Below are 144179 nucleotides of genomic sequence, written 5' to 3'. Positions count from 1 at the left end.
ATATGCCCTAACTAAATGCAGGTTTAGCCCTAAGCTAATGCAGGTGGTTCCTACAACCTATGTGTAGCTGGGTTGTGCTTCCTAAGGAAAACCATGGGATCACTAACGCATCTTAGACCTAGTCATCAGTCGGCGATGTGGATCACCAACTGACCGGACGGAAGCGCTCCTATAACTCTAGGACAAACTCCTAACTCTAAAACAAACACACAACAAACAAACAACAAATCAAAGACAAAAATCATAACTCTAAAACTCTCTATCTAAGACAAAGTCCTAACTCTAGAGGAAGATTTTTTCGAAAAAACAATGTTTTGGAAGATTTTTGGTATTTTTTAAAAAGGGTTAAATGATTTATTTACAAAGTTTGGCTTGACCTGAGATAAGAATCTCAAGCTGCACTACGTACCTCGTGGAAGAGGATCAAGCCAACGTAGTTCGAAAATCAAACTTTCCTAACTAAAACCTAACACTCCAAATGATTTAAGGGTTTTAATATTTTTCAAATGTTTTTGATATTTTTCAAATGTTTTTGATATTTTTAAAGTTTTCAAATGTTTTTGATATTTTTAAATTTCTAATGTTTTCGGATTTTAAAGCTTTTCCAATGCTCTGAACCTTTAAATGTTTTCAAACTTAAAGGGGACACGCAAGTAACACCACAAACTAGGGCAAAGCCCTAAATCTAAAGGGGAAACCCCAAATAAGCAACTAGCGTCTTAAAGAGACAAACCACAACAAGAAAGATAGCGCCCCAAGAACAGAGAAAACAATCTAAGATCCTAAGCAGGGAAGGCTCTATATGACTGAGTTAGTCTCAAATCAAAGTGAAGTAATCAACAACTCTAAAGGAGAAACTCCTAACTAAAAACACTAAAGAGGGGTACAAATGAGTCAATGACTCTCTAATAATGCTACCAAGAATGGGGTAAAAATGAGTCAAAGACTCGCTAGAAGAAAGGGGTATTCTAACATGAGGCTGGGTAAACCTCGCAAAAGGAAGACTCCCTATATGAGACAAGGCTTGTCTCTGAGACACAAATGACGTAAACATCTGATGAGACTGGGCAAGTCTCCTATATACAAAGGAGAGGTATGCTACTTGGACTGAGCAAGTCCCCTAAGGATGGGCTTGGGCTAGCGCCTTCATCGCCCTTACAACCCTAAAACCAAGTATTCGCCTTTGTATTATTCAAATATCCCATGAATCAAAGGATTTCAATGGAAAAGAAATTATTCTCATCTAGAATTATCCTATACAAGCAAAACTGGTGCTAAATACCAAACGCTCCACTACCTTATTTAAGTATACATCTCAAGCAGTACCCCTAAAGCAATCAAGTATCCATGCCTATTCCATACGGGACCTACTATTCCTTCTGCAATAAAAATGGAAAGAAATAACCCTTCACAGAGTTCACCAATGACAAGCATCCTGGATGTATCCTAACCATTGATAATGGAAAATTCAACCTTTAAACCCTGCTTGAAGATTTTACCATATGATCTCTGTTAATAAATGGTGCTACTCACATCAGCTACTCAGAAAACATCATTACACAAAGCATAAGGCCCATTAAAACAGGTACATGATTTTATTTGGCCAACTAGAATCATCCAACAAAAAGCGAATATATATGGTTTTCTTTTTTTATCATACAGAGGATACCACTGACCTTGTTTCATGCTGGTTCCATTAAAACCACTTATATTCATTGCATTCTTTGCACATAAAATATTATCCGTGGGACGAAAAGCAACATTGCTAAGGATAAATTCCCGCTCTAAAACTATAGCCACACAGACGCTCAAAAATTCTAAGAACTGCTCGTGCTAATTGACACACGAACCATTCCCCTACTGCCACCGATTCTGATCATACCCACATTTCACACATATATACAATGATACAAGTTAATTGCACATGTACTAGTGGTAAAATAAACACTCTTAAAACAGTAGCTTCCCTGCTAGCATGCAATCGAGCAATGAAATTAGTATTAGTACTTTATGGAATTCCAAATCAATGGATAACTATTGTACATTTTATTTTTTCATTTTTATTTTTTTACAACAAAAGAAATTTAAAGTAACTTCCCCCCCTTTTACGCCCATTTTGTTGTCTAAAGAGTTGCCAAAATTCCAGCAGTACTCACAAAGGCAGTTATCAATACTCCTGGGTTTACTCAACAAACCAAAAGGACATCCAGTTACAAGAAAAAATTAGGAGAATTTTAGCTATTCAAAGAAAACCAAAGTATATATATATATATATATATATATATATATATATATATATTGTTAGAAATGCTATTCAAGGGGAACCAAACCATCTGAAAATTCATGACCTTAGAATGCATCTGATCAAAACATCAGCTATTTTATGAACTAAAAGGCAAAGAAACAAAAAATAAAGTAAAATAAAATAAAATAAAAAATAAAGACCTCAAACTTCATTATTCTATAACCCAGATAATGACCCAAATCAAAACCAAAATTAGAACCTAGGATTCAACTGTATCATCCACTGAATGCCAATTGCCAATAGCGGAATAATACTAGCCTTATCACCATTTTCTCTTTTGAAATGGAGACTTGCAATCACAGCACAGTAAACAAAAAGAAAATTTACTCACACTTGCTCAATTTCACCCAATGTAGGCTGGATATAGATTGGAGTTAAAACATGTAAACCGAACCCACTGATTGAAATCTTATGAAATCAGCTCAAGGTAAGTTGAAGTAGAGAAGATAAGCGAGGCATATAAAAGGAGGACATAATCATCTCTACGATTCCGAAATACAAACCCATAGTCTAAACATAACAGGCATAGCAAAGTATTCTCGAGCAACTATGGAAACCATGTAATGCTAATTACCAGTAGCTAAAAAAAAAGATTACCCGAGCTTTTCTCTGTAATTCGCTGGGCCTTAGACCTTGAATTCCCGCTCCAAATTTCTCCGATGGAAACTCCTGTTTCGTATAGGTGCTCGTAGCTGGTCGCACCGAAGCTTGCCGGTCCGAGACCGGCCGTGATGGGTAGAAATTATGTGAAAATGGATTGGGTTTTTGGGAATGGACCTATGGGAAAACGATATTGGTTTGGAAATAATGGGAGTAGAAGAGGGTTTGATGGAAATGGAAAAACGGGTCTCGGCTGTGGGTTACAGAGGTAGAAGATGGTGGTGGAGCTGTGGCAGAAATGAAGGTGGGTGTGAAATATGTAGGGACTAAAATGAAAGGGATGACCGGAATTAATGGTGCTTGTGGCCGGATTCCGGTGAGATTCTCGGAATCAGAAAAATTGATGTTGGGTTTGATGGAGATGGAGATGATGGTGGATGGGGGTTTGTAGATGATTGTGAGGGTTTAGAAAATGATGGCAATGGGATGAATTGCTGAGAGGTTACCCGGAATCTATGGTGGTCGAGAGGGTGGTGGTGGAGGTGGTGAAAGGGGTTGAGCAAAATGGGTTTTGGGAATGGAAAAAGCAAATGAAGAAGAAGAAGAATAAGATGGAGGGGGTCACAGAAATGAGGGTCGGATTCAATGGAGCTAGCCGGATTTGGGTCAGAGAGGGCCGGATTCCGGTGGAATGGTCGGAATTAATGGTGAGGTGCGGTAGATTGCAGAGAGTAGATTTAATGGTGGAAATGGGTTTGGTGATTAGGAGAAGATGGTCGGATTCCGGCAAGATTGCCGAAATCAATGGAGTTTCTTGGAGATTGGGTTTTGGGTAAAGGTTCGAAGTGGGTTTAGGTGTTAGAATAAGATTGTGAGATAGAAGGGAAAGGGAGAAGGCGGTAGATAGAGGCTAGGAGGTGGGTATGGGTCGGAGATGGTCGATCGGAGCTCCGGTAGTGATGGCGGAGAAGGAAGTTGAAACTCCTCTCTTCTCTCTCTGCTTCTCTGTAATTTTCTACGAAAATCCCCTCTTCCTCCCTGCTTCGATGGCTTTCCTCTTTATACAAAGGAAAAATACATATTTAAGCCCGCCCCTTTTCCACCTGGACAGCCACCTCTATTGCTCCTTTTTTGCAACTTTATTCTGCAAAGGGGGGGCCCAAGGAGAAAACGAGAAATGATATACTTGTACCCCCAAACCTTCCAAGACAGCCCCCTTGGCAAATTTAGGTCAACTATTATTCTATAAGAGGCGGCCCAAGTAGAAAACAAGGGGAAAAAATTTGCAAAAATATCCTCTCTCTTTTTTATCTCAACCCTCCAAATTACCTTTTTCGTTCAAGGGCTGAGATCAAAAGAAACATAACCAACAAAGATTCCCTCTAACTAATCCTAGTCCTAATCATCTCACTAACCTAGCTTAGGGCTTAATGGTGACTTGGAGGGGAAGAAAAGCATCTTCGCAAATTATGAAATTGCCTTGGTTCAGGATAATACACCCCCTAATTACGTTACACATTAATCCGTATACCCCTATATCTTCCTGGACAGCCCACCACAGCAAATTTGAACTGGCTTTTCAGGCTCCAACGCACCCCTATTTCTGGCTAAATCGCCACCCTTATTCATACACTACACTACTCTACAAACGTCGCTCGTTTGCTAGGCAAACCGCGACGGATTCCTATGAAATTTTACGGGAACTTTAGTGGGACCCTAACCTAGCTTGGGAACAAATTTGGGACATTAAAACACTAATTTGATAGGGTTTCTACCCTAACGACTCTATTAGGGTTCGGTCAAAATGGGGTGTCTACACTAGGTGATTTGATTAATAGTTTATCAAAGGGATTTCCCCATATATACTTATAAATGTTTGAAATGGAATTTACAAATGCATTTGTAGGTGTGGTATGATGAATGGAAGGTATACCATGTGGCGGGCCCAACCTAGTAAATAAGTATTGTAGGAAGGATGAACATACGGGGATATGACAAAGGGTATTTTGGTCATCTCAACCCATCTTCAGGGCAATTCTCTGGTGAGGGCCACTTAAGTTTGATCATAGTTGGGCTCAAAAGCTTGGTTGCAATGGATGGGACTCTCCGAGTCCTGCAAAATGAGTTGTGAAATCCCTGCGATACTCATAACTCGCTTGACTGAGGATATGCACATTAGCATTGGTGTATTACTCGAGTGAATATACTGTCATAATAGTGTATGTAAGAGTTTAATTAAGAGAATATGACCAAAAAAAAGGGCTTTGATATGACAATGACCTGTCAAGGGGGAGACTTGAAAATGACCAATGTAAAGTTGTTTGGACGAGAATGCCCCTCACTATACGTTTTTCTCTCTCCCTCTCCCCCCTCTCTCTCCCCCTATCAAATCAAATTACAGGTGATGATTACTTTTCACTTTTTTATTTTCAAAACCCCAAACCACTTCTCTCCCTCTCTCTCACCTGTTTTATTTTCAAAACCCCAAACCACTTCTCTCTCTCCGGCGTTCTCTCTCTGGCACTCTCTCCCCGGCCCTCTCTCTCCCCGTCACCGGCACAAAAGAGGGCGCTCCCCACACGACGGGTCGCTTCTCAGGTTGGTACCCCTCTCACTGTCACTTTCTCCTTCAATTTTTTTAGTTATTGTTCCCATAAATTCTGGAAAACCCCTAATTTTTTTCAGTTATTGTTCTCCTTAAGTTATTGGGAACACATTATTGGAAAATGTATGGTTTAAACTAATAATTTCTCAGACATTATTGGTTTAAACACCTAAATGTTGGAATATCAATGGTTTAAACCAATAATCTGTGAACAATCATTGGTTTAAACAACATATTTTTAGAAAATCAGTTGGAAAATATCTAATTTTTGAAACATTCATGGTTTAAACCTACAATTTGTCAGAAATTATTGATTTAAACCATTAAGTTTTAAACTATTAATGGTTTAAACCAATACTTTGGGAGAAATATCTGGTTTAAACCCCAAAATCAGTTGAGAAAACTCCTAATTTTTTTAAAATTAATCATTTAGACAAACAATTGATAATAAATTATTGGTTTAAACCCTAAGTATTTTGTAAATCAGTTGATAAAGACCTAAATTTTCACAAATCAATAATTTAAACTTATAAGTTCACATACATTATTGGTTGAAACACTTAAATTGTGAGAAATCATTGGTTTAAACCCCTAATATTTCTTAAACCACTTGAGGAAACCCCTAATTTTTAAAAAATCAATGGTTTAAAACCTATAGTTTCTAACCCATTATTTGGTTAAACCCCTAAAGTTTGAGAAATAAATGGTTTGAAGCACTTATTTTTTAGAATTCATTGGGTTAAACCTGTAATATATAACAAACCAGTTAAGAAAACTCCTAATCTTTTAAAGATCAATTATTTATACAAATTATTTCTCACACATTATTGGTTTAACCCTAGAGTTTGAAAAATCAATGGTTTAAACCAATAATTTGTGAGATATCATATGTTTAAACCACTAATATTTTCAAAATCAGTTGAGAAAACCCCTATTGTTTCAAAGATCAATGGTTTAAATCAATAATTTCTCAAACATTAATGGTTTAAACCCCTAACTTTTGAAAAACAATGGTTTAAACCAATATTTCTGAGTAATCATTGATTAAAACCCGTAATATATCAAAAATCAGTTGTGAGTTTTGAACGATCAATGGTTTAAACCATTAGTTTCTCAGAAATTATTGGTTTAAACCTGTAAAGTTTTGAAAATCAATGGTTTAAACCAATAACTGTTAAGAAATCATTGGTCAAACCCTTAGTATTTAGGAAATTAATTGAGAAAACCCTTAAACTTTGAAAGGTCAATAGTTTAAACCAATAATTGGTTAGAAATTATATGTTTAGATACATAATATTTCTTAAATCAGTTAAGATAACCTCTAATTTTTGAGAAATCAATGGTTTAAACCTATAAATTGTTACACATTATCGGTTTAAATCTCAAAAGTTTGAAAAAAATAATGGTTTAAACCAATAATTTGTGAGAAATCAGTTATTTTAAACACTGAAGTTTGAGAAATCAGTTGAGAAAGCCCGTAATTGTTAAAAAATCACTGGTTTAAACCACCATTCCATTGCTTCCTTTGTAGGGGCATAAACCACCATTCGATTGCTTCACTCCAAAGCACAATTCCATTGCATTGCACCAATACTAACCTTCCTTCCATGGAAAGGTATGTAGTTCCCTTTCCATTCTCCTCTCTTTCCATTTTTAGCACGTTTAAATTGCTTTAAACAACTTCTAATCATTTTTTAATTTTGTCTTTACAGGAAAGAGGAACGAAGGGCTTCTTTTGTCTTAAATGTCGACGGCATTCTAAAGGATGTGGTATCATTTGAATACGTCGGCGGGAAGAAGCTGCCTCTTATTATGGGTCGGGGAACAAAATTTAGAGATTTTGACAATCTAATTCATAGCAAAATTGGGACCAATCGAAGTGAGGTTTCTCTATCTATAAAGTGTCGATATATTTTTGACGCATCCCAGATCATCTTATATGATATTCGAGATGACGACGACCTTGATCTCATATCATCTTATATGCTGGCACCTGCAGTAGTCGAGGCCGAGACGTATGATAGCTGAGTATGGTTCTTGCATTTGTTCCGTTAGAATTTTATTTCGGCAGGACGAGATGTCATCACGATTGGGTCCGACCGGATGAAGGGGTTGCCTAGAGCCCTAGCGAAGGCTCTGCCAGGGTCGCACCAAAAAACCAAACTAACAAAAGAGTAATCATGTATATAATATATGTAGCACAATAGCGCATCCAGTGATATATCCCGTCTTCCCATTTTTGGAATATGAATCCAATGACTTTACCAGGAGGTCGTAGACGGGGTATGCCCAAGCAATTCTCCCCACGGTCTTTGCTCTTAAGTAGGGGAAGAGGCAGGATTTCGTCCTGTGATCCACAGGGTCAGGCCGGGCAAAAAGCACAGAGCAGCACAAGAGCAGCAACACATGTCTCACTGTTGCCTGGACCGATGCAATCTCATCCGATCTGGACTCTGCCCTGACAACATCTGCAATCTCACCAAATCTCGCCCAAGCACCGAAAAACCTCCAACCTTCGACCTCCTCTGTCCAATGCCAGTCTACCCGTATTCTTACCCTTATAAGGCTTAGGCTCAATGCCAATCCTAAATCCCTGACCTCAAAGGGGACTAATATGCCACCTATTTTAAATGCCCTCGACTTTAGTATCCAAGATCGCACGAGGACAGTCACTATTGCCTTGTGCAATTTCAGACCTTCTAGAATAAGCAAGGCCCCAAATGGGCTGCTCTCTAACATATCATTATGTGCTTTCCTCAACTCAAGGGACCTGAAGAAGTCGTGAAACTTAGAGGGGTAGCATCTGGACGTAGAATAAGACGTTTGCAAAACAAACCATTATCAGATATATACAATATTTTAAAAAATACAAGGCTTAAAAGAATAACGGAGGCATTACCATGGTTTGATAAGATGATCACTAGGTGGAAAAGATGGAATCGAATCCAATAAATCAGATTTGGACCTGTTAAGACAGAATGTTATGAAAAAATGTTAACAACTGATTTAAACCAACTGATTTCTCAAATATTAGGGGTTTAAACCAATTATTTCTCATAAATTATTGGTTTAAACCATTGATTTTTCAAGATCTAGGGGTTTAAACCAATGATTTATATCAAATATTGGTTTAAACCATTGTTTTTCAAAACTTAGGGGCTGATTTTCGAAATAGAAGGGGTTTAAACAAATGATTTGTCGTAAATTATTGATTTAAACCATTTATTATTCAAGATTTAGGGGTTTAAACCACTAAGGTGTGAGAAATTATTGGTTTAAACCATATATTTTCAAAAAAATACGGGTTTTCTCAACTGATTTTCAAAAAAATAGAGGTTTTAACCAATGATTTATAAGAAATATTGGTTTAAACCATCATTTTTCAAAACTTAAGGGTTGTTTTCCGAAATAGAAGGGATTCAAGCTGTTTTTCGAAATAGAAGGGATTCAAACCAATGATTTTTCAAACATTATTGGTTTAAACCATTTATTATTCAACATTTAAGAGTTTAAACCAATAATGTGTGAGAATTATTGGTTCAAACCATACAGTTCCCAAAAATTAGGGGTTCTCTAAATTGAATAGGGGTTTTAACAAAATATTTCTATCAAATATTGGTTGAAACCATTATTTTTCAAAACTTAGGGGCTGATTTTGTAAATATAGGGTTTTCTCAACTAATTTGGAAAAATATAGGGTTTCCTAAACTCATTTTCTCAATTTTAAACCAATGATTTCTAACAAATTATTGGTTTAAACCAAACTTTGGGGGTTTAAACACAAAATTTGTGCAAAAATTGGAAGCAATTAGGGGTTTAAACCAAACTTTAGGGCTCGAAACCATACATTTCTAAGAAATTAGGGGTTCAAACACAACTTTAGGGCTTTAAACCCTATATTTCTAAAAGACATAGGGTTTTAAACCAAACTTTAAGGCTTTAAACCATAGATTTCTAAAAAAAATAGGGTTTTAGTTGCTGATTTTTCAAACTGAAAGAGAGAGAGTACCAACCCTAACTTATTGGTTTGAGTCTAAACTTATTTGGGAAAATTATAGGTTCTAAACTGATTTTCCAAACTATACGGTTTTCTCAACTGATTTGGGAAAATATATGGTTTTCTAAACTGATTTTCCAAAATATAGGGTTTTCTCAACTGATTTGGGAAAATATAGGGTTTTCTAAACTGAATTTCTAAACCAAACTTGGGGGTTTAAATCAACAATCTATGAAAATTTTGGAAAAAATTAGGGGTTTAAACCAAACTTTAGGGCTTTAAACCATAGATTTCTAAAAAAAAAATAAGGGTTTAAACAACTGAGAGAGAGAGAGAGAGACTACCAACCTGTGAGAGGAGGTTCGCTCAGAATCAGAGGCTACCGGAGAGAGGTGCACGGACCTGCGGGGCATTGTGGCCCTCTAATGGACTGTTGGGATCATCCCATGAGAGAAAGAGGGCATTGTGGTCCTCTAATGGACGGTTGGGATCATCCCATGAGAGAGAGAGGGGCATTGTGGCCCTCTAATGGACGGTTGGGATCATCCCATGAGAGAGAGGGGGCATTGTGGCCCTTTAATGGACGGTTGGGATCATCCCATGAGAGAGAGAGAGGGGGGGGTCATTGGGGCCCTCTAGTGGACGGTTGGGATCATCCCACGAGAGAGAGAGAGAGGGGGGCATTGTGGCCCTCTAATGGACTGTTGGGATCATCCCATGAGAGAGAGAGAGAGAGAGGCATTCTGACCCTCTAATTGATGGTTGGGATCATCCCATGAGAGAGAGAGAGGGCATTTTAAAAATGAGGGTATTTTTGTCCTAAACGGACGCAAACCAGTCACCATCACTCTAGATTGGTTATTTCCAAGTCTCCCCCCTTGACAGGTCATTGTCATATCAAAGCCCTTTTTTTAAGTAATTTTCTCTTTAATTAATTGTATAATTAATTAATTTAGATAAAGGGAGAGAGTTGGAGTGGTTGTGTTGGAAACCACTCACCTCCCATGGACATAGAATTGGTTAAAAGTAAAGAAAGATAGATTTTAGGATAGGATAGAGAAATAGAGAGGGAAATGGAAAATAAAAGAGTAGAGCAAATTAAGGAAGAGAGAGAGAGAGAGAGAGAGAGAGAGAGAGAGAGAGAGTCTCTTTTTGGACTCATCTCACATAGTCATGAAAGGGATTTATCCCACTTGGATTTGCGTCAAAATGGGAATCCCCTCCATATTAACGCACGTGAGAGAGAAAAGGGGTCTTAACAAAATTGCAAAAGGAAGTCTCTCTCTCTCTCTCTCTCATCTTTCTCCTCTCTTCTCTCTCCTCCCTTTTACCTTATCAATTGGATTTGCATCCCTTTCCACTCTTTGTGCTTTGGCTTGGACCCTGGAAATGAAGCACACCAGATTCTTTATCGTTCATGTGTCAAAGAGAAGCCATCACTTCAACTTCTATGGTTTCTATCTTTGGAAGACTAAAAACCGAGTGAAGAGTAGTTCAAGCAGATATATCATTCCGTCAATAAGGTATATGGTTATATTTTCAAATCCAAAGATAATCTAATAACTAAGATCATCGGCGACCTAAAAGAAAAAAAACTTTTTCACAAATATTAGACTGTTTTTTCACTATGTTTATGATTTTCTTTTTCCAACAATTTTATATTTTGCTTTTTACATATTTAAAATATATTTTAAATCATCCCCACATCATTCTACTAGAGCTTTCAATGATTTCAAAATAACATTATGAAGAAAAAGTTTAGGGTTCACTTACTGGCAACTCAATTGTTCTGCCCACTCTTGACTCACACATTGCCTTTGAGTTTTTTCTCCTATAGATGTGCTGGACAAAATTTGCAAGAGATGACTTCCCTCCCTGTTGCAATTTGTGAGCCCTATGCTATCTATAGCTATGATTTTCTGAAGGCAATAGAGTGTTGATGTTTGATTGTAGGGACTCTAATTAGAACTTCTTCTAATCATATTGGTGATTAAGTCCAACAAAAATGCCCTAGAGTTTGAAAATTTTACTAGTGAACCGTTCCTTGCAAAACTACCAATATATTATTTTACGAGATATTATTTCAATTTAACTATTGGTACTAGAATTGCTAGACATTAATATGTCCTTTGAGTCAATTTTACTTGGATATGGTGAATGATAGCTATTTTAGGCATGCTAATAATTGTGATTATTTTTGCTTAATATGTGGAGGCTTTTTTTGCTTATTATTGTATTACTATTGAGATGCATGATAATTAAATAGATGAATTTAATTAATCGATGAAATTGATTAATGATCATCAATAGGTACGGTCTACTACTCACATGGCAGAGACTAGCCCCAACATCTGGTTATGTGCGAGATGAGGTCGATTATGATGAGGTGATTGGCCACCGTGATTCCACAAGAGATCAAGATGATTGACTAGTAGGATGAGATACCAAGATGAGTCAGATGGGCCTTACAGTCATTGTGGTTCGATCCTGCATGGTATAATCACATGACGATATATATAGCTCCGGATAGTGTAGACACCCCATTTTGACTGGACCCAAGTTCGCGTTTGTTTGTGCAAAACCCCATCCAATCAGCGAGTTAGAACCCTGGATTCTACCCTAAGCTAGGTTAGGGTCCCACCAGGGTCGTTGCAAAATTCCGTTTAAATCCGTGAAGGTCTGTTGAATAGGACGAGCCGAGTAAGAATTGTAGTGTAAGTGAAAAGGGGGATATATTATCCGTACCAGGGGTGACCTAGGGAGATCGAAAAACCAGATTTTGTGGTCAAAGAATGTCCAGGTGAGATTTGGGGGAAGGGGTAAACATATCATTTTATAAGGGAAGAAAAAGGGGGCGAATTATCTTGTCCAACCCCAAGCCAATTTCGCGCGCCCATCATTTTGGTGGTGTGGTTATCACAAATCAGTAGTGCCAATATTGATAGCCACATTGGGTATATATAAGAAATCAGCGAAAAGGAAAAGAAGGGGGGATTGGCATTTTTCGTCTCAACACACACACACACACACACACACACACACAGATGGTGAGAAGTATTTCTTCTCCGGTGGCTTAGCCGGAGCTCCGACCGGTCGATTTATTCCCTTTAATCATTTTTATTATCTTCTTCAAGTTCTTTCGTCATTACCTCCTCTTTCTATCTCATCTAAACCTTATTTCTATCCTCAAGACCTTAGATCCAAGTTGTAAAGTCCTAGATCCGGTCATTGCGATCCTAAATCTGGCAGACTCCATTTTTCCCGGTCAAGCTCTGACGATTTTTCGGCCAAATTCTCATATCTAAAACTCTAACTCTATCAACAGATCAGATTTTCTTCTTCTTCTTCATTTTCTTTAAATAAAAATCCTAGCAGAGCTAATTTTCGAACCGGAGTCTTTCCTTCTTCTCTGATCTATTCATATCAAGTTGAAATCTGAATATATGAGATTCAAGAGAAAATTCTAGATCTGAGCTCAGAAATCTCGAATCTGAGTTGTTCTATGGAATTCCTTCATGCTTTGTTGAAAGAAATTTGAGATTCAAGCCTCCGAGTTGTTGAATTTGTTCGTTGTGTCATCATCACTGATTGAGAAATTTGAATCGAAGCTTTCAGGTATGACAATTTATTCTTACTTGATATTGTTCAAAATCGTTAGTAATTAGTTACAATTCATAATTATTCTGATAAAGGATGTAATCAAAGTTTTTGCTCTGATTTTTTGTTCTAAGTCTAATCTAATGTGCACGTTGGAAATGAGCAATTTCTTGATATTGAATTAATTTTTTAGTGGTATATGTAGCTTCATTGGATATATCGCATTCAATTTTTTCTAGTAGGCTTATAATGGTGACATTCTGTTCAAAATACTTTAAGGTTATCACATGTTTTAATAATTGATTGAAGTAGAGAAGTCTGTTTGCGTGTTTAATGAATCAATATGTTTACAAGGTAGAGATACTTATGTTTCTTTATATTAAAATGGTATAATTCGGGTTGAAGACTGCAAAAGGGTATGGATCATAATGTACTATTGTCTTGGACTTTGGTACATATGATAAGGTTACTGGTTATATTGCTTGGGAGGTAGAATCTGTTGCTAGTACATGTAGTTTGTTTTTTTTTTTATGATTGAATAATGATCTTTATTATATGTTTGTCCCATTTTTCTGGACTATGTTACAAAATGTTGAGTGAATAGAATTATTAATTTTGCTATGAATCTTTCCTTTTTGATGAATCAAAAGGTTTTGTTATAGATTTTCTTAATATAATCTCGAATTTTCATTGGTTTGATTTGGTAATTTTCCAACACAATAAGAAATCTGTGAACCGCTTGGATATGAGATTTTGCTTTGATATCTAACTATTGTCATATTGTTTCTCTTTGAAAATCAGTAAAATCAGGTGCTAAAATGAGTGTAGTAGCATTTTCTTTGTTAAGACATGATAATGCCCATATTAGCCTTTCATTTTGTTGTTGATACCTGACAATGTTAACTGTAAATTGAACCATATTTCATCAAAGTGTTCATGATGTCATTTAATGGTTTTGTGATGTGCATTTAATAATTTTTGTTGCTGCTATCTGTCAAATGTTCTGCTGTATTGACTCATGGATTTCAAAACATGTTTTTGTTTTGGCAGTGATATTTTTACTGAAATTACCTTCATTTTTAATGATTTAGAGATTTGAAAAGGGGCAAGTTTAATGTGATTATTAAAGCATAGCGGTGTTGACATTATAAACTTAGAAGGGAGTCTTTTGATTATTTTTGTTGATGAGTAAAATTGACATTACAATGTTTTGTATTCATTGAGGAATTATAGCTGTAGCGTTTAATGACCACTACTTAGTTTTGATTGGCTAAAGAAAAGAACTACAAGTTGAGTTTGGACTATTGGAAAAGATTAGGATCACATTATTAGTCAATGTTTCATCACTGGGAATTTCATATTGTCTGCCATCTGCATCGTCTACTCATTTGATCCTCAATTTTACATCATGAAGTCTGCTATGTTTTGTTACATCTTTCTATTTGTGTGCCTCTTTTGTAAGAAACCTGCGATTTGAGCTAGGTATAACCAAGAGATAGAGGTAAAATCTGTGATAACCCTATTCCATTTATGAAGTAATATTGGGTCAGTTGTGTGTGTGTGAATGCTAATGTAGTTAGAAGGAATGGAATGCTTTGCAAAATGAAATGTATTTAGTTGGAATTGTGTTAGAAAATAACTCCTCACTTCACTTGGATATTTCTATCACTATGCTCACTTATTTAATAAAGACAGTCACATCCCTTTTGATAATGGCAGCCCTTACCTCATCGATTTTAAAAGCCTCTTCATTTTGATATTGTCAGCCCATACACCCTTATGGCAATGGCAGCCCTTACCATATTGATAATGACATCCCTTGGACTTTGATGAACATAAACATTTTTTTTTTAAAGTGTTCTGCACATTGATTGATTTTAGAAGCTTTTATTGTGACTGCATATTGAATGATTTTCAATATACCTGTTGATAGAATTAACAAGTGGTAGTTCATTTTCATCTTGTTGGGCTGAAAATCAGTGTAGTCTCTTTTTACTATGCTAAACTGAAAGTTAGGGTGATTCATTTTCATTTTGCCAAACTACAACTAGTGTAGTCTATTTGCTATTGTGCTGGTTTGCTGGTTGTAAAGTTCAGATTTATTATCTTTATGCTGAAATGGAACTCCAATAATTTTCTTATGAACTGAAGAGATTAGATGTGCTGTATAAATGCCTAGCTATAGATGCACTGATGTCATTTTTAGATTGTATTGAATATTTGTTCACTAGCAGAACTCATGCCCATGTTTTTCTTTTAAAATTTTCTAAACTGAGTGTAGCTATTTGATCTCTTAAATTTCCGAGTCACATATGTATGTTGTGGTGGTGTTGCGCTTTAATATATGTGCTGCCTGTTAAGTTTTGGGGTTAATGTCTTGATTAATTTTGTCCATATTATTTTCTTAACTCATTCATAAGGGCTATTAGAATATTCCATTACATTTGATGACAAGAACAGTGTCTTTGTATAGTATCGGAAGTAAGGGTGTCTTTCTTTTGATAGTTTATGTGAAATCGACACTATACTTTGCCTTTTTGTAAGAACATGATGCTAGGGTTGTTTTCTCTTTGATGAGTTGTATCTCTTTTTAGATTTTAGAGGTTTTCGAAGCATGTATTCGCATGATATATTTAGTTCTTGGTGTAGATGTTGCTTTGATTTTGCAATTTTTAATGCGTATGTTTAAGCAAGCTAATCACAAGGTTTGGTTCCATCTTATAGTTCTAGGAGGTTAAAGGCAATAAAGACGCTAGCCCAAGCCCATCCTTAGAGGACTTGCTTAGTCCAAGTAGAGGTCCCCTCCTTTGTATAGTAGACTTTACTAGTCTTTTAGACACCGGTAGAAATTAGACCTCTACTAGGAGACATGCTATGTCTCATTAGGCCATGCTCCTTTGGAGACAAGCCTCATTTAGAGCCTACCCTCAGGGAGGTTACCTTGATTTTGATAGATAGTGTACCCATAGGAGGCATGTCTTGCCTCATTTATAGAGTCCTTCTCCAAGTTGTATCCCAACTTATACCCTTGCTAGTTGGAGACCAACTTGGTCTGTTAGTTGCCTATGCCTTTAATCGTTGTAAGGGCGATGGCAGGGATACTTGGCGCCCGCCTTTTCATCTGGGAGATTTGCTTAGTCTCATTTGCCTCTCCTTTTAGTGGTATTAATAGAGAGTCTTTGACTCATTTGTCTTCTTAATGATGATATTAGAGAGTCTTGGACTCATTTATCTATCGGGTAGTATTATTAGAAAGTCTTTGGCTCATATGTTTTCTTAGTGGTTTTATTAGCGAGTCTTTGATTCACTCGTCCTTCAGGTGGCATTTTTAGAGAGTCTTTGACTCTTTTGTCCTTTCAAGGATATTATTAGGGAGTCTTTGACTCATTCCTCCTTCTCTATTGGTAGAGTTGTTAGAGAGTATTCGACTCATTTGCCCCCTTTTTCTTTGGTATTTTTAGTTAGGAGTTTCTCCTTAGTGTTGTCACCGCTTTTATTCTTTAAAGACTAGCACAGTCTCATTAGAGCTTTGCCTTTTGGGATCTTGGATCATTTCTTTATCCTTGATAATTAGTTTTACCTGGTTTAGGGGTTTCCCATGTTAGCCCTAGGGTTTGGCCCAGGGTATTGCTTTGTGTGTTCCCTTAGGTCTTTGACCAAAAGGATGAAATCAGAAATTTAAAAATCTAAAAAAAAAACACTTGAAACATTTAAAAATCCAAAAAAGCTTTGAAATATCTTAAAATTCAAAAAAAATTAGAAAATATGAAAAACCTTAAGTCATTTTGAAATGCTTTAAAGCTTTAGAAGTGTATTAGGAGAGTTCGTTTCGAACTACGTTGGCTTGATCCTCTTTCATGAGGTACGTAATGCAACTTGGGATTTTTATCCCAAGTCTAGCGAAACTTTGTAAATAAATAATTTCACCCTTTTTAAAAAGTCTTTCAAAAATCATTTAAACAGCTTTAAAACCTTGTTTTCAAAAAGATCTTCCTCTAGAGTTAGGAGTTATCATAGATAGAGAGTTTTTGAGTTAAGGTTTAGTCTTTGATTTGTTGTGTGCTTGTTTGTGCTTGTTTGTGAGTTAGGGGTTTGTCCTAGAGTTATAGGAACGCCTCCGTCCGGTCAGTTGGCGATCCACATCGCCGACTGATGACTAGAATATGATGCATTAGTCCGCCCTTTGTTTTTCTTAGGAAACACAGCCTAGTTACACATAGGTTATAGGAACCACCTGCATTAGCTTAGGGCTAACCTGCATTTGGTTAGGGCATATATGGTGTCCTAAAATTCACAATCTATTAGAATTTAAATAATCGCTCAAGAAGCTTTAATAACTAGTCCGGTCATTTAGATCGAGTCTAGGATAGAGGTCTAGGTGTCTTAGGCATCATAGCTTAGAATAGGTGCGAAGAACTACGTTGCTCTGATTCTCGTGGAGGCGGGGATACGTAGTCTTCTTTGGATGAACATCAGACCATCCAAAGACTCGAGCTAAATCGTTTAGAGTCTTAGGATTTATTGTTTTGTCATGTTGTATGTTTTGTTGTGTTTTCTTACTTTCTTGCGCAGACCTTATACCTATAGCTGTAGTATGCATGTGCTTGTCCACCAGAACTTAGACACCAGTTAGGAATGTCACTCATAACCTAGCTATGCTTAGGTGACACTTCTTTCATTATTGTGTGTGCGCTTATTATTCCATCCCCGAGCCATGCATGTTTAGGTAGACGTCCGCTCAAGGATTTTTTGTTCTCATTTTACATGATTTTTGCCCAAAACTCTTCAAGATTAATAATAAATGGCATAAGAGACCAAGTGCTTGCACTCGGACGAATTGGGGGTGCTCTTCGGACCTTCTCTGTTGGTAATTAGGCACGAGCCCATACATATTTCTGGTTATCCATTGCACAGAGCATATTTGTTTTTGAGGTTCCATGGCCTATCCATGGATGGCGACTCTGAGTTTATTTTAGATATGTCTTGGTTTCGAGCCTTGGCTCCGGATCAAGACGTATCTCTTTCTTTTTATATCGCCACTCGCGCTATGTTATGAGGGTGGCATCCTTTTCGAGAGTTCTTTGACAGAGCTCTCCTTCATGTGGAGATCGAGAGGATGTAGGGACTCGTTTCCTCATCATCTCTCAGATCGGGGTCCACAGATAGCTGTGAGCTTTCAAGATTTACAACATGACATGTGCACTGGGTACGACATGTGCTAGATACCACTACCTATAGGTGCAAGAATAATCCCTTTCACTTAGCACCAGGTGTGAGGAACTAGTTCTGTAGGTAACCCTTGTACCCTTAGGTACCCTTTGCTTTGCTAGGAAGTGGAAGTCTAATGAACGCTACTTTAGCACGTTAACCTGCATTTGTGACGAACCTACTGGCTCATTGATGAGAAAGCAATTGGATAGATATAAAATAACATATGTGGTCGGGGAAAATCCCATGCTAACACTATGGTTGAGCTATGATGTGCACTTGTTTCTCTTTGTTAGCCACGTCATTTTCTAAATCTATGTATAGAATTAGATATGCTTATTTTATAAAATGGTTTTTCAAAACATCGGTTTAATCGACAAATGAATAAGTGCATGTTAAGGTGGATGGAAGCTCTTTGGGATTCAAGCAAAGTTCATCTCGGTGTATATCGTTCGAGTGTTATTGTGCTAATTAGACAGAGATTTGGTAAGGTACTCTCATTGAGTAGATGATTGGTCCGTGAGGTCTCACCTGTTTGGTTTCAGTATTTGAGGTCAGGCATGGATGATTAGGATTGCTAGAGGGATGGTTTCGCGCCATTGGTTTGGTATTCTCTAGGGCTAGGTAGGTTGGTAATTATCATTAAGCCTGGAGAGTATTTTGGTAGTTTGATCACTGATGGCACAACTCTAATAAAGTCAAAGAGAGAGGCTAATTGTTTCCCCTTGAGATATTGTAGAGATTTTGGGAGTAATTTTGAAATTACCAATAATTCTAATTTGAGTTAAATTAGGATTATTGGTTTTATTTCGATATAAATGAGTTTAGGATTCATTAGGCACAATGGAGAGGTAAAAAACCTTAATCCTCTCTTCTCCCTCTTCTTCTACTCCCTCTAACATCTCTGAATCCAACCTTCGATCTCAGTCGTTATTCTTTATCGTACTGAGATCTAACAAGGGTATGGTTACAAGCACCCGAGTGGTGTACGTTCAAACCCCCTCAGGATTTTCGATCTTCTTCCATCTCATTGTTCGTGGTTTCCTTAGCAATGTTATGCATGATTACGTGTCTGGTTCAAATATCCTGATAGGAAATTTTTGAAACTTGCTTCCGCATCAACGATCAAGAATACACTCATTATCTTATTCCTTAGCTCCGTGAATTCTATACATGGTTCCATTAATAATAGGAATTTCAAAAATTCATTTTTAAAAGTAATATATTCAATATATAAATATTATTTAATAAAATAGTTGATAAAATACTTTAATCAAATCTCTGTGATATTACATTCCTTGAGTGAAATGCATGAAAGACCAGTGAAAAAGAGTGGTAAATTCCTTACTAAGCATTCTCAAATTATATGCATTGTATATAACCCAACATCCCAATGTACCCATATAGCCCCTTACTGGTCATCTTCACTAGGTAATTTCAAAGTTAGAAAATAATACATAAAATATTATTGACCTCTTAGGTTTGGAGGTTAACTATATCCTACAAATAGAATAACATTAATTAATTAGAAAATGATAGTCATTGAGCATTTTATAAGATTAAATTCGGTCTATCAACTTTTTTTATGGGCTATCTATCAACTTATTATTGGGGAAGTTGCCTTTTTCCCATGACTTGGGTGGGAAGGCAGAAGGCAAAAATAGAAATAATGGTTTTAAGTTTAGGTAAACCTAAAGATATAAAACCCCATCTCATAGGGCAGAGATTGGGTGACTGCACAAGGAGAAACGGTTTGTGGGTTTCCTGTATGGTGTGGGAGAGAAACAAAGAAGAGAGGAAAAAGAGAGGAGAAAAGGAGATAAGAAAATAGGTAGAGGGGAGAGGGTTTTTCATCATGGGTTTTCTCTTAGGCTTTTCTCTCAGGTTTATCGGTTTATCTTGTGTACGATCTTGTGTGAGAGAAGTAAGGAAAGGTTTGCGGGTATGTGGGATTTATTTAATACATTGTAACCCATATATATTGTTTTCTCATAGTGGAAGATCGTGTTCTTGCCCAATTGATTTTCACAACAAGTGGTATTAGAGCCGTGTTTGGAGCGATCGTTGAGGTCGGATAGAGTGATCGTGGGTGTTGTGGTTAGATCGCGGTTAGAGTGATCTTTTGTGGTAGAAATATTTTCTGAATGATTCTCGTTCGAGGTAGAGCTTCGCACCAAGGGTGACTTGAGATGGCGATAAAATCAAGTACTACCCAGTTCAACATCAACAAGTTTGAAGGAAAGGGCAATTTTACCCTATGACAGATGATGGTAGAGGACATCCTAGTTCAACAAGGATTGGCTAAGGTGTTGAACGGAAAGGATGAGAAGCCACAGAAGATGACGGATGCCGAGTGGAAAGACATTGAGTCGAAGGTGGTCAACACGATTCGGCTATGTCTGACATATAACATTATGTTTAATGTTATGGAAGAAGTTGTAAAAGCTTTACATGTCAAAAAACTTGGCCAACCAATTGTATCTGAAGCAGCAATTGTACGTATTGAAGATGCGGAAAGGCGGAGATCTTCTGGAACATATCACTATATTTAATGGGCTTGTGGATCAACTCCACAAGGTTGATTAAAAGTTGAAGGAAGAAGACAAGGCCTTTTGCTTCTTACTTCGCTTCCGGATTCGTATGACAACCTAGCGATGACTTTATTGTATGGTAAGGATATGGTAAAGTTAGAGGAAGTCACGGCTTATCGAATGATATGCGGAAGACACATGTTATTAAGGGGAGTCAAGTGCATGGATTGGTTGTTCATGGAGGGAAACAAAGAGGAAGGTCATCTGGTAAGGGATCAGGAAAAGGCAGGTCAAGATCCAGGGTCAGCAGAAAGGCCATGCAATGTTACCGTTGTAAGAAATATGGCCACATCATGTGGGATTGTCCGAAGCAAGCTAACTAGGTGGACAATGGTGCTACGAATACGGTGGTAACGGTAACTGATGAAAAGAGAGAAGATGTTGGAGATGTTCTCACAGTCTCTACAGGTAATAACACTTCTCCTCATGATGAGTGGATTCTTCATTCAGGGTGCTTTGTTGATATATGTTGTAGGAGGGAATATTTTGATATGTTCCAGGAGACAAAGGTGCGTATAGTGTCCTTGGGTGACAGGTCTACTTGTGACATACATGAGTTGGAATAGTGAAGATCAAGATATTCAACTGAGTGGTTCATACTTTGGGTGGTACGGCGTATGTCACAATGATACAGATACAGAAGAATCGCGTGTCACTTGGCTGGTTGGACTCAAGGGTTGCGGGTATTCAGCTACTGGTGGAGCCATAAAAATCACACACGGTTGTATGGTTCTAATGAAAGGAGAGATGTCTGATAGTTTATGTCGTCTGGCCGGTGAATGGTGACTAGTGTTCCTAAGATCTCGATAGTTAGTTGGAAACATAGTAGTAATGAGTGCACACGTAGGGTCTTTTTCGTAGTTGGTGCAGAGACGGGTTTCTAGGTTGCAGACGCTGGTGAGAAGGTGATAATGGTACATGCCATGGGGAGGACGGATCACTCTCCATAGTTGACTCGGTGAGTCAAAGTGTTGGCAGCTACACATGTTCATTGGGTGTGTTGATAGAATTGGGATGAGTTAGAACCAGAGTGATTCGAGAGTGTGTAGCTGGTACTTCAGAAGGCCAATGGTGGTTTGTGGCAACAGCGGACGGTGTTAACATCAATGGAAAATCTTCAGGTGGTTGGGAAATAATCCAAGGTGGAGATTGTTGGGGAAGTTACCTTAGTTCGCATGAATTGTGTGGGAATGCAAAAGGCAAAAATAGAAACAATGGCTTTAGGTTTTGGTAAACCAAAATATATAAAGCCCCATCTCATAGGACAGAGAGTGGGTGGCTGCACAAGGAGAAACGGTTTGTGGGTTTCTCGTGTGGTGTGGGAGAGAAAGAGAGGAGAGAAAAAAAGAGAGGAGAAAGGTAGAGGGAAGAGGGTTTTTCTTCTTGAGTTTCCTTCTTGGGTTTTCCTCTTGGGTTTTCTCTTGAGCTTTTCTCTCGAGTTTCTCTTATGTATGGTCTTGGGGGAGAGAAGCAAGGAAAGGGTTGTGGGTTTGTGGGATTAGTTTAATCCATTGTAATCCTAGTATATTGTTTTCGCATGGTGGAACACTGTGTTCTCGCCTGTGGATGTAGCAAGCCTTTGTGCTGAACCACGTAAAATATCATTGTTCATCTTATTGCTTGTGTTTCTTTCTACTTTTCCGTTTATTTGTGCATGGTTTGATTGGATTTGCCCGTCGGACTTTCTCAACACCAACTTTACACGTTTAGCCGTTTAGGTCTATCAAGGTGGGGACGACTGAGATGAGTCACTCTATCTGAAAGCATCATGAAATGTGTCAAGTGTACCATAATGAGATGCCTAATTTCCATTATCAACTGTGAAAGAATTATGTCTAGAAGGATTAGGAACTCCAGATCTTCTACCATCGATTCCTTATTCCTATGCAATTAGTTCCTATATAATGTTACCCAAGGAACCTTATGTCAATATCTAATGTGACACTCAAATCGACACATCCATATAATCACAATAATGAAAAGATTAAACGTTATCTATCAACATTGCTCATGCATACATCAATTTCTCCCATCTTTGTTTAGATATTTTCCAGATACCTTCTGGTTAAGGCCTTGTCCAACGCGTTCACAACATTGTCTGCAAGCTAAAACTTGGTGTTAGCAACAATTGTAAGGATGTCGATGGACCCATAAAGGCTGACGGATCCAAATCTACGTTAATGGACATGATTTAGGAACAATAGTTGGATCTGACAGTGTCCATTGGATCCATATCATAAGGTTAAAAATTATTTGTAACCTGATCCAAACATAGCCACAAAATCTGATAGAGCGTCTTAGTTAGATCTGAATGGAGAGTGTTAATGTGCAAAAATGCCCTTCATGTTTTATTTCATTTATTTTTATTCACGAGGGGATCCGACAAGGGACCCCAACATATTGTAACCAAGACATAGGTGGATCCTATCCAAAGTGGATCCATGGACTCTCCTAGCTCAATGTGCTTCGTCTTCTGATGATGCCTCAACTCCTTCACTTTGAAAACGCCTAGAAGCCTTATAGCACCCAAAACCTTAGGAACCCTATCAAGCCTAAAAAAGCCTAGATTCTCTTAGAAAACATGAAGGTAGGGGCCACCTTTTCTATTGTCGCATGACCTAATTGATCATCCAGTTTCCCGTCCATCAGACCAATTTAGAATTTGGATAAACACTACCAGTCACGCTTCTCCTAATTTAAGATAGTTTCTGAATATAGGAATGTGATAGGCATGTCCTAGAAGAGGTGTTTATGAGTGCAACACATTACTTGTAATCCTATACCTTCAGTTTAGGTCAAAAGGAATCGTTCTAACTAGATCAATCCATCAAGTAAGCATCACACTCAGACAATTTCTTTTTTCTTGATAGCAACTCTAGTCTATTACATGAGCATTGCCCATTGACAACAACCCAAAACTCACACTAATTGGGTGGACCAATCAATGGTGGGCCCATAGCTGAACAATATAACTTACCTACCAAAACAAACAGGGGCTAAATTACCTATGATCATGTGGGCCATGCCAGTAGTGGGCTCCACAATCCTAGTACCTCTGACCAATCTATGTATGCAAGGTGTAATTCGAATATTTTACCAACTTTCTAAGCTTTTTGGGTCTCCCAAACTCCTTTTTATTTTCTTGAGAACAAATTTCAAGATGGGGATGTATAAAAGCAAGATAAAAAGGGTCCGTCCTTGCAATATTCGAATTTGTGATAGGAAAGGGTGTAGTTTTGAGTAGGAAAAAGTGGTCCAAATGGATCAGACAAAGGAACCTTTCTTTGGTGGCAGAAAGGAATCTAAGCAGAAACAGAAAGGTATCTAAGCAGAAACAGAAAGGTAAGGAATCTAAGCAGAAGAGGCAGAGATATAGATAGATCAATAGATAAAATGGAGTCTCGTTCTTCGCATTTTCTCTCTCCACCACATTCGGCTTTTTGGAGACTCAAAAGACAAATCTTTTATACGGGAGTGACACCAAATCCTATTCAACCTTTTCATCTTTTTAAATCAGACACGAGAGAGAGAGAGAGAGAGAGTTATATACTAGTAAAAATGAACTAAACTACAAGAAAATTTGGTTTTAGTGGTCGTCAAAATCACTCGTAAAAGTCCTAAACTCCACGGTATAACCTCTATTGGCGGAATACAGATGGCATAAAATCCACAGCTTAGGACCACCAACCCGGCCAACACGAGCAATCAACCACAGTGCCATATGGCATTGCGCACATGGTCTTTGCGGCCGAGCATCCATTCCACCCAATGGCGCCGGAGGACCGACCCTTGTGGGTGTTGTTCAAGGATGAGTAGATTGGCCACCCATGAGTTAGAGCGTGGTAGGCTTAGAATTGAGGCCTTGGTAGCGCACACCGAGTGGTTGTTGAAATCACATGCTCTGGTTCGGATGCCGCCGATAAACCTTTTACCAGTATATAATTGACAGCCGATAAGAGGTTTCACTTATAACGGCTAAAAGTAGAATAAAAAAAAACCTATAGGGCGAATAATATCGCCACTAGATATAACTATAGCTGTAGTGTTGGAAATAATATAGAATAAGGGACTAGTATTTGGCTTACTCTAACCCAAATTGGTGCAACTCGAACCTAAATTTGGTGTTACTCGAACCCAAATTTTTTGTACTGTTTTTGAAATTCAAAATGAGAATAAAACAATAAAAGTCAAAATGCACTTCTCAATTTGACGAAAAACCCTTTGCAAAAAAATCAAATTGTTGGTGAAGAAGGAAGAACTATTGAGTCGTGCCACATGGTCACTCTACTTACGAATCGTATCCGCCCCCTGCGGGGCAAATGGAACTATGAATCGATTCTACAAGATAAAACAGCCCTAACAGACTCCAGTACACGTGCACTTGCTTACTAGTCTACTTTGAATCACCTTAGAATTGTTCTTAGATATGGAAATGAGGAGGAAGGAGCAAAAACGAAGGAGCAAAATTTGTAAGTTTTTATGTAAAATGGTATTTTTTTGTTACAATACAACTTTTTGTGTGTTTTGGGCAGAGATCAGTTCTATTTTTATAGACAGAACACCACCCCTTGGAACGCGAAAACGCCCATTACAGATAGAAAAATGTCTCTCTCCACGAGTCACTTCTTGTGGCTATTGGAGAAGGTGAAACGGTTCAAAAAGTTTACAAAAATTAAAGATGGTTACTTACAAAACCGTTTAGGAAATAAAATCCCAAGATTTTATCTTAAAGAAAAGCAAAAATTCTTTTAGACTGAATACATATTTTTTATTTACTCAAACCCGAACATGGACCTCGGGCCACAGCCCAGCCCAACGTGCGTGTGTGCTATATGTGTTAAGCCTAAAATTGGTAACAGATACGGCAGTGGCGAAAGAGCTGATTTGGCGGGCCCAAGGGACTGAGCTGAAGGAATGAAGCCCTGCACAAGAGCGCACGAGGTCAGAAGACCAACCCGGAGTCGTACTCCGGATGAGCCCTTCGACACTCAAGTCAGTATGAGCAGAAGTGCAGAGCCAAAACTTTAAGAGTGGTGGTTCAGAAGTTATTACCCCTTGCTTTGAGCCTTGAGAGGCCTTTTATAGAGGGAGACCTGGGGTGGTTGGATTACCTACCCCAGGACAGGTGTCGGCCCTTTCGTGGGTTTAGGTCTACCTGCTCTTGGCAGATTACCAGACTACCCCTGGGTGAGTGCCGAATTCGTGGTGGGCCCTTTAAGGGCCACGTGTCGATAGCTAATTGGTTGTTGCTTTTCATACCCCATCAGTTGCCCCCCAGTTCTCCAAGTCATTGTGGTGATTTGGGGAAGTATGAGGCTGTGCGATGGAGCGGCTGGAAAAATGAAGTGAAAGGATCTGTCCGGCCAAGCCATCTGGGTGGCCTGGGACGGGCAGAAACTTGGAGTGAAATCTGTCCGGCCAAGCCATCTGGGCGGCTTGGGACGGTTAGAAACTTGGAGTGAAATCTGTCGGGCCAAGCCAATCTGGGCGGTTGGGACGGGCAGAAACTTGGAGTGAAATCTGTCCGGCCAAGCCGTCTGGGCGGCTTGGGACGGGCAGAAACTTGGAGTGAAATCTGTCCGGCCAAACCATCTGGGCGGCTGGGACGGGCAGAAACTTGGAGTGAAATTTGTCCTGCCAAACCGTCTAGGCGGCCTGGAACGGGCATAAACTTGGAGTGAAATCTGTCCGGCCAATCCATCTGGGCGGCTGAGACGGGCAGAAACTTGGAGTGAAATCTGTCCGGCCAAACCGTCTGGGCGGCCTGGAACGGGCAGAAACTTGGAGTGAAATCTGTTCACCCAAGCCATCTGGGCGGCTGAGACGAGCAGAAACTTGGAGTGAAATCTGTCCGGCCAAGCCATCTGGGCGGCTGAGATGGGCAGAAACTTGGAGTGAAATCTGTCCGGCCAAACCGTCTCGGCGGCCTGGAACGGGCAGAAACTTGGAGTGAAATATGTCCGGCCAAGCCATCTGGGCGGCTGAGACGGGCAGAAACTGAAGTGTAAAATATGTCCGGGCATATTTTTGTCCTTTAGCGGATGTGTCATATTCGGCTTGGGCCGGGCAGATTTTTGTTCTTTAGCGGACGCGTCATATTCTGTCCGGCTTGGGCCAGGCAGACTTTTGTCTTTTAGCGGACGCGTCATATTCTGTCCGGCTTTGGCATGGCAGATTTTTGTCTTTTAGCGGACGCGTCATATTCTGTCCGGCTTGGGCCAGGCAGATTTTTGTCTTTTAGCGGACGCATCATATTCTGTCCGACTTTGGCCGGCAGATTTTTGTCTTCTAGCGGACGCGTCATATTCTGTCCGGCTTGGGCCGGGCAGATTTTTGTCTTTTAGCGGACGCGTCATATTCTGCCCAACTTGGGCCTGTGGACCCCGATCCAAGGACGGTGCCGAGGGACGCGAGATCCCACCTGCAATCCTCTAAGATCTCCACAACGTGAAGGAGAGCTCTACCAGGGAACTCTCGAAACGGATGCCACCCTCACAGCATAGCATGAGTGGCGATATAAAAAGAAAGAGATACATCCTGATCCGGAGCCAGGGCTCGAAACCAAGATATATCTAAAAATAACTCAGAGTCGCCATCCATGGACACGCCATGGAACTAAAACAAATGCTCTGTTTGCAATGGATAACCAAAGATACAGAAGGTCCGTGCCTGATGACGAATGGAGAAGGTCCGAAGAGCGCCCCCAATTCGCCCGAGTGCGAACACTTGGTCTCTTATGCCATTTTTCATTAACTTCGAAGAAGTTTTGGTAAAAATCATGTGAAATTGGAACAAATATCCCCGAGTGAACGTCTACCTAATCATGCATGACTCGGGGATGAAATAATAAACACACATAAAGTAAGATAAAAGATATGTCACCTAATGACAGCTAGGTTATGAGTGACAAGCCTAACAGGTGTCTAAGTTCTGGTGGACGAACACACGCAAGCTACAGCTAAAGGTATAGGATCAGTACAAGAGAATAAGAAAACACATCAAAACATACAATAACAACACAGCAAATCCTAAGACTCTAAATGATTAGCCCGAGTCCTCGGATGGTCTGATGTTCATCCAAAGAAGCCTACGTATCCCCGCCTCCACGAGAATTAAGGCAACGTAGTTCTTCGCACCTATCCTAGACTAGGATGCCTAAGACACCTATACCTCTATCTTAGACTCGATCTAAAAAGACCGGACTAGTTCTTAAAGCTTCTTGCGCGATTATTTAAATTCCAAATGGATTGTAGATTTTAGGACACCCTATATGTCCTAGCTAAATGCAAGTTAGCCCTAAGCTAATGCAGGTGGTTCCTACAACCTATGTGTAACTAGGCTGTGTGTCCTAAGGAAAATAATGGGATCATTAACGCATCCTAGACCTAGTCATCAGTCGGCGATGTGAATCGCCAACTGACCGGACGGAGGCGCTCCTATAACTCTAGGACAAACTCCTAACTCTAAAACAAACACAAACAAGCACACAACAAATCCAAGACAAACTCCTAACTCTAAAACTCTCTATCTAGGACAAACTCCTAACTCTAGAGGAAGATCTTGTTGAAAACAAGGTTTTGAAGAAAAAAAGGGTTAAAGCATTTATTTACAAAAGTTTGGCTGGACCTGGGATAAAGATCCCAAGCTGCACTACGTACCTCGTGGAAGAGAATCAAGCCAACGTAGTTTGAAAATCGAACTCGCCTAATACGCTTCTAAAAGAAACACTCAACACTTTAGATTTTTAAAGATTTTTTATGTTTTTCAAATGTTTTTGATATTTTTAAAGTTTTCAAATATTTTTGAGTTTTAAATTTCTAATGTTTTTGGATTTTAAAGCTTTTCCAACGCTCTAAATCTTTAAATGTTTTCAATCTTAAAGGGAACACGCAAGTAGTACCACAAACTAGGGCAAAGCCCTAAATCAAAAGGGGAAACTCCGAACAAGCAACTAGCGTCTCAAAGAGACGAACCACAACACGTAGAGAAGCGTCCCAAGAAGAGAGAAAACGATCCAAGATCCCAAGCAAGCAAAGCTCTAACAAGACTGAGTTAGTCTCTAATCAAAGTGAAGAAAAAGGTTATCAAGTAAACTCAGATTTCCATTCAATTATTATAAAAATAAATCAAGTGTTAAGCAAAGAAGAATTTTCAATTAAAAAATACACAACCTATAGCAATCATAAAATGATAAACAACATAAATTAGTCAAGACCAATCGCTGAATAGCCTAATAAAGTAAAAACAATATCAAACACTTCTATGCCCAACCACAAACACCACCCCAATATGGGATGAAATCAGATGATGCTAAAGTAATCATCTGATATCATAATACACAAGATAATATTTCTAATCCCGCCTTGAAATCAGACAGTACTCATGTCGATAATATCGAATAGAGTAGTCATCTGATCTCCTTCTTTCCTAAAATAATTTATTTAAATAAAATTAAACAAATATGATAAGCTTCAAGATAATCTCACATGAACAGTCCATTCATTATTGTCTTCACAACCTAACTCAATGCTTAAGATAAGAAGAGTATTAGAAATATCAAAAGATTATGATAATCCCAATTAGTAAAAATTTCAGTGCATACAGGGGACATCAACTTGTGCAGATCCAAGTGCGAAGCGGTGAGCCACAAAACATAAAGACGGGCTCCAAGTAACCTTATCATTGCCCTCCGAAATGAAGACCCAAAACACATTCAGCTACGAATACAGGTGAATGTCTCAAGGAAATGACATCCTCGCAATGATCAGGTATTAGAACCAATCCAAAAGGGATCAGATACCAAAGCCAGTCATGCCGGAAACATCATCTACTTAACACATGCTATTTTCAAATCGAAATATAGAAACCAAGGGTTAACTCAACTAAAGCCAGGTTCAGGAAATATATGAAAATGTCAAACTCCAGGAATCTACAAATGCTCCAGAAATAATTGAAAACAAATCCTTCCAGTAATACCCACAACATAGGGTAAAGAAATAAACATCAAGTGATACACACAAACAAACTCTCGACATGGGGTCTCCTGTGAAATCAGATAGTACTCATACCCATGACATGGAGTAGAGTAACAACCTGATTTCCTACATCAGTTAAACATACATCCCTCCACCATCCGCTCATCACAGAAAATAAGATTGCCATCTTGCACTCAAAAGTCAAATTAAATTTAAAGCCAGAAGCAATGCCACCACAGCAGAAAACAAGATAAGCAACCATGAATCAATGTATTATAATTTCAAAGAATAAAACTTCAGAACCACAACACAAATCAGCTGAACCCTCGACGTGGGTCTCCTGTGAAATCAGATGATACTCCTACTCATGACATGGAGTAGAGTAATAATCTGATTTCCTACATTAATTAAGCCCACATCCCTCCACCATTCACCACAGAAATTGAAATTCAAATCAAATCCAATAAGGAAATTGACATTAAACCCATGAAAGAATGATATACTACCAGTAAACGAAGTAAATAGTTACACATGATTCGGCAGTAGAGAAGAGAATTAGGAATATTACCTGACATTCCCAAATCAAAACCCATCCAATTCTCATTTTAAAATTCATAAGCCTAATACCCACAATCTTAAACAATTTAAATACTCTTTCAAAAGAAATCAAATCGAATCCTCCAGGCAATAGAAAAGCTAGAATTCAACTTTTATTGTTTAATAAAAGAAAATCTCAGCAAAGATCCTCATAAAAATCAGTCTATATGACTTATGCTTTCAACTCAAGATTTTTTTATCATAAGCATTTTCTAATGAGCAAAACGAATGAGGGAAAGAAGTGATAACCAAGAAGCACTTCATGAACAAACCAGTACGGAGTGACTCAAAAGCATTAAAACCCCATTCAAAACACATTAAAAAATCACACAGCACTCATCAAAATGAAACTTAAAGGTGGATCAAAGAGTAAACACACCTGAAATGAGGGAGAATAAGTTGAACACCTTCTTCTGTCAATTGTCTTATCCTTCCATTCTCAAGAATTTGCTGGAAATGTTAGCAGCTGATATGTGCTGGGTATGAAAAAGGGAGTCGGATCTATAGCGCATAGCCAGAAAATTTTGCTGGACTACAGAATTTACAGAAATTGATGGTTCTTGGAGCGAAATTGACGGCCAAGGAGCTGATTGTGGGAGTGATGGAGCGATGGAGGGCGATCAGAGATAATTGCCAGAGATGGGAAAAGCAGGGGGTGTATTGTTAGCTGATGGTTTTGGGTGGAAAATGGAATGGGTTTGATTTAATGAAGGGGTCTGGTGTGTCTATGGAGGTGAAGACGAAGGGTTGTAATGGAAGAAGGGTGATGATTGCGGTCTGCGGTGTTGGGTTATTGAAATGGGTTTGCAGAGATATGAAGAACTGGTTATGGAATAGGGTGCAGATGGGTTTTAATGGTGCTTTGAGATGGGTTTGGGTTTCAAAGATACAAAGGGATGTGGTCGTAGGTTGAAGGTGGTGGCCGGACGTTGGTCAGAGGTGGAGAAATGGCCATGGTGGTCATTGGATCTATGGTTCTTAGAGTTAGTAAAGGCAGCTAAGAGGGTTTCAAGAATCTGTGAGGTTAAATGGGTTGGTGGCAAGATGATGTGATGGTGAAGCTTGAGGTAAAGGATGACAATGGTGGCACGGTGGTCGGATTCCGAAGTGGGTTTGGAAGACGATGAAGAGGGGTTTCGAGGGTTTGATGGATGATGGCTGAGATGGGTTTGGATTAGGGGTTTCTGAAAAATGGAGGTGATGGTGGTGGTGTTGGTGGTAGATGGTGGTGGCCGGAGATGGGGATGGTGGTCGGAGGTGGGGAAGAAGAAGAAGAAGAAAAAAGAAGAAGAAGAAGAAGAAGAGGCCGGAGATGGGGATGGGTTAATGGCAGAGATGAGATAGGGGTATAAATAGAGGAGGTTGATGGTGAAGGCGACCAACAGTCGGATTCCGGTGAGATTCCCGCCGGAATCAATGGAGGTGGCGGCAGATGTTTAGAGTTCTAAAATAGAGGAAAACGGAGGAAGTGGTGGTGGTGGTGCCGATGATGGTGGTGGAAGAGTAATCGGCCAGCGGCTTCCTCTTCCCCTCTACTTCTCTCTCTCTGCCAAAAACGAGGCTCCCCTCTCCCTCTTTTTCAGAAAATGCGGCTGTAGAAAATCCTCCTCCTCAACCTTAACTCGGTTTTTCTCTTTTAAAGAGGAAACGAGTCATTCGACTCCCCCCCCCCCCATTTCTTACTCGGACAGCCCTCTAGTGTATTCGACCATTCTTTTAACCTCAGAGGGGGGGTGCCTGGGTAGAACAGACCCCTGAGAGAGATGATATATTTGACCCCATTTATTCCTTGGGCAACCTTCTCTAATGCATCTTTTCCTCTTTAATTCGCTTACAGGGCACTCCTATGCATCTGATTCACCCCACCCTGCATTTCTTTAATTAAGCTCGAATTAAACCCAAGACATGGGTTGGGGTACGACTTGAGTTAATTCACGGGGTTCGGATCCTTCGGTCTCCATGAAGGCTTTAACAATGATATGCAAATGGACACTTTCAGGTTATTTTTCATTTTGGTACGATTCTTCAGAAATCTGGGCTTCGATTCTCGGATTTTCACAGTCAGGGCTCAGTTTCAGGGTTCAAGAATTGATTTTGCGGAAAAGGGTCCGGTCAAAATGGGGTGTCTACAGGGCCAGGCAGATTTTTGTCTTCTAGTGGACGCGTCATATCTGTCTGGATTGATTTTTAGACGAGCACAGTCACTTAGAAGATATCCCGATCACTTGAAAGATTTTTTTGCATCCGCATTTACTCGCGCCCTTGCCTCGAAGTGTGTGCCCTTCATTAATGAGGGACACGTGGCGTCACCTTGTTCACTAATGCGAACCGCCTCAAGCCTAGAGGCTATAAGAAGAGGTTTTCACCCTTCATTTTTCACTTTTTAGTTTCGCCACTTTACTTTTTTTCTTTTTGCTCTGCCTGTTCGGGTCGGGTAACTTGTGGTTGTGGTCGTCTGCGAATTAGGAGCATTTCTCTTCAGACCGGTAATTTTGTTTTAGCGCGTCTTTATTTGATTCTTTTCCTGCGTCCCTTATGTACGGTAGTACCTCTAGTTCTGAGTCCGGTTCTGGGTCGTCTTCAGAGGAGTCCGCATCCTCTAGCAGTTCGGGGTCTAGTTCGTCGGAGAGGACCCAAACGAATCCACCCAGGGTTCTCGGCCATATACCCTCGGCCCGTATATGGCAAGTCCTAGTGTTAGTGTAGAAGTCGTAGATAGTGGGGATGAGGTGATTTTGGATTTAAATACCACCCCGGCCCCAACGGATAGCTACTTCCGAGCAGAGACGAGTGGCGGTAGTGATGTTGCGGAGGTGTCCACCACTTTCGTTCTGGGCCGAGCTGTTGAGGTTATAGTTGCGGGTCGGATGGACGCCAGTCCCCAGTATAACATTCAGGCTCTTTACGAGGAGAATATCCTTGATGAGTCCAGGCTAGGGGAAGTTAGGGATAGATATTGCATTCCGGAGCGATTCCGACTGAGGGTGGCAATAGAGGGGGACAGGGCCACCAATGAGAATGCCGACGTCTTCATTTACGATGAGTCCTTAAGAGCTAGGCTTAGGTTTCCTCTGCATCCCTTCTTTGCTGAGGTCCTCCGATATTATGGCCTGGCGCCGGCCCAAATTGCGTCGAACTCATGGAGGACGCTGATCGAGTTCATATATCTAGTCCAAGGTCGTCTCGAAAGGAACCTGTCTATAAATCTGTTCCGCATGTGTGCACATTTGAAGAGGCACAAGGACGGGGGTTGGTTCTATATCAGCCAGCGTCCCGAGGTAAAGATGATCACAGGCATCCCAACTTCTATTCACAAATGGAAAAATAGGTTCTTCTACGTTGAGGATAGCCAACTCTCCGAGCCATGGCCGGTTCCATTAAAATGGGATACGCCGAACACGCTTGCATTGAGTCGCAAGCCGAGCTTAGAGGGCGAGGATGGGCTCACGTTTGCTCGAGTCTGTGACGAGCTGCAATGAACGGGCATGATTCATTGTGATGAGTTCTCTAGGGAAGAGATTATGGTCGGGCTCGGCATTAGTACTGCGACCCCGACACGTATGTGGCTAGTCTTGCTTTTGAGCTCCTCTTTCCTTTCCTTCATTCCTGACCGGTTTTTGTTTGTCCTGTTGAATTTCAGAAATGAAGAAGCAGTCCCAGCTGGAGAAGGTGAGGCAAGGGGCCTTTGGCAGGGGCCAGGGCCAAAAAAGGAAAGCTCCCGAGGTCTCAAGTCCTGCACCAACTGAGGATGCACCACCCCCCAGGGGCAAGCCAACGGTAAAACTGGTCGGCGCGTACGGCCGGGGAGCGGAGTCCTCTAAGCAAAGGGACGGGGCTCCCGGAGTCCGATTCACCCCCGCGAGGCCGGGGACAGTGTTTTCCTGCCCAACTGGGCCGTTCAAAAGAGCGATACCGGCTTGGGTGAGAGCCGGGTGGCCATGGAGATCATCACCAAAGGCCTATTGAACCAGGACAAGCTCAGGTTCTAAACGAGCCTCCAGATGCGGCTGATGAGGCCATCTTCTCTTCACTTTACCAGATCGGGCTGTATTATCATGACTTCCGCGAGAAGAGCCGGTAGTTTTCTACCACGATCACTCGATCTGAGGAGGAGAACAACAAGCTAGTGCAGGAGGCGGCCGAGCTCAATAGGTCCATTAAGGACAGGGATCAGGAGATAAGCAGGCTTAAGACCAAGATGGCCGCCCAGAAGCAGAAGGCCTCTGAAGCTCTTACTGCGCAGAGGGAGAGAGCCCGGGAGAGGCAGACAACAGTGGTCGAAGAGGCCGTGCAGAAGAAGGAGGACGAACTCATTAGTTTCTCCACTGAATCTTACATGTTGGGATTCATGGATTGCCTCGAGCAGGTCTGACGGGCCTTGTCCTTCCTGATCTGCCGGTGGCCAGCGACGACGACGAGTAGGACACCACTGCAGCAGCTGAGGCCCCGGTGACAGATCCCCCACGGAACGGTTGTCATGGGGTGTCTTGAACTCCCCATTTTCCCCTTTTTGGGACCGTTTACTGATTCTCTTTGTAATGGACCTTGGAGGCCCTACTTTTTGAAATGGCCCTTGGAGGCCCTACTTTTTGTAATGGCCCTTAGAGGCCCTACTTTCATGAATAGAAGTTACATTTTGTTATCTACTGTCTCCGCTTGTGTGCCTCTGACTAGTATTGAGTAACTCAACATTGTGGGTCAATAACACTTGTACAACAGTTTGTTTCCTAATAGAACGGCGCCCTCGGTAGGTATTCAAGTTTTTATTGACCAGGATCTCGCAAAGGTTTATTTTTCTGCCCAGGCCCATTCCTGACCAAAAGTGCGCTTTCTGTCTTTGGGTAGACGGACCGGGGTGAACCAAGCAGCGAGTACCCAAGTTCTGGTGAACTGGGTTTCTGAACAAGTTTGTTTTTCTGCCCGTGCCCGTTCCTGACCAGAAGTGCGCTTCCAGTCTTTGTGGAGACGAGCCGGGGTGCACCAAGCAGTGAGTACCCAAGTTTTGGTGAACTGGGTTTCTGAGCGGATTTGGTTTTCTGCCCAGGCCCGTTCCTGACTAGAAGTGCGCTTTCGGTCTTTGTGGAGACGAGCCGGGGTGAACCAGGCAGCGAGTACCCAAGTTTTGGTGAACTGGGTTTCTGAGCGGGTTTGGTTTTCTGCCCGGGCCCGTTCCTAACCAGAAGTGCGCTTCCGGTCTTTGTGGAGACGAGCCGGGGTGCACCAAGCAGCGAGTGCCCAAGTTTTGGTGAACTGGGTTTCTGAGACGGAGTGCTCGGAGATTTGCAAAGAAATGGTATCCTTTTTATCATTCACATCCAAGCGTGCTTACAACGGCATTCGCCTTTGCGCAAAGTGGCTAGCTACTGATAATATTTTCGAAGGTTCTTCGAATTCCAGGCGTGGGGTAGTAGGTGCTCCCCAAGTGTTTCCAGCTTGTAACTCCCTGGACAAATTACCTCTTTCACTCGGTACGACCCCTCCCAGGTCGGGGAGAGTTTGCCTACCTTCTTCGGTTGGGAGATAGCTGCCTTCCTCAGGACTAGGTCCCCTGCTCGAAATTCTCTCGGACGTATCTTCAGGTCGTGATAGTTGGACACTTTCTGTTTGTAGGCCGCGACTCTGATTCGGGATTCTTCCCGAGCTTCTTCCTGCAGGTCAAGGTTTGCGCGGAGCCCATCTCCATTGAATTGCTCATTGAAGTTGGTGACTCTGGGAGGTGGGACACCAACATCGACGGGTATTACGGCTTCCGTTCCAAAGGATAAGTTGAATGGCGATTCCCCCGTCGCGGTGCGCGGGGTGGTACGATACGCCCATAGGACGTGATAAAGTTTGTCTGCCCATCGGCCTGCCTTTTCGTCCAGCCTCTTTTTGATCCCCTGGAGTAGGATTCTATTCGTTACTTCAGTCTGCCCATTCGTCTGAGGGTGCGCCATAGAAGTGAATCTTTGTTCGATCTTTAAGCCGGAGCAGAATTTTTGAAAGTTCCTGCAGTCAAACTGTCTGCCGTTGTCCATTATCAAGACGCGGGGTTTCCCGAATCTGCAAATGACTGACTTCCAGAAGAAGGTCTGAACGTTTTGCTCTGTGATCTGGGCTAGAGGTTCAGCCTCCACCCACTTGGTAAAATAGTCAATGGCCACCACGACGAACTCACGTCTTCCGGAGGCTGGTGGAAAAGGGCCCAAGATGTCCATCCCCCATACTGCGAAAGGGAGTGGGCTGATGATCGGGGCCATGGATACAGCCGGTTGATAGATGGTGAAAGAGAACTTTTGGCATCTCTCGCACCTTTCGACCAGGTCTAGAGCGTCTTACCTCAAGGTTGGTCAGTACAGGCCTCTCAGCAGTACTTTGATGGCCAGGACCTTGCCCCCCAGGTGTTCTCCTCAAATTCCTTCGTGCGTCTCTTGCAGAGTGTATGCGGTGTTGCTTAGCCGGAGGCATTTTAGGTACGGAAGGGTGTACGACCTTTTGTACAGACTCTCACCATCTAGGGAAAACCGGGCTGCTCTCTGTATCACTTTGCAGGCTTCCTTCTTTGCTTCGGGAAGCTTCCCGCTACGCAGGTACTCAATGATCTCATCCATCCAGCACGGCTCGTGTTCGACCTGCATTACTTCTACGGCCTCATTTTTAATACTGGATTTCTTTAGAAATTTTATACATATACTCCCAAGAGTGGTGTAACTGGATGCGGCCAGCTTAGATAGCACATCGGCTTTTGCATTTTCCGTTCTAGGGATTCTGATGACCTTGAAGTTTTTGAACTTGCTGGCTAACTGGCGGACCTTGGAAAGATACTTAATCATGCGCTCATCGTGGGCCTCATAGACTCCTTGGATCTGGTTTGCGACCAGTTGGGAGTCGCAATACGCCTTCAGCCTTCGGGCGCTGGTCTGGACTGCTAGGTTCATTCCAGCGATGAGAGCCTCATATTCTGCCTCATTGTTGGACGCATGGAATCTGAACCTTAGCGCGTAATCCAGAACAAAGTTATCTGGCCCGGTGAGAATCAAACCGGCTCCGCAACCAATCTTGTTTGAAGATCCGTCCACATATACTTCCCAGATCGATTCGTTGGACGATGGATTCTGTTCTGCCGGTATAGGGATGTTTTCTGTTTCCACTGGTTCTGTCTCAACTTCTATTCATTCCCCAGTTGTAGTTGCATTCTCTACAACCGAGGTTTGGACAACTTCGGATTCGATGCTTTGCTGGTGGATGGTGCACTCGGCCACGAAGTCTGCCAGCACTTGGGCTTTTATCGCCGGCCTACGCAGGTACTGGATATCAAATTCACTCAGCTCCACAGTCCATTTCACAAGTCGCCCTGAGGTGTCTGGTCTGTGGAGAACCTGTCTGAGCGGCTGATCGGTCAGGACCTTTATGGTGTGGGCTTGAAAATACGGCCTCAATTTTCTGGCCGTCATGATCAGAGCGTATGCCAATTTCTCAACCCACTGGTACCTGATCTCAGCATCGTGTAGGACCTTGCTGACATAGTAGATTGGTTTCTGTTGGTTGTGCTCTTCTCGGATTAGCACAGCTGCCAGTGCCATGGGGCTTACGGATATGTACAAAAGCAGCTCATCTCCCGGCTCTGGCTTTGTCAACAGCGGTGGAGAGGACAAGTACTGCTTCAACTCATCGAATGCGACTTGACACTCCTGTGTCCAGGGTGTTGTTTTGATTCCTTTGACAGCATTGAAGAAAGGCAAGCATCTCTCTGCAGATTTTGAGATGAAGTGCCCCAGTGCGGCCACCATCCCGGTTAGCCGATGTACTTCTCTAATGGTCTTTGGTGGAGTGAGCTCCACCACAGCCTTGATCTTTTCTGGATTGGCTTCTATCCCTCTCCGGCTTACCATAAATCCCAAGAATTTTTTCGAGCTGACACCGAATGTGCACTTGGTGGGGTTGAGCTTCATGTTATGCTCCCTTAGGACTTGGAATGTCTCTTTTAGGTCAGAGACATGATTTTGTACGCTTTGGCTTTTGACCAACATGTCATCTGCATAGACCTCCATGTTGCAGCCGATTTGCTTTTCGTAGAGTTTGTTTACGAGCTTCTGATATGTTGCCCCGGCATTCTTTAGGCCAAAAGGCATGATGCGGTAACAATACGTCCCCTGATCCGTTATGAAGAAAGTCTTTGGTATATCTGATTCATACATTCTGATCTGGTTGTACCCAGAGAAGGCGTCCATGAAGCTCAGCAATTCGTGACCTGCAGTGGCATCTATCAGCTGGTCGATTTTTGGGAGCGAGTAGCTATCCTTGGGACAAGCTTTGTTCAGATCGGTAAAATCAACGCAGGTCCTCCACTTCCCATTGGCTTTCTTTACCATGACCACATTCGTCAGCCAGTGATTTCTCGAATGAAGTCAGCCCACGAGAGCCTCTCCACTTCTTCCTTGATCGCCTGCCGCCTTTCCAGGGCAAAATGTCTCATTTTTTGTTTCACCGGCCTGTAGGTGGGATCAACACCGAGTCTGTGCGTGCTGACCTCCGGATCTATGCCGGGCATATCTGCGGGAGCCCATGTGAAGACGTCTGCGTTGTCTCGAACAAACTGCGTGAGGTTCTGCCGGGTGCTACTATCCAGAGAGGAGCCGATTTGGATGACCTTCTCGCCATCATCTTCGAAAAGAGGAATGGGGATGAGGTCTTCAGCGGATTCATTCACTTGGGCTTCATCTCTTAGATCAAGTAGCTCAATCGGCAGCGATTCCGATGCATTTTTGCCTCTGAGTGCCATGGCATAGCACTCCATGGATTGAGGCTGATCTCCTCTGACCTCTCCCACACCATTTGGAGTTATGAACTTCATTTTCTGATGATAAGCGGAGGCAACAGCACGGATGAGGGTCTGCCCGGGTCATCCTAAGATAGCATTGCAGACCGATGTGGTTCTCACTACCAGGAAGTTGACCATCGCGAAGGCTTGACAAGGCGGCTCCCCAACGAGGACTGGAAGTTCAATCTGTCCTTCCACTTTCACGATCTCTCCCGAGAAACCGAACAGATCGGAGTTTGCCGGCCTTAAGCGGTCGTCTCCTATCATCATTTGTTTGAATGCATGATAGTAGAGGATGTCGGCCGAACTCCCATTGTCAACGAGGATTTTCTTCAACTCCCAGTTCGCGACTAGCATGGTTATGACCAGGGCATCGTCGTGAGGTAGTATCAAGTTGTCAAGATCCGTATTTGAGAAGGAGATCTCATTCTCTGTCTTTATCTTTTTGTTGCATGTGTGCACGACATTGACTTGGCGTGCGTAGGCCTTTCGAGCAGCAGATGATGTACCCCCGGCGGCCGGTCCACCCATAATTGTGTTGATGACCCCATTAGGCTGGTATCGGCGCATCTCCGGCTGTGTGCTTGATGGTGGGGGAGATTGATTCTGCGCAGGGGGCGGCTGTGACCGTTGAAGGCTCCGGCCCTGAAGGCTTTTCTCCCTGCGCTCTCTCCTGTGGCCGTCATCTTTGACATATTTTTTCAAGTATCCCCGATTGATCAACAGCTCGATTTCTTCCTTGAGCTGCCAGTATTCGTCTGTGTCGTGCCCGTGGTCCCTGTGGAACCGACAATACTTCGATTTGTCTCTCTTGTTTTCTTTGGAGATCATCCTGGTCAGCCACCTAACGAATTCTTCTCCTTTGATCGCGGCCAGTATGTATCTTCGGGAGGTGTTGAGAGGGGTATAATTCTCTTCCCTCCTCTGGGGGGACCTTTCTCTTCTGGAGGCCTTATCATCCCTACGTTGCTTGGTAGGGTTCATTTTTTAGAAGTTCTCCTTCGGTTTGAATCCAAGGCTGCCAGAGTTTCCTCCACAGCTATGTACTCCTCGGCTCTAGCCATCAGATCCGCCAATGAGTGCGGGTTTTGGCGAGCTACTGATCGGCGAAAATCATTGGATTTGGCGCCCGCGAGGAGTGCATTCATGGCGGCTGAAGGATCCAAATTTGGCACTTTGAGGGCCTCCCTATTGAAACGGCTGACGAATGTTTTCAGAGGTTCATTATCCTCCTGCCGCAAGGCCATTAGGGATGCTGTTGTTTTCCTTGGCCTCCGACTGCTCATGAAATAGCGGACCAGATCATCCCCAAAGTCCTCAAAGTTGCTGATGGAGTTCGGCTTGATCCTTGAGTACCAGTCCCAGGCTGCACCGGTCAGTGTGGTCCGGAACGCTCAGCAGAGGAACCCGTAAGAGGCGTCGTGGAGGAGCATCATAGTCCTAAACGTCTCCAGGTGGTCTACAGGGTCGCTGGTTCCGTCATATTGCGGAACGGTCGGCATTTTGAACCCTCTGGGCGCTGGCGCGTTCATAACATTGTCGGTGAACGACGGTCTGCTTGAGAACGTCTTTGCAGTAGGTCGGCCTCGATCCTTTGCCAGCTTTTCTATACGGTGGTTTATCTCTTCTATCCTCTATAGCACTGGTTCAGCCCTTTGGTCTGCTCGGCCCGTTGATTTGTTTCTCTCCACAGAGGGACTCGCTGCGGAGCCGGAGTGACTCTCCGAGCTTTTTCTACGATATTTGGGCCTCTCTCGTGGTGCACGGTCCTCCTGGGCTCGGTGCCTTTGCACTGAGCGAGAACGTGACCTGCGACGAAAGTGAGGTTTCGTGTGGGCATGCCTGGTCTTGGAATGATGAACTCTCCTCGTAGAGTGGTGAGTCTGGTCTCTACTAGGATGTGCCGGCCCCCCCTGTGGGCACTCGACCTTTCTTGTACAGGTCGTGGAGCCTCTGGGGGATGCTGGAGAGGCGCTTGGATTAGATTTTGGTATTGACCAACAAGAGTAGTCATTTGTTGAAAGAGAGCTTGGACTTGTTTGAGAGTAGGAGCAGGGTTCAGGTGTTCCGAATGGGCCGGGCTTTGTTCCGCTATTGCTGAAGGAGCCACTATCTGTGTGGCCACTCGTTCGCTCCGAGTCCTACGAGACGCTTCAGCTCGGGCCGTCCGAGCTGTTGGTACCCGGGCACTCCTCCGTCCTGCCATTTTATGAAGGGGATTTGAATAGCTTTTAGTTCAGGGTCCCACGGTAGGCGCCAATCTGTTAAGCCTAAAATTGGTAACATATACAGCAGTGGCGAAAGAGCAGATCTGGCGGGCCCAAGGGACTAGGCTGAAGGAATGAAGCCCTGCACAAGAGCGCACGAGGTCAGTAGACCAACCCGGAGTCGTACTCCGGACAGGCCCTTCGACACCCAAGTCAGTATGAGCAGAAGTGCAGAGCCAAAACTTTAAGAGTGGTGGTTCAGAAGTTATTACCCCCTTGGTTTGAGCCTTGAGAGGCCTTTTATAGAGGGAGACCTGAGGTGGTTGGATTACCTACCCCAGGACAGGTGTCGGCCCTTTCGTGGGTTTAGGTCTACCTGCTCTTGGCAGATTACCAGACTACCCCTGGGCAAGTGCCGAATTCGTGGTGGGCCCTTTAAGGGTCACGTGTCGATAGCTAATTGGTCGTTGGTTTTCATACCCGATCAATATGAACTTTGGTTCAGATAAAACTTGGTCACCCAACAAATCTCAATGCCCCTTGAAAGGCCCACGCCGTTCCTCCACGCTACCTCTTATAAGGAGGTGAAAGTCTTTCCAGTGTGGGACTAAAAAATAGCACTATACTTCAAATCCACTCACACATTGCACTAGGTGTTGGGTTTTAGTCTCAAGGCACAAAAGAGAAGACAAGGGCTTTTGAAAATCAAAAGGAAGATGCTTTATTTTGAATTTTCCTTCCAAATGAGTTCAAAATTCCTAACAAGTGTTTTATCCACCACCAAAGATCCTTTTTTTTCACAAAAAAAATAAAAAGAAACCTCTAATAAACACATGTTAGGCATGAGAACATTTCCCGATCTCTTAGAATATTTTCCTTGTCGAACCCAAATGTTCTAACCACACTTAAGAGGACTCCGAATTAGGGGTGCAATTTGGGTCGTGTTTGGTTGAGTTTTTGCTACAAATTGAATTGGAATCAACCTTAACCTGACCTGATTTTATGGTAAAAGCTCAACCCGAATTCCCAAAATTGGTTCTACTGCATATATATAGATGGATTTTTCTTTTCTTTTCTTTTTCTTAAGAAATTATACAATTGCTCACTTTCAACAGGGGTTCGTCAATCAGACGGATGCAATATTCAACATGATTCGTGGGCTGTGGTCCATCAACCCTAGGTCTGACCCGAGCCCTAGCCCTATTACAAGTGAAAGCTCAACAAGATGGAAAAAAAAAAAACCTATTGGTCCCATCACTTACACCAATGGTTCGATGGAGTACTAATTGAAGAGCAAGCACACATTTCACTGGGTTTCTTTTATTTTAGTGGGGTAGCTGACAAACCCCAAGCCCTGACTTCTAGGGCTAATATCCTACCAAGTTCAATGGCATGGCATAATGCCACTGAATTTATTCCAAATATTTCATACAAGACATGTTCTAGTGGTCCATGAACCCTGTAAATTGTTCAAAATATTTCATACAAGACATGTTCTAGTGGTCCATTGAACCCTGTCAATAGTGCACCCTCACTCCATGTTAAAGTATAAAAGATTAAAGGGGTTTCTGCAAAAGAAGTTCTCTACTTTGCTTTATTTGCAAAAACAGTCTTGTAGTTTCACAATTTGCAAATAGAGTTACCACCTTTGAGTGACTTTTGCAAATCAGGTCATGCCATCAATTTGTGACCAAAATGCCCAAGATTTTTTTAACTGTAAAAGACCAAAATTTCCTTTTATATAAAAAGATGAAAATTACCTAGCAAAAGGACCAAAATACCCATGAAGATCAGTGTATGATTTGATAGGTGGGTCCCACTGCCCCAATTCAAATCCATGCATCAAGTGAGGCCCACCATTCTGCCTTATGCTTTGATGATTTGATTGGTGGGTCCCACTAACCCAGTTCAAATCCATACATCAAGTGAGGCCCACCATTCTGCCTTATGATTTGATGTGGTAGGTTCCACGGTAGAGCCATTTATATGGTGGACCCCACAACTTTACACATCATGTTTTGTTTTGATGGGGTGGGTCCACTTTTTGACACCCATGCATAAGACTGCTAGTATATGTAAAAATGATATTCCCACACCCTTGATCCAAAATTGATCTTTGATTGTCAAATGTATTTTCGTCTTTTTAATCTTAGTCTTTTAATGTATAAGGAGATTTTTGTCTTTTCAACGAGTCAACAAAAATCTAACATGGGTATTTTGGTCAAAAATTCATGGCATGACCTGATTTGCAAAATTTGCTCAAATATGATGACTCTATTTGCAAATTCTCAAAGTAGAAGACTCTTTTTTGCAAATAAAGCAAAGTGCAAGACTTAGTTTGCAAAAACCGCAAGATTAAATAATGCGTTCTCCAACAGCTTAAGCGTTTGGAGTAGCTGGTAGTTTCACATGGTATCAGAGCAAATGCCTCTAGGCCAACCCAAAGAAAGAGGGGCCCACACGTGAGGGGAGTGTTACAGTATAAAAGATTAAATAACGCCTTCTCCAACGGCTTAAGCTTTTGGAGTAACTGGTAGTTTCACACTCCATTGGGTGAAGAGGCACAGTTTCATTTCTTCGAAGGTTCCGAGGTGCAATACGTTGACAGAGCTTCCTGTGTCGACCAGGATCTTTCCTATGTCGGAGTTGGCGACGACTAGCCTGACGACCAGTGTGTCGTCGTGCGGGACTTGTAGCCCGTCGAAGTCTTCATTGGAAAAAGTGATGATCTGGTCTTGACGGGGCGGATCCGTTCGGGCCTTTTTGGAAGGTATGTCCATGGAGAACACCCATTCTGCATATGCCCGCCGACCAGCTTTTGTCGGACCTCCCGCTGCCGGCCCTCTTGTGATGATATTGATTTTTCCTATGATGGTAGGTGGCTGTTCGCAGGCCTGCGGCTGTTCGGGGGGTTCTTCTTTCCGGGGGCGCTGGTGGCGGCGTGCGTCGTGCCTGCTGCGGGATCGACGTCTGCTTCGGGAGCGATGCCTGCTCGGGGATCGGTGGCGGCTGCTGGACCGGCGGCGGCCGCTGGACCGGCGCTTATTCGGTGACTGACACCTGCCTTTGGGCTCGTCGGGTGGATGCTGGACCTCGAGCGAACTTTCGCCAGGGCTCCTGAGATATTGATTCAGGTGCCCCTCTTCGGCCAGCTTTTCCAACTGGAGGCGGAGGTGGAAGTAATGATCAGTTTCGTGGCCGTGGTCCCCGTGGAATTCGCAGAACTTTTTGGCGGACCGCTTCTTTGGGTCCGTGGCCATTCTCTTGGGGGGGTCAGGAGACCCTGATCTCTGATGGCTAGTAGGACATGGGAGAGGGGAACCTTTAGTGGGGCGCTCCCCAGTCTTTCGAAGACGGGGATGGGGTTCCGGCTCCCCTGTTTCTCCTCGGCCCTTGGCCTCATGATCCTTCGGCCGTCGTTGTTTTTTCTTTCATCGGGGCCGGGCCGGTTCTGCTCTCGGGAGCAGGCTTCTTCTGCTCGTACGAACTTGTCAGCCTTGGATTCAAGTTCCTGCAGGTCCCGTGGCGGCTTGAGGGTGAGATGCATCTTGAGATTCGGATCGATGGTGGCATGCTTTAGTGTTGCGACCACTATTTGGACGTCCATGTTAGAAAGATGGGTCAATTCGGCGTTGAATTTTAACATGAAGTCTCTTAGGGTCTCGCTTCTTCCCTGCCGGAGGGCTAAGAGGGCGTCCGTCGGATCATGGCGGAGGCGGTTGTTGGCGAATCTCGTGCTGAACTTCCTTCCGAATTCGTGGAAGGATGCGATGGAGTCAAGCTCCAATCTCATGTACCAGTCGTTAGCGGTCATTCTCAACAGGGAGGCAAAGGCTCTGCACATGAATCTGTCCGACGCGCCCCGGAGCGTCATTACCCTTTTGAAAGTTTGGAGGAACTCGAGGGGCTCTGTGCTCCCATCGAGGTGAATGAGGATGCCGTTTCCCTCTCCCATTCGTCGAGGATGCCATGGGCGTAGGGCTTTTTCATTTCCAGTTTTACCTCTCAGATCTGCCTTTGTAGGTCAGCTATCGGATCCATGCTGGCTGGTTGCGCTGAGGTTGCTACTTCTTCCGCCCGAGCCGGAGGTGGTTCCTGGAAACGACCAGCCCGGACAGGGGGAGCGCGGCTTAGCGTGGCCTGCCTCCCATTGTCTCGCTGGTGTCCCTTAGCGGTGGGGGGCAAAGGGCTATTCGCCGATGGGGACGACGTCCGGCGAGTCGGCGCTCGCTTTTGCTAGGGATGACGTTCCCCTGGCTGTTCCTCGTCGCCTTCGTCATAGGCTTCCGTCTGATCCTGCGTTGTTAGGGGCCTCCCTTGGGCCGGGGGGTCCGGCGGAGGCAATCGTTGGAGTAGCTCTCGGCGGAGTTCGTTGAACATTTCCATGGTGGGGACCGTTTGTGGTGTGTTGGAGGAGGGCAGGTGTCTGCCCGAGAGCGGTAGGTTGGGCTCCCGGGAGCTTGAGGTGTGGGTTTGTGCGCGTTGAGCCTGACTCCTGGTCATTACCCCAATTTCTTGCTGTTGGGTGTGGTTTCTCATCGCCATAAGGCGTTCAGTACTCGATGAGTCCCACGGATGGCGCCAATATGATGGCGTCTGAATCCGGGTCTGCGATCGCGCAGTCGGTAGAGGGCCTCCGCGGGGTCTGCAATCACAAACAAAGAGGGTCAGGGAGTCCGGGGTGGGTCCCGGACGACCACTTCGACACCCAAGTCAGATCCTTCGACCAATCAATATAAAGGACGGCGAGAAGAGGAGGGGGTTTGATCAGGGTTACCAGGACCAAAATGCGGGTTTTTTTCCGGGTGAGAATGAGTGGGTCTGAGGGGACTAGCAGGGAGAGTAGGATCGAGTTCCTAATCTCCTCTGTTGTTACCTCGCCTCTTTTTTCGGTTGTTTTTTGTGGAGCTGAGGATGGGGGAAACCTTTTCCAAAAATGTGCGGATACCTTCCTTCTTTCCTTCCCTCCCTTTTAAAGGGAGGCGGGCGGGCCTTTTCATCATTATGGAAAGAAAACCATCCTTTGCGAGATTGGGCCGTTCCCCTGCTTCGCCGGCGCGCGTGGCTTTGCCGGGTGTTTCCTTCCATAACTTGTGATGATGACGCCTGGACGGCGGGGAAACGACAAGTGTCGTGACCGTATGGTCTTGCCATTTTTCCACACCTTTCTTCATGATGATCTATGCTTTATTTGTGCATGGATGACACATGGCGATATCTGGGGGCGACGCCGTATTTGTGTCCCATCACACTCGACTGGATGAAATGATAGAAAACTTAGGGCATGTTCTTCAACGCTTCTCATTCATGGAAGGAGGCACAAAGGGCAGAATATATTTGTGCAGTGTAACTTTAGGTCCTTGAGAAAAATATGATATTTTAACCGCATTTAGTCGGTGATTTAGAGAAATACTTTTTCCATTCTACAAAACTCTTATATGTAACGGACTATAACTAATCACTAGGACTATATCCTTATCATTTATTTCATAGGGTTTCATATTTTAGTGGGTCCCATCACTTACACTAATGAGAACAAGTCGACCAAACTTGGCTCTCGGCTCTCGGCTCTCGTGCGATGAGTTGTTATACCCCCATTTTGTAAAATAGTTTCGGTCTTCGTGGGCCAATTTATAATTCGGCCTTGTATGACTAATTTATTTAATGATTTGGCCTTGTTCACAGGTTTTACGTCGGGCAATGATAAATTCGCACCTCCTGGAGTACGCATACGCACCCTTTATAATGTGATTTGAGGTCAAAAAGCGTTAAAGTTAACAATGTTCACATCAAATCATGGTATAAGGGGTGCATTTGCGTACAGCTGGGGGTGCGAATTTATCATTGCCCAGAATTTATTAAGCAGTTATTCACCAAATGGATAATGGTGGTTATTTTCAAATGTGGCGACGTTTGAAATTAAAAATAGAAGTTCTCCAAGTGGGCGATACTTTTTCGCACAAAGATTTCGGAAAAGATTAAGATGGTTACCGGGTTACCGCTTTCAACCTTTTTTAAGCCCTTTAATCTAGTCCGTCAAGTTGATCCAACGGCTCTTGGATGGGTGACGAACCCATTTCGCGTCCACACGCATACGAAACGATCTCTAGGGAGGAACTTACAAGTAGTGGTGGTAGGTTTTATTCAAAATTGGGAATGAAAGTTACTGCTGCAGATAATTGTTAGGCCGAACCATTTGAAATTCAAAGTGGCCATTATAATAAGCCGAATTGTTTGAAATTCATAGTGACAATTATGACAGGCTCCTCCCAAAAGTAAGGGGCAGTTATTGGCAATTTTTGTGAAGAAAACTACATAAGGATATGACTGCATCATGACAAGGAGTCCTAAATCATTCAACAACATGTCTTAATTTACACTATCTTATTTTTTATCGTAGTTTTTTGTTATATTAATCTGTAATTTTACCAAAGGAAACGAACTCAAGAAGAAATAAAATCATCCTTGCTGGTTAGCATTTGCTTTTAGTTTCCTATTCTCTATCAATGCATTGATGCTTGTTTGTGCTCTATGTTGTTTTTGAACTAATGCCTATTGCATTTTTGTTGCCCTTTGCATTCCTGTATTCCGCTGCATTTAGGCCTGGTTTTGGTAAGTGAAAGTCCTTTATTTCTCTAAAAGGCATTAAGAACCTAAGGAAGAAGTGAGTTCTCTTCTTCTCAATCGCCTGGAATCCAATCCCATGGGATGAATTGATTATCCCTTGCATTGAATTTTGGAAATCAAACAAGTAGTGATCCATTTCAAATTAAAATCAAGAAATCTACTAAAGAACTTCTTCGTACATTGCGACAATCTCTCTATGTTTGGCGGCGACATGGCATCATCTTTGCCCGCCGAAGCGCTCATCTTCTCTCCAAGGAAAAGAAAATGGAGTGGAAAAAGCCATGGATTCTATGCCTACTCTTGCAATTGGGTCTTCTTTGACTTGGGTTCATAGTATCTTCTCATATTCCGCACTTGTTTTTTTTTTTCACATTTCTTGCTTTTAATCATTTGTACTGAAATATTTGTACACGAGCAATCAAATATTACTTCCTTATTATTATTTTTTGTGAGAATGACCAAAGTGTTCTTATGTGCCACATAATTATTATAATTTTGTTGTTCTGGAAGCATTCTCCTTTTCTTAGAAACAAGTTTGTTTGATAGTATGAGAAACTAAGGCCATGTTTGGCAACTAGGGGTGCAAGTTTGGCCCTGTCAGCCCTGACCCGCCCTGAGCCCGAACAGGGTCTGGGCTGGATTTTCCAACCCTGAGGGCGGGTTAGGGTTCATTTTTTAGGCCCTGACTTAGGATTGGGTCGGGTTCAGGGCTAATACCTCGGGTTAGCCCGACCCTGCCTGACCCTAAGTTTTCTATTATAGAATTGAACCATCTGTGCATGTTTCTTTTGCTAATGTTTTCTATTATCTTGGATTGATGTTTCTTTATATTATTATTATTAATTGTCTCTGTTGCCCGTCATGTTGTTGAATTCACTTTCTCTTTTTATTGATCATTTTGTTCTATATGATATGTGGTTGCTTTATTTTTGGCACTCTTAACAAGTATTTGCACTAGGGTCAAGCAGGGCCAGCCCGGACATCAGGGCCAATAAGGGCGGGCCAGGGCCGCACTGAGCCCTGTAGGGCGGGCAATGGGTTGAGGTTTTTTGGCCCTGACTCAGGGTCATGGCGGGTCAGGGCCGAGATAATGGGATCCAAGGTTGGGCTAGGGTTTTGAAAAACCCGACCCTGTTGCAGCCCTATTGGAAACCATGAATGCTTTTTCATGGAATATTAGTTTATCAAGTGGTGAGAGAGGGCCAAGGATGGTCGGAGACGAATAGATCCAAGTGAAAACTATAAAGTTTAAAACAAGTTTAAAACTTTGAACTTGAATGTCGTAACGGGAGAGGGTTTAAAATTTTGAGTCCTAGTTAGATAAGGGAAAGGTCTTGGAGATTTGGATTGAAATTAAGTTCAATATGACCTTAGGAGTTGGAATGTTATTAAAGGCTTTTGGACCGTTTTGTGAGAAGTTCAGGATTTGAAGTACCAACCTATTATGGTGAACTTTACTTAATTGGCGAGTTGCAAGGTCGATGAACGACGGTGGAGCAATTTTTTTTTTTTTTTTGCAGTCTTAGCGGCGTAGAATTTGTTCGCGCTCACTTGAAGTATATTCCAAGGTGCCAATGACAATGAGCTTTGGTGAGGGTGATTATTCAGTAGTGAGGATGCTTGTTGGATTTTCTTAATAGACCTTAGCGTGGACAGCAAGAGTGTGAACACCAAGAGTTTGCAAACGTCCTGGAAGAAATATCTTAAAGCAAAAGTGAGAGCTATTCTGAAACAAATCAAGTGGCAATATGATCAAGAAGGCTAATTTATATAACGTATTCAAGTGTAAGACTTTGTGAGTAAAGTGGCCTATAATGTCTTCAAGTGATTAGTGTGAGAGAGGTGGTGAGATTTAAAACAAACCAGTGTGAATGGGTTATTAGAATAGCTCTAAGAGAGGTGGTGAGATTTAAAACAAGCAAATTAGAATCAGTAGAAATGAATATAAAATGAAAGCAGAGCTCAATTCTTCCCTGTTTGCAAAATGGCCGTCGAACTAAGCGTAGTCGCCCGGGCTGAGGAGCAAGGAGAATGTCGTGTGGGGATGTTAGACGAAGTCCAAGCCGCTGACCCCTCGTATATGACGAAGAAGAAGAAGAAAAATTGCAGAAAGTGTAAAATAAAGAAAAGATGTTGAAAAAATGAAAATGTAGGAAAATTGAAAGAAAGAGAGAAGAATGCTTGATAGCTTGAGAGCTTTGTATGAGGCTTTGTGTCTGTGATTTTCGTGCTTTTGAGGGCTGTAGAGTAGGGTATTTATAGGTAAAAATGAGGGAAAAAACACCATTTCTGAGGGATCAATTAGGGTCTTTTTGAAATCCGATTTGATTGAATTTTTGGGTGAAATTTTGGAATGAAATCAGCATAAGAAGGTTGCCTGAAAGGTATTTGGCAAGGTAATGGATCATTTGGGTGGGAGTTAGGGATTTGAAAGAGATTTAGGCATTTGGGGAAGGTTTTGGAATGGAAGAAGATCGGATTTTTTGTGAAAATGGAAGTTTAAAGGCAAGCTTTGAGATTTTGAGTAGATTTGGCTTTTTTTGGGAATGGTTTTGTGTTTGATTAGGAAGGAAATAGCTGACTTTTAGAGTTTGGGGAGAAAAATAAAACATTTTGAATGGAGATTTCGTTTTCTAGGGTTGATGGCATAGTTTTGTAAATTCAATGGGTTTTGTGACTATTTGGATATTTAAGTGATGGAGGGCATGGCTTGTAGATAACGGGAGAAGCAAGGGTGCTTTGGGATTTGCTTTTCTTTTTCAAAAGAAGTCACGTGCTTACACCGAAATAGTATGGTGTAGCCGGAAGCGTTCTTGAACGAGTCAATGTTTATCTCTGTAGAACACAGATCATAAACCGTTGAATACACAATGGGAAAATTACAAAGAAAGAAGAAAATTTCTTTCTTTTCTTTGATTCATGAGGTGGTGGTCTGACATGCAACAGACCAGCCGCAAAATACCTTTTTGTGATGGACCCTAGCAAATCCCATGTAGCGGACTATAACTAATCAACCCCTAAATACTAGATAGCAAACAGATCTTTAACTCTAACTAGAAAACGGAAATAAATTCCAAGTAAAGCTATTTTAGAGACGTTGAGTTTTTTTTTCTCAATCCCTTATCCTCACGTTTCCAAGAGACGTGGGCTACGTCATCCTCCCACTTGATGAGTACTCGGCCTCGAGTTCATTGGTGGCCTCGCTATTGCATCTCCAACTTCAAGGACTTTGATACACCGATGCTTGTCATTTTCGGCCTTGGACTTAGCATGAGGTTCAATCAGCTTCTTTTTTTTCTTTTTGACATCTTCGTGTATCACCTTCTTCTTCTTGGATTTGGAAAGGGATTCCTTTACGATAAAAAATGATCGTCCCTCCACTTGTGAAGCTTTGGGGTCCTTCCCATCTACATGAGGTTGAAGCTCATAATTTTTATTGTTTTGACAAAAAATAGAGACATTATCCCTTCTCTCGTGAATCAAAATCCTGTCAAATTTCCAAGGCCTCCCCAACAATAGATGCCATGTATCCAAATTTATATATAACATCACATAGAATTTTATCTTTGTAAGCACCAATTTCAAAAGGGATTCGACAACGTCCAGTTACCTTCCCGGCCAAGCCTGTAGGGAGTAGGGTGCTTCTCTATCCTTAACTCGAGCTTCTTTACCATGTCCCCTCGACGCGAAGTTCTCAATGCTACCTCCGTTAACGATGATGCTGCAAACTCTTTCTTTGACCAAGCACTTGCACCTTTCAGAAAATATTGTGTTGCATGAGTGCTTATACTTTTGAAGTGAACATCATACAATGCATCACCAGAATCGACCGAGAGCACAAGTAATTAGGATGGGATCTTTTGTACTTTGTTCCTCTTCATCATACTGTTCTTGATCATCTTCTTTATGTTCGTCACCTAGAGAATTCGTCGGCTTGGTATACAAGGGCAAACCATGTGAATAGGTTGGGCCCAAAAACTCATCTCCAAAGGATGATCCGTACATATTGGATTCATCTTCCGGCCATCTACATACCATCTTTCACGGCCCAGTCGCTCCTCGGAGGCACAATTGGACAGGTAGAGACTCTGACCGGCCTAGTCTGGTCCGGCCCGCCGGCCCGCGACCGTTTAAGTGTGGTGTATTTGTATGAAAATTTAACCCAATGTGAAGGGTATTTTTATCATTTTCCATTTCCATTTTTATTTTCAGATTGGGACAGCCTTTTAGAAGTCATTTTTTCGTTTTTTTCCAACTCATTTTAACTCATTCTCTTAAAAAAGAAAAAGAAAAAGAAAAGGAAAAATGAAAAGTACATTCACTTTCCTTCATTAGCCATTGCCATTTGCCAAAAGGCACAATTTTAAACATTGAGATTTTTGTATCTTCAAGCATTCTTATAGCTCTGTATTAAAGCCCACCAAACTTTTCCCTTCCACTTTTCTCTGATACCCACTTTGACATCAAAGAGCAATGAGTTATAACAAAGTTCTTCCAGAATCCTACCCACCACCAGGTAATTCCTCAAAACCTACCCAATTTCTCAATCCGTTCACCGCTTAGATTAATGGGTTTCTTTCTTAATTTTTTTGTCTTCTTGAGTTTTGTGCTTTGATTGTTTTGGCAACTTGGGTTTGATTTATTTATTGATTTATTGTTATTATTCTTATCATTATTTTTTTTTGTGGTCTTTGATGGTTTGGTTGATTGTTTTTTCAGGGTATGGAACTCCTTATCCTCCCCCACCAGGCAAATTCCTCAAAACCCACCGAATTTCTCATTTCATTCAATGTTTATATCAATTAATTTCTGTGTTATTTGTCTGTCTTCTTGGGTTTTGGTGGTTTGATTTTTTCTTTTGATGGTTTGGTTGATTGTTTTTTCAGGATATGTAACACCTTATCCTCCACAACCAGGCTATCCAGCTCCCCCACCTCCTCCAGGAGGGTATGAAGGGTACCCTCCACCACCACCTCCTCCAGGGTATACCTATCAGGGATACTTCTATGAAGGGTATCCTCCTCCACCACCACCACCTCCTCCACAGCAATACCCTCCACCTTATCACTGCCACCATTATCACGACGATTCAGGTTGCACCTCGTTTCTTCAAGGATGGTATGATCTCAATCTGTCTTTTTTGTTCATGTGCATGGCTAGCAGAGGATATCTTTTGAATCTGTTCTATCTAATTTGTAAGAGCCTATCTTTAGTAGTTGCTAATTGGGCTAAATTAGATCATCTTTGTCATTTGTTTTTGAAAAGTAACTTAAAATAAAAAAAAATCAGTTATCATCAATTAAGGGCTTGATTCATATCTACTGATTACAAAAATCCTTCGCATTTATGCTTTTATTTTTAAGTTTTGTTTTTGATAGGCTATACTAGTCTTTATTTTATTTTATTGGCAGATGTATATTAGTTGTTAGTGGAATTAACTAACTTTAGCTTCTAAGTGAAAGCAAGTAAGTTAAGACTTAAGAGTCAAGTTTGAGAGAAGAAGAAACCCAGATACCAAAATTCTTATTGTCAAACTTAACAAGAGGTAGCGGCATGGTTCAATTTGGAAGAATTGGGCAATTCTTTGAAGGTTTGATTGTGTAAATGTTCAGTCATGCAGATCTCAACATTGGAAGGCTGGAGAAAACTCAGTTATATCAACTATATGATCATTGCAAAGGTTTCATAATACTTATCAACAGTGTTAGTTTTAGAAAGTAGTGAGAATTAATAGACCCTACGTAGATGCTACCAAATTTGAGGAGTGGACCCTGAGATCTAGGAAATTACACTTTCTTCCTTATGGTGCCTATCTTTGATTTTTTGTTTCGGGCATTCTCTGTTGGAAATTTTTAAAGGGACAAGAAATTGGGATCCTTGATTGTGCAAATTGCATGATTCAAATGAGAAGGCAGATACTGTTTTGTTCTTCGCAATTGGAGAAATGCTTGGTGATACTAGTCATGTTGGTGCCAGTAGTGATGGTTTGAAGTCAATGATCCCTGCATAACCACAAGATCAACAATTAGAAGAGATCAAAGAGGATGAATTTTGGTTCCTTTTTATAGGAAGACATTAGGGAAGCCAACCCTTGTTTTATTTGTGGAAACAATGAGGCACTGCATTGGCTAACGTGTTTCATGATTGGAAATTAGCTTCGGATGGAGTTAATTTGAAACTTCATTGTTTGTAAATGTATTCAGCTGTTTACGTCCAAAATGGATTTCACACTTGACTGTTGATATCACTATTACACTTTGAAGTATGCCAGTTCATTTACCTGTTTAATCACTCTTGAAGTTATGATAATAGTGATATATAACAGGTGAAGGCCGTGCCTATATTTGGTGGACTCCAGCCTACATTGGTGATTGAATCACAATATAGACATTGTACTTAGAGGTAAAAGCAACCAATAACCATTGGAATGGCATGGTGGGGTTCTCACAAGCATTAGGGTAGCATAGTGTGTTATCCTGTGGGTATTATAGGGATCATGGCTATCGGAAAATTCCTTTTCAATTATTTTGGAAAGGACCAGGCAAATACATATTCTCATTGATCTGTGATCAGTGATGCTATTGACAGGACACAGTGAACGGATCACTGGTCACTACTTGCTTTATACAGTTGGTATGGCACTAGCTACGATTGTGAATTATAAGACTTGGATGAGCTTCTCGTGGAGTTAGCAAGGAGTGAGGGTTGAAACTAACCAATGCTAGTGCAGTTAGGTACTTAGATATCGCTCTACAACTTAACACCTAAGGTATTTGATGCAAAATAGAAAAATTGTTATTCATTTCTATAGTGAGTTATAGTAATTTGAATACAAAAGTTGTTTCAAGGGTTTCTATATGCTATGGAAGGCTAGTGGGGCCATATTATTGGATAATCTAAACCATTCATTGATTGGGCCTCGATGTCGATAGGCCATGCTTCGAAAGTCTTCTCCATAGGACGATCCTTACTCCTTAGTTCCTAACCCTCCAATCAATGGAGGTTTCTATATGATCCCACTATTCTTTTCGCTACACTTGCATGCACGGTCTTTCACCACATAAAAACTAGGTGCTTTAGTAGTTAAAGAATGGTGGTTTCTAGGTCATGTATGTGGGCTTGTGTAGAGAATTGTTGTAGAAATGTAAGAGAAGATGAGAAAATAGGAGCAAGCTTTGCATTTGGTGTTTACTACAGAGGTATCTCTTTTCTTCTTCTTTTATTGTGATATTATTTTCACTATCTATATGCTCTCCTGGGTTTTTGCAATTTTTCGTGTTTTCATTGTGTGCAAATTCAACCTAGGAGACTAGTCCCATGCATTGATTCATGAAGGAGTTTGAACATGTAGGTCAAGGCAATTATGGGACCTAGGAAGCTTGATAATGCCAAGAATGATCAGCAGAAGAGATTCATCAAGTGTCTACTAGTATGGCGCGTGAATGTTTCTAACCCTCCGAAAATGCCATCAAATTTAAAGAGTAGATAAGGAAAGCTGAAAGGTCATTGTTGGCTTTCATGACATTGAGTGGTCGTGGCTGTCATCCTTGAACATGTTCAAGAGTTAGAAACTCTAAAGGTGTGGGGATAGTCTTACAATGCTATTTGTTTGAGAGGATTTGGCAATTTCGCAGCCATTTTTACTTTTTCATGAGAGAACAGCCACACAGGCTCACTTTTCAGCAGATTTTGTCTTATTCATTTAATTCATCTGAGGTGTCTGTTCTCTCATGCAAAAGTCAGCCGCAAAATGGCTTTCCATGAAATGGCCTAGCAAATCCCTTGTTTGAGAAGCTGTGGATCTTGACTAAGTTCAATTACTTGTGGTGACAAGGAGCCCAATGCAAATTTGAAATGCTACTTGATTGGTATTGAGTGATATCCAATGGTGATGGTTTTAGTAGTAATGTCTATGTTTTGGAGATGCATGTGTGGCTTATATGCTGGTAGTTGGAGAAATACTGCTAGAGAAGTCTATGATCATGGTTTTAAATTTCCACCGAAACTGATACGAAATGACCAAAATATTTTTGTTTTCATCCCCACCGAATGGCATACGCAAATTAAAACAAAAAATGTAATTGTATTAGTGGTTTACTGTACTAATATGTGTTACATAACTATATTTATATGAATTGCATGTAAAATATTGTTTATGTATTGCATATGAATTATATGTGAAATGTGTTATGTATTGAATTATTAGACATGGGCGACAACGCATGTCATTTGATGTCCGTTATTGTTAGACCATTATGGGTGCCTTTTTCGCTTGTGTGATGGTTTTTGATTATGTGTATTTGTACTAATTCTAGCTCTTCATGGTTTTTGAGTGTGTATGTGATGAGAATCCTTTTTGAGGGATATGTTATTAAAATCGACAATTGTATAGTTTGTGGACCAAATAAAAGAGTGGCTCAATATTGAAAGTTGTTAGAATAAGCTTATGTAGCCTAAGGGCATTATAGTCTTTCATATTCTTTTCATAATAAATATATATGTGTGTGTTAGGGCAAGGAGGCTAATACACAATATTCATTCTCAAATCTCTCTGTTAACATGGTATCAGAGCCCTAGGGTTTCTCGATGCCCTAGGGACCTCCATTGAAGCTCATGCCCATGTCCTAACTTCTTCCATTGAAGCCCATGCCCATGCCCTTGCCCTAACTTCTTCTTCTTCTTTTTCTTTTCTCTTTCTTCCTCCATCTTCACTGGTTGCCCCCCCTGCGCGCCTTCTGGGAAACCCAACTTTCCCTGCTTGCCCCCCTGGAAAACCCAACTCTTCACTGGTTTCCCCCCTGGAAATCCAACTTTCCCTGTTTTGCCCCCTGCGCCCCCCTGGACAAACCCAACTTCCCCTCTTTTGCCCTGCGCGCCCCCCCTGGAAAACCCTACTCTTCCCTGTTTGCCTCCCCTGTGCGTTCTCCCTTATTCTTTTGTAACATCTTTCCCCATCTTCCTTGACCTATCAGGATAGTGTTCTTCTCTTCTAGCCGTCGGGTGTTCATGCCCTAAATCTTCCCTTTACATTTCTCACCTTTTTTGGTCGCGGCTTCGCTTTGTTACATTTTTCTTTACTTCCTACTTGATGACTTAAGCTTTGTCTCTATGTTTCGTTGTAGTTCCACATGTATGAGGCTTGGTGCTTGTTTTTTCGGGGTCCTTCCGGCGGATGTTTGTGGTTTTTCCTTCTGATTGTTTATTTTTAGTGGTGATTTGCTTGCCTATATTTGGCTGCCCTTTTCTGTGGTTGTCTGTGATTGTTGTGGTGTGTCTTGTCTGGTCTGCTTCACCCACATCCCATTTGAGTTTTGGTGTTTATTATGGCCTTGCCATCAGCTTCTTCCTCCGGTTCATTTCCGGTGTCGGTGACCTCTATGACATCCATTAAGTTGGATGGTGCTAATTACCCTGCCTGGAGTTGTTCTGTTCACCTCTATTTGCGAGGTCAGGGCAAGTTACATTTCATCACGACGGATCCTCCGGATCCTAAAGATGCTGGGTATGATAAGTGGAGTCAAGAGGATGCCCAGCTTCAGTCTCTTCTCTGTCAGAGTATGGAACCAAAGATTGCGAGCCATATGCTATTTCTGGATACATCACGGGCAGTCTGGTTGCGTGCTGAGACACTCTATTCCGGCAGCAACAATCTTACGCGGATTACTGATGTTTACAGTGACTTCTTTCGTATCTCGCGTGGAGATAAGACTGTTGCTGAGTACTATTCGGATTTTGTTGGTCTTTGTGAGCAGATCATAGTTGTAAATACCGTTTCGTTTCGTCCGGAATGGACGAAACGAACCGGTTTCGTTCAAATTCCAGAATGAAATTGACAAAATTTCGTTTCGGACGAAATTTCGTTCCATTTCGTCCATTCCGGACGAAATTTTCCGAAATCCGGAATTTCGTCCGGAATGGACGAAATTCTCCATTCCGGCCGAAATCGTCCATAACGGCTAGTTTGACTTGCAGAATTTACAACAATGCCCCTGCAATGGCTCTTTTTGGTTTTTGACCATTTTAACCTCAAAATGTGACCGTTTATAGCTGTTGGGAAGGGTATTTTAGTCATTTTTAAATGCACAATCAATAAAAAACTCTATAAATAGCATTTTCCCTACCTTCTTTTCCTCTACCTTCACATAAGTGATTCTCCTTCTCTTCTCTACTTTCACTTACACTATCTATTCTACTAAATTTCCTACAAGTCTACCCTCTTCTTCAACTCAATCCAAGTCTATTTTGGAGCAAAGGGAAGGCATACATTCAACTTACTACTACAAGAAGTCAAGAACTATTTCCAAAGGCTTATTTCAAGTGAGTGAAGGCTAATTTTTTCTTCTTCTCTTCAACTCAAGTTCAACCCCAAGGTTTTCTTTATTTCTTTCCATTTCCTTTCTTTTATTTCTTACTTCATTTGTCTCCTTCTACTTCATTTTTTTTGTAATTTGTTTCAATTTTCTTTCTTCTAATTCATTTTTCCCCTTCTTCTACTTCATTTCAGAATGAGTGGGTCGAGTTCGGGACCTTCTGCAGGAGCATCCTCTATTGGTTCGGCACCCGCTAGATCGGATGACCCGGCATGGTCTTACTGGACATTGGTTCCGGGTCAAAGAAATAAAATAACTTGCATATTCTGTGGCAAAGTCATATCGGGTGGAGGTATAACCCGCTTGAAAGAACATTTAGCGGTTGTTCCTGGTGAAGTAGCATCATGCAAAAAAGTGACTGAAGATGTAAAATATCGAATGAAGCACCTTTTAGATGCAAAGAGAAAGGAAAGGGCTAGGATGAGCATATCTAGAGCAGAGGTTGGAGGTTTTTATGGCACACCAGACGAAGAAGAAGAGCAGGATGAAGAAGACCTTGGCACACAATTGCCTCAAGTCCCTCAACGAAAAGGTAAGGAAGTTCTTGTAGAACCGAGTGGTACAAAAAGGAAGAAGAAGGGAATCACAGGAGGGATCAGGAATTTCTTTGCAGCACGAACAACCCCTGGAGCCCAGCCAAGCATTAAAAGTGCTTTGGCTACTAAAGAAACAATGGATAGAGCAGACATGGCGGTTGGCATGCTTTGCTACGATGCCAATCTCCCTTTCAACGTTGCCAATTCACCTTTCTGGCAACCTATGTTTGACGTTGTGAATGCCATAGGTTCGGGTTATAAGGCACCTACTTATCATGCTTTAAGGGGTCCCATTTTGAAGAATACAGTGGATGAGGTAAACAACTACTTGGAGGAAATTAAGATGTCGTGGAGATACACTGGTTGTAGCATTATGGCAGATGGATGGACAGACACCAAACAACGTTCCCTAATCAACTTTTTGGTGTACTGCGCTAAAGGAGTCATATTCCTCAAATCCGTTGATGCATCTGGCATAGTGAAGAATGCCGATGAATTATACAATATCTTTGCAAAGATTGTCGGAGAGGTGAATCCAGAATATGTGGTGCAATTTGTAACTGACAGTGAGCCAAGTTACAAAGCTGCTGGGAAAAGACTAGAAGCCGTGTTTGGTACATTCTTCTGGACTCCGTGCGCAGCTCATTGCTTAGATCTCATCTTGGAGCATCTGTGCAAACCGACTGTATTTCCTCACATAGCAACCACAATTGAGAGGGCTCGAACGATTACAAAGTTCATCTACAACCATGGAAGCCTCTTGAATTTGATGAGGAAGAAGTTCACAGGAGGGAAGGAGTTGTGCCGCCCTGCTGCAACCAGATTTGCTACAAATTTCATTAGCATACAAAGTCTGGTGTTGAATCGGAAAGCACTTCAGCAGATGTTTGTGTCTGATGAGTATAGTACTAGTAGGTTTGTCCAACACCCACTGAGTGAAGGGGTAGTTAGTACTGTGTTGGATAAATCTTTTTGGGACCAATGCAAGTACATTCTAAACATCAGCGAGCCTTTAGTGAGAGTGCTGCGCTTGGTAGATCGGCAGGACAAACCGGCGATGGGTTACCTATATGAGGCTATGGATAAGGCCAAAGAGAACATCAAGGAGAGGTTGAAGAGAAAATCAGATTACAATCCCATCGACCAAAGATGGGATAGGCAACTCCACAGTCCCCTCCATGCAACAGGATATTTTCTTAACCCTGCTCTCTTTTTCACTCCTACCTTCTCTAGGCACAGTGAAGTAACCAGAGGCTTGTTGGCATGCATCACTCGACTGGTACCTGATGAAGGTACACAAGACCTCATCACCAATCAGATTGAGGATTATCGAGAGGCTAAGGGTATGTTTGGAATGAAGCTTGCAATCCGCAACCGAACGAAGTTGGGACCAGGTATATTTGAGTTTTTTGTTTAATTAAGTATAATTCATTTTAACTTTCAGTTTCTCAACAAATAATGATTTACTATTTGTTACTTTACAGTTGCATGGTGGAATCAATTCGGAGGTGACGTGGAAGAATTACAGACATTTGCGATCAGAATTCTCAGTCAGACCTGCAGTGCGACTGGGTGTGAAAGGAATTGGAGCACCTTCGAAAACATTCACTCTGCAAAGAGAAATAGGTTGGAGCAGCAGAGATTAGATGACTTGGTGTTTGTCCATTACAATCTTAAGTTTCGAGAAAGGTATACAACGTAATATAATGTTTTCAACTCTCACCTCATCACTTTAAGCTTTTAAGTTTAACCTTTGACATTGATTAAACTTAATGTTTTCCTTTTCAGGGACTTGTTGAGGAAATCATCTACCACTAGTGACCCTTTGAGCATAGACCATCTGGATGTCATGATGGATTGGGTTGCAGAAGAAGAAGATGTCATATTCACGCTGGAAGACATTGGGTGGGAAAATCTTGAAGCACCTACTGTTGTGGTTGGGGCCGGGGACGACAACGACGACTTTCTCATGCCTCTTGAAGAAGATGTCCATACTGGTGGTCCAGGTGGTGATGACGGCGGCGGCGACGACGACGACGACGACGAAGAAGACATTGAGTATGATCATCCGGGTTATGATGACTGAGAGTTGTTGCTACTAGCTATTGTCTATGTTTCATTTTCATGTATCTTTTTTTTTTAATGTTTTTCTATGTATCAGACTATCAGTTGCACTTGTGCAAGACTTTATGTGTTTAAGTAATGAATATGCCTTTTGGGACACATATTTTGGACTATTTATTAGTTTTTCATCTTTTTCTATTGATTTTTTATTTTTTTGGATTTTTCTCATATTTTTTAATATATTTTTTGTGTGAACGAAAAGTTTCGACCGAAATGCACCGAAATGACCGAAATCCCACCGAAATTCCGTTTCGGTGGCCAAAACGAAATGGCGACCGAAACGGAATTTACAACTATGGAGCAGATTGATATTTATCATCCCCCATCCACCGACCTTAAGGTCTTGGCTCAACAGAAGAATGAGCTCCGTACTACTCGGTTTTTGGATGGCTTAGGGCCTGAGTTTGTCCCTCTTCGGCAGCAGATCCTTGGGTTAGGGACGCTCCCATCTTTGGATGAGATCTTTTCTCGCATTCAACGCGCTCTACGTCTCGATCCGGCTATCTCTGTTGCTAGTGACCAGTCCGCCTTTGCTGCCAAGTCTGGTTCCTTTTGGGGCACTCGTGCTAGGGGTCGCAGTCCTCACGGACAGGGCCGTGGCTTTGGCCGAGATTCAGGGGGAGGCCGTACTTATGGTGGTCGTGGCTCACGTTATTACAGTCATTGTGACATGGAGGGTCACACTATTGATTTCTGTTACGATCTCCATCCCGAGCTGCGTCCCGCTCGAGCCGCCCACTTCGCTTCTGAGACACCTGCTGCACCTACTCCTGCTCCTTCAGACACCATGCTCGTCTCTCGGACTGAGTATGAGTCACTTTTGCGCCTACAGGAGAAAGGGAAACAACCGGCTGCTCAACTTGCCACCGAAGGTAGCAACCCATCTTGCTCCCTTAGCCACTCCGCTTCCTGGCTTATTGATTCTGGTGCCTCTCATCATATGACTGGTAACATTACACTTCTTAGTTCCTTTACTTCTTGTGCTCCTACTAAGATGGTCACCTTGGCCCTCTTCGGGAAACGCGTATCCACTCTATGGGAAGCACGTTTTCTATCTACCATCCTTGTCTCTTGTTAGCCCTCTTCTCTTCCTCTTCTTAATATTTACATGTAAAGTCATTTAAGTGCTTAAGATTTATATGTAAAAGGATAAAAAGTCAACTTTCCAGTTCTAGTGCAAAATTCGGAAAAACGGGTTAGGTCAAAATTTTAACTTCCAAACGATGGGGTATTTTCCAATTTTAAAAAATTTATAAATTCTATCATTGTCCAAACATTATTAAATCTCAAAAGTCCAGTAAAATAAATCTCATAATTTGGTTTCCAAATTTTTTCTTCTTATCAGACACCGGTCAACAGACTAGTCAACACAAGCATTTCAATTGATAGTGATTTTCCTTTAAGTAAATGTTGGATCTTTTAATAAAAAGTATTTTTTTAAAAATATTTGGTTCACATAATTATTTCTTATATTTTTAAGTAATTTTTTATTTTTTTAGGATTAGCATTGGGATAGTGATTTTAAAAATATAGTGCGAATCCCAATGCAGATTCCCACTATTGAATAAGAAGCGCGTTTTACAAAATGTGATTCACGTTCTGTTTCTCTTCCTGTTGCCTCTTCTTATTTCTCTAATGAAGAATAGGAAAAATACATGGAACTGGTTATTTACATGTAAAGTCATCTAAGTAAATATCCATTTACTTAAGATTTATATGTAAATAGGGAACTTTTCAGTTCTAGTGCAAAATCCGACCTTTTTAGTCATTTCGGGCCAGGTCAAAATCTTAACTTCCTAACGATGCTGTATTTTGTCAATTTTAAGAATTCATAAATTCTATCATGTCCAAACAGACAATGAATCTCATAATTTTGTTTTTAAAATTTTACCTCTAGTCAAGTAGCACTGGTGAACCCAAGTATTTCAACAGAGAATGATTTTTCTTTTAAGTAGATGTTGGATCTTAACATCCTTTATGTTATTAGAGGATGACGCCGTTGTTTTCACAACAAAAGATTTATGTTGGCAAAATGTTGAAGATCCTTCACATTTCCTTGTTGCTTCCCTTAACGCTTACCCGTCGCTTCCCTTTGTGCTTCTCGACCTTTCATGCTTACCGCTTCCCACCTTCCTGAGAGCCTTCGCTTTTCGCATTGGAAACTGTGTTGAACACAAATGTCCTCAATGCGAAAGAATAACTTAACCAACTAAGCTATTGCTCGACTATGACAATATTATTATAAAATTATTTTAAATATGTCATAGATCTGAATGAATATAGCAAAATTGTGATTGCGATTTTATTAAATCAATGTCTGAGAAGAACAAACTTATGGAGAATTGAATTCACAAAGTGAGTTCATTAGGCATGTTGTAAATTTCAAACTACAAATCAAATTTGAACCAAGTTGTAAAGGTTGCCATTATGGTTTTAAATTTTGGTTTTGGTATGCGTTTCGGCGTCACCGAAACCGAAAGTTAGGGATTTCGGCCGAAATCTGGTAATTAAAAAAATATTATTTTATTCATTCCAAAATTTTGGCCGAACTTTCGGAATAATATTAGTTTTTTTATTAAAAAACAATTTACCGAAATTTGAACCGAAATTTCCAAAATATCCGACGAAATTTGGAATTTCGCGAAATTTCGGATTTCGCCAAATTTCGGTTTCGGTTTCGGTCCCAACCGAAATGCGAAATTTTGGACCGAAATTTCAGATTTCAGACGAAATTTAAGACCATGGTTCAACTGTGGGTAGGACCATTCCCAGGATTAATACACAACTTTTCCTTGAATCAACAAAAAATCTTATCGATAAATATATTTACAATAATGAAACAAATAAAGAAGGAATTGATGAAACATATCAAAATACAACTTAGTTTATTTCGACTATCCAAAAGTCACTTTTTATTTCGAATATTCGAAATAATAATTCACAGATTTGTTTTTTTTTTAAATGAAATAATTCACAGATTTATTGTAACTTATCTTTCTTGTCACAAATGTAAAAGATATTATTTTTTTTCCACTACTTGGACATGTGGAAAAAAAATATTGTGACATTTCTGTTCGTACAGAATTTTCCAATCGATCGTTTTTTATATAGCGCAATGGACGATTCCATCGTTTATAGTCGAAAAGAATTTGAGTCAATAAAGGTTTTTCAAACCAAAAATACATACGTGCCCAACATGTCCAAGTTGAGAAGTTGAGGAAACAAATAATGTCTATTTTGGGATTTATGCACAATATGCTAGCTATTGCACTCCATATACCATACAATCTCATGTGCAGGTTCTAATCTAGAACTCGTTCAACCGCCATCACTCATTAAATCTACTCCTCGCCTTGTCAAATGATCAAATTCATTCAGTTGATTTTTTTTTCTGAAAAGGTAACCATATTGATTATGAAAATCCATACAACCGGATGACGGGGGACAAGGTGCCCCCTCCCCCCCCCCCCCCCCTCCCCACACATACACAATCTCTAGATGAAATACACGAGGCTTTAATGCTAAGAAGGCTCCATGACCCTAAACTGCCGCCTAGCACAACTGAACGAGTGGGTTGTGTCTCCGCATATTGTCTGTCCACTCCGGCTTCTGCTAACTCATCGGCCTTTTCATTCAGTTGAATATTCTCCCTAACAATCAATGTATGCGTACATATGGACAACTACACAATGTTTGTTATGGGTACTCCACAATACATAGAAAAGTAGGAAATGGGTTTGTGTGGCCACATACATAGAGTGGCAGTAAATGGGCTTTCAAGGCAAAGTTATCAAGGCAGTAGTAGACAATGTTATCCCAGTAGATGATTGATAAGATATTGGGTAACCTCATGCTCTTGATGATATGTAGAAATTGATTTCCAGTGATTGAATGATGGGCTAAACATAGGTTCTTTCTCTAACCCAAAGCTCAGGTCCAAGGGAGATATTTAATGTAGGCAAACACTTTGAAAACGATCCATTTGGAAAATAAAAACAGGAGTCGATTGATCATTGTCCACTTTGTCTTGAAGCTGGGGAGTCGATTGATCACTTGTTCATTCACTGCAAGGTAGCTAGGGAGATTTGGAATAGTATTCGCTCAAGGTTTGACATCCATTGGGTATTCCAGTCATCATTACCCGAGCTGTTTCTTTGCTGGGAGGCAGTACCTTGGAAGGTTTGTCTTCTCGCTACCTTGTGGGTCATCTGGAAAGAGAGAAATTCTAGGGTGTTTGATGGTTGGGCTAAATCTCCGTATTGTTTATTTATTAAAGTGATTGTGTTGTCCATAGCCTGGGCGAGAAGCCTCCCAGCGTTCCGCTTTGTGTCGGCCTTCTATCTCTCGGATGGATGGAAGGAGATTTGCTTTAGTGTGGAGAGGATCACCAGATCGCTCAAGTTTCGGAGGCACCTCTTTGTGGTTTGCTTAAGATTATCTTTGATTGGTCAAGTTTGGGCAACCCGGGTTCTGCTGGGATTGGTAGTCTGTGTCGAGATGACTCTAGATCTATTCTGTGGGCATTTTCTAGTCCTATTGGGACTTAGGATGCCACTGAGGCTGTGGTTAGGGCTGCTTACCAGTGTATTAAGTGTTTTGACAAAGATCGATGGATAAAGTGATTGTGGAGGGTGATTCAATAAATGTGGTGAGATGGCTTTGTGGCTCGACGGTTTCACCATGGAGATTTGCCCCTTTTTCTATGAGATTTCAGATCGCATTCTTGGCTCCTACATTGGTTTCAGGCACATTAGAAGATCCGCTAATAGTGAAGCGGATAGATTAGCTAGGGATGGGGTGGGGAAATTGGGTTTGGAGTGGTTTGATTTTCTAACACCTTGATTTTGTTTAGTCATTATTCCTTGTACATTTTTTGTTGTAATTTTTGGTGGACCATCTCGGTCTTCATTATTGAATGAAATTTGCAATCATTCAAAAAGAATGAAAAATAAAAATGGGAGTGACATGACCGTTGATTTGACCCATTTTATTGCTTTATGGGGGTTTTAGCTCCCTTCCTTTGTCTTTTAGTGGACGTGGCTCCAATGGTTGATGCTCATTTTTTTTTTTTCACAAAACGGATTCCCATTTTCCTAGCAGTGCTCTTTAATGGATTTGTATAAATAACATGATTTCATTATATAGTTGAAAAAGGCCTTGGTGAATGATGAGTTTACTGCAAGCTATTTGTTCATCGGTATTGGTGGTTCATGATTGTTGCAATTGATATACTCAAATAAGCTTCTTGATGTAACATGCATGCTACCTTGAAAACCTTAGAGAATCTGTGGCCAATATATAAGGACCCTTTTCATACTAAGGTTCACATGCACAATGTGAAATCCATTAAACATTAAGGTTGCTGATGGTGTTGCAAAGCTGCACATATTTTCTAGGAAAAAATACAGTTACACCCCCTCAACTTTCTGACATTTTCAACTCTAACCCTGCCTTTTAAAAGTCACCAACTACAGCCCCTGAGGTTTAAATTTGTATAACGTAGACCCCCTCTCTTTTTTTTGAAAGATGACATATTTCATTGATATTAGAATTACAGCGGGGACCAGGAGTCCCGCCCTGTATTACAAAATATCCAGCTGGTTCGGGCATACCCTTCACCAGGAGAAAGTAAGACAGAAAACGAAGTAAAATACAGTAACTTTTCTTCCTGCATCTTTTACAACCTAAAATTTACAGCCACCAGGTATGCCACACCTGCTCTTACTTCCAAGCCTCCAGTGAACAAATCGTAAAGTAGAAAGATCCTGACAAAAATCCAGTCTTAACAAAAGAACTAATCTTTCAAACCAACCTCGATCGTGGATATAACCCATATCCAGGACACCTAAGCCGCACACTTCTCCAATTTGTCCAAGATATGTTGAATTAAAAAGTCCGGCATTTCGATGAGAAGTTCCTCTGGAACCGGCTCCAAGTGACTTGGGATTTTTCTGTCAGCAATCCTCTCTTCCACTTGTCTGATACCAACCACCTTATTGGCTTTCCAATTTAGCCTCCTATTAGTCCTTTTCTCAGCCAATAGGAATTTAAAGAAAGGATGCGAAGATAATGGCGATTGGGTTTCTCTAACCTCACTTGTCTCGGAGAGACAGGATAAGGTGAAGGGGCAGTCCTGAGCATCCAGTTTAAAAAATTCCCACTGCTTGCGAAGCAAATCTTTGGCTCTCTTTGGGCATCGCGTCCATGATAGAGGCCCTTTCTTCGTCCTAGGACATCGATTTAATCCTCTTAAGGATATTTTCTAAAATCATTATCTCCGTAAATAAACGTCTCCTTCCACCGGAGAGAGCAGACAAATCACCTTGATTTCCCATTTCTAAAGGATATCTTAGTTGTCCAGAAATAAACTCACCCAGAATACCAAAAACGCCCAAAATAGCAAATGAAGTCCAAGAAACTCTTTCAAATACTTGCTAAAATGCAAATGCTGGACTAATAAAATCCAAATTAATGACCATACAGCTTCCGCTCCTCGGAACCTGAAATAATTACTCCTTTTCACGATAAGATCAATGAGGCCCACCTCAAAAGGCAATGACGGGACAGACCATTCAGAAGTAGGATCAACTCTACCAAGGTTTTAAATTCAGACCGAAACCGAAACTGCACTTACCCGAAATACTACTTTATTTCGGCGAAATACACTGAAATTTCAGTGTTTCGTGTATTTCGCCCGAAATTAACGAAATGGAGGTCTAATACTCAATTTTCATCGAAAATTTCAGAAAATTTCTCCCGTTAAAGACTTTATTGGGGCGAGATTTTATTGGAGCAAGATTTTACAGGGATTGGAGCGAGATTTATATGGTGTAATTCCATAGAATCTGGTATTTTTCAAAAAGTACTATATGTAGCAAATCCAGATCTGTTGTAATCCTTTCACAACCGTGTAGTTTCCATTATATAAAGAGAACTACCTATCATACGATGGTATGAAAAGGAAAATTTTCCACATCTCTGTTTCCGTTTCTGCATTGTGTTTACAACGTCTTACACCATAGAATGATCCAAACCTTCCATTTGATGGGCAGAAGCACAAATAGGTTGCTTTCCAATAGGAATTGTAGCAGCCAATGAGAGAAATTTCACCCGAAATTGCTGGGATTTGGAATTAAAAAATATTGTTTTTTTAATGGTGTGCCGAAATTTCGGGCAAATTACCGAAATTTGGTATTAAAAGATTTTTTTTTTTATAATCGTGTACTTGATTTCAGCCGAAATTGGCCAAAATTTCGGTTTCGCTTAGGGGCGAAACGTATACCGAAACCGAAATTTAAAACCTTGAACTCTACCCACAAGAGATAAAAGTACGAATTTGCCTTTCACCCTTAAAAAGACTTCCACGAGCCATCCCTAGATATAAGTCGGAGGGTCAGGGCCCACCCTACCCATAAGATTTAAACCAATATTACAGTCATCATCTAGCAACTGAACTTTCCACTTAGGGACTGGGGAAATCAGCGTCTCGGGCTCCACCGACAGGCTGGCTGGATCTGAGGGCTTGCCAACACCAAACATCAAGCTGGACTGAAAACTCACGTTGGGCAGAGCACCATGGAAGGAAGATTTGAAAACGGGCGGGGCATTGCGGAGACAACGGGGCCTCGACTCGGTCGAACGATTGGGACTGGAGCCGAGCCAGCATCGGGCAGACGCCGAACCAAGGAGTCGGATGGCCCGAAAATTGCAGAGCAAACAAAAGGGACAAGAACTTCAACTCCAATTTTATAGACAAGGTTCGAAACTCTAATTTTGACACAGGAGCCTGAGAAAATCCTCCGAGGGGCTTGAATTTTTGCTGATACAAAGCTCATGCAGTGCTGGTGATTCCCCTCCATCTTTGTCTCTAGGACCCTTCCGAAAAGACTTCCTATCGCCTCCACCGTTGAAGTGGCCAAAGCACGTACAGGAATACCATAGAATTTCACCCAAAGAGTTTCCTTTACTTTGAATAAATTCCTTATTCCACGGAATGAGTGAGAGTAAGTGAGGATCCAAACAATTTTGACTAGTAGAAAGAGCCTTAACAGCCTGTGCTTCGGATTCAAACATAAAGAGGATTTCCTCATCCGACAATATACAAGGGCACTCCAACAATGGGATATTCCAGCTCTTTTGAGCCCAGCGCCAAAGTTCCTCTAAGGAACCAAAGGGGCTCTTCCTTGTCCCGATCAGGCAGGCTTTTAGGGTTTTCGTTCGTGCGTCCACTTCCTTACCCGAAATGCACAAGGTCGAAGATCCTTCAAATCTGTGAGAGATAGAGCCAGAACCAGGCCATAAATCGCTCTCAGGTAGGGCCAAATCCGGACCTAGGGGACGGCCAAGGGGCCGTGGAACCCATCTAGAAGGGGTTTTGTTCCGGCGGCACCAACGACAGTTTTCTCGCCATTCAAAATTAAGATATCGACAGGGGGAGCAATACCAATTCCCACTACCCGTCTTTTGATTTCTTTCAAGATCAAACCCCTTTCCTCCCACCGATAATTTCACTGTGATTCGATTACATATTCTGCATTTTTTCCACCAACTAAAATTCTGATACTGGCAATGGCGACAATGCCAATCCTCCGGTCATCTCTTCATCCTCAACCCATTATTTTTACCATTGTTTTGTTGCTCTGTAGACCCCCTCTTTTGAAACACTGTCAATGCTAATGAAGACTCCATACCCAACTCCAAACGCCATACCTGAATCCAAACACTACCAAAAAACATAGTGGGCCCATTTTGTTTGGATGATCCAAAGCATTCATTTGATGGGCCCCGACGTAGATAGGGTGTGCCCAAAAAATCAGCTCCATAGGATCATCCTAGCCCTTCGATCTATGGACGAACCGTCAACTGAGGGGGTCTACCTTATACAAATTGAAACCTCAGGGAGTGTAGTTGGCGACTTTTAAAAGTCAGGGTTATAGTTGAAAATGTCAGAAAGTTGAGGGGGGTGTATCTGTATTTTTCCCTTTTTCTGAATCCTTATAAATTATATTAGCATTGTGTTCTTCAGACGTTCAAATAAGCATAATCCACAGTGTCAATGTTTGAGGTATCTATTTCTGTTGCTTTTATTTTATTTTATTTTTATCTTTTTTCCTCTTTTTATGACGAGGAATCAAATTCTGTTTATTGTATTTTTAATCTTTTTTTCCTCCTTTTACGATGAGGAAACAAATTCCGTTGATGCTTAGGCCCTGTTTGGAACTTTGGATTGCAGGAGCCAGGAAACACATTATTGGCAGAAAATATTTTCCTAGGATTTTTTTTTTCCTTTGATTTAAAGGGAAATGATGTGGCTATGGCTTTATCATAAATTGAAGTTCTCTCTAAATAAAACTTTACCTATTCCCGGTTCAATTTTATTTTTTTTAATGGCATTTTTTTTCATGTGTAAAATGCGATGGAAGGAAAACCTGTGACCCAGATGTCATTCAAGGAAAGAACAAAAACAACAAAAATAATAGTTCATGAGTAAAGAAAACATTCTAGAAAACTGCATAGGCAAAGTAAAAAATTATCGAAAATCCAGTCCACTCTTGTATTTGGTGTCCTTTTGTCAGCCTTTTATTGGATTACAAGAAGAACCTTCTTACGTGGTAGTCAAGAAAGTCCTTTCTAGGATTATGAAGGATTGGATCTTCATTAATGTCCAAGGTTTTAAATTTTAGTTTCGGTTTCAGTCGCACTCAAACGGAAACATATACGTTCAAGGAAAGTCTTTTCTAGGATTATTAAGGATTGGATTTCCATTAATTTACTAGGTTTTAAATTTTTGTTTCGGTTTCAGTTTCGGTGGCCACAGAAATGGAAACACATCTCTTTCGGTTAGAAATTTTGATGGAAAATCTGTAAAATCATGGAAACATATGAAAATGAAATAGTTTTAAGATAAAACTTCAAAAAATGCTAGACTAAGCACAAATACACACTAAGAAACCATCACATAAGCAAGACAACAATCCTTAATGCTTTTAACATCAAACACTGTTGACATAACACATTTCACATGTAATTCATATAAATCTTCATACATAACACACACCATATTTCATATACAATCAGTATAAATATAATTATATAACAAATACTAATACAGTATACCACTAATGGAAATACGATTTTGGTTTCGATATGCGTTTCAGTTTCGCTATCAATTTGGTCAGGATGGCAACAAAAAAAATTTTCGATCATTTTGTGTCGGTTTTGGTGGAAATTGAAAACAATGTTCTTGTCATGGTAGCTCAATGTGTTATCTTAGTAATCTAGAGGACCTTTATTATTTCCCCCCACTATTGTAGTCGTAGATATGGAGAAGCTGAGTTGCCATTGTATAAGAATGAACATTTGTATTATCTGATATTTTCATGATCTGAAATTGAAACCCCATGTTTTGGTAGACACATCCCCATATTTACTTTTATTTCTTTTGATTGAGCATTCTCTTCTTTGTGGGATTTCATTTCATTTCTGTTTCTGTTTTTTTCATATTCCTATCTGTTAAAACTAATGCTGACACACTTCTCTTTTTATTTTCTGTGGCAGTTTGGCAGCTCTTTGTTGCTGCTGTGTGTTTGAAGAGTGCTTCCTCTGTTTTTAGCTCATACTCATTCATAAATTTCAGCTGTATGTGGTTCCTCAAGCTTTTCGCAACTTGCATTCCTGGTTGTTTTGTTTGTTGACATTAAATCTTTCAGCATCCTATTCATGAACTGAAAGCTATCGACCTTGTAAAAAAACAAGATAATGATTTATGGTTATGTTCTTCTTTAAGGTATTGTCTTGTTCAATCCATCTCCACCCTACAGGTGCCCCGTCGCCTACTTTGAACTGCACCATATATCACATTGGCCCTTTGATAGCACTATAGGACCCAAAAAATGCATCAAACAGGTGATGGGCAGAGACTGTGGAGGCCATGTTTGGCAGACATGAATTTTTTTTGGGAAATGTTATCAGCACTACTGTATTTTGATGAGGGCACTCCTCACTTTATTAAAAGTATGCTATGGCCCACACCATAGGATGATCCAAACAGTCCATTAGATGGGCCACAGCCTAAATAGGTTGTTCCCCAAAAAATTTTTCCATAGGTTGATCCTAACCCTCCGATCTGTAGAGGGTTAGGATCAACACTCTAACATTCAGATCGGAGGGTTAGGATCAACCTATGGAAATGATTTTTGAGGCACAACCTATTTAGGCTGTGGCCCATCTAATGGACGGTTTGGATCATCCTATGGTGAGGATCATACTGTACTTTTAATAAACTGAGGGGTGCCCTCATCAAAATACAGTAGTGCTGATAACATTTCCCGAAAAAAAAAACAATGAACATTACATGTATACAAATTAGTAATCTACCAACGTTAAGGAGTGTAGAGACCTCATTTTGTTCTTATCGAACCTGACAAATGACAATAGTTGAAGCCCACGGGGTTGGATTTGAATGATGAGAATGTGTTTTGAGAGGTGGGAAAGCATATCTTGAAAAGATTGAAGGCCAAAAGGTTTAGCGAATTCTGAGAAATACCCATTCTCTGCAAAAAAAAAAAAAAAAAACTAGGACAAGTGAGAAATGATAGATGCAAAGGCCCTCTTTACGCAAGGGCTAAAGAAAGGCCCTTGAATAGATCCACATCATTAAGGGCTCATTTGGATGTCGAGAAAATTTTGAATTGGATTTCTCACATTTGCAGTCCTTTTTGCATTGTGATTTGGATCTGGATCAAATCCTTGGATTTCCAAATCAGCAACCGACAGTGAAAAAAACCAGATTTTCAAATATGCTGTGGAAGTAAGTAATTGGAAATCCACAGATCTGACAGTTTCCTTCACCCTCTTTGCTCTTCAACCTCTTTACTCCACTAGGAAGTTCTCCCTTCCCTCTCGTTCGCCCTCAACATGAGCTGGCGGATCTAATCAATCTGTATTCAAAACTCAATTCCAAATTCAAATACAAAATATGAGGTATCCAAACGGGCCCTTAGTGCAACCGAATTCCGTTTCTCAACCGATTTTAAAAATGACGTGGATCTATTCAAGGGCCCTTCTCCGGCCCTTGCATAAAGAGGGCCCTTGGATCTATCATTCCTCTTTTCAAAATTAGGAAATCATTGGGTGCCTAAAATATTAGCAAAAATCCCCTGAATTTTCAAATGGCAGTTTGATAGAGAGGTTTGATACGGTGTGTGCTTGTGAAGTCCAGTATTTTTAAAAAAGGAAAGGATCATCCAAACGTAAACAGGTTATACCCGGTTAATCATCTCCATAAAATGATCCCAAACCTTCGAGTTATAGAGCTCTCTACAACATGCAGGCAGTCAGCCGTTGGAGGGTTAGGATCATCCTATAACCTGTTTACTTTATGTCCCAACAGATGAACGGTTTGGATCATTCTATGAAGTGAGCCCTACAGTACGTTTGAAAAATACTGGACTTCATGTAATTCTTGTCTGATAGAACATGTTTCCATTTGTCATTCAATAAGAAACCTAATCGAACGATCGAGAATGCAATTAAATTAAAAAATGTAAAACACTTTGAAACATCTTCAAAAGCTCTACAACTACTGCTTCTCTTCTCTACTCGATTGCAAACACTAGAAAAATACTACAAAAATAGTGGAAAAGTCAAAGAATATTATTTTAGGGTTGATTTTGTATCAAATAAGCTTCACTTCTATTTGCAAAATTTAAACTCAACTTGATCGAGTTCCATCAGGTGCAAACCTGAGGAACCAACCTCAGATCAACTGTAATTTTAGTGCTACTTTTCTAGTTTAATTTATTAATATCTAAGCTTAGATTAGGCTTTGATTCTTCAAGTCTTTTCAATTTAGTTGCATGCATGCACATTCATATCATATAGTTAGATTTCTTGGAAATTAAAATTTCCAAAGATAAGAATTGTTCTATTTCATATAGACTGAGTGATATCTATGTGGTCCTTCGATTGGACGAATAGCATCGAGATGAAGACTACTTCTAATCTGCTTTTATATGCTGACTTCTTTGAATTCTTGTTGATTATCAGAAGGGGTCGAATTAAATAAATTTGTAATAAAAAATAAAAAAACTACTCTACTATCATCAGAACAAGATTGAATTAAATAAGTTCGTAATAAAATAGCTATAATTTAGATGAGAAGATCCACCATCGGCTGAGCGAGGTTGGTGCCTAACAACTTCCAACTCGATAAGTAGGGTTCTTGAGCTGAATCACAAATATTGTTCTCGAGAATTTCTTGGCAAAGGAAATTCTCGGAATATGTTTTTTTTTTTTTTTGGTTTATATAGGAAAATGATAAAATTAAATTATTTAAAAATATATAATAAAATTATATCGTAAAAAAAATCAAGGTAATTGATAAAAATGGAAATATTGCTATATATATATAGGGAAAGATGTGCGTACTCGGTCGAGTAGATAAGCTTATCTACTCGGTCGGGTTAAAAACAGTGGGGGCCCACATTTTTGGGGTGATCCAAACCATTCATTTGAAAGGCCCTTACCTAGATAGGGTGTCCACCAAAAATCAGCCCCATGGGATCATCCTAACCCATGCAACAGTGGAGGGAAAAATGGACAAACACAGCTTGTCCACAAATCTGCCCATTTTTCCCTCCACTGTTGGATGGGTTAGGATGATCCTATGGGGCTGATTTTTCGTGGACACCTTATCTAGGTAAGGGCCTTTCAAATGAATGATTTGGATCACCCAAAAAATGTGGGCCCCCACTGTTTTTAACCCGACCGAGTAGATAAGCTTATCTACTCGACCGAGTACGCACACCTTTCCCATATATATATATATATATATATATATATGAGAAAACGGTTCCTGCACATGTGTAAAGAGTTCTCTACACACTAGCTTAAAATACAGTGGGGGCCCACATTGTTTGGGTGATCCAAGCCATCCATTTTAAAGGCCCTCACATAGATAGGGTGCCTACAAAAAATCAGATCCATAGGATCATCCCAACCCTATGATTTGTGGAGGTAAAATGGATGTCTTTAAACCTTCACAAATTAGTTCATTTTTTGCCTCCACAGTTCGAATGGTTAGGATGATCCTACGGATCTGATTTTTTATGGACACCCTATCTATGTGAGGGCCTTAAAAATGAATGGTTTGGATCACCCAAATAATGTGGCCCCCCACTGTATTTTAAGCTAGTGTGTAGATAACTTATCTACACATATGTGTAGGAACCGTTCTCGTTCTCTCTCTCTCTCTCTCTCTCTCTCTCTCTCTCTCTCTCTCTCTCTCTCTCTCTCTGTGTATATATATATATATATATATATATATATATATATATATATATATATATATATATATATATATACATATATATTATTTTTGGATTTTGTCATTCTATCAAAATGTCTCAATAAAATCACGATATTTTGAAAATGTCAGAGATATTTGTGACTTAGTCCCAGAGACACATCCTCTTAAAAAATAATCGCCCATGATCCCCAACTCAAATAAGAATTTCAATTGGAAACCCATGATAAATGATATTGGTTGGTCTGCCATTATGTTTAAAAGTCCTATAAAAGGACTTTCGGTAAAGAAAGTTCACATCCCTTTCAAGAGTCCTTACAAAAGATTGTCGACCTTGTAAAGGATCTCAAAGTCAATCTTAAACAGAAGCCATCGGATAAGGTTAACCTCCCTTTCAAGAGTCCTTACTAAAGATTGTCGACCTTGTAAAGGATCTCAAAGTCAATCTTAAACAGAAGCCATGGATAAGGTAGATTATACGATTTCATGTCAGCCATAAACTTCTCTTTTCTAAAAAGAGAAGTCATCAGATAAGGTATATCATGACAACAAAGTCATCATGAACTTCTCTTCAAGAAATACCAATTCATGTTCTTTGTCATTGTAAAAGATCTTCAAATCAGTGCTAAGGAAGAGCCATCTGTAAGGTAATTCAGTGTTTCAAAATGTGGATGTTGACTCGGCACGGCACAATCAAATACTCGGTCGGCTGATGCAGCCAACTACTATTCTGTTGGAAGAGTTAAAGGAGTTTTGATTGAATTTTTTTTGACAAAATGCGAACCTCGAACAAGAATGCAGCCAATGTAGGATGAAATCCAAACGGTAGACAGCATTCCAGGATAAAATCCAAATGGTGGATCATCTCTGCAGTCGCCAAATGTGGATCATGGGCCATTATTGCACTTTATGTGTGAGGAATGATGAGTCAGTTGATCATCTATTGCTTCATTGCCCTTTCGATAGGGAGGTTTAATGCCCCGTATTTTAGACAACTTTGGAATGTCTTGGGTTTTCCCTTGCGGTCTAGCTGATCTTCTGGATAGCTGGTACTCCGTCCCTTTGGCCGCCAAGAGGTAGAGTTCTACGGAGAGTAGTGATGCTAGAATCAATATGGATATTATCGTAGGGGAGAAATGATAGGTTATTCAAGAATCATTTCAAAGGCCCAATCTTTACATTCACAAAGATCATTTCCATTGTTTCTCATTAGGTGAAGGTCCTCTCTCCTTTCCAGGTCTACTCCAGCTCTAGTCTCTAATAGATGTTGTAAGAAGATTTGCTCGTAGACCGTACAAGAGAATCCAATCAAACCTAGATGGGAGCCGCCCGAGCTGGGGCTCAAGTTAAATTTGGATGGGTCAAAACTTGGGCCGGCTGGAGCAGGAGGATTGATTCGAGATGAGGAGGGTATAACTAAATGGGCATTCTCAGGACCCATTGGGGTTAAGGATGCCAATGAGGCTGAGGTCAAATCAATTCTTCACTGTATGAGGATTGCAGATGACAACATGTTGGATAGATTGATAGTTGAGGGAGATTCCTTTAACACTATTAGATGGATAGAGGGCGGTAGTCAGTACCATGGTATTAAATTTTGACCGAAACAGAAATTTGGTGAAATTAGGAATTTCATCATTTACCAAATTTCGGCTGTAGTCAGTACAATGGTATTAAATTTTGACCGAAACAGAAATTTGGTGAAATTAGGAATTTCGCCATTTACCAAATTTCGGTCCGAAATTTCGAGAAAATACCTTTTTTATTTAAAAAAAAGTGTTACAAAATTTCGGCCTAAATTTCGAACTTGAGTAACAAATTTCGACCGAACTTTCGGTTTTCGGAAGTCCGAAACCGGTACCATTTTAAACCTTGGTGAGTACCCATTGAGATTTGCAGATGTTATCGACGAGATCTATGACTCTGTGGATGGTCATCCTCCGCTTTCAACACATACACCGGTCGGCCAATAGTGAAGTAGATCGTTTAGCTAGGGATGGAGTTGATTCGGCCGGTTTTTTTAAATCTTTGATTTCCTTCGCCCATAATTTTTATTTGGTTTCTGTGGTCTAAAATCCTGTTTTCTCTCCCTAGACCCTTGCCTAGACCCTGTATTTTCTCTTATTAATATATGTTGGGGAATGATAAATCGAACCCCAAATATCTTAAATCGACCCCCCATGTCTTTCTCTCTCCTCTAGGTTAGAGAGAGAAGGAGGAGAGAGATAGACACATAGGGGATGGATTTAAGATATGAGGGTCGATTTATCACTGCCCTATATCTATCACCATTAAAAAAATGCAGCCAATGTAAAAAGGAGTCAACAAGTGTAAGTTGACACTGACGCAGGGGAGTTTCCAGAGCTATCATCTAAGATCTTTGAAAGTGTAAATAGTCTTCAAATCGAACCTAAAGACATACCCCAAGATAAGTCGAGATTTGACAATCCCAATTCATTCGAAGGTTTCGCCTTCATCATGTTCAAAATTGCCCATCAAAGAAAGCCTGATGAGATGATCGTACAATTAGGAACGTTTGATCGATCATCAACGCAACGTATGGTTCCCATTGCATATCTAAAGTGGGTCCAGGATTTCACCAGTCCATGATTGCTAACTGTGGCCACTGTGTGGTGGAATGCCACAGTTAAAATCTAGCCCTGCTTTGTTATCTCACTTATCTGAGGTATCAGAAAACAGTCAGGAATTGAGATAAGGGAGTCGTGGAGGAGGATTGCATTATCAATCAAATGAAAGCCACCAAAAGCAAATATTGACAGAAGGGTCTGTCTTTCCGACACAGCAGAAAACGAAAGAAAAAGCAGTGGCTCCTGATCAACTAAGAAAGAAAAAGGATGTTCTGCATCAGTTCAGTCTATTTCACACTCTCTCTCTACCATTTCTGCCCAAAATCAAACATGGGCATGCTCACAGCCTTTGGGCAATTAAGATGGCAAATCAACTGCTGATGGAGATTTGAATCGCAATCAGGAAAGAGATTAGAAACCAATCTCTTTACCTTTGTATGAAAGATTAAGCTAATCAAAAAATTAAATGAGAAAACAAGGGCTAATAGATACTACCCATAAAATAGGATCACTAGGTCTCTCCATGGTTACAAACAACCAATCTTTGGATAACTAAGAAATTTAAGTACAGATCAAACAGACCAACCTCACTAAGTTTGATCCACAAATCATATTACACTAAGCAGAGGTACTTGAAAACAATAAAATCTTGCAGAGCCAAATGCTAAATTGCTAACCTGAAAATTAAATTGGAAAACAAGGGCTAATAGATACTACCCATTAAATAAGATTACTGGGTCTCACCATGGTTTGAACTTTGAAAACAACCAATCTTTGGATAACTAAGAAACAAAGTACAGATCAAACAGACCAACCTCCCTAAGTTCCATTCCCCAAATCAGCTTACACTAAGCAGAGCTACCTGAAAATAAGAAAATCTTACAGAGCAAAATGCTCTTACCTCACCTAACGAATGAGAATCCGGTCATGGGCGAACCTGCAAGATCTGAGTGGCAGCTACAATTTCCAGACAAATTCCGGTGCATCACTCCTCGGTCCAACCAGAGTCCGGTACACGTACATTTTCTCCACCTTCTGGCTATCGCCCAGGTTCTCCTCCATCAGATCCATTTCGTTTATGATCTCTACATTGAGCCTTGGCATCTTCTCAGCAAGGGTCTTGCAGCCTCGGAGGGTAACATCACATGATGACATCCAAAGGGATCGCATTGTCTCATACTTCCCCACGTCTGTCAATAGTGCAACATCCCCAAAAGGGCTATCCCTAATCTCCAACTTTCGGAGTTTTTTGCACCCATTCAATACATAGAGCATTCCCTTATCACTGTCACCCGCAAACGCAATAGAGAGCATTTCGAGGTGCTCGGCGTACATGCCAATGTATAAGAATACCTGGTCTGTTAGAAGGCCAGAGAGAGACAGCCTTCTGAGACCTTTACACGATTGAACGATTGCCCCAAAGCCTTCATCCAACGGCTGTAATGTCACGTGATCTGGCTTCTTAGGATCAAGGATACATAAACGAAAGCGGGTGAAATGAGGGCAGTTCTTGGCGACAGTTATAAGGGCAGAATTTGTCATCTGGTGACAGAAATATAGCAGCGAATGAAGCTTTGGGCAGCCTTTGGATATGGCAACCAGACCTTCTTCTGTGACCTCTGTGACCCCCCCACCAAATGGATCAGAGGGGAACACCCTCAATTCCTGCAAATCTTTACAAGTAGATGCCACAATACTTAGCCCTTTGTCTTCAATGCAATCCAATACCTGCAGAAAATTTTGGATATTTAATTCTCTAACTAAAAGAAAAAAACTTGCGAGAGAATTTCTAGAAGACACGGGTTAGAGGATCGCACCCAAAGGCGTTGAAGTTTCCGGCTATGGCGAATCAGCTTGATGAGTTCGGCGCCCTGAATTGCCGGGGCATAGCTCAAATTCATCGAAGTCAGGTTCGAGCAAATTGGGTAAACAGCTGGTAGGCATTGAGGAGCAACCTCCCAAAACCCTGACAAACTCTTGACCGATTTACAGTTGCTGAACGCATTAGTTAGCTTGTCATAGGACTCGGAGCGTGGCTCATGTATGAATGAACCGGTGCCCAAGTCCACCAACTGGGGGGCTACTGTAACGATCCTATAGAGGATTTCTAGGGGCACTGCCCGGTTCAACCTTAGACTTCTGAGGTTTGGGCATCTTGCTACAAGCCTCTCGAGGGCTCCGAAGTTCACCTCTCCCTTGAGGCATGCAAAATTCAGGGAGACTAGTGTTGTGCATGAATCAGGGAAACAGCTAAGCCACTGGCCCTTACGATCGTCAACTTCGTTTTCTTGTAAATCTAGCTCCCTGAGAACTCTACAAATTTGAAAAGCATGGAAAAAAGAAATCTCAGCTAAACTATCTGCCCCAAAACCAGATTTCACAGGAATGAAAACACAGAGATGAGCACAAAGAGCGAAAATTACAGACTATGGTATACAAGTGCCAGAAATCAGCAACATCTGCGAATCAGCTATTGAAACCGAATGTCAAATCCAGTATCCTCTCAAATGAAACAGTAATCACCGACTGAAAGATGCAATGCATTAGTGTAATTGACTAATAGCAGTTTCTCAGCGACTAATAAGAACTCTACATATTTAAAACAAAATACAAAACAAAAATTATATGTGGGCTAAACTCCTTGCCTCCAACCCACCACATTTCACAAGAGTAATAACAGGCGTAAATAGGCAGACTATCATTTACAAGTGAAAGAAATCAACAAAGTCTGCAAATCAGAACAGACATTACAACAGAAGATTAAATACCCCACTCTTAAACGAAAAAACCATCAATGGAAAAAAGTAAAAAACAAGCAATTGGGATATTTATCGTAATTAGCAGTTTTTCCGAGGTGCCATAATCAACTGAAATTCAACCTCAGATCACAAGACTCACTCGTCTCCATAGAAGACATATTTAAACAACTCAAGCTGAAACAAACTTCTAGACAATGAAACAAGAAAACCCATCAAAGCAAAGACTAAAAGCATGTGATTTTGAGCAAAAACAAACCAATGCATATACAAGAAAAAATCAGAACAAGAAAACCCAAAATAGACAAGGAACATAAACCAAGCAATTGTTAAACTCCTTACCTGCAATTCGCAGCTATAGAGGCAAGACCGTCAGTGGTGAAACCCTCGCAGCTGACGAGGATCAACGCCCTGAAATTCGGGAAAGAGTGAGACAGCAAATCGAGGCTCTCATCAGAGACCAACATCCTCTTCAAACGGAGCTCCTCTAACCATGGATAACTCTTCGCCATGGCCTCAATCCAAGGATAAACAGAAGCTCCCCAGTCATGAGGAATCATATTGAAATCTGCAAAATGTGGCTTCCCCTTCAAGCTCAGAGCCCTAACCCTAGGAAACCTCACGATCAGCCTCTCAGGGCTGATTGCATAACAATTCCCTATGAAAACCCTCTGTCTGCTCCATCTTTCTACCCTAAACCACAACTTACAGACCAGGGAAACTGCGTTCCGGTCTTGATTGGAGGAAAGGAAATCGAATATGTGCTCCAAAACCCCTTCTGGAAAATACGTCATGGCCGGAATTCCGATCAAATTACCAGAAATCCTTAGGAAACAAACTTATTTTACATAAATCCGTAACGTAGAATCTTCCATCATCAACCAAAGACAAAATCAACTAAATCAAGTAGAATATTTCATCTTTTCTACTACTCAAACCCTAACTTTCTCAATTCAAAAATCATCAGACAAAATGAACTCGCATAGTTCATCTTTTCTACCACTCAAACCCTAATTTTCTCAATTCAAAAATCTTCAGACAAAATCAACTCGAACAGTTCGTCTTTTCTACTACTCGAACCCTAACTTCCTCAATTCAAAAAAGACAAAAAAAATCAACTCGAATAGTTCATCTTTTCTACTACTCAAACCCTAACTTTCTCAATTCAAAAATCATCACACAAAATCAACTCGAATAGTTCATCTTTTCTATTACTCAAACCCTAACTTCCTCAATTCAAAAAAGACAAAAATCAACTGAAATAGTTCATCTTTTCCAGTCCTCAAACCCTAACTTTCTCAATTAAAAAACCTTCCATCATCAACCAAAGAGAAAAATCAACTGAAACTCTTTTCTACTACTCAAACCTTAACTTTCTCAATTCAACAAGCTTGCATGCACAAACAACAAACACTACATAGATCTGCCCTCATATCAACTTCAAAATCCACAAAATCTCCATCTCTAAAACCAGATCTACAGATCTACAGATCTAAATATACAAAAAATTCAACAAAAAAAATTCCTAAAAAACCTCCCTTTCTGATCAGATCTAAAACCAGAAAGAAAAAAAAAATCAAGATTCTAAAATCCTCCTTTTCTGATCAGATCTACAAGAAGAAAGAAAGGGAAAACAAAAATCAAGATTCAAGAAAACGTACCAAAAACAGGAAAAAGATGAAAAATTTCCTTTTTCGTCATCATCGTAAAAATAAACGATGATTACACAAGAAAAAAACACCTCAAAACCCAATCAAATCCACAGATTCCAGATCTTGAGATTACTATAAACGGTGAAAAAAATCTCACCGAAAACTCAAATCTAAATCGCAATAAAAATTACCAAAAGAGGAAATAGAAGGAAAAACCCTCAACCAGAAAAAATCCTTCCTTTCCTCATCTCCTTCTAACCCTTTTGTGTGTTAAAAACTTAAAAAGCTCTCTCTCTCTCTCTCTCTCTCTCTCCTTACTCTTAACCTAACCATGGTTAAAGTTTTTATGAGTCTTATCATATCGGACGGTCACGATCAATCAAAGGGAGTCTTTTGAAGAATCTTGACCGTTGAAGGGTACTCTGTAGAATCTCGCATGCATATGTCGTTATCTTGTCTAGAATAGTGGCTGTTTATTCCACGAGAAGTCGTTGTACGAAATAGAAAGAGTTTTTAAAATTAGGCGTAATGTTGATGTAAATTACCAGAATGCCAGTAGGTCAGGAAATGTGATTGTTGGGAAACTTTTGGGGTTATTATAAATTCGCACCCCTGTAGGATAATTCGCACCCTTGAAACGGCTAGTACGCCATGTACTCTCCTTTAGAGGGGTGCGAATTATCCTATCTTCGGTGAGAATTTATCATACCCCAAGTTTTTTTCTGTTTTTGAGGGGAATTGGATAAGAGGAATGATGAGAATTTAATGATTAGGATAAAATTAAATGAGTGGGAAAATGATGTTTTTGACGATGTTGTAAGGATCACCATGTTTTGATAAATGCACACACCCACCTTGTCTTTCTTTCTTTTTTTTCAATTGGCTTTTGAGAGCCTTCTGGGAAGGCTAATGATATTGGCACAACCATTGTTTAAAATTTCGGATACCGGTCGGGACGAAACCGAAATTCAATTTTTCGCCATTTACCAAATTTTGGACCGAGATTTCGGATTTCGGTCCGAATTCCAGGTTTATGACATTATTTATTTTTTTAAAAAAAGTGTTACAAAATTTCGGTCTGAAAATTCGAAATTTGGTGGGGTCCGAAACGGTTACCGAAACCGAAATTTTAAACCTTGGGCACAACCATGTTTTCATTTGAATCGCCTCAATATAAATAGGTTGGACCCTAACAATCATCTCCAAAAGGACGATCCTAACCCTCCGATCTGAAATGTGCCCTTCTTTGTACAGATTAGAGGGTTAGGATCATCTTTCGAAGATGATTTTTGGGATTAGCTCTGAGACAATATTAATGTATACTAAACATTAGTTGTTCCTTTTTTTCTATGGATAATTTTTATTGAAGTTTTTCCTTCCAGGTAAATAAATTTTCTAGCATTTTTGTAAACTCATTTTTCATTAAAATTGATTTCGAAAATTAAATTTTTTTTCCCTATTTTCAAGAAAAAATCCAATCCCACTTGGATCTTCAATTTTTTTTCTGTTGGATATTATTTTCCTGGAATTTTTTACACCTCATGCTTAAAACAGGTGGGGCTCACCACTTTACAAACCCTTGCATGGAAGGGGCCATAAATGCTATGAATATAAATAGAGAAAAGAGTTCTTGCGCAGATAGATAAGCTTATAGAACTCGAGTGCAGGAAACATGGTGGGCCCACATTTTTTGGGTGATGCTAAGCATTCATTTGAAAGGCCCCATCATGCATGGGGTGTGTCCCAAAAATCAGCTCCATTGGATCAACCTAACCCTTCCATTTGTGAGGTGAAAAAATGGGCATATTTGTGGACAAACAGTATGTGTTCATTTCTCACCCGCAAATTTTCCTTTATAAATAGTCATTACATTTGAGTGAATTTTGCAATTCTGGTCATCCCATCATTTTGTGACTAAAATACCCTTGGTACATATTTTTGTCTCCTAAAAATAACAAATGTCCATATAAGTGAAAAGACAAAAAATTCCATGTAAAAGACCAAAATACGCATGACAAGATATGTTTTGATAGGGTGGGTCCCACCAACTCAAGTCAAACCATGCATAGGGTGGGCCCCCATTTTACATATGTTTTGATGGGTGGGACCCTATAATGTTTTGATAGGGTGGGTCCACCAAGGCACCAACTCAAACCCATGCATCGGGTGGAGCCCACCATTTTGCCTCATGTTTTGATGGGAGGTAGGTCCCACAATATTCCCCGAGCATATGCATAGGGTGGGACCATAGTTAGCAAAATGTGATTCGGCAAACAAACGGGACGGCAAAAATTCGAGTTTAATACGGTGCTAGTTCAAAAAAACGTATTCAAAAAAACAGAAACACAAGAAAATGAGTTTAGAATTTTGTCATTTACTAAATATGGTGGGGGTAAAATTGGAAAGTTGGATAAAAAAAACATGTTTAAAACGTTAAAAACACATTTTAAATGTGTGTAAAACATTTTCCTTCAAACAGAGTTTTAAACGGCACACCAAGAAAACGTGTTGTTTTTTCCCAAAGAAAAAAAAAGCGCCGTTTAAAACGGAGTTTTGCTAACTATGGGCAGGACCCACTATTTTACAACTTTAAATGATATATTTTGATAGGGTGGGTCCCACCAACTCAACTCAAACAATGCATAGGGTGCGGCCCACCATTTTACACCTCATGTTTTTGATGGAGTGTGGTGCCACCATTTTACACTTTATGTTTTGATGGGTGGGACCCATTAATGTTTTGACAATGTAGGTCTCACCCACTCTACTCAAACCTTGCATTGGGCGGGGCCCACCATTTACCTCATGTTTAGATGGGCTTGGTCCCACGATATCCAATTGAGTCTATGCATAGGGTGAGGCCCAATATTTTACACCTCATGCTTTGATGGGGTCATCACAGGTATTTTGGTCTTTTTACATGGTAATTTTCATCTTTTCATAGAGAAAACATATGATGAATGGGTGTATAAACATATAAACGCGTACTCATCATCCCATCCTTGATATTTAATCCAACGGCAGGTCAAATTTTAAGAAGCTGCTATTAGATCAAATATCAAGGGTCGTACTTCCATCGCACTACATTTACGTGTTCATACGCCCATTCATGGTATAATTTCTCCTTTTCACATATATAGACATCTTGGTCAGCTTACTAGTAAAAATATCCACAGTGTGTATTTTGGTCACAAATTTATGGTATGACCTGATTTGCAGAATTCCCTCATATTGTCAAACTAGAAGACTCGACTCATTTTGCAAATAAAGCAAAGTAGAAGAATTCTTTTGCCAAAACCCCAGTGAAGAAGAGGGTGTTATGGACATTTTTAGTATGAATATGCTATTTGGAATGTGGAAGGAAGTGGAAACAAGAGAGAAAATGAGAGAAAACGAGAGGGAGAAGAGAAAGGAGTCCACAAGTGGGCTTAGAGGGAATCTCTCCTTTCCCTTTTGTCCATTTTTTTAGAGCTAACGACAATTGCGATGGAATGGGTTTTGTCATTTTCTATGCCATTATGCATCAATAATTTAAGCAGCCCTCCTCTCTACAGTACTACTTTCTCATGAGCCTAAAGCCCTAATATCCACCATGGTACCTTTCAAGGAACAGAAAACCCTAATATCATCTCTTTTCACATCTTCCAATTCTCTTTTCTATCTAGTTTTTGAGGAAAAAAAAATGTAAGGTTTGATAGGAAGGCTATTTGGATATAGTGAAAATTTTATTGGAATTTTTTTTTATCAAAAACAAAAATTTTAGCATTTGGTTAAATAATTTTTCATGGACTTTTTTTCTAAAATCATTAGTGACTGTTCGGATACGCGTATTTTAGAATCCAGGTTTTTAGTTTGAAAACAGTGTAAAAGAGGGTTCATGATCAAGCTCTTGTATGCTGTCCTGACAGCGTTCCTTGGATTTTAAGTGAGAAATTCAGGTTTTAAAATCTATCCTGCATCCTGAGATTTCTAAAAGCTGGAAATATGGGAGGATCTGCTACTCTCTTGCTGAAGGAAAGAAGGGCGGGAAGTAAAAAATGAGTAAAAAATGATGGTTGGCCCGCTTCCTTTCTTGTCTCTTAGCTACAATTTTGAAGAATCCTGAATTCTAAAATATGCACATCCAAACGGCCCCTTAATGTTTCTTATTTTTAAGGAAAACTGCAAATCTATTGGACATAGGAATTTGTTTCCGTAATTTTCTTTTCCCTAGATCCGAACACTCAAACGTAGGGGCCGGTGGCAACAGTTCGGTTTCGGTTCGGTTTGACCCCCCAAACCGAACCAAACCGAAATTTGAATCGGTTTGGTTCTACCGAACCGAAACTGAACCGAAATTTGAATTTTCGGTTTGGTTTCTGTTCGGTTCGGCCAATTTCCCCCCCCCCCCCCCCCCCCCCCCCCCCCCATACTCATAATCATTGGAAATCGGGGACAACGGTTCGGTTTCGATTCGGTATCGGTTCGGTTTCGGTTGGATTGCCACCCCTACCCAGACGGGGTTCATGAACTTCTCCTTTGAGCCCTGTTTGGATTGAAGGACTTTTCTGAAAAAGTTTGGAATGGAAAATTATATCTAAAATTTCGTACTAAAACTGGTAACTTGAACCAACCCAATTCATTTTTTTATTTAGAGGGGTCTTCAATTTATGATGATATCCTTTTCAATTAACCATAATCATATTACTTCCCAGGCGATGATATTTTCACTCCCCATGCAGTACGCATTCGCTCCCCTCCTCATTAACGCTTTTTGACGTCAAATCACGTTAAAAGGGGAGCGAATGTGTACTGTAGGGGGAGTGAAAATATCATTGCCCTATTTCCCCAAAGATGTGCAAAGAAATAATTTTTTCGTAAAAAAAAAAGTTTCATTCAGAATTTTTTTTTCTTGCAATCCGAACAGTGGTGTCCCATGCACGAACCCCTTTAAGTATATATGGTACATCCAAAATGGCTTGCCTAGGGCAAACCTTGTGAGCTTTTCATTCTTCCCTTTGGAGAGAGAGAGATGTTAATTAACTCTAATGTGATAAAAGGTCATCGTTTCATAAAGCTCTTTGGAATGATGGGAGCCATCTTCATGGTAGAACTGTTTGCCAGTCCTCTTTTTTGAATAAATTTAATTTTTATACAAAATAAATAAAAATCCGAAACAATATTTCCACCCCCTTTCCCAACATTTCCATCTTTTTTCTCTTTTACTGAAAATGATGTCATTTTCTAAGAAAAGACAAGGAAAAGAGGGTAAAACAAGTCAATTATATCATAATATTACATATATTTTAGAGAGATGTTATCTATATCTTGAGAAATGATAGATACAAGGGAGCCCTTGCATAAACAGCCACAAAAGGGCTCTTGATTAGATCCACGTCATTTTCAGTTACATTTTAAAATCGTTTGAAAAAGTAAAATCAGTTACATTTGATGACGCGGATCCAATCAAGAGCCCTTTTTTGGCTCTTTATGCAACGGCTCCCTTGTATCTATCATTGCTCCTATATCTTACTCTAATTTCGATAAATTAATTTATAGCGATATAGTGAGGTGATATATAAATTCTTGTTAGACTTTTTGTAAGAATGTGTATAACCCATGGGAGTGGCACATATGAACCTTTTTGTAGGCATGTCTATAACCCATGGGAGTGGCATGTGCTTAGACCGGTCGATGGGCGTCAAATGTGGGGCTGAAATAAACACACAAGATGCTAGTGCCCTGCGGATTGCGTTTCCCAACTTGGGAACAATGAATTTTTTTTTTTTTTTGAGGGAATAATAGTTTGCCAATTAAGTTGTGTGATAGAGGCATGGAGGGTGGGAGAGGGGGAGAATTGAAAGGGCAGGAGTAAGGAGATGGTGCTTATAGGTAAACTAAATAGAGTTTTTTGTTTTTCCTATTTTTTCTGCTACTTCTCACGCTCTCCTCACTCATGCCCCTTCAATTCTCTCCCTCTCCCGACCTCCTTGGCACTCTCTCATCACTAAATAACCAAATATTAAATGGAAAAAAAATTCATGGCCTTAGAAACATTGATTGAATATCCTAGTCTAGGGTATGACATGACATGAATTGTGTTTTGCAAGGCCTAAGAGGTGAGATAGGGGCATGAAAGGTGGGAGAAGGGGAGAATAGAGAAGGCATGAGTGAGGATATCGTGCTAAGTAGCTGAAAAATAGGAAAAATAAAAACTCTATTTTGAGTAGCATTTTTTATTTTCTCTGTCATTCTCCCTCTACCGCCCCTCTTGTCCCTCCCCCCATCCCTCTCATCCCTGGATAAACTAAGATTCTATGGAAAAAAAATTTATGGCTGCCAAACATGGCCTCAGAAACATTGATTGAATATCTTACTCTAGGGTATGACATGACATGCATTGTTTTATGCAAGGCCTAAGAGGAGAGCATGATCTTGTGATTATTTATAATCAGGAAAGCTTCCAGTTTAATTGGGCAGGTGTGGGGAGGAATACTAAAATAAATGTGAGAACATGTGAAGTTGGAGGAATTGAATAATTCTCATACATGCTTTCATGTTGTAAGCTTCTTGTGATGGTGTTGATAATTGCCCCTAATCTTTAATTAATTAAGCAAATGGATGGGTGTCTAACCTGGATCTTTTGTCTCACATTAGATTATTGCACTTGCAAAATAAGGTGGTCTAAGTTTAATGCGACGGAATCCTTTGCATTAAGATTAAGATCTGCCTTTTTACTTTTTTGTTAAGGGCTGAGATTAAAAAATAAAAGTTGTATATATGGCTGACATCTGCCACTAAAAAATAGTTATACTTTTGTGTGACAGATGATCTGACGATCGAGCGCCAGATGATCTCCTCTTGTGATTAGTGGGAGTAGTTAAGTAAGAAAAGTAATTAAACTACTATAAATTTAGCTCCACTTGCATATAACTACAAAGATGACAAGCTAAATGGTTGTGAAAAGAGGCCAAACGGATCTCAAAAAGGGTTTGTGATCCCATCCCATTTTCATGTCTATATTTACAAGAACTACAAAACCATGTGAAGTACATGAAGGATTGTGGGGTCTTAGCCCTATAAAGTATGGGATGGGGTGATAGTAACTAACCTAAAGATCCTATTGTGAGGTCCAACTACCCTCATACTATGAAGTATCCCTTTATCAAATATGAAGAAAGGCCGCCTTTTATGGTTCTTTCAATGTGGGGAAGAACTGTCTTCAATATATCTAATTCTATAATTAGGGTTAGTGGGTTGTTTAGTTGACCATTGTATTTTAAATGGCCAAATGTGGGGACCACCATTGCGTTCTATGCGAGTGCCTAAGCCAATGTGGTGTGCCCACGTGTATATCGTGCTTAGTGGCGACGTGTGGTACACCGAGACTATGCACTTTTATGATCAATGATAAAAGGAAATTTTGAATCCTACATGGGAAATCAAGATCATTGATCTTGTAGATTATCCTTGATGTTGGTCCCACCCTAAACGGTCATCAATGCAAAAATCAAACCCTAAATAAGGCCTGACCAGTCTTACGGTTTCATTTAGATCAACATTGCACGATCATCTAAACAATGCAGAAATGGGGCCAAATAAGCTTCTTTTAGGAAGGAATGTAAAATGACTTTCTTCTTAGCATTTTCCTCTACAAATGGAAAATGCTAAAAAGAAAGTCACGTCTATGCTCCTTACAAAACGACACCCATCAGACCCCACCACTTCATTGTTTACGTGAACATATCTAGGGAAAAGTGGTGTCTACATTGAAAAATATCTTCACCAAAGTTAAATTTTCTTAGGCTTGGCAACCTGTTTTTGTAGGTAAAAGTTTTTTCGGTAAGCCTCTCTTTAAATCACTGCTTTTGTAGATTGGAGAAGTTTGGAAAGCAAAAACTTTTCCAAAATTTCTTACTTAATTTCGCTCTGCTTGATTACAACTAAAAAAAAGTAACTTAAACATAAGAACTATATCATTTTTCTTCTAAATTGTGGATACGAAAATACTTTTTCTTTGAGAAATGTTTTTTCCTGCAATTCAAAGAAGGCATAAAGATATATTCATAAAAAAGATGAAAATAAAAAACCAACTTTTTTTTTCTATTATATGTAGCTTTGTTTTCTAATTTTTTGCCCAGATTATTTTCACTAAAAAAAATAACGTGAAAAATAATTTACCAAAAAAAAATACGTAATTGATGAAGAAATTGCGTCATCTTTCAAAAATTATCGGTGGATGGTGGTTGAAGTTCGGTTCCCAAACGTATAACGTCGCACAGTCCAATAGACTTTTTTGCCGTCAACTGGATATAAAGCATAGAATTGCTTGCTTCTTCTTCTCTAATTATTTTTTTTTTTTTTCCGTCTCCACTACCGCCAATGACCATCGCTACGACAGAGATCTTGAACTAGCCCAGGGTCACTCAAGAGACAAAACAAGTGTAGGATGAATTGGTATTAGAACTTAGCATCCTCACATCCGGCTACGATTTCCTGACCCGGAGCTACCGATGTGAACGAGGGAGAAAACTCTGCCAAAAATTCAGTAAATCACCAATTTGACAACAGTTGAGCTGATTCCGTAGGGTGAATTCAAACGCAGACAATCCGTTAGGACTTTACCAAGTTTGACGAGAATGATACTTCTAGATAGCTTTACCAATTGCAACAATCCTTCTAGATAGCTTTTACCCATAAATACATGCATTTATAATTATTTTTTTCATAATTTTTACTTAATTTAGAGGCATACATAGATGATTTATGTATGTTTTTACAGGTAAGAGTTCCATAAATGATAGAGAAATCTCAAGGGAAGCGAGTATGAACAAGGGAAACATGAAATATGTGTTTTGTAGAATGGGAATTTATTAATTTCAAATTTCTAGGACCTTTTACGCATAAATACATGCATTTATAACTTTTTAGTAATTTTTACTGGAGAAGTCATGGACCAAAGGATCGAACCTCCAACCTCAAGGTTGAAGACCGAAGCCAAGAACCCAACCTTTGTCTTCAACATGTCAGCAACTCCAATCCTCAATGAGTACCCTCAGTGAATTAGGGTAGAATGCACAAAATCCCATACCATTTTAACACCATAATCCAAATTCTTATAACCGAATTCCATTGGACAAAGATGGGATTCAATGAATCCTCTTCCTCTTTACATAGTGATCGATATTACACACTTGCTGATAGTCCATACTTCGCTTCAAAATCCCAAACCATTTGAACACCATAATCCAAATTCTTATAAACAAATTCCATTGGATGAAGATGTGATTCACTGAATCCTCTTCCTCTTTACATAGTGATAGTACACACCTGCTAATAAGCCATACTTCGCTTCTTTTTAGTCTATCGAGTGCATTGAACTTGCTTACGCTCATTGATGATAAAAGATCATTGTGGATTTTCAAGATTTCTAAAGTTTAGGGTTCAGTTTTTCTAAGGGGAAAGAGGAGGAGCATTAGATCATCAAATTTTGATATTAGAACCCTTTTCATGCCAAAATTGGGAGGCTTAGGATAATCAATGTCAAATTTTAACATTGACACCCCTTTCCTGCTTTGTCCCTTCCCTTCACAACCAAACACTCACTTTACTTCCACTTCATTAGGATGCTAATACACATCCATGTTTGGGAGATAACCAGATAGAGCCCAAGAAATTTAGGGTTTCAAAAAAAGAGAAAATATAGATATGGAGCAAAGGAAAGAAAAGCTGAGAACGCAAGGAGAAAAACAAAGTACTTTAGTGACAAGATGAAATTCGTGCTCGTGTTTCTTCATTGAATGGATCTGATACATATATGGATCTAATTCCTTTTTCTGGTCAAGAATTAGATGGGGGTGGGACATTTGTGAATCCCTAAAAAAAGCCAACTTTATCATGAAAACACATTTGTTCAACTTCAAACACATCCTCATGAGTAAGAATTTATTTGGCCCGTAAGGCCTTGACCAAATAAGAGGACTCTAGCTTGCTCCCTACCTTTGAACTACAACACAAAAATTTCAACTTTATCATGAAAACACAATGGTTCAACTTCAAACACATCCTCATGAGTAAGAATTTATTTTGCCGTAAAGCCTTGACCAAATAAGAGGACTCTAGCTTGCTCCTCCTACCTTTGAACTTCAATAAAAAAATTTCCTAGTCCACTTACCCAGCTATCTCTTCCAAAGAGATTTGCTCCACGAAAGATTAGTTGAAAGATTGAATTTGCTAAGTTATTTGCACAAAAATTGCTTAGCGGCATAGCTTTTAATGCTCTCTTATTCGTTACTGAACATCATATATTCGTTATTTGCACAAAAATTTCGAGTTGTATGACCTACCTACCAGATTCAACCGTAGAAAACAAGATTTCAAGTACGAAGTGATGGATAGTAGCCATATTCACAAAATTTTAAGATTTTTTGGTTAAAGGTAAAACCCATATTTCTTCTCATTTTTAATGTATAGTTCTCATCTATGTTACATGGATTCTTCAGGATAGGTGAAGAATCCGTGTCGGACACGTCTCGGATTCCATTACTTCAGGATTCCATTACTTCAGGATTCTTTGAGACACTTCTAGATCTCTTTTATTTGTTTTTTCTGAGTACTACCACCACAACTTTACAATTACGACATGTTTTGAGTTTTATCCATCATAATAATAAGTTTCTTAAATGGAAATAAAACATTATGTTTATGTTGCCTATTAAAATTTTCATTATATTACTTGTTATATTTATGTTGCCAAGTTGATAGAGTGAAAAGAGATAGGGGCAGACCGAAAACAACTAGCATTACAACAAAATCATCAATTAACAGCGGTTATTTACCAGCGGTTTTGAAAACCGCTGCTGAATATTGGTATTTAGCCGCGGTTATTTAGCCGCCCGCTGGTATATCTCCGGAGAAAACATAAAGTAGCATACCCACTCGCGCCAACTTTTCACTCCCTCGCTTCTCTCCCGCGCTACCCACTCCCTCGCTTTTCTCTCCCGCTCCCTCTTTTCCCTCTTTTCCATCGTCGTCTGTGATTAACGATCGAGGAGACGTGAAACCCTAATCTCCCGTGTCTTTTGCTCCCTCTTTTCCATCCTCGTCTGCGATTGGCGAAGGAGACGTGAAACCCTAATCTTTCGTGACATCTAGAAGCCCAAAACTGCCGTGAAACTCTATTCTCCACTGCAGATTGATGAAGGAGATGAAACTGAGGAAGAGAGAAGCTTCCATTGCTCTGTTTTTTTAGGGTTTCACCATTCCTTTTCCTTTATTTTCTAGGGTTTCGACCACCCCTTTCCATTTGGCTCCATCCCCAAGCCATCCCTATTTTTGGCTACTGTGAAACGAAGAAGACGGCATTTGGGGTTAGGGTTCATTCCTTCTAGCCTGAGATCTACACAATCGTTCCAAGCATGTGAGTTCTCCTGATTCCTCTATTCTTTCTCAAGATGGGTTTCAAGTTATTGCTTATTAGTTTCAGATCTAAAAGCATTTTTTTCATTTTATGTCTTAGATCATGGTAGGGTTTTTTTTCCTCCTCTCTCTTTCTTTATAAATATGTGCCAAAGCTCTGTTTATTGTTTTCACTTTTACCCATTTTCTGATTTTTGATGTAGGGTTCTTTTAACTCATCAGCAATATTGGTTACTTTGAGTGAAATTAGTGAGTTGTTTACTTTTTATATGGATTTGGTTTCTAGGACTTTTAGTATTTGGTATTGTTTGATCACTATTCTTTTTGTGTGAGTTGCCTGTTTTAGTGTAGTACTCATGCAGAATTATCTCTCATCCCTTCTCTTTTTTAGGTCTGAAGTTTTATTAGATTAGCCTTTTTTTCTTGTAGAAGAAGATATTCCTTCGACGGATTCTCCACAACAATCTGGCCAGGAAAAGGTCAGATCTTGTTTAACTCCGGCCTTCAGTTTTTGGATCTCTGTTTTAGGTTAGAATTTGTTGTGCTTAGTGATTTGGAAATCAATTTTGACAGTTTTATTGGAGTAATTGAGTTGGGACAATTTTTTCATTTGTTGTTTCGGTTCAAATTTGGGATTTTTTGTTAGTTTTAGTATAAATTTATTGATTCTTTGCTTCTCCTTGTGTTTTTGATGTTTTGATTTTGGTTGCGTAGTTAGTTATGAATTGTGCAACCATACACCACCTTGATGAAGGTAAACACTCCTCCCTTTAGTGTAGTATGCTTTGGAAGTACAAGCAATACGGAATAATTAAGAAAATTTTTGTGTAGATGTCTTGTATTCTGACGGTGATTTATTTCAGATTTCTTCTCTAACGATATTTCCAGAATTCCTAATGTACTTGCCATTTTATGTGTTTTTAACTCTACGATATGTTTGAGCGGGTAAAAAGACATAAAAGGCTCCTATAATAGCTCTTAGATTTGAAAATATTAAGGTTAAAATAGGAAAAGATGTGGGTCCGGCTGATGCAAGAGCATCCCTTTAAGAAAGTTACATCGGCTTTTGAATGCTCATTAGTGTAGGAAATGTTCTTTTGTTTCATGTACATTTGCATAAGTAGGAGTACTTTGGTCATTTTAGCCCTTTAATATGCATTTTAGGCATTTCCATAAAATAAGGGTAGTTAGGTCATTTAGAATCTAAGGGGTCGAGAAATTGTGAAGATGTGTTATGACCCAGTAGTGACGATTACCAAGTCTCTATAACAGAACGAAAATAGGTAGAAAAAGAGAAGGAAAAGAGAAAGAGGGAGAGCAGAAGAAGAAGAAGAACTAGGAGCTAGAAGCTGTTGTTATTTTGGGCATTCAATGGTTAGAGGAACTAGGAGCTAGGAGCTGTTGTTAAAAGGGGCTGATGTTATTTTGGGCATTCAATGGTTAGAGGAACTAGGAGCTGTTCTGGAATGTTTATCCGCTAACAAATTGTTTGCCAAATTGTCTAAATGTCAATTTTGCCAAAATATGATTGACTATTTGGGACATTTGTTATCTGGCCTTGGCTTACAATCTGATCCTGATAAGGTTCAAGCCATGCAACATTGGACATGGCCCTCCTCTTTGAAACACTTGTGCGGATTCCTCGGCCTGACAGGATACTACCGTCAATTTATTCGTCATTATGCTACTGTAGCCTCCCCTCTCACAGACCTCTTACAAAAAGATGCTTTTCAGTGGAGTTCTGAAGCTCAAAAGGCATTTGATCATTCAAAGAAATTAATGACAGAATTACTAGTGTTGGCATTGACATATTTTTCAAAAGATTTCGTCTTGGAAACTGACGCATCTAGCATTGCCATTGGAGCTGTATTAATGTAGGAAAAACACCCCATTGCTTATATTAGCAGAAAAATGACACCGATCATGGCAATAGCATCAGCGTATGTTATGGAACTCTTTGCCATTACAGAATTTGTCATGAAATGGAGGCAATACTTGCTGGGTAGGAGATTTGTGATATACACCGATCATCGTAGTCTCAAAAAACTGATGGCTCAGGTTATTCAAACACCAGAGCAACAACAATACCTCTGCAAATTACTTGGCTATAATTATTCCATTGTGTACAAAGCTGGGAAAGAAAACCAGCTAGCTGATGACCTGCCCAGAATCGAAGAAGCATTACCACATTCAGCTCCAATATCATCTTCCCAATTACAATTGGCAGTTTCTCATCCAGAACTTGATATTTCAGGCCAACTCCAGAACCTGACTGACCCAGAGTTAATTGCAAAACACGAAGAAATTACAAAGGGACTCGCTTCTTCGGAATTCACTATCAGAAATGGTCTCTGAATCCCTCTAAATCTTCTAGGCATCACACCACTAATTGGACAAAGGCATCACATCACACCAGAGATAATCATGGCATCGCACCAAGATCATAGGAAAATACATCAGATCCCATAGCAAAATCGCAAAGCAAGCTTCTTCTTTTTTATTCATTCATAATCATCCATCTAGTCGATGGCCATAGGTCCTTACAATATATAGATTATAGAGACTTTCTCCCTTATCGACTTGCTAGAAGACTGCTAAACAAACTTACTAAGTATACTGCTAAACAAAATTAGTAACTTCTAAAATAATTTGCTAACAGTCCTAATTAAATCAACCTTCCTAATAGCAACAATCCCAAAAATATAAATAACTTTTACAAGCAATAAAACTTTCCTAACTTGATTCTAAAGAATCTCTAATTGAAATTAGAAACCAACTAATATAATAAATCTCCTCCATGTTGGGCCAAGGTGGTGTAACAAATCAAATTGAGCAAGAATTCATTCACAACTATTTGATTAAAGTTAAACCAGTCATAAATAACAAAAATGATTCCCTGGCCTTCCTTTCTTGTCATCCATATGGTATGGGTATTCCATGTGGAGCAAGAAGTCAAATGGAGCAAGAAGTCATTCACAACCATTTCAAGATGTGTTTAAAGAACACCTCTCAAGCTTCTCTTTCCTTTTGCTCTTGATTGATGGTCATAGTCACCATCAGCAATACTCTATGAAACAAGGAGCCCGGTAAGCTCAATTTTACGATAGTCCAACCCATAGTTTCCAAAGTGGGAAGCGAGTGCGAGAAGCAATGCTGGAAGCAAGGGGTTTAGAAAAGAGAAAATTGCAGAAAGCGGAAAGCGGAAAGCTATAAAGAAAGTAAAGAGAAGATGTGTTAGAAGCGTCATTGAAGGTCAACATGAAGCATGTAAAGCTTCATTGGAAGCGAACAAGAAGTACATAGAAAGAGTAGGATTGCAATAAATTAGGGATGAAGGCTTGATATAGGTAAAAAGTATAAGTAGAAGGGAAGACTTCGCACCTAAATTAGAATTACAAGGATTAGGAATTTAGAATTTGCAGTTTCACATGTTTTATTTATGTATATTTAATGTCAAGTTTTAGAAAAGGACCCATATAATTTTCATTTGAAATTTAAGATGAGTTTTCAAGTTTTAAATGCACTTTTTTTAAATGTGCTCCTTCAACCTCATCAAAAGAAGAAAATATTCTAAATTCCTACATAAGAAGTGTACTCTTAATTAAGAGGAAACACTTATGAAGTGTCTGGGAAGCACACTTCCGCTAAAAATTTGGGAAGCAGGAACTTAGCTTTTGAAGCGAGCTTCCCATCCAACTAGGAAGTTTCCAAAAACTATTCCAACCAACTATATGAGATCCATAACCTTTGCTTTCCTAGACGAATCAAGAATGCCAGCAAGATGGAGGCAAGAGGAATGGTTGGAATTAAGCAAGATCAAATTTTATTTTATTTTTACAAAGTAAGCAAGATTAGATTTTCTAACATGTTCTTGCTCCTGATCCTTGACTTTTTGTGATTTGTTCTGTGGGTTGTGATTGATTAATGGCACTTATTTTATTTTATTTTTGTTTGTGTGTGTGTGTGTGTGTGTTTTTTTTTTCTACTGCATTGACCATCTCGGTAACAACGTGTTCTCTGTTGGTCTTTCTTCAATAAATCTTCTGCTTCACCATTCAAAAAAAAAGGAATATGTTCTTGATCCTGAATATTTCGATTTAAGGTTTAGTTATTAATACCATCCCGGCAGGCATTTTGTTTTGCTCACTAGAACGGAACATCTCGGCATTTCATCCATTCTAGTATTCCACGTTCTGGAAAAAAGCTATGAAAAATGGAGTTTTTTAATAGTTAAAAATTTCAGATAAATAAGTTCCACAAAGGTGTGAAAATGAGGGGTTTGAACTTTGACATGTTTTTAACCCTCATATTCATTTAGGAGGGTTAAAATGTCCCTCATACAACTGTAAAACCATCACTAAAAAGGATAAAAAGGAAAAACAGATGTTCCTACTCTTGATTCTAGTGTTGTGGACAGAATACACGAGAACCACATCTTCCTTGCCGACTGGAATTCCTTATAACAATCTATTGTATTGGAACTGTATGCTTGATCTTCAATTCAATAAGTCTTACTCTTTAGCTATGTGATTGCATTTCCGTTTTTGGTTTTCGATAAAGTTTGATTCAGTTGAAAGAAAATGAAGGAAAGAAAGGTAGCTCCGTAAAACAACAATTGAGCTACCTGAAGATAGGGTCCAACACCAAGTAATTGGATAGAGACCATCCAATCTTGGCCATGGAAAAGAAAGAACTAAAGAATGTCTCTGAATACGAATTATGTGAGAAACCTTTAAAAGCAAATAATTTGTGTCTCTACTCTCTATGAATACTATTACCTGAGAAACTACAGAAAAGAAAAAAGATGCTCATTAAGAAAACAGCAACCGCTCCCATGATGCCTACAACCTTCCAAGTGCGAAGGCATTCCTCTAAATACAAAGAAATCAAATAGCTCCCACAAAATCATTGATTGGAATGAAAACCTTTGAAACTTTGAAACTGAGAGTCCTTTACTTGGGTATCTACTGTTTATTGCCCTAAATTCTTCAACCTTTTAGGCTAAAAATGTTATGAAGCCTGCAATCATGATCCAATCCAAAACCTAACGCCACCACTTCATGTTTGAAAGTCAGTATCTAGCAATTATAAAAGAAACCCTATTAACACCTATGAATATTTTGATCTCTATTAACAAAAGTAGGCGAACCAGAGAAAATAATAAATTAAGCAAATAAAACAATAGAAATCCAACTCATCCCTACACCAAACCAATCAAGAAAACAGAATCTTAATAGGCCATTTGGATACATAGATTTAATAATCCAGGATTGTAAAATTCTGGATTTTACAAGCTAAAACCTGGATTTTATTATCTAAAACCAAGATTTTATAAGCTACAACCTGGATTGTGCATTTCCAGAATTATAAGATCTAGGTTTTAGCTTATAAAGCCCAGTTTTTAGCTTGTCATGGATTATAAAATCCATGTATCCAAACAGCATCTAAAGAGATCAATATCAATAGAAAGAATACTAATCATGTTCTTAACCAAATCAAGCAACAAAACGAAAACAAGAACGCAGAACACCATAAACATATTACATCAAAACATAATTCATGAAGAACAGAACTAGGAAGGATCTAAATCAAACAAATCAAAGAAAAGGAATACCTTCCTACGCAGTCCTTGAGAAGCTGTTCGGTTTTTTTGCACTTTCTTACAAACTTGCCGGGTTCGATCTCTTCGGTTCTGCATTTTGATTGGACGATTCTTCTTGCTGAACATACCAGAGTACTAAGTACAATGTTCGAGGCACTCTACGGAAGAAAGCCTCCTATAATACCATCGTACAATTCAGGCTCTTCTTCCATTGAAGCGGTGGATGACGACCTTCAACAACGTGATCAGATTTTAATCCGCCTCAAGTACACTTTAGGCGACGGCTTCAATCAATCCTTAAATTTGGACAACATGTCGTGAATTAGAGAAGTAGGTTGCTTAAATATTTCTTAAATTTGGACAACATGTCTTCATCCATTCAATCCTTTCTTTTCGACATCGCATTCCCTTATGCCCGCGAGTCAACTACCCTTTTTAATACATGTTGCTTATACATGTTAATGTATTGAAAAGGTGATTTTTTAATATTTCAAAAGCAATGACCTTTGTTATTAGGATGTTCATATAAGTTGAATATTGTGATCTACCTGGCATCCTCAGTTGTACGCATCTACGGAAAAATCTCAAAAAGTCATGGATCGAAGTTGGATCCAACTTCCAAGGTATGACTATGATAGTGTTTAGGTTTTTCAAATGTGGAAGAAATTGGATTGATTATGTATAATTTTAATAGGAATGACCCAGCGTACGAGGAAGGAGTTTCTCAATTTCTTAACTTCGCGTTTACTCATGGAGCTCATGGAGGAAAGATATTCTGCCCATGTAACAAATGCGGCAACGTTAGATTGGTTGATCGAGAAGAGGCCGAGGGACATTTGTTGTGGAATGGGATGCTCTTGGGCTACAGTAGATGGGTTAATCATGGGGAAGGGTCATCTCGTGCTGTGAGTAATAATGAATACCAAGCACCTCATGAACCAATTATACAAGATGAAATGCACGAACTACTGAATGATATACACCCAAGATCGAGCCATGATCATGATAATAGACCACTAGATGAGGAGGGTCATTCAACAGATGCACGAATGGACGAGCTTAGTGGAGATGCAGATAAGTTTTTTAAACTATTACAAGATGCGGAGCAAAAATTATACCCAGGAAGCAAGTTCACTAAATTATCCTTTGTGGTTCGATTGTTTCACATAAAGTGTCTTAATGGGTGGAGCAACAAATCATTCACCATGTTGCTTGAGTTGTTGAAAGAGGTACTTCCTGAGGGTGAAGCATTACCGAAGTCCTTTTTATGAAACGAAGAAGATTATTAGGGATTTGGGCCCCCAATGATTGTATGCTATACTGGAAGGAAGCCTCCAATGATTCTCAATGTCGTATTTGTGAGGCTTCAAGGTGGAAAACAATTGAAGTGAATTCAGATGAATAGAGAACCCATTCATCCACAACAGAGCAGAAAGTTCCTGCAAAGATTTTGCATCATTTTCCTTTGAAGCCAAGGTTGCAGAGGTTGTATCTGTCAACTAAAACGGCTTCTTTCATGACATGGCATTATGAGAACCGTACCAAAGACGATATATTAAGGTATCCTGCAGACTCTACGGCCTGGCAAACTTTTGACTACATATATCAGTGGTTTTCTTCTGAACCTCGCATGTTAGACTTGGATTAGCAAGCGACGGCTTCAATCCATTTAGGACGATGAGTATTGCTCACAGCACATGGCCCGTTGTGCTCATTCCATATAATCTTCCACCATGGATGTGCATGAAGCAACCATATATAATGTTGTCAATGTTAATTCCTGGCCCTTCTAGTCCCGAGACTGACATTGATGTCTACTTACAACCTCTGATCGAAGAGTTGAAGGAATTATGGGTGTCAGGTTTGCAGACTTATGACGCATCGAGGCAGGAGACATTTCATATGCATGCATCACTTTTGTGGACGATTAGCGACTTCCCTGCATATGCTAACTTATCGGGATGGAGCACCAAAGGGAAACTGGCATGTCCTTCTTGTAACAAGGACACATGTTCTCTGCGTTTGAAGCATGGAAGGAAGTTTTGTTACATGGGACACCAACGATTCTTAGAGGCCAACCACATATTTCGGTCTGATAAGTCTTCTTTTAATGGCACTAAGGAGAAGAGGTTAGCTCCGATTCCCCTATCAAGGACACAGGTACTGGATTAACTACAAATCATTAACATCACATTTGGCAAGAAGCAAGATACCGGTGGAAAGAAGCAAGGTAAACGTGGGAAGACGAGGGTTCAAGAGGAGAGTCCCTTGGAGGAAAACAGTTCTGCCTCCGCTGCTAAGAAAAAAGAGAAGCCTCCTAAGGAGCATAATTGGAAGAAAAAAAGTATATTTTTCAATCTTCCTTATTGAGAATCGCTCTTATTGCGCCACAACCTAGATGTGATGCACATTGAGAAGAATGTTTGCGACAGTGTAATTGGTACATTATTGAATATTGAAGGGAAAACAAAGGACAGTGTAAAAGCACGATTAGATTTACAAGAAATGGGAGTGAGAAGGACACTTCACCCAGTGACTACTATAAGGAACAAAACATACTTGCCCCCAGCATGCTTCACAATGTCTCCAAAGGAGAAAGAGGTTCTTTGCAACATCCTGAAGGATGTCAAGCTTCCAGATGGCTATTCCTCAAATATCTCGCGACGTGTGAATGTTCGAGAGCGCAAGATTTCGGGATTGAAGAGTCATGATTGTCATGTTTTGATGCAGCAGCTACTTCCATTAGCTATACGCTCATCATTACCTATGAACGTCAGCTCCGTATTGATTGAGCTATGTAACTTCTTCAAAGAATTATGTTCAAAAGTCCTCAATGTAGGCGACCTCCTCAAACTACAAGATAGGATTGCACTAACACTTTTCCATATGGAGAAGATATTCCCTCCTGCCTTTTTTGATATTATGGTGCATTTACCTATTCATTTAGTGGATGAGGCAATGTTGGCTGGACCGGTACAATACCGATGGATGTACCCCATAGAGAGGTATGCACAGTTCATCAAAAAATTTGATTCGATCTTAAAGGTTTCTATAAATTCATATTAGTGAAAGTAATCCACGATGTGATTGTGTAGGTACCTTCTCACATTAAAGTCATATGTGCGCAATAGAAGTCGTCCCAAGGGATCTATTGCAGAGGGGTACCTGGCAGAAGAATGTTTGACATTTTGTTCAAGATATTTGGAAGGTGTTCAATCAAAGTTGAATCGCCCGGTAAGGAATGATGAAGATGCACATGTTGAAATGGAAGAAGGATTTTCTATATTCTCACTAGCAGGACGCCCTCTAGGCGAAGTTAAGAGTTGCCCTTTAGATCAAACCACAATTGAACAGGCACATCGATATGTTCTCTTCAACTGCCCTGCAGTTATTCCATTTATTGCGTAAGCCAATTAAATTGTCTTTAATCTATTCGGTAAATACTTGGAAACTCTTTTCTCTTACGTACATTAATGCTTATGTAGAGAATATGTAAACCATACTCAAAGGCTGCATCCTCGTACTAGGGCAAGGGATATAGAGCAAATTCACAATAAAAAATTTCCAACTTGGTTTGGCACACATGTCAGCTCACACCCACATTAAGCTACTCTTCAACTTTATGTAGCATACACGTTGGTGTTTGCTAATCATTATCAAATTTTGAATAGGTTCAAAATTTGCAGCGGACAAAGAGTGAGCATATATCAGAAAAGCTTAGATGGTTAGCTGGGGGGCCAGCGCCCGTCGCTAGGAAATACAAAGGGTTTATTAGTAAAGGTTTCCGCTTTCACACGAAGGCTCGCGAACAGAAAAGGAAAACACAGAATTGTGGAGTTGTTGTCACTGCAAATACAAGAAGTTTTTCAAGTGCTAGGGATCAGAATCCAATAGCAGGAGATATTAGTTATTACGGTGTTTTAACAGATATCATTGAACTTAACTACTTCGGATGCATTGCTTTTCAAATGTGATTGGTTTGATGTTGTAACACCGAACAGGGGAATAAAAATAGATGCGTTCGGTTATACAGTTGTAAATATGACACGTCATATTTATAAAAATGAGCCTTTTGTCTTTGCATCTCAAGCTGAGCAAGTATTCTACGTGCAAGATCACCCCGGTAACAAAGACTGGCATGTGGTTGTGAAGACAAAACCTAGGGACTTGTATGAGGTACATGGGAACAATGATGAGGGAGATGTCCAGACCAAGGCAGCAGAAATCCAAAATTTGGAAGACGTAAATACCTGCGAACAAATAGATATAGTAGGGACAGAAATTGATGAACCGTTGGAACAATTGACCCAGGCAATACCAGATGATGAAGAATGTGATACAGATTCAGATGATAGTGACGGCGATGAGAGTCCCTTTGTCAACGATAAATAAACGGGATCATATCTCTTTCTCTATTTGGTGTACTGCTTTGATGGTTGATTTGTTTGAATTTTGACAAAATGTCGCTCTTTTCTTAATGTTCTTACATTTGTAGACTTTGTGTAGTGGAACACTTGTACCTGTTCTTTTTCTAAGAAATGGTTGAGGGGGTATCTTATTTGGGAGTTTTGAATCACTAAATGTTGCTCTATTCTTAATGTTCTTAAATTTAAAGGCTTTGTTTACTAAAATACTTACACCTGCTATCTTTTGAAATTTGATGGATACATGATCATCTCCACTTAAATGTCAAATCATTAAATTGTTATCAATTTGCAATAGTTGTATGCTTATTATTTAAGATATCAATCTCAATTGTTAATCATGTACAGGTGATCAAACATGAGGAAACGCAATCTCACTATGCCACCCTCACATTCTCAGGCCCAAGATACACATGATGATTCCCAGGTAGGACAGGGGGATGAGCAGACCGAGGATCTGGATGACCAGGTCAGGCACTTGCATACACAGCCCTCCTCTGTTCCTAAGACACAGGATGTTGCTTCCTCGTCGAGGAGGTTTTGGAAGAGACGTGGTCCCACTTACTGCAAAGATACATGGGGACGCCCTAGGAGCTAAAGGAAGAGAGTAGTGTTTAATAAATTTGGCCAGCCCGTAGGAAAAATAGGGAAAAAATTCACAAATTTCTTGGGCACTATAGCAAGACTTGCTGCTAAGTTACCAATTGACCAATTCGACTGGAGGCAAGTGCCTAACGAAAAGAAAGAAGATGCGTGGGAAGTTGTTCAGGTACGATGAAAATAAATTGTATTATTAACTTCCTACAAGTTATTTTAGGAAGCTAGTATTATTTTGATTTTAAATTTTGTTATAATTCCATGCTATTAAAGACTTCTTACATGTCAATTTAGGATTACTATGATGTTGATGAGATGCATAAGAGTTGGACATTGAGTAATATCGGTACAAAATGGAAAGATTGGAAGTGTTATTTGAGAAAAACTTACTTCGATCCTGGTTTCCCATGCACAGATGTGGAACCCGATCCGAGGACGAGCGCGGCGAGGGACACGAGATCCCTCCTGCAATCCTCTAAGATCTCCACAACGGAAGAGAGCTCTGCCAAGGAACTCTCGAAACGGATGCCACCCTCACAGCATAGCATGAGTGGCGATATAAAAAGAAAGAGATACATCCTGATCAGGAGCCAGGGCTCGAAACCAAGATGTATCTGAAAAATAACTCAGAGTCGCCATCCATGGACACGCCATGGAACCAAAACAAATGCTCTGTTTGCAATGGATAACCAGAGATACAAAAGGTCCGTGCCTGATGACGAATGGAGAAGGTCCGAAGAGCGCCCCCAATTCGCCCGAGTGCGAACACTTGGTCTCTTATGCCATTTATTATTAACCTTGAAGAGTTTTAGGTGAAAATCATGTGAAATGGGAACAATCCTCAGGAGTCGTCTACCTAAGCATGCATTTCCTGAGGATAAAGATAATAAACACCCATAAAATAAAATAAAAGATGTGTCGCCTAATGATTGCTAGGTTATGAGTGACATACCTAACTGGTGTCTAAGTTCTGGTGGACGAACACATGCATGCCACAACTACAGGTATAAGGTCTGCACAAGAAAGTAAGAAAACACAACAAAATATACAATATAACAACACAACAAATCCTAAGACTCTAAATGATTTAGCCCGAGTCCTCGGATGGTCTGATGTTCATCCAAAGAAGCCTACGTATCCCCGCCTCCACGAGAATCAAGGCAACGTAGTTCTTCGCGTCTATTCTAAGCTAGGATGCCTAAGACACCTAGACCTCTATCTTAGACTCGATCTAAAAGACCGGACTAGTTATTAAAGCTTCTTGAACGATTATTTAAATTCCAGTGAATTGTAGATTTTAGGACACCCTATATGCCCTAACTAAATGCAAGTTAACCTTAAGCTAATGCAGGTGAATCCTATAACCTACGTGTAACTAGGCTGCATGCCCTAAGGAAAACAATAGGATTGCTAACGTATCCAAGACCTAGTCATCAGTCGGCGATGTGAATCGCCAACTAACCGGGCGGAGGCACTCCTAGCTAGGACAAACCCCTAACTCTAAAACAAACACAAATAAGCACACAACAAAAGACAACTCCTAACTCTAAAACAACACAAACAAGCACACAACATATCAAAGACAAAAACCCTAACTCTAAAACTCTCTATCTAGGACAGACTCCTAACTCTAGAGGAAGATCTTGCTGAAAACAAGGTTTTGAAGAAGAAGGGTTAAAGCGTTTATTTACAAAGTTTGGCTGGACCTGGGATAAGAATCCCAAGCTGCACTACGTACCTCGTGGAAGAGGATCAAGCCAACGTAGTTCGAAAATCGAACTCGCCTAATACGCTTCTAAAAGAAACACTCAACACTTTAGATTTTTAAAGGTTTTTTATGTCTTTCAAATGTTTTTGATATTTTTAAAGTTTTCAAATGTTTTTGAGTTTTAAATTTCTAATGTTTTTGGATTTTAAAGCTTTTCCAATGCTCAGGACCTTTAGATGAATTCACTCTTACAGAGAACAAACAAGCATAACCATAAACTAGGGCAAAGCCCTAAAGCAAAAAGGGGAAACCCCAAACAAGCAACTAACGCCTCAAAGAGACGAACCACAACAAGAAAGATAGCGTCCCAAGAAGAGAGAAAACGATCCAAGATCCCAAGCAAGCAAAGCTCTAATAAGACTGAGTTAGCCTCTAATCAAAGCGAAGTAATCAACAACTCTAAAGGAGAAACTCCGAACTAACAACACTAAAGGGGGGGAACAAATGAGTCAGAGACTCTCTAATAACACTACCGAGTCAAAGACTCACTCTAAAAGAGGAGGCCACTCTAACATGAGGCTAGGTAAGCCTCCTAAAGGGGAAACTCTCTACAGGAGACAAGGCTTGTCTCGAGACACAAATGACGTAAAAAGGAATAAGAGACCCTGTGCATATTTGGCAAAGGTAAAACACCCAACCGGGCCGGACAGCTACCTAGCCCTAGGGTGCAACAAATGTGCGACCCAATACCCATAAGGGTAGGGGTATGAAGCCAAGCCGAGTAGGATGTTCTCCCAAAACCAAACGGCGTACAAAGAGGAGGTTTAGCAAGAGAATGAGACCGGGCGGGTCTAAAAGGAATAAGAGACCTTGTGCATATTTGGCAAAGGTGAAACACCCAGCCGGGCCGGACAGCTACCTAGCCGTAGGGTGCAACAAATGTGCAACCCAATACCCATAAGGGTAGGGGTATGCTGCCAAGCCGAGTAGGGTGTTCTCCCAAAACCAAACGACACACAAAGAGGAGGTTAAGCAAGAGAATGAGACTGGACAAGTCTCCTATATACAAAGGAGGGGTATGCTACTTGGACTGAGCAAGTCCCCTAAGGATGGGCTTGGGCTAGCGCCTTCATCGCCCTCGCAATGAGAGGGGATTCTAGTATCTAAAGAAAATTAACAGAAATCTATAAGACTGTGTTAGTCTATCAAAGAGAGAAGAAAAGGCTACCAGATAATCTCAAATTTCCAATCAATTATTATAAGAACAAAACAAATATCCGCAAAGTATGATTTACAACTAAAGAGTGCACAATCTGTAAGAATATCAACCATAAAATGGTAAACAACATTAATTAGTCCAGACCAGCCGCTGGATAGCCTAATAAAGCAAGAAACAACATTAAACACTTCTATGCCCAACCACAAGTACCACTGCCCCAATATGGGGGTGAAATCAGATGATGCTAAAGTAATCATCTGATATCACAAATACACAGGATAATATTTCTAAGCCCGCCTTGAGATCAGACAGTACTCATGTCGATAATATCGAATAGAGTAGTCATCTGATCTCCTTCTTTCCTAAAACAATTTATTTAAATAAAAGACAAGTTTATGAACCTCAAGAGAGTCTCACCTGAGCAGTCCATTTATTATCATCTTCAAAACCTAACTCAAAGATTAGTACAAGAGAAGAATATATATAAAAAAAATATCAAAAGATTATGATAATTCCAATTTATTAAAAATTTCAGTGCATACATGGGACATCAACTTGTGCAGATCCAAGTGTGAAGCGGTGAGCCATAAAACATAAAGACGGGCTCCAAGTAACCTTATCATTGCCCTGAGAAGGGTTCTAACTGGCTAAACACTCTAAGAGGAGAGAATCCCTTAACCTGCGAAAACTCTAAGGCAGGAAGGGAAGAGGTTGGCTCAAGAAACGTTCCATCGTCGCCAAAGCCCGACAAAGTGTTCCCAAAATCGATGGCGATCCTGAACCTCGAAAAGGATCCCCAGGAACGTGCGAAGAAACTTAAGAACCCGAACCCCAAACCCTATTGTTCGAATACTCACACTAGAGATCAAGGTATGAAGTTAAGGACATGGCAATGAACCGAGCCCTAACTCCCTGCCATTGGAATACATACAAACCAAGGTGAAAATGAGACTTAAAATACCATAACCCAGGGATCCAAAAGGATTAACAAAGATTAATACCCAAGCATGATCATGATCCAGTGATTGAGCCCTCTAAAACATAAACTAGACAAGAAACAGGGAGTCAAAATCCATAAGTAGCAGAACAAGTATGAGGTCGAAACGAGAAAATCGTAATAGTTCCGGGATTAAAATATGCAATACTGAGAATGAGATGCACGGCTGCTAAGATGTGCAGACAATTAAGAGAGTGCTAAAAGTTGACATCCCCATTCTAATTGGGAAATATGAAACCAGAACCCAAGACCTAAATGAAAACTTCGAAAACTAAATCCATTAACTGCAAGGTGTAAAGCAAAATGGGCATTGGAGGGAGTCCAAAACCATTCTATACCACCTCAACAGATGACTAAAAAAAAATAACAATCAGGCTCAATAATGAAATCAGATGCCGAAACAACCATCTTAATGGTAAAATCACTTGAAAAATCAAGTGACTCTAAAGCTAATACCCCACATGCACATAGATCACTCTGAAAGAAAACAAGATTGAACCCACCAAAAATTTATCAACCTTATACAGACACACCACTATATGGAATCATTTGCATTTCTCAAGGCATAGAATGAAGGACCTTAATAGGGTTCTAAACCCTCCCAATCACGAAGTTAAAGAGGAAAATCACAAACTACTTCTCGGATTGACACATTAGGTGATTAGATGAAAAGGACAAAAAAAAGAAAGCAATATGCCACAAGTCTAACATTTGGACAGACATACTGCCTAAGAGAACCTAAGCCATACATCGAATTAACATCACAAGGCCTCTCAGAGTAAGGGGAGCAACTCAGATGAGTTCGATTGGACCTAAAATCAAAGATCTTCCCCCAATTGGGTCGATACCCAGCTTACTGCTCATCCATGTTATCAGGCTTAGCATTTGCATCATAACCTTCATACTTGCTTCACTAGTGCTACCTTAACAAGGGAAATCACAGACAACTGAATAAGGAATTCAATACAATGAGGATACAAGCTAATCTCATACCAACAAATGATGACAGGCCATTGCAAAAGTGAAATAATATTTTTAAACACAATCTCCTTGACCCTATAAAAGTGTTCTTAAAAACTTTGCAAAGGGCTTTTGAATGAAAATTGGCAGAAATCCACAACAACGTAGAAGTCATTGACACAATTTACTCTAATAAACCCAGACTACACCATGCTTGAATTGAAATGAAATGAAGGAAGTGACCTGAGCTTCGACCGAGATATGGTGCGGGAATGGTGCCGAGGGTTTGCAGGTAGAGGAGTCAGGCACCGGCGAGAAAGGGGCCGATGAATCTTGCCGGAAAATATGATGGATCCCCTTTACTCCCTCTGCAATTTTCTCTTTTACATCCCTCTCTATTTGGTTCTCTTTGATTTTGCTAGGGTTTCTTCAGCAGAATCAGCAAGAAATGCACAGAGAGGGAAGGGTCTGTGGGTGAGAAATGCTGGTGGAACGATGAAGAAAATGAAGAAGTGTCTGTTGGGATGGGTTGTATGCTGTTGGGCTGACAGAAGCCAAAGGTAGAAAAGGAGATGGGGAAAATGAGGTTGCTATGGAAGATCGAAAAATGGGTAAAACAGGGGAAATGGGTTTGGCCGGCTCGGCTGGTCGGAGGAGGCTTGGCCGGAATGTTGCCGGAGCTCGACGGAGCTTACCTTTGCAATTTCTCTCCTTCTCCCTCAGTTCTCCCTCTCTGCTCTGTTTCTCTCCGTTTCTGTTTTTCCCAGCCGGAAAATGGCTGGTGGCAATGGCCGGAGGAGATGGGGAATGGAAGAGGGTTTTCTAGAAAGGGGGAGATGAAATTGATGAGGGTGATGATGGAAAAGGCACGGCCGGATCCCGGTTGAAGCCACCGGAGAAAATAAAAATGGGTTTAAGAAAATGGGTTTCGGTTGGTTGGAAAGGGGTTTAGATCTTGGTAGTTAGGGGGTTTCTGCATGGGAGATGAAGAGGTGGTGCTGATGGCCGTAGGTTTGGTGGGACGATGGCTCCCTCTCTTCCCTCTGCAAGTCTATCCTCCCTCACCCTCTCTGTTTCTCTTCTCTTCCTTCTTTTCTTACGAAAATGAGGGTGGGAAGAAGCTGGCCAGAGATGGAGGTGCGGTTTTGGGATATGAGGTTGGAGAAGATGGTGGAGCCGAGGGTTTGGGAAGTGGTGGAAGATGGGGATGGACGGCCAAGATGGGGATGGAGGGTTTGATGGGTAACAGAGATGGGTTTGAGGTGGGTTTATAGAGGCGGTGGCTGGTGGAGGTGGAGAAGATGGTGGAGTGGTGGTTGTGAGGGTAGGTAGGCGGTGGCGGTTGGGAGGATGGTGCTTGGCCGATTCTCTCCCTCTTTCTCTGCTATCTCTCCCTATTTGCCCTCTCCCTCTCTCTGCAGATCGATCCTCTTATGCGGCTCCCTCTTTCTCTGCTATCTCTCCCTATTTGCCCTCTCCCTCTCTCTGCAGATCGATCCTCTTATGCGGCTCCCTCCTCTAACCCTAATTCATTTTCTCTTTTAAAGAGGAAATGAGACATTTGCACACACCCCCTCCATTTCCCTGGGACAACCATCTCCTAATGCATTTATAACTAGTCCTTTGCAAAAAGGGGGGCGACTGGGCGAAACAGATCCAAAGGGAAATGATACATTTGCACCCCTTTTCCTTGCTCTGGACAGCCCCTACTAGTGTATTTCTCACTCTCTTCCATCCTAAATGGGGTGGTTTGGGATAGGAAATAGGGCATAAATTCTTCTATTTTTCAAATGGGAACTAGTATTGGCACTCCTTTACTTTGATGATATGCCCCTCTTCCGCCTTCCCGAATTTACACAAGGATCAATGCTTCGAGACTCAGGTTGGCTTTAAGGCACCTGCTCGATTTCAAAATTTTATTCGATTTTGAAAATTAAGGTTCGGTCAAAATGGGGTGTCTACAACAGATGATAGAGTAATTGGTGACCAGTGGACGGGTCTCTGCGCCCATTGGCAGTCATCGCTTGCTCAGGTAAAATGCAATCTTATTTTGGTTTTAACATTAATATTAAAAAATTAACATTATTATATTTGGTTGCTAATTTCAGAAGCGCAGTATAACGAACAAGGCTAACCGATCCAAACAAGTGATGATGCACACAAATGGGACTCAGAGCTTCGCATGTAAACGCTATGATCTGGTAATTTCTTGAACTTCTAATTTAATTCCTTATTTATATATTGGTTTTGACATGATAAAATTGTTTTCCTGTTGACAGGAGAAAGGAAGTGGCAAGGTTCTTAGCCGCCCTGAACTATTCAAGCTTACTCATACGAAGAAAAATGGGAAGATTGTTGGTAAAGCGTCAGAGGATCTGATAGTATGTTATTAAATATAATGTGCCAATACTATATGCTATTTATTTATTTATTTGGCCGGATTTATGTTAAGCTTTATTTCTATTGTTTTTTCTTCTTCTTATTTTCAGAAAAAGTTTACACAGTACGAGATGGAGCATCCCGAGTCTACCAGTAGCAACGTTGCAATTTCCAGAGACGACGCCTTTGCCCATTTCATGGGATCAGAGAGACATGGCAGGGTACGGATGATGGGGTTTGGTACGACCCCAATTGATTGTTTTGGGCCATCACCGAATCACATGGATTATCGGAGAATGATTGAAGAAGAGCGAAATGAGAAAGAACAAATTAGGGAGGATTTTCGCCAGTTTAAGGAGGAGGTCACCAGCAGCTTCAGAATTTCATGTCAAATTTTAGTGGTAGGCAGATAATGTTTGAAATTATGTTGCATACAACTAAGATACAAAATTGTAAAATGAGATTTTTTACATAACATTTCTATTTTATAATAATTTTAGAATACTGCCGATGCGACTCCATCACGAGATGTGACTTCCCCCCTGCAAGTCACCCGCCTTGCTCCTCCACAGAGGTATAATTGATTTTACATTTTCATGCAGCTAATTCCAATACTTGACTGCTATCATTGACTGTGTAATTTGCAAGTTTTCATTTCCTTAATGTTGCCTAGGTTATTTTGATGAGCTTGGCACGACCGGGGATTGAATTGGCGAAAGGACTTCTTGTGAGCGAAGATCCGGCGACGATAGTTGATGGCACACCGATTGGGCCAGGATTCTCTCTTGTTAGTGTCAGGGTTATAATAGTGGGCGATGAACTTTTGATAAGACCATCAGGACGACGGAAAACTATTAGAGACGTGGCTGGAGGACATGTCGTTTGGCCATCTTTTTGTGTAAGTTTATGATATAATTTTGGTTTTTAATATATTTTTTTATCATATATTTACTAATCGTTTTCTTTATTTTTGTTTTTTTTACTTTCTTTGCAGGTTAAAGAAGCACCGAGCAATTAAGTTACTTTTATGTTTGTAGTGCCTTTTTGTAGTTATGGACTTGGATGTTATCTGTTTTTTGTAGTTATGGATGATGAGTGACATCATCATTGTGATGAGTGATATCATCATTGTGGACATGATAAACTATAGATAATCTTCATGTGAACAGTGGTTGGGGATATGCTAAACTCTTGTATCCGATTTCAAATTTTTTGTGTGAACGAGGTAGTAAAGGGATGATTTTGCTGGTGGTCATATTATTTTTGCTTAATGATTTTTATATCTTAATGTGCATAAATAAGGAGGTTGATATGAACAACTGATCAGGTAGCAAAGGGATAGGAATTGCATTCAGCATTGTTTATTCTTTACTTTCCTTTCTAATGTAATTTTTCTTTACTTTCCTTGATGATGTAACTTTTACCTTTAGTTTTCTTTAGGAATTCAGTGTAAATAAGAAGTTATCAAGTTGTGGATGGGTCATGAGTCGAGAGTTGAGAAGTTGTTGCTCACTTTCCCTACAGACACGAGATCTACGATGAGAAAGGTAGTCACCATAAACCTTATTGGTTCTATGACCTCGGGTTTTTAAATCACTGATGCATTATAACTTTGTAGTTGTAGAACGGTAGAAAGTGAAGAATAGCTTATTTCTGGGCATGTTTGTGCTGTGTTAGCAGTCACCCATTAATTTCTTTATGTTGTTTACATTGATGCAGAATACTGAAACTCCATCCAAGATTTTTCTCATCAAGATGTGGGTTGTTGAACAAGATCTCGTATGTTCAAAATTCGATCAATAAGGAGCACGTGGAAGAGGCCGGGCCCTTAGCAGAGGTAGAGGAAATGTCACCACCCTTACTTTCAGAGAGCTTAAGAGTATTTTTTGGAATTGTGTCTGATAGTGAAGGTGCAGGTCCCTCAGTTGCGTTCTGAAGCCTGCGTCTGTGTAGCTAGGGCACTGGAGGATGCTTACGAACTTATTTACAGAGTGATTATTGACCCCAAAAATCGCTACCCAGACCCAAAGTCTCTGGCAAGGCATCCACCAGAGCAGATAAGGACCATTCTTGGGATTTGAAGCTCAATCACTTATGAACTGCATGCCATTTTCTTGAACTTTGCTTTCATAATGTAGAGAAGCTTTTGCTTTGTTAGTTGATTCAAAACATTAAAATTGATTAATTTTGGTAGACACAGGTTCTCTGTTGTCTATTTGAGTTCCAGGCCATGTAAACTTCAAGGTGGACCCAACATGGATAGATGTCCAGTTCAATAAAAAAAAAGAAGGTATGGCCCATCTCATTTATCTCCACAACAAAGTTTTTCTCATTCATTTGTCTCATTGTCTGCTCATCCATCTCAAATATTTGTTTCTTTGTTTTTGGAATTGATATCCATGCCTCCATGTTTTCATAATGGCACTCCGCTCTTGATTTTACTGATGGGATGTTGATAGCTGTTGAGGAATCGCCTTTGAACATGTAGTGTGAACCCCCATTCGTGGTTTATTTTTATTCTTCAGATTCTCTCTCAAGTAAAGTTATAGGAGAGACCTGCCTCTTTAAGGTTTATTATCAGGGTTGCCCTTGAACATGTAGTGTGAATCGTTGCCTAAGTCTAGTTTTTAACCGTCTACATTCGACTATGTTTTTCCACGTTTACTTGGATGTTAGGATTGTCCAATTGCAAATGACCGCATTTCCAAATCCTTTTATCTCTTGCTTTACTTTTTCAAATAACGACTGCATTTCCAGTCTCTTTTGTTTCCCTTTTCCTAAAAATAAAGTCATTATTGCTTTATTTTTGGCCAATTCGAGATCTAACATAAGCTCTACTAATGTGGAGTACGCGCTATGCAAAAGTAGGGTTTTTATATGGTGTCCTCATTCACAAAAAACTACAAAAGGGTCCACATTATTGGATTGGATTTGTACAGCAGGTTTTAATGTGTACAGCAGATTCTGTATGTGTGTATTGTACCCATGTAGTGTACAGCAGCTTTTAATGTGACAGGTTTTAATTAGTCTACAGGTTCTATTAAGCGTTTCTGTAATTTCAAAAAAAAAAAATTCACACTTTTAGCAGTGGTTATAACCGCTGGTATATCTCAAGTTCACACCGATATACCAGCGGTTCTAACCGCTGCAGTTTATCCTAGTTACACCCGCGGTTTTAATAGCCACGGTTTACCCCGCTGGTATATATATGTGGGTCAACTAATGACACTGAGATATACCAGCGGTCATAACCGCCGCTAATTATGATAATACACTAGCGGAGTTAATAGCCACGGTTATAACCGCTGGTATATATCGATGTATACCTGCGGTTATAACCGCTGCTAATGTTTATAGATACACTAGCGGTTAAAATAGCTACAGTTTTAACCGCTGGTAAAGTATGCACCGACGGGACATACACCAGCGGAAAAGAAACCGCGGGTAAATGGTATAACAGCGGTGTTACCTACTATTAGCAGCGGTTGTGACCGCCGGTAAAGGTTGGTTTTTTTGTAGTGTAGGGTAGAAACAGTGAGGAAAGACTTGAGGGCTAAGAATTAACAGAGAACATGACCTTGGATAGGATAGAATGGAAGAAAATGATCCATGCATGAACCCAATTTTGTGTTAGGAGTAGACTTAGTCGATTTGAGCCGGGTAGATCCTTTCACCTTCTTCATGAAAATTTTCTAAAGGATTCATTAGTTGACCTCAACTAGTTTGGGGCAAAGGCTTGGTTGAGTTGAGTTGAGTTGACTTGTTATAATCATATTATTATGTAAACAAAATTAAAATTTGAGAATTGATTAAAACATTTTGGTGAATCCACGAATAGTTATTTTTGAGGTTTGACGAATCTGACCCACTCGTATCCATATTAATGCAACATAGGTTCTCACACATCAAAAGCATGTGTAACACATTGGATATGCATGCTTACTACTAGTTTAAAATCCCTATGCTTGTTTACACAAATTTATTATTTTTTAATTTTTGATCTTTTTGTAGTATTCCATCTTTGAATGATACATCTATAAGTGTAATATATTGTTTTATACATCTACTAGACTATATCTATCAAGTTATGAATCATTCTGCTTTCTTCTTTTCGGTTTGAATGGGTGGTTTTGGTTCTTTTTTTATTTTCATTTATTTAAATTTAAATTTTATTTAGTTTATTTTATTTTTTATTGTTAGACATTGTTGTCAAGCGAGTGCGAGAAGCGATGAAGGAAGTGAAAGCGGAAAGCAAGGGATTTATAAAAGAGAAAATACAAGAAGTGAAAACCTCTAAAAGTGTAAAGAGAAATGCGTGGGAAGCGTCATTGAAATTCAACATGAAGCATGCACGAAGTCCCGTTGGAAGCAAATAAGTATACAGAAAGAGTTTTCAAGTAGGTTAGAAAGGAAGGATTAATTTAGGTATGGATTACAAATAGGAAGCGAAAACCTCTAAAAGTGTAAAGAGATAATATGTGGGAAGCGTCGTTGAAATTCAATATGTAGCATGTAAGAAGTCACATTGGAAGCAAATAAGTACACAGAAAGAGTTTTCAAGTAGGTTAGAAAGGAAGGATTAATTTAGGTAAGGATTACAAATAGAAAAAAAAAGACTTCGTGGCTAAACATAATTATTGGTTTTAGGAATTTATAGTTTCACATGCTTTATTCATGTATATTTAATGCTATGTTTTTTGGAAAATTGCCCACATAATTTTCATTTGAAACTCAAGATAAGTTTTTAAGCTTCAAATGCACTCTTTTCTTAAATACGCTCCTGCAACATTATCACAAGGAGCAAACATTCCTTTACAAAGAAATAATCGCCTAAATGCGAAGTATACTCTTAATTAAAAGGAAACACTCAGGAAGGGTCAGGGAAGCGTTCTTCCCTTAAATTTAGGAAGTGAGAAGAACTTAGCTTCCGAAGTGAGCTTCCGAGAAACTGAGCTTCCCACCCAACTACGAAATTTCCAGTAATTATGGTTAAAGAGCTAGATCCACGTCTTTAGCACAATTGCTATATGCATTAGTCTATTGTGCCCATTTTTAATAACATTTTTGCATTTATTATGCTTTTAAATTTTTTTTAACAATTATCTCTTTTCTAGGCATTATATTTTAGAAAATTTGACAAGATTCATGTGCTTAATTTACTATGTCTTTCATTTTTTATTGCTGGACATGTCAATGCATGTAGCTATCTTAGTGCTTGCTTTTTTTGTTATTTAACTAATTTTTTTAGCTAAAATAATTGTTTCTACGATTTGGTTGAAATATAGTAGCAAAAAAATGTTGAAACACAAGCAAACAAACAGGAGCATTTTTCTTTATTGCAGGCTGACTGGGAGATTTGTTGATATCATGGATTTTCACGGATGTCTTTCGACCCCGGAGGAAAGGGAGGATTCTAAAGAGTAGTGTTGTTGACCACCATCTTGGTCATCAGGAAGAAAAAGAATGATCGTGTTCTTAGAAGCTCAATTAAAAGCTTACACTACCTTCCGTAAAAGACTATTTCTCTAATCATCTTCAAGGTGAAGATTCTCCCATGCTTCAGGTTTATGCTGGACAGAGATATGCGCTAGTGGAGAGAAGTATGAGGTTCCTCTCCCTAGGTGGATTCCTTCTGGTGGAGAGTTGTTGAAGCTTAACTTTGATGGATCGAGCTTGAGTAGCCTGGGGCATGCCGGAATAGGTAGAGTCCTCATGGACAAGTTGGGTCTCACCTGCTCGGCTTTCTCTGGTCCCATAGGGATCTTGGATTTCAATGAAGCAAAATTGAGGGAGGTCCTTCAAAACATCAAGATTATAGAGGGCGGTAACTTGGGAAGACCGACAGTGAAGGGAGATTCACTTGATGTCATCAAGTGGATGGATGGGAGTCATCAAGTGGATGGATTTTTAGCATAAAGTAGATGAGATTCAGGACTGTGGGGAAGGTTTCCAGGTTCGCTACCAGCACGTCAGAATGTCGGCTAATAGTGATGAGGATCGGTTTGCTCAGGCTGGTAGGCCTACCTTGGTGATTTTTTACTTCCCCCCTCCTTTGGTTTTGTTTCTTTGTATGTAGCTATCTCTCTTGTATGTATTGACCATCTTGGTCGCAGTGTCTCCCTCTTCTCATTTAATAAAATTCTCCACATTTCAGGGGGAAAAAAACAAGTAGACAAACAGGCAACCAGTATGCTTAGAATAGGACAATTCTAATTAAAACTTTAAAATTATCAAAATCATAGCTTTTAATGGAAGTGAATATGTAAAAAATCATTACAAACAATAGTAAACACAGAAAAATCTTGAAACATTGTGAATCATTCTTATTTGGGCTTTATTTCTATGACCATGATAATTTGTATCACCCAATTCACGGGTGTATAGAAAATACAGCTGATATGTATTGTTTTGGCCTGAACAATGGAGAAATCCTTCATAATGATCACCTTTCTTTTTGCACCATACTACCTGGGCAGTAAAAGCCCTAAAATAAAGGGAGAAGTGCCAATAATGCAGATCTCCTCCATGGTGACTAAACTAGTGAAAGGGCCATTCCTATGCTGAGACAGATATTTAAAAGTCAGAGAAGGGTTTTATAGGTGGGGAATTTTACTAGTTGAAGTTCGAATCTAGCAAGGGCCAACTTATTTGAGATGGGTCTCTTTGGAAGAGCACTACTACATTGTAGTGTGGTAGTGGGCCCACAGCTTTGGTTAATCCTGACCGTTCATTACCAGGAATTAAGTTAGATCTCCGATGGCCTAGAATCACACCAATTGGATGGTGCTAACTTCAACCAGGTGTAATTTTCGGTTGTTGGTTTTGAACGGTTGGATTGGGGTGTAGTAGATTGCGTAGTTTAAATAGATTCGGAAACTAAGCTAGATTTAGAAGACATGATTTCTATCCTTATCACTTTTCATGATCATACTAATGTCCTATGTTTATCCATCGAGTGTTTTATGTAAACACTCATTAAGGATTGATTGTAATCAACCAAGATTAATAAAATCTTAATTATTTATCATGTGTACCATACAAATCTTGGTAACAAATATTGAGGGTTTGTTCAAGAATTATCTAAGGATAGGCAATCCTAGGAATAGCTTATCCAAGTATTTCTCTCATTGTAGAAAACAACCTCATTATAGAAATTTGGAGATCCAACACAGGTCATATATGATTAACAGACCATATCGGAGGTGGGAGCATTTTGCCTGACCCTCATGTCATTTTCTGAATTTTGAGAGGTATAGAAGAGAGCTACAAGAGGGGAGGGCCGGACTCTTTCTAGCGGAAGGGATTCATGTATTGAGCTAGCCAAACTGTTTCTAGTAACCATGTATGTCGGGTTATAATTGGTAATCTGACATCATAAGCAATAAAGAAGCCAAAATAGGATACTATTTCCAGAGGAATGATAGATACAAGGGAGCCCTTCCATAAACAGCCGCAAAAGAGTTCTTCATTGGATCCACATCATCAAATGTAACTGATTTTACTTTGTCAACCAATTTTAAAATGTAACTGAAAATGAGGTGGATTCAATGAAGGGTCCTTCTGCGGCTCTTTATGCAAGGGCTCCCTTGTATCTATCATTGCTCTTATTTCCAATGCCGCAGTTCACCTCTAATCCTTCTCCCTTCTGTAAACCACATAGCGGCCCGTCGGTGATACGCAATGCACAGGTCGGTCGAGCTGTGATCTCCCGAGTGTCCGACCAGCACTTAAGACTTGTGTTCTCTATTGGCTATAGGTTGAGTTAAAATGTTATCTTAAGTCGAGTTTTTAGGGTCTCTTTCTATGACCCCAAGATCGGTCCTTATTTACAACAATGTTTTCACGGATTGTCCATCTATTGATGACTCTTTGTTAGTTTTGGTGGTTTTTTGCAAGTAGTTTATTAGTATGCTGCGGAGGTGTTTGACTACCTAAAGTACTCAAGTGGGTCACTATTGTGTGTTGTGTGTAGAGCGTGAGCGGGCCTGCCACTAAGCTGAGTGGATTTCAAAATTCAATTTTAGGGGTAATTAATTTCATCCCTTGGGATTGTATTTCAGACGATTGAGAAAAAGGAGGGAAGTGTCACTTCTTCCTCGGGCTCTTAATTCCTTTACAAACAAATGACTTAAACTAATTGCCAAAAAACAAGTTTAAATGCCGATGCTCGCACGAATGCAAATGACAAGTTCCCAGTGTTAATGAATCCATTTCTTCTAGATTTCATGTTCTTGCGTAAAACTTTAACTACGAAAAAGTAAAAAGAAAAAAAGAAAAAATAAGCTAATAAAGTAAAGATAATATAATGATAAATTATGAAATATTTTGTAGAGGTTCCATGACCCTTTCTTTAGACCCAGCAATCTCTTTATATAGACTTATTTAAATGGTAAAAACTCCCCATTTTGAATTTTAAATTCTTATCTGTCAAGAATACCACAAGGATTCAATAGCTAACGAATCCTTTGGTCTGACCTTACCGACTCACCGATAAGAAGATGAAGACAAGCCAAGTAGTCTCATAGTAGTGTGAATGATAACATGCAACCAAACACTACTAGTAGATGACATGGCCCAAAACCAATCAAAACACCAGTAAAGCTAGGAAATTGTTCAACCAAATCTACCTTGATGCTTTATAAATTTAAAGGGATTTGCTAAGGTCCATCGCAGAAGGCTTTCGCCGAATGCCTGTTGCATTAGAGAGCAGCCACCTCATAAATAATTACAAAATCTGTTTCTAAGTGAGCCTATGCGGCTGCTCTCTAATGCGACGGACATTCTAGGAAATGCCTTTTTGCAATGGACGCTAGCAATTCCCAAATTTAAAAGCCCGATTTTTGCAATTTTTTGGTCATGTTAAATTTACACGCATTGTCCATCCTTGAAGGTAACATAAAGCCACAAATCTGATTTTCAATCAAAGGATCTTAACCATCCATTGTGGATCGTACAGAGGCAGTCCATCCTAGTAGCCTGCCAAAAGCCCAACTGTTCTACAAGTGGGGTCAGCCATAAATGAACGGTTCAGATCCTCTAATTATGAACCCATGTATATAACCTTACTTTCATGCTTTTAGAAATCTCGACTCTTATTCTTTGAGAAAGCTTCATCCTCTTTAGCTATTTTTTCCAACGCAAAAATCTCAAATCGACCAAACCAACTACGGGTGTAAACGAGCGGAGCCAGGCTCGGCTCGGCTCGTTAAGTTCAAAAGCTCGGCTCGGCTCGGTCAGGCTCTGTCAGGAAGGCTCGCGAGAGGCAAGCCTTATCGAGTTCGGATTATATTAAATTCACACCCCTCATCTTCCCTGGACAGCCCTATCTAGTATATTTTGACTACTCTTTTTACACTACGGGGGGTGGTCCAAGTAACAAATGGGGTTCCAAAAAAGAAGTGACATATTTTACCTCCCCCTTTCACTCCCTGGACAACCCTTTTAATGTATATATTAATATATAATATATATATTTAAATATATTAAATTCTTGATGAGCCTTAACGAGCCGAGCCGAGCCGAGCCTGCCCTAGCTCGGGCTCGGCTCGTTAAGCTTAACGAGCCTGGCCAGCCGGCTCGGCTCGTTAAGGATTCGAGCCGAGCTTTTTCTAAGCCGAGCTCAAGTGAGCTTCCGATCCCGAGCCAAAATTCACACCCTTAAAACCAACCCAACAATTCTCTCAACAAAAACAAACCCACAAAATCAGCAAAGAAAACAAAAAACAGCCATAAAAGAAATCTAACATATTCTTTATTGACTTATTTCTGTAAATAGTATAAAACCTTTCCAACTTACAGAGAACTGAGAAAGAAAGATACTTTGTTTTTCTTCCCTTTATAATTTTTTTTTTTTATGCCATAGGGTATGCCCACCCTACTTCGTGGGGCGGGACTACTCCCTAGGGATGCACGCAGGCACCCGGTAGACCACGCGCATTGGTTGAAAGTGGTATTTGCCTCTGTCTATGGACAGATAAGATGGTGAGAAGGAAGAGGAGAAGGAAAGCAGCAAAAGAAAAGACAAGAGCTCCCCCAGCTTTGTCACAAAACTTTCCAAATTGGCCACAGATGGCCATCCAACCTGTGTGGGAGTTTCCTTTCCTACTCACATAACCAATTGCTGTTGCAGATGAAGCTGAAGCCATCACCAACACCGTCATAATCTGAAACAAATAAGAAAAGAACAGATTTCTAATTATAGCCTCAACAAAATACTGCTAGGTACTGAAAGTGATATTTTTGTTGGAATTCTAGGGAAAATGAGAAAGATGTGGATGAGCTTATAAGGGCTTGGGCACCCTCCCCTTAAAAGCTACCTTTTAAGTGTTGGAACCCAGGTAGAACTCACCCTTAAAAGCTAGCAGTTAAGCCAAGTACTTATACACCCACCCACATCCATTCACTGTTCGGATGTGGGACCAAGAATATCTCCCCCTTTCCCAACACACACTCTGCGGGACCGCGACCTCCTCTCCAGAGCGAGGGGAACTGAGTGTGCATGCCTTGGGTGCCGTAGCTGTCTACGAATTTCTAGTTAAGAAAATTTCGTTCTGTCTGTCCTTTGCCAAGTACTTATACGCCCACCCACATCCATTCACTGTTCGGAGGTCGGACCAAGAATATCTCCCCCTTCACACAAAAGCAACGTGTAACTACAAGATCTTTCTGGAGGGATTTTCCCTGTCCTTGAGCCATATGGAGTGTTTTCTGGAGGGATTTTCCCTGTCCTTGAGCCATATGGAGTGTTTTCCATCTTTGAGGGCACAGGAGTTACTACGCCCCAACTTTGATACCACTTGTTGGGACCGTAGAAAGCACCCTTAAAAGTTAGGCAGTCCTTATAAGCCCAGCCACATCCATTCACTTTTCCGACGTAGGATCTTCGCTTTCGCGTGGAACCTGGCATTAAGTGCTGAGTTCTACCTTGGTCCCAAGAAGTGGTATCAGAGCCCCAACGTGATAACTCCTGTGTGCACTCAAGTATAGAGAAAATCTATAGGGAAAGATCTAGCTTTCACGAAACCAAAGATCCCACATCTGAAAAGTGAGAGAGATGTGGATGGGCTTATAAGGGGCCCCTTGCTACCTTTTAAGGCTGAGTTCTACCCGGATCTCAACACTTTATGCACACCACCCTTACGAGTTCTTCTTCTTCAAGGACTTTTTTTTTTTTTTTGATTGGTTTCTTCAAGGACTTGATTTAAAAGAGAAGGAAAAATAAGATTCAGAGTGATCTTTTTCCATCAGTTCTTCTTCTCTTCAAGGATTTGATATAGAAGAAAAAGGAAAGGAATCAAACCCATGTAAGAAAAAGATGAAACTTTTCAAACCCCCTTTTTACAAAGTTGAAACAATTAGATAAGGGAATTTATTTTGCAACAAGGAAGATTACTTACCAGATCAAGCAAAAACAAGAAAAAATAGTTCCCTGGATGTGAGCCTTGAGAATTGAAGATGAAAATAAAAGGCAGGGAAAGGAGAGAGTATGCACATGCAACGGCGTTCCCACCAACAAAGAAACTACAGAGTACAAACCAAAGAAAAGACAGTAAAAAATTTGCAAAAAAATCCTCCAAACATGATTGGGTTTTATTTTTTGTTGGATTCTTACCTGCAGGCAGTGGAGTAGCTGAATTTAGCATCAAGTTGGAACCCAAAGAGATTGATGGTTTGCTTGTTTGTGGCCATTAGCAAAGTTGCAGCCAATGTAGCCCCAAAGGCTAACGTTCTGAGGCCTATTTGGGTTAAAACAAAACTTCTCTGTCTTTTTTCAATTGGGATTAGGTCCATCTTGGATTCCTGAGTCTCCATTAAAGGATTCAAACAAGAAAAGCCTGAAATAAAAGCAGGGGAAGAACAGGGGAAGAGAGAAAGGAGGTCTGAAAGCTGTGGGAAATAAAAGGTTTTGTGGGGTATTTATAAGAGAAGCGGTTTGCAAGTCAACTAGAAAGTGTGGGAATCTATCCAGGGAAATGATATATCCGCCCCTTTTCTTCACCAGAAAAAACCCCTGTCAGTGTATCAATGACAAAAGAGGGGCTGTTGTACTTATGTCAGAAGATATCAATGCCTCTGATTGCCACAAACACTGACAGGGGGTGGTCCTGGTGATCAAAAGGGGCGGATATATCACTTCCCTTTTATAATAGTAATAGGACACTCTCACCTTCTCCCAAATCCTACGTGGCGTCCACCCTTTTTTTATAAAAAAAAATTAAGGGAAAAATACAATCAGACCCCGGTGGTGGTTTCGACACATTCAACTTAACCCCTAATGTTAAAAAAGTTACAAGTAGATCCCATGTGGTTTCAATTTGTGTAAGGTAGACCGCCTCAGTTGACGGTTCGTCCTAAGGGTAAGGATGATCCTATTGAGCTACCAAAAACACAGTGGGCCCACATTGATTGGATGATCCAAAGCGTTCATTTGACGGGCCCTGACATAGATAGGGTGTGCCCAAAAAATCAGCTCCATAGGATCATCGTAACCCTTCAATATATGGACGAACCGTCAGGGGTCTACCATACACAAATTGAAACCACAGGGGTTTACTTGTAACTTTTTAAACATTAGGGATTAAGTTGAATTTGTCAGAAACTAGAGGGGTCTAAGTGTATTTTTCCCAAAAATTAAAATTAAAAATCTTTAATAGTCGTTTCCTTTTTCTTGTGCTTGTGAAGTAACCCCAAAAGGATTATGTTTCTATGAGATTTCCCTATAAAATCTCTCCCTCTGTCTCTCTAAAATATCTCTATAATGGTCCATCTCTCCATCTCTCCATCTCTTTCTAAAAAAGATCGATTGAAAATCGTTTCACCTTTCCATGGGCAAATTTCAGATCCTGATTAAACCGAAAAAATGATCCGGACAACTATAAAAAGCCCACAACACAGTTCAAAATCAACTATTATTATATTTTTTAGGAAAATACCTTCCAATTTTTATGACATTAAGTCGGGCTGCAACTCGGGCCCGGCGGGTTGGGTTTTCTGTGAGAAAAACCCTAGATTCATAAACCCAACCCTACCCAAGATAGTTTCTTGGGTTGGTTTGGGTCGGGTCGGGTTTTTGTTATTTAGTGTAGGACAATGACTAATTTCAAAGATTGTACAAAATGACAAATTTTCGTGCCAAAAATATCTTAGATTTATATCATAATTTGTAAATTTAAGAAAAACAATTTTTTCACATCACAAACATGATCAACCCAATGAAAACAATTATATCAATATATTAGAAAATACTTAGCCATGTTCTCCGGAGAGATATTTAAGAAATTCATAGTACACTTACAAGAGTAGGGGCGGGTTTCGAGTTTTTTTTCTTTAAACCCTACTAGACCCAATATTGAGTTAGGTTTTTCAACCTAAAACTCTACCCAAGACCCATTTTTTCCAAACCTCACTTGGGTTATCTTCAGGTTGGGTCGGTGCGGGTCCGGTAAAACCCGACCCAAGTTGCAGCCCTAAGTCATTAAGTATTAGTTCAAGGGTATTTTAGTAAAAATAATTCATATCCATTTTTTGAGCGATTTCTATTTCCAATAGTTTGTCACTCATCTGTCTCAAGTCTTGAGTCACCCCATCTCTTCACTTCGCTAACAATTGATCATAAGCCCCTAACCCGCTATGTCTTCATCACTGCCATTCGCCCTCTTTTGAGAATTTTAACCATGTACAATGTAAGTAGCACCTAATAGGACACTCCGATGGATAGTCTGATTTGAAATGGACCGTGACTGAGACATGGGAAGTAGAATCCGAAGAAAACTTCGAATCCGATACGACCGATAAGGAATTTGATTATTTTTCTATGAAATCTCCCAAAAATCTCTCCCACTGTCTCCCTAAAATATCTATATAATGGTCCATCTCTCTCTAAAAAATCTTAAGTAGCCTCACAGGATTACGTTTCTATTAGATCTCCCTAAAATATCTCTATAGTGGTCCACGTCTCTCTAAAATGAAATATACAATTAATGTTTAAAGTTAGGAAAAGAGGTAATCTTGCAACATCCCAGCTACAAAATGCCTTCTATGATGGTCCCTAGCAAATCTCATATTAAACACTAGCATTCCCTGCTCACATGGTGTAAAATGGTGGGTCCCATTCCATCAAAGCATAAAGTGAGCATGTGTGGCTGCTCTCGCATGCAACAGCTAGCCGCGAACCTTTACGCGAAAGTGTTATCATTTCCCTTCCAAAATTTTCTGGCAAAAATTCTGATGATAATCAAATAGTTGAAATTTATTAAAATGCTAAATTTACCCTCTCGTTTTTAGCCCATTTTGGATTACTTTCTCTCTCTTCCTCTCTTATGATTAGAAACTAAACCCTAACAGAAATGCTTAAACACAAATAATAAGGCAATGATATATAAGGGATTTGCTAGGCAATTTCGGGGAAAGCCATTTCGCATCTAACTTTGCACGAAAAACAGCCACCTCAGATGAAATTAAATCAACAAGACAATATCTGCTGAAAAGTGAGCTTGTTGTAGCTTGCCTCTTGTGCAAAAGCCAGCTGCGAAATGGCTTTCCATGAAATTACCTTGGTAAGAAAAAATGTTTAAAAAATCCCTTACTACTTTGACACACAACAGACGCAGACAAAAAAGATAACTTGCACTAACCCTGTCTGATATTTTTATTCAGAGGGACCTTCAATTTACCACTCCATCCGTCCAAATTAACCATTTTCATATAATTTCCCTATAAATTGTGAAAAAAAAAAAAAAATTCTAAGAAAATTATTTCCAGCAGAGTTGTTCTGGAGTTATTTCTAAAAAGATTATTTCCAGTAGCGTTATTCAAGAAAATTATTTCTATCTAAAGTTAACTATAAAGACTTGTTTGGATTGCAAGAAAAATATGTTTAAGGAAAAAAATTCTAATTCCACAACTTTTAGAGGAAAATGGTAAATTTTAGGGATATCATTATGAATTAAAGTTCCAAGTAAATAAAACTTGAATTGATGTGGTTCAAGTCTTCAATAAATTCATGCAATTCAAACACGGACTAAAGGAAAAAAAATAATTCTGTCTAGTTATTTTTCTTGCAATCAAAACGGAGCATAAAGTTAGAAGGCACTTTAACAACTTATAAATTTTTAGAGAATTTTGTCGAAAATTCGACTATGAGATTATCAACAGAATTTTTCACCAAAAATATTGGCAGGCAAAGGATAATACATTAAGCCGAAAATGTGTTAAAAATGAGTTAATGATTGGGAGGGTAAAATTAGCATTTTAAATATTTTAAGTGATTAAATTAGGGAAATGATATTTACGCCCCTTTTGATCACCAGGGACACCCATTGCCAGTGTACTTTGCAATCAAAGCCACTGGATTTTTATAACATCAAGTACATCATCAGCCCCCTTTTTGTCATCGATACACTGATGCTGGGTGTCCCTGGTGATCAAAAGGGGCGTAAATATCACTCCCCTTAAATTAATGTCAATTGCTTTAGGGACATTTTAGCAACTATATTTAAAAAGCTAGACTCGTTGGATATTATTGGATTGTTAGGGACTATTTACCATTTATTTTATAAAGTTGGGACTAACCCTAAACAGTTTGATCAACTTAGTAGTAGATTAGGCAAGTGGGTTAGATGAGATAATGTTAGAAATTTTAAAGTCAAAAGTTACATTTTGAACTTCAAAATTTGGAGGGAAGATTCAAAATTGAAATCTCCCTCTTGTTTTCAAAAGCTACTGTCTTTTCTAATGAGTTTGAGATTTGAACCCAACACCTAGGGGTGTATGAAGTTTCAACTCTAATGCAAGAATGTTTAGTCCCACATTCGAACTCTCAAGAAAGTTTCACCTTCTTATAAGAGGTTGAGTGAAGGAAAGGTTGGGCCTTGTAGGGGGGCATTGGAATTTGTTAGGTGACCCAGTTTTACATGAACTCAAGTTTATATGAACACACGCGTGCGCCGGGCCGGGCTATGGTTTGAGGTCCGAGGTTGGATTTGAGTAAATAAAAAACATCTTTAATTTTTTGTAAAAAGAGTCCATTAAATCCGTAACATCTTTATTTCCTAAACGGTTGTGTAATTGCACCCATTAAGATTTCTTACCGTCTGTGAACTGTTTCATCTTCTTCAATCGTCAAAAATATGATTTGACAGCATGAGCAATAAAGAAGCCAAAATAGAATATTATTTCCAGTGCCGTGGTTCTGCTCTAATCTACCTCCCTTTTGCCAGCCACATAGCAACCCGGCCGTGATATGCAACGCTCAACCCAGCGAGTCGTGGTCTTCCGAGTTTCTGATTGGCACTTAAGAGTTGTGTCCTCTCAGTGCTATAGGTTGAATTAAAGAGTTAAGGGTCTCTTTCAATAACACCAAGATTGGTCCTTATTACAAGTACGATTATTCTAATTCTATCATATTAGTAAATGGACGGAATTTCACGGATTGCCCATCCATTGGTGAATTTATTCTAGTTTTAGTGGTTATTTGCTAGTAGTTTACTAGTAGTCCACGTAAGTGTCTGCCTACCAAAGTACTCAAGTGGTCAATGTTTTATGTTGAGTGTGCTCGGGCGAGCAACTTAGCAAAGCGGATATCCAAAATTCAATTTAAGAGGTAATTAATCTGGTCCCTTGGAATTGGATTTCAGGCGATTGAGAAGAGGAGAATGTTCACTTATTCCTTGGGCTCATAATTCATTTAGAAACAAAGGAATTTTAAACTAATTGCCAAAGGACAAAGTAGAAGTAGATAGATATTCAGTTAAATCATGACATAATAGCACAAACAAACACCAATGGAATGGATATAGGACCAAAATTAAAAAAGAAATGCTCGCCGATGTTAATGAATCCATTTCTTCTAGATTTCGTGTTCCTAAGTAAAATTAGGACTAAGAAAAAGTAAAATACAATGCGAAAAAGTAAGATAAATTAAGAAATGTTTTGTATTATTGGTTATGAGACAACCATCTCTTTATATAGATTTATATGGCTCATTTGGGAGGAAACCTGGAATAACTCATTTTGAATTTTAAATTACCACCCCCATTCTCGTGGGAAATGACTCTTGGTAGACAACTGTCCTAATCCTAATGGCTCAATAACTAATGAATCCTTCGGTTTGACCAACCCTATCAAAATTTCAAAATTGGGTTAAACAGACTGGGCTGACAATGAGAAGACAAGTCAGCTAGTAAAGCTAAGAAATTGTGAAACCAAATCTACCTTTAAGCCCGTTTTTGCAATTGTTTGTTCATTGTTATATTGGGCAAATTGTCCATCCATTGCCCATCCATTGCAGGTAAAATAAAGCCATAAATCTGGCTTTCAATCAAAGGATCTCAACAATCCATCGTGGATCTCAAAAAATCTTAAATTTACCAAATCACCCAAACAATTCTCTCAACAAACCCACAAAATCAGCAGAGAAATCCAAAAAACAAACTCAAGAGAAATCTAACATATTCATTGTTCACTTATTTCTGTAAATAGTATGAAAGTTTTCCAAATAACAGCTTTCTAAGTCATACAAGAGATTTGGCTTAATAGCTAGAAAGTGGTATTTGCCTCTGTCTGTGGGCAGATAAGATGGTGAGTAGGAAGAAGAGAATGATAGCACCGAAAGAGCAGACAAGAGCTCCCATAACTTTGTCACAAAACATTCCAAATTGGTCACAGATGGCCATCCAACCTGTGTGGGAGTTTCCATACCTACCCACATAACCGATTGCTGTTGCAGATGAAGCTGAAGCCATCACCAACACCACCATAATCTGAAACAGATAAGAAAAGAAAAGATTTCTAATTAAAGCCTCAACAAAAGACTATTGACAGTAATCTTTTTGTTGGGGTTCCATTGGAAAGTGAGGGAGATGTCGATGGGCTTATAAGGGCTACCTTTTAAGTGTTATAACCCAGGTAAAACTCACCCTTAAAAGCTAGCCGCTTGTACGCCCATCCACATCCATTTGTTGTTCCGATATGGGATCTCCAAGAATCTCCCCCTCCACACAGAAGCAAGAACTACGAGATCTTCCCCGAGGGATTTTCATAGTTCTAGAGGGTGCCCCAGAGTTACTGAGATCTCTCCAATGGATTTTTTCCATCTTCGAGGGCACATAGGAGTTACCATGCCCAGCTTTGATATCACTTGTTGGGACTCGGGTAGAACTCACCCTTTTTTTTTATGACAAATCCACATCTCCACGTGGAGATGAGGGTGAAGTCCCTAAAAATCAGAAAACAAAATCTAGGAAACTAGTGTCTCCAGCTATGAGATTGGCTAAAAATCAGGAATTTTTATTTTTTTTGAGTGACTTCACCCTATGTCCACTTGTAGACAACGATTTAGAAAAAGGAAGAGAATAAAATCCAGGTAAGGAAAAAGTGAAGCTTTTCAAGCTCCCTTTTTGTAAAGTTGAAACAAATAAGGGAACTTATTTTGGGACAAAGAAAATCACTCACCAGATCAAGCAAAAACACAAAGAAATAGCTCCCAGGATCTGAGCCTTGAGAATTGAGGATGAAAATAAAAGGAAGGGAAAGGAGAGAGTAGGCACATGCAATGGCGTTTCCACCAACAAAGAAACTGCAAACCAAAGTAAAGAAAGTAAATTAATTTGGAAAAAGTACCTCCAAACTTAAGTGGGTTTTTTTTTTCTTCTGTTGATTCTTACCTGAAGGCAGGGGTGTAGCTGAATTTAGCATCAACATGGAACCCAAAGAGATTTATGGCTTGCTTGGCTGTGGCCATTACCAAAGTTGCAGCCAATGTAGCCCCAAAGGCTAATGTTCTAAGGCCTATTTGGGTTAAAACAAAGCTTCTCTGTGCTTTTTGAGGTGGGTTTTGGTCTATCTTGAACTGTTGGGTCGCCATTAAAGGATTGAATTAAGAAAAGCCTGAAATGAAAACAGGGGAAGAACAGGGCAAGAGAGAGAAAGGAGGTCTGAAATCTGTGGGAAATAAAACGTTTTGTGGGTATTTATAGGACAAGTTGCGTTTTCTAGTAAAAAAAAAAGGTGTGGGAATTTCATACAAGGCGAATGTTACGATTTCAGATAAGTACTAGCATGAGATAGATAGATAAGAGTCCTTGTTAAAACATTTAATCTGAAGGGAATGGTTAGAATACGTGAGATCTCACCGTTGGATCGAGTTGAAATAAATCATTGGATCATCTTAGTGGTAGATTAGGCAAGTGAGCTAGATTAGGCAACTAGACTAAATTAGTAAGAGATGTGAATATTAAATTAAAGGGATTTGCTCAAATTTAAAGGGATTTTCCAAAGGTGCTGTAAAAGGTAATTTTACACTTGTTATGGCACTCGTTAACAAAACCCCAAACAGGCAACTAGACTAAATTAGTATGAGATATAAATATTACATTAAAGGGATTTGCTCAAACTTAAAGGGATTATCTAAAGGCGCTGTAAAAGGTAATTTTACACTTGTTAGGACACTCATTAGGACACTCGTTAGCAAAACCCTAAATTTGCCTAATCTACCACTAAGATGATCCAACTGTTTATTTGAACTCAATCCAACGGTGAGATCTCACATATTCTAACAGGAATGGAGTGGGAAGATACGTGTCGATGAAATCTTGGCCGTTGTATGGGCAAATCTGAAAAGTAGGATGATGGAAAGGGGCAGAATGTTCTAATGGGTAGGTTATGGGTACACCTGGCAAACGGGTGGGCCGGGCCGAGTTTCACTCGACCCGTATGGGTCCGAGTCAAACAAGCCGGGTAAAAAATGACACGGAAATTTACGGGTCACTAATTGGTTGTCTCAGACCCCACGCGTACGGGCTGGGTGGACTCGCGGGTCACCCGTTTTTTTAATGGTTTTTTGTTTTTTAAGATTTTTGTTGTTTTTATAGAGATTTGCTAGTCACCTTCACCAAAGGCTACTTCGTGCCCATCCTTTGCAATTGCATGTGATCATGTGATGATAGCTATTTATGTTGACTTTTTGGCAGGTGCAAACTGCAAAGGATGGGCGGAAGTACTTTTTTGCAAATGAGCAATAATAATCATGCGGGCCAGGTGCTAAGTTTTGGAGAAAAATTATGGTAAAAATGCTTCAAATTAGAAAACTATGGAAAAAATACCGAAAGAAGGTACCTCTATAGAAAAATTACGAAAAATGCATCAAAATATGAAAACTACGGGAAAAAGGCCAAAAACCGTTGTTTCACTTCTTCTCTACGGGCACCTGCGGGTCCACCCTCCCATAAAAACTAGGCCGGTCCGGTGGACCCGTGGTTCATTTTCAAACGGGTCACAAATGAGTGACCCGGACCCGGAAAATACGGACGGGCCGAGTTGACTCGTGGGTCCGTGTCACTTCTTGCCAGGTCTACTTATGGGTAGGCTAAGTAAATTTATCCCAACTTCTTTTCTGATAAAAGGAGGAGTTTCTCTCTGTTAGCAGTTATCACAAGGGAGCATTGATGTTTGACAAACCGTATCAAATTAGTCTAGTGTCTTTTTTGTTGGGAAAGTCCAGTGTCTTGTTTGCTATGGAAGTGTGGAGTAATAACTTACATGGACGTTGGATTTGTTTTGGGGCTTAGTGCTTTCTGCTTTTGCTCTTGGCCACTCATTTCCTTCGCGTGGGTTTGTCATTTTCTATTCCCTACTTTATTTATAAGGATTGTCTCAGCAATTTCGGAAAAGCAATTTCGTAGCCCTCATAGGAATGATGAATAAAATAAGTTCAGCTATGACTTCACTCTTCTCTCTTGAGAATGTGAAACAACAGCCAATTACTCCAAAAGCTTAAATTGTTACAGTTGGTGTTATTTAATTATTTACACTTAACACTCCTCTTAGATGTAGCCCCTCTCTATTTTTTATTGGCCGTACACATGGCACATGCTATTAGGGTTAAAATCCGCCTGTGCAATGGGTATTTAACAAGTGGCATCTAACCCATTTTAGCAATCGAACTTGCCACCTAGGAAACAGGGGCAAGAAGGTCATTGCTCCTATTCTTCAAGAATAGCAACCTTGAGCAAAATGTAAGGTGCCCTAGGGGAAATACCAAACCTAGCACGACAACTTTCCATCTGAACCTTTTTAAAACCAAATTATTATTCTCTAAGTCCTTATTTCTCAGGGCCACAGATTCATCTCTTTTCATTTCGAACAAACAAATATATTGTCTAAGACTCAAATAACCTTAAACAGTGTCGTGGAAAGAAAACTTCAGAAGGAACTTTTTTCACTGGGAAGTGGATAGTGTGGCCTCTTTTCTTAACTTGTTGGAATCTTATTACATTGAAAAGTCTGAAAAAGATACAAGGATTTGGATCTTGAATGCTTCTGGTTTCTTCTCTGTCAAATTTTTCTACCCCACTTGCCTTCTCTTCTCCTCCCTCACGGCTTTCCAGAGTTTGAAGCATCCCAACACGCCAAGAGTTAGAGCATTCGGTTGGTTTGCTTTCTAAAATAGACTGCAGACTATTGAACACCTTCGTCGATGCCACTTTCTCATTATTGATCATTGTGCCCTATGTCTGGCGGAGGGAGAGCCTGTGCCCCACATGTTAATCCACTATAGTTACGCAAGAGAGATTTGGAGTAAGATTCTAGATTTTTTCAGCATCTTATGGGGTTTTCCAACTAATATGTCAGACCTTTTGGATAGCTGGAATTTTGCTCCTTGGCCAGGTAAGGGGAAGACCTTATGGAATTTGATGGCGTCCATTTGGCTTTTATGGAAAGAGAGGAATGCACGTACATGTGAGCGGGAGAGTTAAAGTATAAAAGATTAAATAACGCCTTCTCCCACAGCTTGAGCTTTTGGAGTAACCGGTTGTTTCACAGAAATTTCTATGTTGTTTTTGGATTTCCAGAATCAGAATTAGAATTGGCATTCCCATTATGATTCCATTGGAATCAGAATAAAACCCCAGGCAGAAAACAGATGGTACCATAAATTCCCCTATCTATTCCGCCCCAGGTTCAATTCCAACTCCTTATTCTGTTCATTTATCGGAACCAAATCCCGAATCTGGTGGAATTAGAATAGGATGTCGATTCCAATTCCTGTTTCTAACTTGCCTCATGAGAATTGAATTTTTTTATTATAGGTAATTAAGCTAGGATCGAACCTCAGACCTCAAGGTTGAAGGCCAAAGCTATTGATGAATCATCCAAAAAATAAATTTAAAAGAAATAAAGACAAAGACCATGCAATCTTTCCTTAGTATCAGGTAAACTTCCTTGTAGTTTAGCTAAAGCTGAAAGAGTTTGACACTGCACGTTTGTCACTGTCCATCTTAGTATTTAATGCAGCAGTTAGAAGGTTACGACATGGTTGAGTTCCTTTCTTTGGACGGAAAATATGTTACATATACAAAAGGGAAAGCAAACCTATTTCAAGGACTTTTATTTACTATCAGGAGATGATTGGTACGGGGTACACTTTTTTTTTTTCTCTTTTTGGGTAGATATGGGGTACACTTATTCGACACTCATGAGGCATTTTCTGATTGGGCCCACCATGGGCCCCGAAAAGAAATGTGGTGGCTCAAAATTCACGATCATTACATGATCCTAACCGTCGATGGCTTGCAAGGGGTCCACATCGTTATGATTCAGGAGATGTTTGCTATTGTCCATGGTGGATGATTTCGAATGAACGGCTCATATCATTTTGGCATTCCATGGTCAATATCAAAATTTTTGGATGGCAATATTCGGCCACTCATTATCATCACCTTTAAGGGGAGATAATATCTACACCCCATTTGTTTGTCTTTTCTTTGAAAATGACTCAATTTCAGAAAAAAAATGGTGTAAAAAGGGTGTAAATATCATTTCCCTCTTCTTATACTGTGGGTCGGTGCTAGAAAAATAATATGCTTACCCATATAATAAAAGTCTTCTACACCTTTCTAATTACTTTGATAGGCTGTTAAAGTCCACGAAAAGCAATCAAAACAATAAAAAAGCAATCAAAAAAGCTTTTAATAAAGTGATGAATGTCGATACCGACCTAGGATTGCCCCCTATCGTTATCCTTTGCTGTTATTATAATGCTAACCTGAAGGTCAACTTTGTAAATAGACAGTCACAAGAGTGTGTCATTTGGATTATGCACCTCAGCAAAACTCCTTTTTTGGTTGCCAATAAAGCACTGAAATCCTTGGAGACTTCTAGGGATGTCTTCTGGTTAATCATTTCATATCTGCTGATGTGTTATCCTTATCCCCTGCCTAAAATATCCAAGCCCATAACTACAAAAAGTAGAATTTTACTTAAATTTCTTGGGAAAGTACCATTTTCTCACTTTCTCTCTATATTGGTAATGACATTGACACCCCTACCACTACTCTACGAGATTGACAGTCAAACATTACTTACACCATTCTCCGAGGTTATAAGTTCCAGGCAAACCCAATGCTAGTCTCCTCCTTGTTGGCTACTTATTCCACGACGTGGATAAAATGAGGATTCCCTTGTGTCTTAGTTTCTGCAAGGGTGCCCATCAGTTTAGCATTTTCTTGTTTCTATTATTTTTATCATCATCATCATCATAACAAGCTTAGAGGCCACGGAGCATGTGAAACAACCAATTTGCTCCCAAAAGCTTAAGCTATAAAAGTTCTTTTTATTTAATCATTTATACTTCAACACTCCCCCTCATGTGTGTCCCCTCTTTCTTTTACGTTGGTAGTACATGTAGCCCCCCTCTTGGGTTGGCCATACACATGCACGCGGATTTTTACTATCAGGGAGTTGTTGGGTTTTGAACTTAGGACCTGCCGTGACGCAATGGCTCTGATGCCATGTGGAGCAACTGGAAAGCTTAAGCTATTAGAGTTGGTCTTATTTAATCATCTATACTTCAACGGAGCTGATTCGTGCACGTGACGCAATGGCTCTGATGCCATGTGGAGCAACCGGAAAGCTTAAGCTATCAGAGTTGGTCTTATTTAATCATTTATACTTCAACGGAGCTGATTCGTGCACGTGGACTCCGATTAAAGTTTAATAATGATTGATTTCAATTCTTGGCTCATTTTGAAAAATGCATTTCCTGAAACCAAATATATTATATGATAAAAATAGTTTGCGACTGTAGCTTAAGCTATTAGAGTTGGTCTTATTTTATTATATAAATAAAATAAAAACAGTCTGTGGCTGTAGGTTCACACTCTTTTTAATTCTATCATTAGAAATGCATGAAATCCCACCGAAACTCACGTACATCTTTGCTGATTACAACTTACGTTCCTTAGTATTTCATTTTCAAATGAAATAAAAAAATTACTAGCATGCAATCACCCTAAAGTTACGGCGTTTTCGGCTTTAATCAATAGAATTTTTATGGATTTTATATATAATATGGAGCATAATACAGTCGAATGCTCCAAATTAATATTCTTAAATAAATACAAGCTGGTAATCTTCAATATGTTCGGATATGGCTGACTTTTATAAAATATTAAGTAAAATGACGACCAAAAACCCTAGATTCATAAACCCAACCCTACCCAAGATAGTTCCTTGGGTTGGTTTGGGTCGGGTCAGGTTTTTATTATTTAGCGTAGGATAATGACTAATTTCAAAGAGTGTACAAAACGACAAATTTCCGTGCCAAAAATATCTTAAATTTATATCATAATTTGTATATTTAAGAAAGAAACTATTATTATTATGATTATTATTATTATTATCATCATCATAACAACCTTAGAGGCCACGGAGCATATGAAACAACCAATTTGCTCCAAAAGCTTATGCTATTAAAGTTCTTTTTATTTAATCATTTATACTTCAACACTCCCCCAGTCCCCCTCATGTGTGACCCCTCTTTCTTATACGTTGGTAGTACTTGTAGCCCCCCTTTTGGGTTGGACATACACATGCACCCGAATTTTTACTATCACGGAGTTGTTAGGTTTTGAACTTAGGACCTGCGGTGAGGCAATGGCTCTGATGCCATGTGAAACAACCAATTGCTCCAAAAGCTTAAGCTATTAGAGTTGGTCTTATTTAATCATTTATACTTCAACGGAGCTGATTCGTGCACATGGACTCCGATTAAAGTTTAATAATGATTGATTTCAATTCTTGGCTCATTTTGGAAAAATGCATTTTCCTGAAACCAAATATATTATATGATAAAAATAGTTTGCGACTGTAGCTTAAGCTATTAGAGTTGGTCTTATTTTATTATATAAATAAAATAAAAACAGTTTGCGGCTGTAGGTTCACACTCTTTTTAATTCTATCGTTAGAAATGCATGAAATCCCAGCGAAACTCAAGTACATCTCTGCTGATTACAACTTACGTTCCTTAGTATTTCATTTCAAATGAAATAAAAAAATCACTAGCATGCAATCACCCTAAAGTTACGGCGCTTTCGGCTTTAATCAATAGAATTTTTTGTTGATTTTATATATAATACGGAGCAGAATACACTCGAATGCTCCAAATTAATATTCTTAAATAAATACAAACTTCCGGCTTATGACACTGCCGACTTTGATTATTACAAATTTTTTATGGATTTTATACAGAGTATGGAGCATAATGTATGTTCTATGATTATTTATCCTTTCAATAGTCTAATCTTCAATATGTTCAGATATGGCTGACTTCTATAAAATATTAAGTAAAATGCCGACCAAAAACCATGTTTCATACTTTTTTGCTCTCTAGGTAAGCAAAGGATTTATTAATTAAATATTAATTTAAGAAAGTTTTAGAGTGGCTTCTCTAGGTGGTCAAGGGGTAAATCATTAACAAAGATAAACAAATCATTAAGTCAATCATAATAGGATAATAACCACAAGGGAATTATAGCCTACTCCCTTGTAATGGCACCCCTTACTCTATAAAACACATTTCTTAGCTGTTATCAATAGCTTTTTATAGGACTTTCAGGGTTCAATGTTTCCAATCTGCAATTTTTTCTCTAGGCATTTATGTAGATGAGTCTTGCTTCAAAATCCACTCTCATGGATGACTCTAAGGGCACGTTTGGCTACGATGATTTTTTTTTTTTCATAACAAACCAGTGTCTCCAAGTGGTGAGAGAAGGGTAGGGATGGTGAAGTGGCTAAAAACCAAGAAACAAAAATATGGAAACTAGTGTCTAAGAACGGGCTAAAAATCAGGAAACAAAACACTCTAATCAAAATAGGATTGACTTTTTCCTGATTTTTAGCCATCTTCTCACCCTCATCTCAATCGTGCCCTCTCAAATCTCTCAACTCCTCCCACCCGCTCTACCCCTCTCTCACGATTTGGAAACACTAATTTATCATGAAAAAATTTTATTGGTTGCCAGTCTCATGGCCTAAGGGCAAGTCTGGCTACCATGAATTTTTCCTTGGAATATTAGCTTACCCAATAGTGAGAAAGGGTAGGAGAGGGATAGACATGAGACGGACCAAGTGATCGAGAGGGTAGAAAAGCCCAAAAAACAAGAAAAGAAGAAACTCCACCCAAAATATGATTTATTTTTGGGAAATGATACTTTCCCCCCTCTGATGGATAAAATCCAAACCCGCCCCCCCCCCCCAAGCAAAACGTTAAGTGGGTGAATTTATCCTCAAGCAGTGAACCACTCTCACAGAAACCGTTACGGGGGGGAGGAGTTCATCCGCCTCCCTGTCGAGAAACTAATTTATCATGGGAAAAAAGCATCGTTGCCAAACTAATTAATCGTGAAAAAAAAACCAAAACCATTTATCTGTTAGGCCTTTCTATAAATAGTTTATGCATTAAAATCCACTTCTAGGGGACAATTCTTAGTTTCTAACCCTCCAATTTGTGGCCATTAAATGGGTTGAGAAAATAAAGAAGCAACGATCTATATTTACTGCCACAAAATTAGAGTATTAGAATCGTGGGGTGGAGTGGTTTTTGATATATGCACCATAGTTACTTTTTTCCAATGAAGATTTTATTTGATACATGGGCGAGTATTCCCAATGAAATAATAGGGCCCACCTGTATGGATGAATCAAACCATTAATTTGGTGCTCCAAGCTATACATAGGTCGTGTCCAAAAAATCTTATCACAGGATGATCCTGACCCTTTCATTTTAGGAAGTTTCTAAACTGACATTTTTTGAACTATTTAACCATATATTTTACAACAAATATATTAGGAGAATAAGATCATCTTATGAAGAAGATTTTGCGGGCACGACCTATGCATGGTGGGGACCAGCTAATGAATCAAGATACTTCATCAAAATAGGTTGGCTGTAGCCACTTTGTTTTATCCTTGACGGAACTAACTCTTTTTGTAGAAACCCAAAATAATAACGGAAGAATGGAGGGATGAAAATAATAGGAGATAAATAAAATTCTTATTCAAGAAATGTTACTATACTCTTCTTTGATTTTTCTTTTTCAAAGAGATAATGCCGATCTCTTTTTCTCTACAACACTCCCGTCTATGCTTAAACACACATTCATACTTCCTACTTATAAACCAAGCCTCCCACATAACCTTTCAACAACCCAAAGATAATTCAAACTGTTCGTATTTTAATACAAAAATGGCCCTTGTTCATATTTTACAAAGTTGTTTTGTTTACAAAAAGAAACCACTTTGGTTTTGGAAAATGAGTTTGCTCACTTCCTTCACAAAAGCGAATAGTCCCGTATTTGAAAGTGAAGAAAAGCTTCATGTGTTTATATAGCTTTTCACTTCTTTAGCTTTGTGAATGAGAAGAGGAGATATGGGGCCTACGCGCCTGAGCTACCAAGTGGACTCGGTAGGCTTTTGGCTATACCACACGCGCGCCGCCGGGCCCGGCATGGCTCGGCCGGCAGCGCGTGTGAGTCAAGGGTTTTCCTTCTCCTATATTTTAATTTATGTTTCTGTCCGTCTAACTTCGATTTACCTTCACCGTTCTTCAAAAAGAACGCCGACGTTATTAAGGTAAGCCGGTGTACCTCAGTAAGCCGGCTTACTGGAATGCCTAATAATTGGGTAAATAACGCTACTATTATTTTACGAATAACTGCGCCGTTCCTGAACATTGTGGCTGTTGGGATCATGGGATGCGACCTTTCACATCTGTAACGTCTTTTGAACGGCTCTTTTCTTAAATGGCGTCTTTACTCCATTAAAGGGTGTGTTGAACGGACACAGTTTGGTTTATAAAAGAGGAAGTTCTCTGTGTTTTCTTATAGAACAACACAGCAGAACGAAAAACCATTTCAGAAGTTTACTGTTTTCTTCCTGTTTTCGCTGCTTTACTGTAAACATAGATTTCTTTCTTCTTCTTTTATTTTACGTATTTTGTTGGGTAATTGGAGTATTCGGGTGGTTCGAATCTCTTTGATCTTGCAGTTCTTGGAGATCAAAGATGCGTTGGGCTGTTGTATCATGGGGGTGATTGCTGCCAGTAATCTGCTGCATAGGAATTAATTTCCACAGAGGCGCAAATTCACCTTAAAGACAGCGACATAGTCTGTGCCTCATCTCGCCGCATCGGAAAAGGTTCCACTAACATTGTTTGTTTGTTTTCTGTTCCTCAACAGAAATCTGGTAAGACGTATTATTCCCTAAATCCACAACACAAACAAGTATAACTCCCCCAACCAAGTCAAAGTCACCAAAATACACTCACCAACCAATTCAAAGTCATCAAAATACACTCACAAAAAACACGTGTTCATAGAATTATTTAAAATATAATTTTAATAGCCTCCCTTAAATCAATTTTTAAAATTAACAACACCGAGCATCAGTTTCAGTTTTTCAAATAATTATGCCTTCAATGGTTTCGTCAAAGTGTTTGCCACTTGATCTTCGGATCTGCAGAACTCAAGCTTAATTTCTCCATATCTAACCAAGTCTCTAATATAGTGATACTTGATGCCGATGTGTTTACTCCTGCCATGGAAAATTGGATTCTTGGCCAATGCGATAGCTGACTTATTATCACACATAATTTTGGTGGGGCCGTCATTCTCATGCATTAACTCACTGAGCATTCTTCGAAGCCATATTGCTTGACATGCTGCATCAATGTATTCCGCTTCTGCTGTAGAAAGCGAAACCATCTGTTGCTTTTTTGAAGACCAGGAGAAAGCACTGGCTGCGAGAAAGAAAGCATACCCGGAAGTACTTTTTTGAGTTTCTGTATCACCTTCTTATCACTATCTGTATATCCCAACAAATTGAAATTGTTAGAATAAGAGTAAAGAATTCCATGATCACGGGTACCACTGATGTACCGCAAAATGCGATTCGTCGCTTGCAACTGTGATTGGTAGGGCTTCTCTATGAATCGACTAATAATCCCCACTCCATAAACAATATCTAGCCTAGTGGAAGTCAAATATCTCAGACTACCAACTATGATTTTAAAATATGTGGGATTTATTAGTTCTCTGATTCCTTCCATCTTTAATTCCAATTGTTCCATAACTCGAGTTCGAATAGAATTAAGTGACGCCATCTTGAGATGTTTCAGAATATCACTGGCATACTTCTTTTGAGAAATAAATATGCCATCATCTGTCTGATGTACTTCAATGCCCAGAAAGTAGGACATCAACCCCATATCTGTCATCTCAAACTGGCAAGTCATAGCCTCCTTAAATTATGCAAACATTTTTTCGCAATTTCCTGTAAATATCAAGTCATCAACATAAAGACAAACAATAATGAGATTATCATCAGAGTTTGACTTGATGAATAGTGTATACTCATAAGGGCACTTCTGGAAATCATGCTGCAGCATATATGTGTCAATACGAGTGTACCAACCACGAGGTGCTTGTTTCAACCCGTACAACGCCTTCTTTCAATTTGTAAACTTTTTTCTCATGCACTTTCTTCACATAGCCAAGAGGTTGTTCAACATAAACCTCCTCTTCAAGAACATCGTTCAGGAATGCCGATTTGACATCCATTTGATGGATTTTCCACTGGTTCTAAGCTGCGAGTGCTACGATCATCCGGTTGGTATCCATTCTGGCAACTGGTGCAAACACCACAAAGTAGTCAATTCTTGGTTCTTGCTTGTAACCTTTCACCACCAATCTCGCCTTGAATCGGTCTACCTGACCGTCGGGTTTGTACTTTGTCTTGTACACCTACTTGACACCAATTGGCTTCTTCCTAGATGGTAAAGAAGGTCAACTCCCACATGTCATTTTTTCGATAGCGTGGATCTCCTCATCCATCTCTTGGATCCATTGTTCATCACTTGCCGCATCTTTATATGTATCTGGGTCACAATCTGCAAACAGACAAAAGTTTACTAAAATCTCATCAGTTATATCTTCATCATTATCATTGCCTGTTGTGACCACATAGTCCTGTAAGCGGGCCGGGTGCACCCGTGTTCGATTTGGGCATGTTAATGGCTCCACAACTTCTGTTTGTGATGGGGAACTTCTTGTAGGGGATGAACTGCTGGGTACAGATCTGTCAGAATCTTTCTCGTATGGTTCATTATTGATGATGACTCCTTTCTGTTTTTCATCTTTCTGATTCCATGACCAGGCTTCATCTTCGACAAATTTGACATCTCTGCTCACTATCACTTTTGTCACCGGGTTATATAATTTATAACCTTTGGTGACATCACTGTAGTCGATGAAGATACATTTATGACTCTTGTCATCCAGCTTCTTCATTCGCTCATCTGGTATGTGTGGAAATGCAATACATCCAAATACTCGTAAGAAAGAAACACATGGGTTATTGCTGCTCCAAGCCTCTTCTGGAGTTCTTCTAAGAACACTCTTTGTTGGACACTTGCTCAAAAAAAATATAGCACAAGCAATGGCCACTGCCCACAAAAGATTTGGCAAATCTTTAGCTTTTAACATGCTTCTGGCCATTTCAAAAATTGCCCGGTTCTTTCTTTCAGCTATACCATTCTGCTGAGGTGCATAGCTAGACGTCAATTGACATTGGATCCCTTGATTTTTGTAATTTGAGGTAAATTCTCCACGTCTGTCGGATCTCTATGTTTTGATGTTCAACAAATGCTTTGAACTCTTTGAATTTTCCAAAAGCTTCAGATTTTTCTTTAAGAAAATATATCCATGTTTTCTTAGTAAAATTATCCACAAAAATTAACATGTACCTTTTGTGTCAGAGTGATTCTACCTCAACTGGGCCACAAATGTCTGTGTGTACCAACGCCAATGGTTGTTTGGCTCTTCTGGCCTTCTCAACTGGAAAGGAATCTCTGTGCTGTTTACCAAAAATACACCCTTCACAAGGGCGATCAGGAGCTTCAATTAATGGTAATCCAATTACCATCTTCTTCTGGACTAGCAACTTTAGTCTGTGAAAATTTAGTTGACCGAACCGCAGATGCCATAGCCAATCAATATCTTTCAATATCGTTGAAAGATTCATCGCGGTCTTTGTTTGAAGCATCAAAGGGAACATCCGATTTTTCGTCATCTGCACTTTTGCAACCATTCTGCTGTTCTTGCCCTTAACAATGCAAACTCCATTTTGGATGTCAATTTTATGCCCTTTTTTAGAAAGTTGTCCCCTTTTTTAGAAAGTTGTCCAACACTCAACAAATTCTAAAAATGTCCCGGCACAAAGTAAACATCTGCAACGGTGACATTAGTACCATCTTTGGACTGAATATTGATGTTACCTTTGCCCATTACAGAAACTTTGGATTTGTTCCCAAAATTGACTTCTCCACGAACCATCTCGTCCAAGTGTGAGAATAGGTCCTTTTTCCCACACATATGATTGCTGCATCCTGTGTCAAGATACCAGGTATTTCCATGCTCTACATCTAGTTCGTCTATCTTGCACGCAAGCAACATATTTCCTTCAACTTCGACAGCGTTTGCATGCTCCGCCTGATCATCTGGCATTTTGGCTTAACATTCATTTTTGTAATGTCCAAATCTTTTGCAATTAAAGCATTTGACACTGTGGACCCCGATATGAGAGGATCGGTGCCGAGGGACGCGAGATCCCTCCTGCAATCCTCTAAGATCTCCACATGTGAAGGAGAGCTCTGCCAAGGAGCTCTCGAAACGGTGCCACCCTCACAGCATAGCACGAGTGGCGATACATAAAAAGAAAGAGATACCTCTTGATCCGGAACCAAGGCTCGAAACCAAGACGCACCTAAAATAACTCAGAGTCGCCATCCATGGATACGCCATGGAACAAAAAACAAATGCTCTGCTTGCAACAGATAACCAGAGATATAGAAGGTTCGTGCCTGATGACGAATGGAGAAGGTCCGAAGAGCACCCCCAATTTGCCCGAGTGCGAACACTTGGTCTCTTATGCCATTTATTTATTAACTTCGAAGAGTTTTAGGCGAAAATCATGTGAAATGGGAACACGCATCTCCGAAAAAACGTCTATCTAATCATGCATGTCTCGGAGATGAAAATAAGCACACACAAAATAACCGAAATAAATGTCACCTAATGACAACTAGGTTATGAGTGACATGCCTAACTGGTGTCTAAGTTCTAGTG

At 39.9% G+C, this 144179-nt stretch overlaps 6 protein-coding genes, 2 long non-coding RNA genes and 1 pseudogene across 8 annotated transcripts; 5 read left to right on the top strand and 4 right to left on the bottom strand.

Moving 5' to 3' along the window:
• Nucleotides 1-36864: 36864 nt before the first annotated feature.
• Nucleotides 36865-39308, bottom strand: LOC143891038 (uncharacterized). Its single transcript, XM_077395693.1, has 3 exons — nt 38985-39308; nt 37660-38607; nt 36865-37569 (listed from the first exon to the last, which is right to left on the bottom strand). The coding sequence occupies exons 1-3, from the start codon at nt 39306-39308 to the stop codon at nt 36865-36867; spliced, it is 1977 nt and encodes a 658-aa protein (XP_077251808.1).
• Nucleotides 39309-52403: 13095 nt separating this feature from the next.
• LOC143890881 (uncharacterized) lies at nt 52404-71924 on the top strand. Its single transcript, XM_077395563.1, has 4 exons — nt 52404-52625; nt 52829-52858; nt 52996-53227; nt 71697-71924. The coding sequence occupies exons 1-4, from the start codon at nt 52583-52585 to the stop codon at nt 71749-71751; spliced, it is 360 nt and encodes a 119-aa protein (XP_077251678.1). The 5' UTR covers nt 52404-52582; the 3' UTR covers nt 71752-71924.
• LOC143890880 (uncharacterized) lies at nt 60658-61238 on the top strand. Its single transcript, XR_013255270.1, has 2 exons — nt 60658-60704; nt 60804-61238. It is a non-coding gene; the product is annotated as an uncharacterized LOC143890880 (long non-coding RNA).
• A 6639-nt stretch (nt 71925-78563) lies between the features above and the next one.
• LOC143889913 (protein AUXIN SIGNALING F-BOX 2-like) lies at nt 78564-82693 on the bottom strand. The gene is made up of 3 exons (XM_077394314.1): nt 81131-82693; nt 79850-80345; nt 78564-79760 (listed from the first exon to the last, which is right to left on the bottom strand). The coding sequence occupies exons 1-3, from the start codon at nt 81580-81582 to the stop codon at nt 78990-78992; spliced, it is 1719 nt and encodes a 572-aa protein (XP_077250429.1). The 5' UTR covers nt 81583-82693; the 3' UTR covers nt 78564-78989.
• A 12668-nt stretch (nt 82694-95361) lies between these two features.
• Nucleotides 95362-95715, top strand: LOC143891037 (putative mitochondrial protein AtMg00860 pseudogene; annotated as a pseudogene).
• A 5401-nt stretch (nt 95716-101116) lies between these two features.
• Nucleotides 101117-103831, top strand: LOC143891036 (uncharacterized). The gene is made up of 5 exons (XM_077395692.1): nt 101117-101599; nt 101645-101783; nt 101901-102444; nt 102535-102843; nt 103441-103831. Exons 1-5 carry the CDS (start codon nt 101117-101119, stop codon nt 103829-103831), a joined length of 1866 nt encoding a protein of 621 aa, XP_077251807.1.
• Nucleotides 103832-111310: 7479 nt separating this feature from the next.
• Nucleotides 111311-111725, top strand: LOC143889980 (uncharacterized). Its single transcript, XR_013255071.1, has 3 exons — nt 111311-111376; nt 111453-111545; nt 111624-111725. It is a non-coding gene; the product is annotated as an uncharacterized LOC143889980 (long non-coding RNA).
• A 9727-nt stretch (nt 111726-121452) lies between these two features.
• On the bottom strand, nt 121453-123627 carry LOC143890877 (CASP-like protein 1F1). Its single transcript, XM_077395562.1, has 3 exons — nt 123335-123627; nt 123120-123243; nt 121453-121886 (listed from the first exon to the last, which is right to left on the bottom strand). The coding sequence occupies exons 1-3, from the start codon at nt 123532-123534 to the stop codon at nt 121623-121625; spliced, it is 588 nt and encodes a 195-aa protein (XP_077251677.1). The 5' UTR covers nt 123535-123627; the 3' UTR covers nt 121453-121622.
• Nucleotides 123628-129154: 5527 nt separating this feature from the next.
• LOC143890876 (CASP-like protein 1F1) lies at nt 129155-130679 on the bottom strand. Its single transcript, XM_077395561.1, has 3 exons — nt 130386-130679; nt 130174-130297; nt 129155-129482 (listed from the first exon to the last, which is right to left on the bottom strand). The coding sequence occupies exons 1-3, from the start codon at nt 130583-130585 to the stop codon at nt 129252-129254; spliced, it is 555 nt and encodes a 184-aa protein (XP_077251676.1). The 5' UTR covers nt 130586-130679; the 3' UTR covers nt 129155-129251.
• Nucleotides 130680-144179: the final 13500 nt, after the last annotated feature.

The sequence above is a fragment of the Tasmannia lanceolata genome, unplaced genomic scaffold (assembly GCF_043159265.1).
Source record: "Tasmannia lanceolata isolate RefF3 unplaced genomic scaffold, GAP_Taslan_0.1 ptg000013l, whole genome shotgun sequence".
Classification (NCBI taxonomy): Eukaryota; Viridiplantae; Streptophyta; class Magnoliopsida; order Canellales; family Winteraceae; genus Tasmannia; species Tasmannia lanceolata.
The sequence above is the reverse complement of the archived record's forward strand: the minus strand, read 5'-3'. Positions and strand labels throughout refer to the sequence as shown.

What these genes read in the sequence shown, in the direction of transcription:
- LOC143891038 (XM_077395693.1), bottom strand. Translation starts at nt 39,308, where the DNA reads ATGAAGTTCATAACTCCAAATGGTGTGGGAGAGGTCAGAGGAGATCAG. An exon ending in TGCCCGGCATAGATCCGGAG is followed by an intron (nt 38,608 to 38,984) that starts GTCAGCACGCAC and finishes ATAACGGATCAG; the next exon opens with GGGACGTATTGTTACCGCAT. An exon ending in CCGAAGTTGTCCAAACCTCG is followed by an intron (nt 37,570 to 37,659) that starts GTTGTAGAGAAT and finishes CCGGCAGAACAG; the next exon opens with AATCCATCGTCCAACGAATC.
- LOC143890881 (XM_077395563.1), top strand. Translation starts at nt 52,583, where the DNA reads ATGAGTTATAACAAAGTTCTTCCAGAATCCTACCCACCACCAG. An exon ending in TCCTTATCCTCCCCCACCAG is followed by an intron (nt 52,859 to 52,995) that starts GCAAATTCCTCA and finishes TTGTTTTTTCAG; the next exon opens with GATATGTAACACCTTATCCT. An exon ending in ACCTCGTTTCTTCAAGGATG is followed by an intron (nt 53,228 to 71,696) that starts GTATGATCTCAA and finishes TTTCTGTGGCAG; the next exon opens with TTTGGCAGCTCTTTGTTGCT.
- LOC143890876 (XM_077395561.1), bottom strand. Translation starts at nt 130,585, where the DNA reads ATGGCGACCCAACAGTTCAAGATAGACCAAAACCCACCTCAAAAAGCA. An exon ending in AGCTACACCCCTGCCTTCAG is followed by an intron (nt 130,298 to 130,385) that starts GTAAGAATCAAC and finishes TTTGGTTTGCAG; the next exon opens with TTTCTTTGTTGGTGGAAACG. An exon ending in TTGTGTTTTTGCTTGATCTG is followed by an intron (nt 129,483 to 130,173) that starts GTGAGTGATTTT and finishes TATCTGTTTCAG; the next exon opens with ATTATGGTGGTGTTGGTGAT.
- LOC143890877 (XM_077395562.1), bottom strand. Translation starts at nt 123,534, where the DNA reads ATGGAGACTCAGGAATCCAAGATGGACCTAATCCCAATTGAAAAAAGA. An exon ending in AGCTACTCCACTGCCTGCAG is followed by an intron (nt 123,244 to 123,334) that starts GTAAGAATCCAA and finishes TGTACTCTGTAG; the next exon opens with TTTCTTTGTTGGTGGGAACG. An exon ending in TCTTGTTTTTGCTTGATCTG is followed by an intron (nt 121,887 to 123,119) that starts GTAAGTAATCTT and finishes TATTTGTTTCAG; the next exon opens with ATTATGACGGTGTTGGTGAT.
- LOC143891036 (XM_077395692.1), top strand. Translation starts at nt 101,117, where the DNA reads ATGAGTATTGCTCACAGCACATGGCCCGTTGTGCTCATTCCATATAAT. An exon ending in GCATAATTGGAAGAAAAAAA is followed by an intron (nt 101,784 to 101,900) that starts GTATATTTTTCA and finishes TGAATATTGAAG; the next exon opens with GGAAAACAAAGGACAGTGTA. An exon ending in GCAGTTATTCCATTTATTGC is followed by an intron (nt 102,844 to 103,440) that starts GTAAGCCAATTA and finishes AACACCGAACAG; the next exon opens with GGGAATAAAAATAGATGCGT.
- LOC143889913 (XM_077394314.1), bottom strand. Translation starts at nt 81,582, where the DNA reads ATGACGTATTTTCCAGAAGGGGTTTTGGAGCACATATTCGATTTCCTT. An exon ending in TCTATAGCTGCGAATTGCAG is followed by an intron (nt 80,346 to 81,130) that starts GTAAGGAGTTTA and finishes TCAAATTTGTAG; the next exon opens with AGTTCTCAGGGAGCTAGATT. An exon ending in GGAAACTTCAACGCCTTTGG is followed by an intron (nt 79,761 to 79,849) that starts GTGCGATCCTCT and finishes AATTTTCTGCAG; the next exon opens with GTATTGGATTGCATTGAAGA.